Source organism: Ursus americanus, chromosome 5, assembly GCF_024610735.1.
Source record: "Ursus americanus isolate L20-20 chromosome 5, mUrsAme1.1.p, whole genome shotgun sequence".
NCBI classification, from domain to species: domain Eukaryota; kingdom Metazoa; phylum Chordata; class Mammalia; order Carnivora; family Ursidae; genus Ursus; species Ursus americanus.
In genome coordinates, this window is record NC_142131.1 from 24,339,240 (window position 1) to 24,461,135 (window position 121,896).

General features: G+C 39.5%; 1 protein-coding gene across 3 annotated transcripts; it reads left to right on the plus strand.

Annotated features, from left to right (window-relative positions):
• Positions 1-45,222: 45,222 nt before the first annotated feature.
• Positions 45,223-116,740, plus strand: HAPLN1 (hyaluronan and proteoglycan link protein 1). Of its 3 annotated transcripts, none has more exons than XM_045796327.2 (5): positions 45,223-45,495; positions 84,164-84,289; positions 104,299-104,667; positions 112,607-112,909; positions 114,912-116,740. In XM_045796327.2, the coding sequence occupies exons 2-5, from the start codon at positions 84,190-84,192 to the stop codon at positions 115,199-115,201; spliced, it is 1,062 nt and encodes a 353-aa protein (XP_045652283.1). In that variant the 5' UTR covers positions 45,223-45,495; positions 84,164-84,189; the 3' UTR covers positions 115,202-116,740. The 3 variants fall into 3 exon arrangements, with proteins under 3 accessions (XP_045652283.1, XP_045652281.1, XP_045652282.1); XM_045796325.2 differs by having other exon boundaries at positions 45,227-45,495; positions 104,296-104,667; XM_045796326.2 differs by lacking the exon at positions 45,223-45,495 and adding an exon at positions 83,149-83,556 and having other exon boundaries at positions 104,296-104,667.
• The last annotated feature ends 5,156 nt before the right edge of the window (positions 116,741-121,896 follow it).

A 121,896-nucleotide genomic window follows, 5' to 3' on the forward strand; every position in this document is an offset into this window, starting at 1 on the left:
CAAAGACTAGGAAGGACCAGAAAACATCATCAGAAACACCAACTCCACAGGTAACACAATGGTACTAAATTCATATTTTTCAATAATCACTCTGAATGTAAATGGACTAAATGCTCCAATCAAAAAACATAGGGTACCAGAATGGATTAAAAAAACAAGATCCATCTATATGCCGCCTACAAGAGACTCATTTTAGACCTGAAGACATCTGCAGATTGCAAGTGAGGGGATCGGGAAATATTTATCATGCAAATGGACATAAAAAGAAAGCCAGATTAGCCATACTTATATCAGACAAACTGGATTTTAAAACAAAGACTGTAACAAGAGATGAAGAAGGGCATTATAACATAATTAATGGGTCTATCCATCAAAAAGATCTAACAATTGTAAATATTTATGCCCCCAACTTGGGAGCACCCAAATACATAAATCAATAATAAACATCAAGAAACTCATTGATAGGGGCGCCTGGGTAGTGCAGTTGTTAAGCATCTGCCTTCGGCTCAGGGCATGATCCCGGCGTTCCGGGATCGAGTCCCACATCGGGCTCCTCCACTGGGAGCCTGCTTCTTCCTCTCCCACTCTCCTGCTGTGTTCCCTCTCTCACTGGCTATCTGTCTCATAAATATATTAAATCTTTAATAAAAAAAAAAAAGAAACTCATTGATAATACAATAGTAGTAGGGAACTTTAACACCCTGCTTACAGCAATGTACAGATCATCTAAGCAGAAAATCAACAAAGCAACAATTACTTTAAATGACACAATGGACCAGATGGACTTAACTGATATATTCAGGACATTTCATCCTAAAGCAGAATACACATTCTAAGTTCACATGGGACATTCTCCAGAATAGATCACATACTGGGTCACAAATCAGGCCCCAAGTACAAAAAGACACATCACACCATGCCTATTTTCAGACCACAAAACTATGAAAGAAGTCAACCACAAGAAAAAATTTGGAAGCACCTCAAATACATGGATGTTAAAGAATATCCTACTAAAGAACGAATGGGTTAACCAGGAAATTAAAGAAGATATTTAAAAACACCTGGACGCAAATGAAAATGAAAACACAACAGTCCAAAACCTTTGGGATGCAGCAAAGGCAGTCCTAAAAAGGAAGTATGTTGCAATACAAGCCTTCCTCAAGAAGCAAGAAAAGTCTCAAATACACACCTTAATCTTACACCTAAAGGAGCTAGAAAGGGAACAGCAAATAAAGCCTAAAGCCAGCAGGAAAAGAGAAATAATAAAGATTAAAGCAGAAATAAATGATTTAGAAAAAAACAAAAAACCAATAGAACAGATTAATGAAACTAAGAACTGGTTCTTTAAAAAATTAACAGAACTTATAAACTTTTAGCCAGACTTATCAAAAAGAAAAGAAAAAAGGACTCAAATAGATAAAATCATGAATGGAAGAGGAAAGGTCACAACCAACACTACAGATATACAACCAATTTTAAGAATTTTAAGAGAATACTATGAAAAATCATACGCCAACAAACTGGGCAATCTGGAAGAAATGGACAAATTCCTAGAAACTTACAATTTACCAAAACTGAAACAGAAGAAATGGAAAATATGAACAGACCCATAACCAGCAAAGAAATTGAATCTGTAATAAAAAAATCTACCAACAAACAGAAGTCCTGGGCCAGATGGCTTCCCAGGGAAACTCTACCAGACATTTAAAGAAGAGTTAATACCTATTCTCAAACTGCTTCAAAAAATAGAAATGGTGGGGCACCTGGGTGGCTCAGCCGTTAAGCATCTGCCTTCGGCTCAGGTCATGATCCCAGGGTCCTGGGATCAAGCCCCGCATCAGACTCCCTGCCTGGCAGGAAGCCTGCGTCTCCCTCTCCCACTCCCCTTGCTTGTGTTCCCTCTCTTGCGGTCTCTCTCTGTCAAATAAATAAATAAATAAATAAATAAATAAATAAATAAAAATAGAAATGGAAGGAAAATTTCCAAATTCATTCTAGGAAGCCAACATTACCTTGATTCCAGAAGCAGACAAAGACCCCATTAAAAAGGAGAATTACAGGTCAATATTCCTTATGAACATGGACATGAAAATTCTCAATAAAGTACCAGCAAATCAATTCAACAGTACATAAGGGGATTATTCACCATGAGCAAGTGGAATTTATTCCTGGGCTTCAGGGGTGATTCAATACTTACAAATCAGTGTGATATACCACATTAATAAAAGAAAGGATAAGAACCATATGATCCTGTCAATACATGAAGAAAAAGCATTTGACAGGTGCCTGGGTGGCTCAGTTGGTTGAGCGCCCAACTCTTGATCTCAGCTCAGGGCATAATCTCAGGGTCCTGAGATTGAGCCCTGCATCAGGCTTCATGCTAAGCATGGAGTCTGCCTGAGATTCTCTCCTTCTCCCTCTGTCCCTCCCTCCACCCACACACTCTCTTAATAAAATTTAAAAAGAAAGAAAGGCAAGAAAGAAAGAAAGAGAGAGAGAAGGAAAACCATTTGACAAAATACAGCACCCATTCTTGATAAAACCCTCAACTAAGTAGGGATAGAAGGAACATACCTCAATATCATTAAGACCATATATGAAAGACCAACAGCTAATATCATCCTCAATGGGGAAAAACAGTACTGGAAGTCTTAACCTCAGCAATCAGACAACAAAAAGAAATAAAAGCCATCCAAATAGGCAAGGAAGAAGTCACATTTTTACTATTTACAGATGACATGATACTCTATGTAGATAACCCTAGAGACTCCACCACAAAATTGCTAGAATACTCGAATTTAAGAAAGTCAAAGGATATAAAATCAACATACAGAAATCCGTTGCATTTCTATACATCCATAATGAAGTACAGAAAAGGAAGTCAAGGAATCAATCCCATTTGCAATTGCACCAAAACAATTAGGAATAAACCTAACTAAAGAGTTAAAAGATCTATACTCTGAAAACTATAGCACACTTATGAAAGAAATTGAAGAGGACACAAAGAAATGAAAAAGCATTCCATGCTCATGGATTGGAAGAACATTGTTAAAATGTCTATACTACCCAAAACAATCTACACATTTAATGCAATCCCTGTCAAAATACCACCAGCATTTTTCACAGAGCTAGAATAAACAATCCTAAAATCTGTAGAGGGAACCACAAAAGACCCTGAATAGTCAAAGCAGTCCTAAAAAAGAAAAACTGGAGGCATTGTGATTTTGGATTTCAAGCTACATTGCAAAGCTGTAGTCATCAAGACAGTATGGTACCAGCACAAAAACAGACACATAGATCACTGGAACAGAACAGAGAACCCAGAAATGGACCCAAACCTGTAGGTCAACCAATCTTCAACAAAGCAGGAAAGAATATCCAATAGAAAAAACACAGTCTCTTCAACAAATGGTGTTGGGAAAACTGGACAGCAACACGTAAAAGGATGAAACTGGACCACTTTTTTACACCATATACAAAAATAAATTCAAAAGGGATTAAAGACCTAAATGTTATTAGGGGTTAATGTAGAGCATGAAATCAGCCATAATACCTGGCTTGCTAAAATGTAACATGGAGGCCGCTGAGGGCAGGTTTTGGAGAAGGGTGTAGGCCTTGGAATGTCGAGGTCTGCGTGACTGTGACCGTTCTGCCATAGGAATGCGGGGGGGGGGGGCGCCTGGGTGGCACAGCGGTTAAGCGCCTGCCTTCGGCTCAGGGCGTGATCCTGGCGTTGTGGGATCGAGCCCCACATCAGGCTCCTCTGCTATGAGCCTGCTTCTTCCTCTCCCACTCCCCCTGCTTGTGTTCCCTCTCTCGCTGGCTGTCTCTAGCTCTGTCGAATAAATAAATAAAATCTTAAAAAAAAATTATTAAAAAAAAAAAAAGGAATGCCAGGGGGAGATGCCTTCACCAAAGCTTTCTTAGCCCGAACGCCACCCTGCAATCTAAGAGATGTATGCATCGTCCCTTAGGCTATGGTTAGCAGAACTCGTAGAACACACAGATTAGCATATCGAACGATTCCGTAAACAGATCCTCCTAATTCCAGTAAGACCCCTTGTCACACATCACGTGCTTGAGAAAGAATGATAAGAATTTGTGATTATCCTGAAGGACCAATAAAAGCGGAGGAAAGCAGGGCAAAGGGTCTTCCTCTCTGAGCGTTGACCCCCTTGTCTTCTTCTCTCCAAACAGCAAAGTTTGGAGTAATCTTTCATCCACCAGTACAGAGATTGCTGGCCATTCCCAGCAAAATGTGAGACAGGAAACCATCAAAATCCTAGAGCAGAACACAGGCAGAAACCTCTTTGACCTCAGGTAGCAACTTCTTTCTAGACAGGTCTCTGGAGGCGAGAGAAACAAGCAAAAATGAACTATTGGGATTTCATCAAGATAAAAATCTTCCACATAGAGAAGGAAACAACAAAACTCATAGGCAACTTATTGAACGGGAGAAGATATTTGCAAATGACATATCTCATAAATGGTGAGTATCCAAAATCTGTAAGTAAATTACTAAACTCACCCAAAAAATAAATAATCCAGTTAAGAAATAGGCAGAAGACATGAATAAACATTTCTCCCAAGAAGAGATCAGATGGATAAGAGAGACATGAAAAGATGTTCAACATCACTCATCATCAGGGAAATGCGAATCAAAGCCACGATGAGATACCACCTCACGCCTGTCAGAATGACTAAAATTAACAACACAGGAAACAGTAAGTGTTGGTGAGAACGTGGAGAAAGGGGAACCCTCTTGCATTGTTAGTAGGAGTGCAAACTGGAGCAGCCACTCTGGAAAATAGTATAGAGGTTCCTCAAAAAGTTAAAAATAGAGCTGCCCTATGATCCAGCAATTATACTACTGGGTATTTATGCAAAGGATATGAAAATACAGATTTGAAGGAGTACATGCACCCCAATGTTTATAGCAACATAATCAGCAATAGCCAGACTATGGAGAAAGCCCAAAAGTCTGTTGACCAATGAATGGATGAAGAAGAGGTTGCACATATAAAGAATAGAATATTACTCAGCCATCGAGAAGAATGAAATCATTTGCAACAACTTGAATGGAGCTAGAGTATATTATGCTGACATAAGTCAGTCAGAGAAAGACAAATACCATATGATGTCGCTCATACGTGGAATTTAAGAAAGCAAACAGATGACGATGTGGGAAGGGGAAAAGAGAAAAAGGAGAGAAGGGAACAAGCCGTAAGTGACTCTTAATGATAGAGAACAAACTGAGGGCTGCTGGAGAGAAGTGGGTGGGGGATGGGCTAAATGGGTGGTGGGTATTAAGAGAGCACTTGTTGTGATGAGCGCAGTGATGAATCACTGAATTCTCCCAAAACCAATACTGTACAATATGTTAACTAAAATTTAAATTTAAAAAAAAAATTGTATAGAGAAAGAAATTCTACCCTGTTACATTACCATCAAAATCCCAGATCACTGGGGCACCTGGGTTGCTCAGTCAGTTGAGGGGCTGCCTTCAGCTTGGGACATGACCCCGGAGTCTGGGGATCGAGCCCTACAGTCCTAGGATTGAGCCTGAGGTCAGGCTCCCTGCTCAGCAGGGAGTCTGCTTCTCCCTCTCTCCGTGCCCTCCCTTGCTCCTTCTCTTTCTCTCAAATAAATAAAATCTTTAAATAAAATCCCAGATCACTAAAAATTTTAGTAAAATGAGTTCATTTTAGGAGATGCAGAGTTGTAAATCATCTGAAGTCCGTCAACTTGTTTTGATTCCTTTTGTTAGTCTTGATACCATCATCATTGTTAAATTTGATGTGACAGTGACAGATGGGAATGTGTTAAAATCTGCCATAATGACTGGTTTTGTCCACTTTTTGAATTTTTAATATCTTTGGTTGTACATATTTCATATATTTCATTTAATGATTCAACATTCATGGTTATGGAATTTTCACAGTGGATATTTAATATTTTGTCAATATACAGAAAGACTTTCTTGCATATTAATGACTTTCGTATGGTGTTTTCTGATATTAATATTGACAACCCACTATCCTTCTCTTGGCATTTGCCTGGCATATCTTCCACTCTTTTCTTTGTTTGTTTAGCCTCTCAGTTTCCAAGGTACTAAATAGTTTTAATACTGCCCACACAGCCTCTGCAAACATTTGCAAATTCAAATGATGAACCAAAACAGGTCTCCCTTTTTGAGGATGAGCACACGGAGAAAAATACCTTTTTATTGGACTGGGAATCCAGTTGAACATAAGGGGCAAGATAGTTCTGGTTAGAAAGCAGGGTGCTCTCCACTTTGCTGAGGGCAGCTCTTGAAATTGTGAGCAGTCATTTAATAATTATGTGATCCGGGGTGGGTTCCTCAACCTGTCTCTGGGGTCTGCCTCCTCTGCGACATGAGGTAAGTGACCATATGTACTTTCTAGAATAGATGTAAGGGTTAAGTCAGTTAATGCATGAAAATACTTACGATAGCAGGCACATCGTAAGTATTCCAAAGATGCGAGGTAGTATCATGGTTCCTATTGTTACGCATGTCACAGCATTTGCTCCATGCAACTGTTTCCCACTTCTCTGTCAGCTCTGTAGCCTGCCACTGGACATTTAGGGGATCGTGAGGGGTTAGTGTTGCGGTGGCCAATAGGGATATGAGCCCATGAAACCGTGCTTGCCATTTTTTCTCGACTCAGCAGAAAATGTTGTATTTGACATGACAAATTTTTTTCACAATATCAAAAGATATGTGGATACAGACCACCCCAGTCCCCCTCGAGCCTCCTTTCCCAAGGCAAATTCTGTACTCAGTTTCTCAGGTTACCTTTCACAATTATTCTGTAAGTCTTTAAAAATAAGGGGGAAAAAAGCCAAGAAGAAAAAACACACAAATGGTACTGTTCTGCCTTTATACACTGCTCTGCACTTAATAATACCTCTTGCATATGGTACAGGCTTCTCCCTGGCATAAATTTACCATAATTTATTTAACCAGCGGCCTATTGATGGACATTTCAAGTATTCCCTGGCTTATTTTATTTGCAAAAATAAAAGTCACAATGAGTATCTTTGTACATATGGATACATTTTCTATATTTTCTAAAGGTAGGTTTTTAGAAGTAGAATTCTAGGTCAAGAGTATGAGCACTTTTAATTTTGGGAAATATTGCCAAATTGTCCTCCGTGGAGGTCGTACCAACCCCCATTCCCAATAGCATTGGAGAGCAGAAAGCTGTTTTCTCCGCACACTCTCCAAGTGTATTAGCAACCCTTTTTGTCTCTGCCAGTCTGGTGGCTTGAAGCAGTATTTCATTCGGTTGTGATTTGCTTGTGTTCCTTTCAGAATGAGATTGGGTGTGTCTGCGTTTGTCATGTCATCGCACAATTGCGGTGAGATGCTTTGTGACGCTGCGTCAGTCTCTGCTGAGCGGCTGACTCTGAAGGTCTACGGTGGTCAGACTGAACCTCCTTACAGAAATATTTTAAAAAGCAAAACTGCAGGTTTCTTAGCCTCATATTTTTGTTTCTTTTATTTCATACTTTTTTTTTTCTTTTTACCAATTCAGTAACATTTTTAAATTGCAGTGGCCGCCAAAGTTCTCAGGGAGTCTTTTACACTTCTATTAATTTTCTTTTCTGTGAAATTATACTAAGAAAATGCAAAGGAAATCCTTTTCTGCTTGCCTACAGCAATTTAAAGGCCAATGATGAATGGTTAGCTGGGAGAGCCAGGCTCCCAAGGCAAGGGAAATAGGATGGTTAGGTTTTGTATTCTAAATTAGGAATATGGACTCCGAATACATAAGCAATCAGATACTCGCTTGTACAAATGTAAGAATGAAGAACCCATTAATTACAAAAGAAGCATAAAAATGCAACTTTCCTCAAAGAATAAAAATTTCTTCAAAGAAGATTATGTTTTTTGGGCGCCTGGGTGGCTCAGTCGGTTAAGCGGCTGCCTTCAGCTCAGTCATGATCCTGGGGTCCTGGGATCGAATCCTGCATTGGGCTCCCTGCTCCTTGGGGAGCCTGCTTCTCCCTCTGCCTCTACCTCCCTCTCTCTTTCTGTCTCTCATGAATAAATAAAATCTTTTTTAAAAATTACGTTTGTTTTGTTTGGGGTTTTTTTTCCTGCTTAGTACTAAGTATAAATGAACTGACCTATGTTTAGACAAAGGACAACGTATTTTCAGTGTGAAACCTGAATCACGAAATGCCAACAAATCAGAATATGGTTATTCACACGGATTATTTCTCCATGAGGTCAGTACCCCTTCAATTTATGAGTCAATATTTCTGTTTATAATCTAAATATCACCTAGATTTTCTAAAATCTCTGTTGTCATACTTCATCGCTCGGGTACAGAATCTGCAATAATTCTTGAATCAATGGGTTGTGCTGGACAATTTTATTGCTACATTAAACTGGTAAACTGTACATTTGCCCAAATATTTTGTTTCCTACAATCATAACCCTTTCTCTATGGACCAGATTCTGGTTTATAATTTTTCCATGATCCAGCCTAACCTTTCACTGGAATTTCTACAGAAATTAAGAAGAATTAAATACTTGAGAACATGCGTCTGAAGACTGCAATGCTGGATAAATGTCATTAGTAAAGAAAATCAATAGTTTAGCAAGTTATTGCTTTGACTACCATAGTTACATCTGACAAAATAAAAACTGTTAAAAATGATGCTATACAAATTATTAAACCTAATAAGGGAACAAATTAATCAATGAATAGAAAGGCATTGGGCTGGTTGTAAGGCCAGTTTCTTTAACAAATGGCAAGGCACCTTTCCCTTCTTACTTTAACAGTTTTGATGCAACATGATTTTACCCATAATTACTCATCCTCTTTCCCAAAGCAGTAACAAAGTGGTATAAAAAGTACTTGAAGCAGCAGCGGTCCAGTACCTTCGTATGGACACAGCCTTTCTCCTTTATACACACGGATGAGAGCCACCTCATTCAACCAAACCCTCCCGAGGCCCGGCCCCAGAGAGGAGTACCGACTCAAGCTGGTTTGGGGCTTGGAACCGAAGAGATAATCAAGCAGTCTCGCCAAGAGTTTGAATTAGTGAGGTGTAAAACTAGGTGTCAAGAGCTATCAATGGCAACAGAAGATTAGACAAAAAAAACAATCGCTTGTGACAAATGTCAAAAGGTAAGAAAAAGGTAAAGGAACAGACAGTCCACTTTGCTTTCAGATGGGTGGGTCAGGAGTGGCATTTGAGCTGGGCCTTAACACCTGGGTAAAATAATTGCATATTTATGCTTTTTGTGTTTTAGTCGGAGCTCTAGTGCAATTTTGGAAGTTTCTCTGTTTTCCTTTCTGGAGACCCTCACGTCTAAACCACTGCAGAGTTATTTATATGTGTATATCCATATGTATAAAAATGTAATAAAGTTATATGATTAAGGAAGTTAACTGCAGCTTTAATCTCATTAGTAAAAAGAAATGTTAAAGTATTTGTGTGTAATATATGTTACATATATGCATAGACACAGAGAGTTAATAATGACTACGTATTAGGATATAGAATGATTAAGGGGTCTGTGAAAATCTTATTCCTGTATCTTTTGAAAATGTTCTCCCAGCATGTAACATTTTTTACCTTGATTTTTGTTTGTGTGAAAGTTCAACATGAGCACAGTTTAAATAGCTCTTGTTTTTAAAGAACAGCATGTCTCTGACCTCCCATATGCCACTACTTCCTGATTTCCAGAGGCTAACACTTTTGAATCCCTTTACAACTTTTTATTAATTTTTATTATTCCAAGTAATTTATTCAAATTGCTTCTTCTTGACCTTTGAGTTTTAGACACTATCGGCTTCCCACGGTGCAGATGTGGCTCCCACCCACGCATTCATACTTCTCATCTTCTATTCACTCAAGAGAACAAAACATCGTTTTATTAGATCAGTGTTCATTTTCAGCTGTGGTATACTAGGATTATTCTGCCTTTTCTATACAGCGGAAACTCTCTACTACAAATTACTCTGTTCCTTTATTTTGGTTTCTGCCTTTCACATGAGAGGCTTTCTCAAACACCTGGTGATCTTCAGCAACTGTTCAAAGTTATGACTGAGCTGGAAAACTGTTGACTAAAAGGTCTACCTTTTGGTGGAGACAGATGGGTGATGAATGTGGATTCTGTTTAGGGTTGTCTGTCTAAATTAATCCACTGGGGGTAGTGGGCATCTTCACTTAGGAGACCAGTCATTCCCCAGAGATAGTCTCTTCAATTCTTGCTTGAGGACATAATCCTCACAGGAAAGCTTGGAGAGTCAACATACATACATTTTCCCTTCATTCCCCTGCTCGCTATGGGTCATTCTGTAGTAAATGTGCTTTCGAATAGAAGCAGGACAGAGACCTTCTTTAAAGAATAAATCTGCCAGCGCTATTGGGGAGCAGGGACCAGCAGAGGAGAGGAGAGAACTGGGTGACTTACTTCGTTAAAAGATTTTCAACCAAAACTCTTGTTTTCAGCCCACTTTTGTCCCCACTTCCAGCGCTTTGCAGCATCAGCAATTCTGGAACCGCTGCAGGTCTCATGGTATAAGTCAGTTGGCTCCTTGGCTTTCTCCACTGTTAATTAGGACCGCTTTCTGGGATCTGCGAAGTCAGCTAGCTGTAACTCTTCCATCTGTTCTCCAGCTTCCAACATTTCATTATGGACATCTCCTCTTCTCTCATTGTCCTTATTTACCTATAACCTTAAAAATTACCTCTACTGACATTTTACTGCATTTTCAGGAGGGAGCAGAGGCTAATCCTTGTTCACCTCAGTGCATTTAAATTTCCAATTGGCATTTTATAGTATACTTCTATTTTTAAAAACTTTAAAAATTAGGGCTAAGCTAGCCATGTCTGTTTATTGTAATCCCCAAACACTAGATATTCTAGCAACAGAGTTGGAGTCTTTTTTTTTTTTTTGAACTAAAAATAAATGGGTACCAGGCAGTACAAATGCACTTTAAAGTAATTTTGAAGTACTTAATCCAGTCTTCATCCTGGAACTTGGGTAAACAGAGTTTAAAATTTGCACTCTGATGAATATTGAAGATTTGAATCCTAACTTTTGGAATCAGTGTACTGAAAGTTTTCTTTCTCCTTTGGAGTAAACCAAAGGGTCCAAAAATAAAACAAAAACTTGATTCTCTGTGAGACCTGAACATCTACCATTCCCAAGGTCTTATTGTATCCACTAGTTCTGAGACACTTAAATTATTGAATACCTGCAACCTTATCCCCATAAATTATTGTTAAGAGATTTAAATTTCAGGGAGAAATGCACTTCTCCCTACACCTAAGAACTGTGCCATCTATCTTAATACTGAAAATTCTTCCAATATGTTTATCGCTGGAAATTTTAGAACAAGTTTTGAAATCTTGGTTGATTGTTGAAATCTTCTTGAATTCTTTGTTTTTATCTCAACCAAAGGGATATACTTAGTGGTCCATGAATATTTACCAGATGGTAAGATTTCACTAAATGTCTCAGACACCAGAGAAGCAGCGTTCCCGCATCACAGTTATTGATGCCGTCCAAGCAGAGACCTCTTACTAACTAAGTCATCAAAACACGGGGCGGGGGGGCTAGAGAGGAGAACCAGCCCCTGCTCAGCCTATGGAAGTGCACATGAGGAAGCTCCATCTCAGGAGAGGATGGCGATCAAAATCCAGGGATTTTTACAGCAGCTCCCATCAGTAAGTATTAGATTATATTGACTATTTGCACTATTATATTGACTATAAACCAGAATTTATAACCGGTGCACGCCAACACTGATAGAGGTAAAAAAGCAATTTCCACAAAACGTTATCACTCGCCAAGGTTAAGATAAGCAAGCATTTTCAAAACTGTCTCCAGAAAAGCAGAGGATATGTGCAAGAATCTTCTGGGCTACATCCGTCCTTCAAAAACTATTCCCCTCATTGCAAGACACACAAAAACCTCTTGGGAAGAAAACGGTTAGCATAACTTGGAGTCAGAGACCATGGCCATCTTGACATCTTAAGTAACTGACTGGTCCCAAGATTCCCCAAGGTACTCTGTGTTGTTATAGGACTGTGGTTCTGGAGGCAGAGAGATTTGTATTCAAAACCCGGGTCTGCCACTGACCAGCTGCGTATTTTGGGTGAAGCCAGGTAACCTCTTCTGTACAAGATGGAAAAGGAATCTTAGAATTCTTTTGATTGTGAATGTCAGAAACCCTACTAAAGTTGGTTTAAGTAGAGAACGAAATGTACTGACTACCATAATTTATTGGCTCTGCTTTCTTTCGGTTGGCTTCATTTCCAGGACGATTCTCCCCACGAAGCAGCAAAGATGGGCCCTTACCATTTGAAGTATACATATCTGATACTAAAAAAACCCAGATAAAATGGCAAGGTGTCTCTCTCCTAAGACCCGCATGAATGGATTCAGGATGATTTTTTTTTTTTTTTTAAGTACTGTTCTTACCCTTGGGACAATAATTTAGTTACTGAGATTGATACAAACTGGCATATTTGATCTATGTTACATAGAAATGATAGCACAGTTACATCTGTACCATCAGAATTACCTGGAGAGGTAGTTCCAGAAAGAAAAAAACAAAAGCCATTTGAAAAATTGCAGAAGTCCACAACACAGCCTCCGCAAGCATTCCTACCTTACAGAATCGCCAGGACAAACACACGACGGGACTTGGGCAAAGCAACGGACACAATGACTCTCAGCAATTGTTTATTAAGAACCATACTCATACAGACAAGTCAGTTCTATCCAGGCATTTTACCCACTTACTTGAAAGTGAGGCTTTTGCCTTTTGTTCAGCGGTCTCTCGTAAGCATCTAATCAGATGCTGTTTCTTTAATTTCTAAGCATGCTAAAAATGATCAGTTAAAGCTAGAACCTTCAAAGAGATAATCCAAAATTCTTACTTCAAAAAAAAAAAAAAGTCTGAAAACCTTAGCAGTCAAAATATAGATTGCAAGCAATACTAAAAGTCACGCACCGCCAAAAAAAACAGAATATTGCCCCACTTCGGAATAGGGAACTCTGCTGAAGCAGTCAACTTTAACCTCCACTTGCACTGGCTGAGACAGAGGCCATAAACAGCCACAGAAATGACTGCGGATTTGGTGTGTTGTAAAAATGCTGAATGGAGTCCTGAAAATGAAATCTAGATGTTAAAAACGGGATGTTCTTGCTCTTTCAGCAAATATCTTAAATCCAAAAATTAGAGACAGTAATATTATTTCTAAGGTCACCATTACAACTGCAAGGACAGTTTGTACACCCACTACTTGAACCCTTTAGAGGTCCTCCCTTTTCGAGTTGTGAGATGATGTTTATCAGGGAGCCACACAACTGTGTGTGCTATAATTTAAGGGTGAACTTGGATCTGTATTTGTCTGCTACAAGAAGGGGGTGGTTAGTTCTATCATAATGAACTGAAGATTGGGTTGCTTATATCCCACAATCCTTCAGGATTTCTGATGGAAAGATAACGAGAACAGAGATCCAGAGGTGGGCAATTATACCAAGTAAACACTTAGTAGTTCAGTTTGCCTAGAAAAGAAAATGCAAAAAAGAGGCTATGGAAAATATTCATGACATGTTTGAACGAATACCTGATGGAAAGCAGTTTATACAAAATTGGATTCTAATATTTCTGCTTATAGATGAAACAATAAAAATGATTTTAAAGAGAGGATTCTATAGATCTTTACAACTCCGGGGTGGCTCTAACTCAATGCTGCTTTCAATATGTAAAAAGGTCAGAATTACTTCACATCTGAGAACAAAGGGCTCGCTCTTGTAGCCACCACATCATTTTCTGGTCAAGCTCTCCTACACTTTTCTGCAAAAAAGTACTGCCAATTATGTGAACTGCCTTTTAGAACATGAATTCCACGTATTTAATTTTTTTTTTATTTCGTGCTGAAATTTAAGCAATGTGGCTTTTTTTTTTTTATTAGACAGTTACTTTAATTGTACTGGTTTTCTTACTGCCAACTACCAACCTTCGCTTTCAGAGGCTGAAAAGGAGCATGCTGTTAGCTTAGCTGTCAACACACATCACGGAGCAGAAAGGGGAACATTTCCCTGGACAAAGAGGACCCCACTATCTTTCTGGAAAAGTCTTTTCGTTAGTTTTGTTGGCCCCCAACTAGATCATGTGTTACTTTTAGCCTTTGAAACATCTTCACTTGTATGGATTGTAACAGAAAAACCTTCTTAAGGGCCAGTCCTGAGTCCTCAGATAGTTTAAATCCAACACTTTGGCATGTGGTTATATGATGAAGAAATTTGTTCTGCTCATTTCCTGAGACTGACTGACTTGTGCACAATGATATTACTTACCAATGATAAATAGAGCCCTAGAGCTCTAAATACCCCCCAAATTCCTCAAGAGTGGAAGAAAATAATGATAGACCAAAACCCACATTGGCATTCAAGTGGGGAAAAAACTAAGTACATATATCATCAGGAAAAATTCAATCCCTATTTTGTAGGTAGCTATTTTGAATAATAACTTTCAGAATTACTCATCACTCACGGCAAGAAGGGAGTGAAAAGTTTTTATAATAGATGACATAATCTCCAGATAGCAATCAGTTAACTGATACGTTGTACCTTACTATTAACTGTGGAAAATAGAAATAAACTCCTTGCCCATACATAGTTTAAAACTAGAGATAGAACGTATTAAAAGATACAGCAACCAAGCAACATAAAACCGAGAAAGAACCAAAAACGTTATACAACATGATTGAGTTTAAAAGGCAACACATATCATTTCATGTTGAGAGAAGCTCACGAGAGGGGGTGAACTGTTTTTGGACCTTAAAGAAAGGTGAGATTTTGCTAGAGAAACGTGTCGAAGATCTCAGCATAGGGAGAACTGAGTGAGCCTAAAGACATGGAGGAAAAAAACCATGTTAAAGAAATTGGATTGGAATGGAAGGTTTGTGTGAGAAACGTAGATTAGCTCCAAAGGTATATAAAGGGTACGCTGTGCGAGCCCTCAGATGCAGTATAAAGGGATTTAGTCCCAAAGGCAAGAGAGATTAACCTTAAAGAAGATTGATATATGCAGCGAGAACTGGACCAGGGAAAGGCTAAAAACGCTGCGAGCATAAACTAATCTTTGTGTGGCCTTTCAAATTCGGTGCAACTGATCTCGAAGCGGATGGAGCCAGCGTGCTATCAGTGGGAATGGAAAGGAAAGGATGGATGCAGGAGATACAGCAAAGGAATGTCTGATTAGAGGAAAGGCTATCAGACTTTCTGCGTCTGGGTGACTAGAGAAGTGTGATACAGGAGCAAAAATGTGACATCAAAGGGATGGTTTGGATTGGGGGAAAGAGAATGAGTTTGGTTTAAAAAACAAGTTTCAGTATTGATGTCCAGTGAGGAGCCCAGAGCCAGGAGCTGGAGAAATACATTTGGTGTCTGCCTTCATAAATAAGGAAAGCCACAAGTCTAACAAGAGCCCCCGAAGGGAGTGGGCATAAGGAAGAAGACGGAGCCTCAGGAATAGCCAAGCTTTAGGCTCACAACGTAGAGGAAGACAACCCAGCAACGAAGAAAGAAACTAGATGGACAGAGATGGACAGAGGGAGTGAGGAACAGGAGGTGAGCAGCGACGGACAGAAATCAAGGGCAGGCAGGCATGGGCCCAGCTTCCAGGAGGGCAGAGCTCCCCTGGGGGCCACATGTCCTCGGGACACAGTAGCCTCTGCTCCCCACGGTGTACACCCGCAGGTGCAAACCACCCCGCAGGCTCATCTCTGCCAGCACCCAGGCGCGGTAATTCATTCGAGGAAGTATTCTAGGTCCCCGGATGCCCAAATAGTGGATGGGAATGGATGCCATTTCCCAATGTTGTTGCCCATAGTAGCATCAATATTTTAATCTCAATAAGCGAGAAGGAAAAGAGGAAAGAAAGAAGAAAGGCAGGGAGACAGGGAGAAAGGAAAAAGTGTCACATAAAGTAAAATGTTATAGAAAAGTTAAATAGGAGAGTTGTCACCTGCAAAAAATAAGAAATAAAGAACAAAGTCTTCCGAGAGGGCATCTGAGGAAGAGAAACACTGTATTCTTCAATGTGGTTTTAATAGTCAAGAAGTTTCTCATCTTCACTATAATTCAGAAAGAGAAGCAACTTGAAAATTTCCTATAGCCCAATATACTGATTTTAATTTTGCAGATTTCATTAACTGTTACGGCGCCTTTAAAATTTATGTCACAAGATATACATCCATAGCCAAAAATGTTACAGAGTTTTTATAGCATTGATTTTGTGTAAGTGAAAATTAAGGGAATAGTAATCAGTACTTTACAAAAAGTTCTCTCTTTACTAATTTGGAAGTGCTGCAATGACTTGAGTGGCCAAATTTTTGCCCAGTGAAAGCAAATAAACACCAACAGCTTCCTAATCGAATGGGCACACTGTTGTATTTTTAAATATTCACTGAAAAATTCTCAGGCTTGGAGTTGAGCTGCTCAGTGTCTCTTTCTTCCATATGTCCTGTAATAATTAAAACCTCAATTCCACTTTGAGGAACATTTAACACCATCGTTCTCGCTTTCTTCAAATAATAAATGTGGCGACTAAATCAACCATAGCCTCATAAAGCTAAAGAAAATCTCAGGATCATCAAGTCTTAGATCAGAATAAAGGGCATTACCTAAGCAGTTTAATCAGAGACATTTATTTCTATAGTTTTTAAAATAACTTTGGATTTTCAGTATCTGTAGGCTTTGCAGTGGTTAGCAAGTCAGTGAGTGCTGTATTCGTTCATTCCTGCTGTTGCCCTAATAACACAGTTTCTGCGCTTACGATAAAGAGATGGAGGTTTTCTAACACCTATTTTTAAATATTAAGTAAAGGCATTCATACATAACATAAGTCAGCAAGTATGGTTATTCCAAAATTAGGTTGGGTTCTAACCAAGCATTTTATTTTTCTATCTAAAACTCAAGGGATGGGCAGTACAGATTATTAGGCTGCTCTGCTCCCTTCCCCCAACTTTTGTTTCACTTTATAGGGTCTCCATTTGCAAGAGTTCCTCATGTGCCAAAATGACTGCCTCAAATTACATTTGCCCAAATAAATGGTTTCTCATATTCTGTATTAGAAATAACTCTGTAATGAATTCATTTAAACATAAACCTTTGTGTCTAGCTCCCATTTACCCTGAGTGAATTCTTAGTACCAAAGTAGCATTCAGAAAGGGTATAACAAATTCTAAGTTCACCAGCAGCCTATAACAACAGTATCCTTTTTGCCAACACATGCCCTTGACAAAATTAAGTATATCATTTCTCAATTATTTGACAGGTGAAAATGTTTCCTCGTAATTTTATTTTGTACTTCTTTGGTCATAAGTGACCTTGAACAACTTTTGTGAATACTGACTACACCCACTTATTCTCTTATAAATTGTCCTGATCCCATGATAATTTGTTTGAGGCTGGATTGAGAAAATTGTATGAAAACACTTTACATATTATAAGGTGCTCTAGAAATATGAGATGCTTTTAGAGTCTGATGAATAGTAAGAATGTCTTCCCTTTCTTCTTTTGGGATCATTGTTCATATCAAGTAAAATATACGTCACGACGCTTAAAATATTTTATACGTAGAATGTACTTGGACACACTCGAATTTCTTTAGTTTGTTGATGAATTGGCACAGATGGAAGATGCGGGAAAGGAATGTGTGCAGTTTTCCCACGGTCATCACTTTATTCATGACCTATCTGCACAGTGATATGGGTCCAGGAACATGGAAAAAATATGCTTTTCCAGTAAGTTCCTTCCAAAATCAGCATTAACAGGAGAGAAATCAGATTTGAGGGGCAAAAAAAAGAAACAGACTTGAAAAAGAAATGGGACTACTTTCCAGACTTCTAAGAAGGAATTACCATTATGGGTTTAGAACTGACCTCACCTTTCTTTTAAGAGCAAACAGAATGGGAATGATACAGGACTTAACTTAAAGTCCCTCCCCTCTGGTTAAGTTACCTAAATCTACACCCATCATTGTTTGCTTGCCTTAGGGTCAAAGATGTTCCTCTACACATTCTCCACGCAAGCTCGTTTATGGCCAAGGCTGCAAATAATCTGTACATTTTTGTCTCTCAAATACTTCCAGCTAATTCTCACCACAAGCCAGCTACCCCACGTTTACTTCAAACAAAAACTAAATTCATCAGTATATTTTTGCATTCAGTGTCCCTTAAGCAAACACATTGCTAACACTTTGCCAAATCCAAAATATCTTTTCTGTGTATGACAATAAACATTTCAAATGCATATAATTTATGTTAATAGTATATGCAGATTTGGGACAAAGAAAAGGAGTGATGGCAATATTATCTTCTACCTTACTTATAAATTTTTATATATTCTGATTATGCCACTTATTTCAAAGCAGTATATGATTTTATCAGAATTTAAATTCATCTATTCGACTTATGCTATTATTACTTTTATAGGTGTTTTATTTTTTTGTATCACTCGACTTGTCATGGTCACAAAATAACCAGCAACCATGGTAAGGTATTAATGCAAAAGAAATTAGAAGAAAAAAGACAGTTACCAAACAATCCCAATATTACATATACTTCACAGGAAATGAAATGAATAAGTGTTTCCAAAAAATGAATATTCTTAAATAAATCATCATTATTTTTCTAGAGAAGAGTCAAACATAACTAAGCCTTGGCTACTGAAAATTATATGTCCCTGTCAAGGAGCAATGAAATGTTTCCTGCTGGCAGAGCACAGTAACTGCGTGAAGGGTGGCTCTTTATGCAGTTGGGAAAAAGCAGCATAATGACCCAAGTGCCATCTACAGGAAATGCTAAAGTATGGTAAGAAAGCTTGCCAAGTCGATTGGTAAGTAGCCTCTAGATAATAAAGCTCTTATGCAAAATATGTTAAGCCTTTAGGCCTTAATTCTGAAATGATCAAAACTTTCTCATGCAAGGCAAACTCTGGACTTGAGTTTTGACCTCTCCTGCTATTATTAGAGTTGGCTTTGTCTTAGATGGTCTCCACTCGGTCCATCCCAGGGACTGAGTGCGGCTCAATGTCCGATGCATCAGGAGCAATCTTCTCGTGCTGAGGATGCGTTTTGCGCGCTGCCGCTAACAGCTGGGATTGTTGTTGGTAATTATCTCTATTTTCCTCGTAGGTGGCCTTTTGCTGTGACAGCTCCTGAGGAATCATCTGCAATGTTGGCTTCTCAAAGCTGTGATACTCAGGACAGATCTGCCTCCCACTTTATCTGTCCCCATTAGGAAAAAAACCCAAATGCTTAATGACTACAAATGTCAATGTGTATTGCCTGAAGCGGCTGCCATGGCGCTATGTGAAAGGGAGAATGTTGGTTATGACCTAGAAATTGAAATAAAATCAACGTTTGCTATTAAACCGAGGAAGACTCAGGCTAGGAGGACAAGTTCTATCTTGACTGAAACTTCTGATTGGTAGTGAAGGCCTCCGCGGCTGAAGATTCTGACTCTGTGTCTAACCAAAGCATTAGCCGTGTCTGCCCTCATTTGGGCGAAGGGATTCCAGACAAATCTGATTGTCATCAAGAGTCAGTTTATTATCTGTGTAGAAAATGGCTTCTACAATCCACCACTAAGTAGGTAGTGTATGCAGGTATAGGCCAGTTTTAATCCTCCAGGCAGGGGCATTTAGTTAGCATTTGAAATAGATTACAGAGGAATCCACACTCCGGAAGTACACTTAAGCACTTCAGATATTTTATCGAAATCTTTACAAGAAGCCTTGTTAATCACAGAGAAATCTTAGCAGTAAATTTTCATTGCTAAAATGAATGGTTACTGAAAGACACGTTGGCCGGAGAGTACAGGAGAATACAGGAAGATGGCATCAAAATTCAACAAACCCAGACTGGGAATCACTTGAGACCCAAAACTCCAAAGGCCTTGGCCCACTCCATCTCAGGGACAACTCTCATTTGACCCCAGCAAGTGCTGGCTGACACTGCCATCAACATATTCTTGCATTGGCCTCAGGTTAAACCTTTCATGTAAGCTACCCGTCAGAGGCGCTGAAGATAGAGAGATGAATGTTGGGAAATAAGAACAGATTCTATGACTGTTTGTTCCAGTTCACTAATAAATGTACATTAGACAGAAATGGGGTTTAGCTAAGACTTGCTTTCATCACCAAATATCACCTGGTAACAGGAAGGCAGCCTCCCGCACAGCTCTATTTATCTGACATGACATTGTTGACCAGCCGGATTGGCTCAGATTAGCTCACAAAAGTGGTTACTCTTTTGTTTGAGACCTTTATCCCAGCTCCCTACTTTTCTTTGTTCCTTTTTTTTTTCCCCTCAAATACATTTTATGTGTAATGTTTTGTTGCAAATTATCTTCTCTTCCACCATCCTTCTCTGTACTTATTCCTAGCTACTTTTTCTCCATAGCATTTAATGAGGCATTTTAGAAGTTTCAAACGGAATAACAAATTCTCTCACAAGTTTAAACTCTCAGAATTTACAGTTATCGAACTCCGCAGAAGTGTCTCCATGTGCTAAAGGCATAGCTATTCTTTTTCTGCAGGCTGAAAGACCAGTCCTCTTGTATTTGTTGGGTATCTAAGCCACTTAAGGAAGGATAAAACACAACATGGGTTCTAGAGCAAGGTTTTTCGAGACCAATTTTGCGCCACTGCCAATTCCAGGGCACCACTGGTCACACAATGAAACGGCAGCCTCCCTTCAGTTTTGCCAGCAAGTCAGTAGCTTTGCTGGCTACAAAATAAAATTTCAACCATTTTACTTTATCAGTATGATGCAAGATATGTTCGAGTTCTGCATTTAAATCTTCCACCTTTGCCTATGAAATAAGACCTTATTTGTTGTTGGGTAATTATCTGTGAGGTCTATTATTTGCACTCAGCGTTCTCCTTATGTTTATCAAGAGCTTCTGGTCCAAGAGGTCCAGTTCAGGTAATGACAAAGGAGTTGATATCAGACTAACCTTCTCACATAAAACAATTAAGACTTTGGACAAATTATTTCACAACTTTTTGAAAGCAACGGAGGGGACCAAAACCAGGCAGAAACTGAGGAAGGGAACCGCACTGAGGGATATCGATATTTACGTGGCTTTTCCTCTAAAGGATATTGTCAGCAGCGCACGACAGTCAGGTAGGACCCAAGCAGAAAGCTTGCAGGCTTTGAGGATGAGGTGACACAGGACAGCACTCAATTAAAGTTATACTATTTTGCGTAGTTATTAAGAAAATTGAAGATATTTATGTTTGTCATATTAATTGGAGATATTTACTATGCAGTAAGATAACTTTTTATTTTGGACAGGTCTTTCCTTTTGGAAAATTGAAATATTTAAGACTATTGAACATATAGTATTTAATCTATAAACACAGCTAGGTATATTTGAAGGTATTGATTAACTAAGTTTGAAATGGTGCCAAATAGTATTCCCAAAATATTTTAAAATGATGGTTACAAGTTGCTAGACTTAAGAATTCTAATAGTGAGATTTGTAAGCTAAAAATAAAAAAATGCACTTTTCAAGAAGTACTAAGTTTTTGAACTCATGACTTTAATAAATGGAATTCTAAAAATTGGAACCAAAAATTAACCTCTAGGTAATGATTCCATTAAAAAAAAAAAAAAAGAATCCTCAGAAATACTGAGGATCTTACAGGGTCAGAGACAGGAGCTTAACTACTGCGAAAAGGTGCCAAGGGAGGGTCAAAGTTCAAGCAAATGGGCACAACAGAGGATCTGAAGGAGCTGTGGAGCCTGAGGGAAGAATGCAGGAAGACACCAAATATAGCAAAAACAGGAAGGCTCTTGCTGACCACCGAGTCACCCTTTGTTTTAGTCAGGAAATGTGTGTGTGTATTAGATATAGATACTTAAAAAAAGAAAAAGAAAAGAGAACTTGGGGAGTAGCCAGCCCTTTCTTCCTTTTTATGAAGCCACAACATGTGGGAGACTGCAATCGCCCAGCTGTAGGGGAACATTTAGGGCCACAAGGAAAACCTGCCCCAGGGTAAATTCATGAACCCTACAGATCCATCATTATTCGTTCTTAGAAATCAACCGTTTCTGCGCTCCAGCAGAATGTTAACCAGAGTTCGGACAACAGAATGTATGGCACAGTGATAAAGTGAGTTACCCTGTCAAGGAGCCCTACGCAAGCCATCAGATTGTATTTTTCTTAAAATACTAAGACTCCCAGAGCCGATGCGACATGCCCTTGCACAGACCACCTTATCTCTGTGAGCACAGCAGCTCCTTCTCCTTTACCATGGGATTTCTGACTTCACTTTTTATCCTTAATGCTCCCACACGGAGGAATATACACAAGAACCTATCACACTTATGTACTGGCTTTAAAACCCACCTGAAGTTATTTTGGGGAGAGTAAGATTTCTTTGTAAAATCAAATACTACAACAGAGTCCTGCCTTGGACTATTTCCATCTCAACTTTGAAATATATTTCTTCACATTACCGTTTTTTTCTCCAAGGTATATTAGCCTTTTCTTGCTAGGTATGACGAAAACTCATTGATTTACTTTTTCTGATTTACTCACACCTGTACATACTGCTGGACATCCAGAAACGTTGTTGTTGAAGTAATTATGTTTGTGCGTATTCTCCTGCACGTGTCATCAAGTAAGCAGAACTTATGGGCTAGAGAGTTATTCAGGCCCATCACTATTATTAATGAAAAATTCAATATTAACCAGTGGTTCTCAGACATTTTCCTTCCAGCACTCCAGGGACACGTGACGCATCCCCATCAGCAGCAGGGGCTCACTGTGGCTACAAGGGTACGTGTCAAGAGGGATGAATTCTTAGAAAGCCTAGATGAATTTTTAATATTACCTCTCACCCCCCCATTCCCCTGGGAATAACTTGTACAAAGGGTAGCTTCGTGTTCAAAAAAAAAAAAAAAAGCTTCATGCATTTAGGAAAATTAAAGAAGTACAGAATGATCCTATTTCACAAATTATTCTTCTGGCATAATGAGTAACAGCTGGGACTCTTGAGCGGGAATGATGGGTCCAAAGACGCTACCACTTACTTGGTCTGTGGCATTGAGCAAATTCCTAAAACTCCTGTGCCTCCATTTCCTCCTTTTCTAACACAGGATAAACAATAATGTGAGTACCAGCTTAATAGCCCTGTGAGAATTAAATGGGTTGATACTAGCAGAGAAACTGAGGCTGTGCCTGACCAAAAAAGATGGAGAAGCAACAGGAGCAGAATTCAGTAAGTGTAACTGCTACTGTTTTGATAGGGGTTAAAAAAAATATTTGGCCCGTTTTTAAATATTTCATGTGCTTGAAAGTACTAAAATGCATCATTTTATAATATATATTAATCTGCTCAGGCTGTCCTAACAAAATACCTCAAATTGAGTGGCTTAAACAACGGAAATTTATTTTCTCACAGTTCTGGCATCACGAAGATCAAGGCATCACAGGCTGAGTTCCGGTGAGGACTCTCTTCTTGAGTCTTCTGTGCGCGCACACGGCGGGGGGGGCGGGGCGGAAGTGGGATAGTGGAGCTATCCTTCTCTTCTTATAAGGAGACCAGTCCCATCCAATTAGGGCCCCTCCTTATGACCTCATTTAACCTTAATTACCGCCTTAAAGGCCCTATTCTCAAATACAGTCACATATAGGGTTAAGGCTCCAAATTGCGAAGGGGGGGGGAATTCAGCCTTTAACAGCATATAATCCAGATATTTTGCATTTTTAACCAGTCTCACCACAATATTCTTCCCTACTAATTAGCCCACATTACTTTAGCTGAATTACTCAGAAGGAAAATTTAATGATGCTTTGAAAAATTAAATTCCTAGTTCTTAACTTCCTCCAAAAATACCATTTTCTGTAGAACTGAATTAATCATAACTCTAATCCAGTATTTACCTATGTCCTACCTACATACTTCATAAGGGAGGGTGGATTGGGCAGAGAGATGGGGAGCAGCCCATAGATGGTGTCATAATAAGTCAGAATTATCTTGAGGAACTTCCTCAAAATATACCTGTCTTTCTCACTAACCTCTCCAACTCTAAAAAATTTTGTGTGGCTATCTTTAGATGCTGTTCTAAGAACTCCCCAGCTTTCCCCCATGCCTTTCCTTTCTTCAGAAAATTATACAACAAATATTTCCCTGCCAGACCCATTGGCTGCCAGAGCACATCAGCCCCCACTTCTCAGTGAATATCAAGCACAGTTATTAGAGTTTTCTAGCAATTGAGCCAGATACCTCCTTATCCTCCAAGTCTATGAACCAAATTATTTTTCAAAAGAGAAATTTTAAAAACACTCAAATGATATCTGACATATTGATGCCACTTAGTTTTATGATTTTTTTTAAATACCTTTAACTTCATCTAGCAGTCATTGTTAGTTTTTCATCACTATTATAGGGCCTCTTTGTTCCTTTTCAAAAGCACATTGAAGATGTATAATTCTAGAAAAACAATTTAAATGAAAAGTGTACTGGCCATGTTACCCTATCAAAATCTTGTAATAATGCACAAAGAACAGCAAAAGGAGAAAAAATGCATGGGCATATGAATGTTGGCAGGGACATGGAGAAGAAACTATGTACTGTCCAATAGAATAAGTTACAAAGTTAACTTTGAAATTACAGATATATAGTAATTTACATGTAAAATCAGTGGAGCTGGCTGATATTGGTTCATAAGAACTGACTTATTAAAATTTTAAGAACTTTGCTAGCGGTTGTTAACTCATTGGTAGCTTGGAATTGATGAACGTGGAAGTATTTATACCACAAAAGTCAGCAAATGCTACAGATCAGGACTCTTTTTCCCCAAAAAGCCAGTGGTTCCACATTTCCCAGCATATGACCCTAATATTCAGTGCAATTTCTTTATGCACATTTATCACTTTAAACATAGGCAGGCTACTATGTAAGTACCAGATTTTTTCCCTTCTGTCTCCTCTATTCACTCTTGTTTTGAACTAGCTGCGCATCTCTGTAGTCTTCTCATAAAGAGATATCTGCGTACCACGGAATATCTGCACCTTGAAGTCTCCATCTGTGCCTTCTTCGTGAAAACAGATCCTAAATGTTCTCAGTACTGTATAGAGTACCCAATATTCTTTAAGTCAATGATTCTTAAGTGCTAATGGACCTGGGGATTACTCGGGGTCATTACAAGAACAGTCAGATTCTCCAGTTTCGCCCTCAGAGATACCAGTGCTGTAAAAGCAGGGTAGGACCTAGCAGGCAGACATTTACAGTACCCTGGGCGTGCAGATCACTGAGCTACAAGGGGTCCTCGGCCTGCACCTGTGAAGCCCTGCCTATAAGGTGGTGGGAGAGGGTCTGGAGGATTTTGGTCACCGTGCGAAAAATTACTTGAAACCGGCCTACTCTAAGGAGCAGTATTCGTTCAGTCTCTTTAGGTCATTCTTACATGTCAATAACCACCACTTCCAGGAGACCTGATCAAATTATCTCATCCTCCAATTTGTCCAGATAATTCTATCCCAGCCCATATCTTCTCTGAAACGTATATTTTACTTGCCAATTGATTGCTGCTGAACAGCTATGTCTGGGTTTCTTGGCTAAGGATCAGACTTTTGTGTCCAACTTTTAAGTAAAAAGAAAAAAAAAAAGACTGCTGGGTTGGGACTTCCCGAAGATCATACCACTTCTGTTCCAAGTCATGCTTCCCAGTTTGCAACCTTTTCCTTGGAGCTCCTTATAGACACCCAGTAAGAAATTTAAAGGCACAAACTCGGGACCCCAAGATCAAAATTCGCCCGCTCTACTGACTGAGCCAGCCAGGTGCCCCAAGGGCTTTTGAATACTCTTAAGGCTCCTCTTGTCTTCCTCAAGGAGTAGAACAGCGATTTAAACTACTATCAATCCTTTATTATCTATGGGGTTAATACTTGCCTAACAACTTCAAAGATAGTGACTGACCAAGCTTATCTCTTTACTGATTCCAGTTCTGATACTCCATTGCACACTGTTCATTACCAGTGCTAGAGACCTTCTTCTTAGAGACTTAGTTCTACTGAATGAAGGGTTCAGGTAAAACAAGTGGCTGTATGTACGGCCGCCATCTTAAGTCTTTCCAAAACGTTCTTTTCTAAGTGATTTCTAGCATATACACACATGGCAATACAGTTTTTCCAAATTTTAATCTCTGTTTTTCCCTATATACACACCTTCTCTGAACTTAGTGTTCTGAACTTTTCCAGTTGTTTCCCCCAGGGAGCTCTTCCCTCTCCCAAGGCTGCAGAGGGTCGGGCAGAGGAGAACCAGCCACTGCAGAAACAGAAACAAAGCCTGAGAACAGTGGAAGACAGAAAGATGTGGAGCTATGGCCCGGGAAGTTTCCCCCGCAGAGTCTCTAGAAGCAGCCCTACTGGAAGGAAGGCACACACCATGCAGAGAGGAGAAAGTGGGGAGACCACGAGTCCCTGGAAGCTGGCTTTTCTGGAAACTACATGTGCAGCTGTTGCCTTTTGAGAACCACTCCCTTAAGTGGTCAGCCAGTTGCCTAAGTTTCCTTCATTTGTATTGACTTCCATCTAGACCACAGATAGCCCGGAGCACATACCCACCCTCTCCATCCACTTCTCAATCTGCTAGCTTTTGGCCACCTACGGGCAGAAAGCTCAGGATAGTGAGAGGCTTCCAGAAGAGAGAGTAAGGGATATTAGATGCTTAGAGTACATGTGAGTTAGAGAGGATACGAAGAGAAGGCCTCCCCCTCTCATCAACAGTGCAAGGCTAAAAGCACAATAGCCTTGTATAAACGGCTTAATTTATATAAATAATTTATAAGTGACCAAATACAGAAAGGAACCATTTGCGATAGAGAGATTACAGAAGGGTGCCTCTTTTAGGCAGATGAATTACAAAACAGCCTACGAGAACAAGTCAGAACATCGCGGGCTGGGTTTCAGCACACAGCCTGCATACCCGCACTCTACACTCTGGCCACGGTGGGACTTGAAAAAACCAGGTTGAAATTGCTGCCTCGTCCCAGCTGCATGGACTGCCCTCTATGACTCACTTTTATCTTGAAAGATTGACGTCAAGCATTATTACACCTTACCAGACAGGGTCAATACTCTGTTCCCCAAAATATTCATAAAGCTTCTGCCTAAATACTAATTACTAATTTAAAAATTCTATTGAGATGACCTGTCTGTGGGTCTGTTTCTCTTTCTACACTATAAACTCATCAGAGACAGAAAGCGCACAACATTGATCTCGGGCCCTCCAGCACTCGCTACGCGGTAGGATCTTAATAAATGTTTATCTATCCCTTGCAAAGTCCTGGCGAACGTACAATAGCATTGGCTTCTCTGTTAAACACTCCTAAACAGAAGAGGAAAGCTAATGGTGCAGAGACCTTAGTAACATACAGACACTCCACTCCACTCGACGGAGTCAGTGAAGAGCTTTTTTTAATTAGGCAAGTATAAACGGTAGCATTTTGAATTATTAATGCACGCTGTCTCTCCTTTCACCTAAGCACATATTCAGGTAGATTCTTAAAAATAAACTCCTCTAACCTTAACCCGTTCTGTGAAGTCATGTGTTTCAGTATAATTTTTGGAAATATTATGAAAGCTCCTAACTAGCTAGAAGTGGTTTTAACGTCTATATTTGCATCGTACATGCAGAGCCTCTGACGATTTTTTTTTTATTAGGTACACAAAATGCCATCACGACTATGGGTAGGACTGTACTGCCATTACAGGAACAATAACGTGCGTATTAAATTTGTAGGTTTATAATGTATAATACAATAGTCAGGAAATGAAATTGGAAAAAGTCGATCTCATGTACTGTTCCAAAAAGGCAGGGGTTAGGAATTCCTAGTAATAGCCTACTTTGAAACCTCAGGATCCACTAGAGTCTAGAAAGCCAGGGATGTGTAGAACCCAGGACGGTTCTGACATTTTCATCGTGTTTTCAGTTTTGGTAAGCAGTCATTTAAGTCAAAAAGTCACAAAGCATCAAAGTGGAACAGTGGTGACAGTGGTTTCACAAACCTGCCTCAGCAATGAAATTAGTCAGATACCGTGCCGATTGATAGCGTATCTTTTTCAGATCTTATCAAAATGCGACTTTCGAAACCCCAGGGAAAAAAAGGCATTTACATTTTAATTTTATGGGTGGACTATGGTAGGTTTAGTATCCATTAATGGAAATTCCTGCATGCTTGGTCAACCTGATAGCCAATGATTACCCAGACTTAAATTTTTTAACTTCTGTTTTTTCTTCATCAAGTTAAGGAAGAATGAAAAAAAATTACATAAGCAACACTTTTTTAGGAGTAATCATCAGAATATCGCTTATATAAGAAAAATGGAAGCTATCCTACATGTCCTAGAATAGGACATAGGTTACATAAATTATGGTACAGGCTTGCAATGGAATGTATTATGCATCCCTAGAACAAATGCTACAAAATACATTCATTATCCTAAAAGGATATAGATATTTTGTTGTTCAGTTTGAAAGGCCAGTTTAAGAATGGGTATACTACAAACCTTGAAAATGTAAAAAGTAGTAATATAATATGCCTGACAAAAAGAGTAAGAAGTTGTTTGCTAAGAAGTGGCAAAATGTGGCCGCAATTGATTTCCTAATCGTTTACAGCAGGTTTTTAATTGATACTGTCTAAAGTTAACATTTTCTGAATGGTGTTGTTTAAAAGATAACTCACTTTTATTTTGGGAGCTGTGGGCAAAATTATGCCGGGACAAACTGCACAAAAACTCCTTTTATAAATGTCTCTCTGAAATATTGCCTATTGTTATACTTAAACCTTTTAAAATTGTATTTTCATCTGATGTTTTTAACATTGGACTGATATGCTAATACGCAGACCTTGCTTGCCAAAGCTTTGGTCATAATGCAATCAAACAGACCAAAAGATAAAGTAAATAAATTGATTGCAATCATGTGCAAATATAGACTGAGCTTCAAACTGGGCATGAGGGAGATTTAAAGGAAATGGTGGAATTTGAGGTCCTGAAAAAAATGTGTTGGATAAGAGCAGAGAGAGAGTTGAAGGTTGTTTAAGGGGTGGGGGCCCCAGAAACAGCTCTGCTAGCGGGGACCAAATGCTTCTACCTTTCACTCAAGTAAGTAATGTCTCGATTCATTGATTCTGCTCTGGTTTGGGAAGGAGGGGGAAAATCGTCAGCAGGGTACCAGTGAGAGGACAGAGGTAAAGGAGCAGCAAGTCCAGAAAATAAACATAAATAGTTGTAAAAATCTCCACGTCCTATGCAATCCAAGGACAATTGAATGAAACAGGTTGGCTGGAGTCAAAAATTAATGCCGGACAGAGTACAGAGGACTATAAGAGGAAAAGTGAATTGGAATAGAAATATCAAAGGCAATGAGAAAACAAGTACAAATAATTTTAACAAGTATGAATAATAACTTCTGGTTTTTAAGCTAGACTTTGGGAAGATTTTAGTGGTTCAAAGTGAACTAGAAGTACAAAAGAGGGAGAGGAGAAACCACCTCTCTTTTTTTTTTTTTTAAAGATTTTTTATTTATTCGACAGAGACAGAGACAGCCAGTGAGAGAGGGAACACAAGCAGGGGGAGTGGGAGAGGAAGAAGCAGGCTCAGAGCGGAGGAGCCTGACATGGGGCTCGATCCCAGAACACCGGGATCACACCCTAAGCCGAAGGCAGACGCTTAACCGCTGTGCCACCCAGGCGCCCCGAAACCACCTCTCTTAACAGCCTACTCCAGTTTAGGCCCAATGGTCAATAGCTTCTCTTTTAGCTATTGCTACAGCAACCCGATGAGGCTTATGTTACAGTTTTCACATTACAGATGAGGAATTAGGGCTCACTGATGTTAAGTAACATGCTTGTTCAAGGTTGGGAAGAAAGGAGGCTATTAAGGCACTGTTCAGGAGACAGGTTTCTGGAATAGTGGGATAACAATCTCCTCCATAAAAGTAACAGAAACACTGACAAAACCAACTTAATCAGAGCTCTAAAAATTAACTAATGCTTGCCAGAATCCAAGGGTGTTCATTCAAGAAAAACAGCTAAGTTTTGGTAAGGACAGTGAGCTTTGTGGCTAATTACCCCAAACATTTAAAGAAGAGTCAATACCTATTCTTCTCAAACTATTCTAAAAAATAGAAGAGGAATTCAATGAGGCCAGCATTACTCTGATACCAAAACCAGATAAAGACACCACTACAAAAGAGGATAGGCCAATATCCCTGAGGAACATGGGTGCAAAAATCGTCAATAAAATACTAGCAAACCAAATCTAACAGTACATTAAAAAATCATTCACCAAGATCAAGTGGAATTCATTTCTGCTTTTCAAGGGTGGTTCAATATTTGCAAATCAGCGTGCTACGCCACATTAATAAAAGAAAGGCTAAGAACCATACGATTCTCTCAATGCAGAAAGAGCATTGACAAAGTCCAACATCCATTCATGAAAAAAACCCTCAATAAAGTAGGTTTAGTTTACCTTTTTCTATTTTCTGCTTTCTCTTCATTAAAGGTGATAATGTCTTCTCCAGCGGCTATCAGGCAAAATCAAGAAAAAAGAAAAGAAAGTAAGAGATCAATTATTCCCATAATAAATATTCAGGGTCCTAAATCATTACGAAGTTGAGTCAATTTTGACTTGTTTTCTTAACCCAACTTTTTCTCCGCTGAAGAAATGAATGATGTACCCTTAGAGGAGAAGCCAAAGAATGAAACAGCCTTAGTGTAGATTCGGACTATTTATATTCAAATCGGAGCAAGCCTTCTCCCCGGCAATCCTCAAACAGGCTATTTACCCTTTGTAATAGATGATGGGGATTAACGAATTCACGTGTGGTGATGAGCACCAGGTGGTGTATGTGCTGATCGCTATATTGCACACCTGAAACTAATATTACACTCTGTTAACTAAATGGAATTTAAATACAAACTACCCAGCCAAAATGCAACAGCAGCAAGAGAAATCAAGGGTTTAATCCCATTTATACTTGTGCCCAAAACAGTAAGATACCTAGGGATAAACCTAACCAAAAAGGCAAAAAACCTGTATTCTGAAAACAATAAAACAGTGTTAAAAAACACTGAAGGTGACACAAAGAAATGGAAAAACATTCCATGCTCATTGATTGGAAGAACAAATATTTTTACAATGTCAATACTACCCAAAGCAATCTACATATTTAATGCAATCCCTATCAAGATACCAACAGCATTTTTCACAGAGTTAGAACAAACAATTCTAAAATGTGTATGGAACCACAAAAGACCCCGAATAGCCAGAGCAACCCTGAAAGAGACAAGCAAAGCTGGAGGCCTCTCGATTCCAGATTTCAAGTTATATTACAGAGTTGTAGTGATCAAGACAGTACGGTACCGGCACAAAAACAGACACAGAGGTCAACCGCGGATAGAAATGCAACAGATTTCTGGATGTTGATTTTATATCCTGCAACTTTACTGAATTCATGTATCAGTTCTACCAATTTTTTGGTGGAGTCTTTTGGGTTTTCGATATAGAGTATCATGTCATCTGCAAATCGTAAACTCAAAACAAGGAAGCCAGTAAATAGGAAAAATTCAGTTGAGTCTACTGGTGTAAGGAAAAACCCAGTCTTTCTGGTTTCTTTTTTCTCTCACACTATTAGCAGACTCACACAGAGCACTTCACTTTAGTCACCCAATGTGTGAAGGTTTTTCCCATACCACCAAATAGCACTCAATTTCAGTATGTATTGGGGGCAAGAAGTTCCCCCCACCAAGCAATGCTCAGGAGACCAACTGACTGTCCTACAATTCAACTCAATTCTGACATTTTCTACCGGGAGAGAGCATTAGTTCCCACAAGTTTAAGAGTTCAATAAAGACCCCCCCCCCTTAGCCCCCAACTTCAGATAACAGTCACAAGGGCAGGTTGGATACCTGTGCTCTAACCAACTGTCTATAAATGAGAGGTTCTCCCATCTCCCTCCTTGGGTTTGATTAATTTGCTAGAGCAGCTCACAGAACTCAGAAACATTTTACTTACCCAATCACCCACTTATTTTAAATTTTTTTAGCTTTTATTTAAATTCCAATTAACTTACAGTGCAATATTAGTTTCCAGTGCACAATATAGTGACTCAACACTTCTGTGCAACACCTAGTTCATGTCACAGCAAGTGCCCTCCTTAATCCCCATCACCCATTTCACCCATCCTCCCACCACCTCTCGTCTGGTAACCATCTGTTCTCTATAATTAAGAATCTGTTTCCGGGTTTGCCTCCCTCTCTCTTTTTTTTCCCCCTTTGATTACCTGTTTACTATAAAATTCAGAAACAGCCATATGACAGACATGTACAGAGCAAGGTATGAAGGAAGGGTATGGAGTTTCCATGCCCTCTTAGCGTGCACCACGCTCCTCAAGCCTTCACCTGTTCACCAACCTGAAAGCTCTCCAAACCCTCACCTTCTGGATTTTTATAACAGCTTCATTACATAGGCATGATTGACTGAATCATTGGCCATTGGCGATTGACTCAGCTTCCAGCCCTCCCCTTTCCCCAGGAAGTCTGGGGTGGGACTGAAAGTTCTAGCCCTCCAATCATGGTTGGTTCTGGCAACTAGCCCCACCCTTGGGGGGAGGGTCCAGAAGTCACCTCATTAACGTAAAAAAGATGTCTTTGTTGCTCTCATCGCTTAGGAAATTCCAAGGGTTTTAGGAGCTCTCTGCAAGCAACGGGGATGAAGATCAAATCTGTATTTCTTATTATAAATCACAGTATCACAGTTAGCCTTATGTAAAACAAGTGAAATCTATCCCACCCCCAGCCCCAACTCTCCTTTGTTTCCTGGCTTAGGTAAAGGGGCAGATGGTGATCCCCTAAGCCAGGGCATCTCTTCTGACAAGGTCTCATTGCTTTGATGGCCTTTGAGTTGCTAAGCAACTTATCTTTCTCACCCCCATGTCTGTCCCACCCATCACTGCTTGTCAAACTCTGGCCCTGTCATTCTACTCATTGCATAAGCCAAATACATGAATAATACATTGAATTTCCACATTCCAAGGTCCTTCCATACTTCGGGAATATTCTGGGGGGTTTTCCCTCATGTTTCACACAAATAATCTTGTACCCAATATTGTTTAAGCTTTTATCCATTTACACCTCTTAGAGGAATACCTTTTAAGCCTTCCCTGACACTTAATAGGTATTTTTACAAGTTTTTTTTTTCTCCTTCTCAAATCTTCAGGTGAAAAATCTCTGGGTATTCAACAAAATGATAGCACATATGATGTCATTTTGCTGATCAAAAGGTTACCTCTCCTAATTACAAGTCCTGCCCCATAAAGGAGGTAAGTCTGTCCTTCTGTTTTTACAACAAGCAGAATAATTAAGTTTAAAATGGGCCTCCTGGAGACACTTTAACAACAACAACAACACCCAACTCCGATGATGGGAATTCCAAATACTGTGGTAGCCAGGTGGGAGCTATTTTTGAACAGACAGGCCTCTCGCTGTCCCTCAAATTATGCCACTGGCATTGCCTCCCACTCTGTTTATAAGTGGGATCACCCCAGCTCAAACGAATTCAATACCATTTCTTATTAATAGATCTGGAAAAAAGATTTGTAATGAGGAACAAGTAAATTAGAGTAGGAAAACATTTTTCTCTCAACTGTCAATGTCATTCAAAGATTCCATTAAGGACTGTGGACATGAAATCTAATTTTAGTTATGGAGTTTCTGCTCTTTTTTATTTTTATTTTTTACTTCAAAAATAAACTTCATTTTTAAAGTATTTGTCAAATATTTGTCAATAACATACCACATGCTAGTCACCAAAGATTAAGTGGTGAACAAAATGGACTCAGTTGCTACCTAGGATAGCCTAAACTGAGGAAAACACATACCAAACAAGTCATAAAACTACGACGTAAAGGGGTTCAGGGAGCTAAAGAAGTATATGACAGGGAACCTGAAGCTATCATTCTGTGCGTGTGTGTGTGTGTGTGTTTTGGTTCCAAAATTTATTGGTATCCACTGCATCACAGTGTGTCCCACTCAACTGAAAATTTTCTAATCCACTATCTCTACAGATATTAATAAGCATAATAATTCTAGATCATGAAGCTATAATTCTTAAGAGGCAAAAATACAGATATCAGTTACTTCCAAATCTATTACAGTTTCCATAGTTTATCATTCCTCATGTGAAAAATACCATAAGAAAATAAATGAGAGCAGCAAAAGAGAACTTCATTAAGGTCCTTTTCAGATTCCCATTTTCTTAATTTCTTTTTTTCTTTAATTTTTTTTTTTAAGATTTTATTTATTTATTCAACAGAGATAGAGACAACCAGCGAGAGAGGGAACACAAGCAGGGGGAGTGGGAGAGGAAGAAGCAGGCTCACAACGGAGGAGCCCGATGTGGGGCTCGATTCCATAACGCTGAGATCACGCCCTGAGCCGAAGGCAGATGCTTAACCACTGCGCCACGCAGGCGCCCCCCCATTTTCTTAATTTCTAAACACGGTTAGAACGTGGTAGGTAGTAATCTTATATATTCTAACCATGACAACTTAATACAGTTTAAAGAATAATTTTATAGAGATTGAAATTCAAAGACGGCATATGCAGAAGTCTTCCAGTATTTTGACACATCAAGTGGGTGGTTTTCCCCAAAAACCGTTCCTCAAGTACAAATAAAAATAGAAGTGACTACAGTCCCTTTTACCAAAGTGCCTATAAACACTTAGAAAAATCACACAATGTCTCTGAAAAAAAAAACAACAGAAATTTATCTGGCAAGGCATTGGGGTTCTAAAATTACTGTCCTTTACAACTTTTCCAAGCACCAAATAGTCACAGATACAACCCTTTCCTTGATGGAACATGTGTTCTGTTGAATAGGAGAACACAGAAGATTCTATAGAGAATGATTAAAGCAATATATAAAGTAGAAGTCCCTCTAAGCATGTGGCCTGAAAACTATATGGAGGAATTGTAATGCTCACTTGTCTAATATATATATAATATATATTATATATATATGCCTTTTATTCTATGAATTATTAATATTTTCATTGCATGAATAATCCAAACAGCCTGAACAATTGCTGATGAATATTTTGACACAAGAACATAAGCTAGATGACTCAAAGCATAACAAACATATTACTGTTATTAAATTTTGTTGATTACTCAACTAACGTCATTGCCCAACCCATGGTTTGTGGTAAAATCTGCTTCCATTTCAGAATGAAAACAGCAAAAATCTTAACCAACATAGTCATTGATTCAAAACAACAAAGATGGATGGTATCAAATTACCCCCTTCCTAGAGGTCAAGTAAAGAAGGAAATAATAGCCATGGGTCTATTATTTTTCTTATTATTTGATAATACCAGCATACATAATATCAGAGAGATTACAGGCGTTAAATTTAAGTGTTTTATTATTTAAGAGTCATCTTTTTTCTCTAAACCCTAAGGAAAAAAAGATATCTTTTGACGGCCAGAACTTGGAAGAATCAGTGAGACAAAATATACTTCAAATTCAATTATTTTTAAAAATGGTGAAAGACTATGGACTCTGGGAAACAAACTGAGGGCTTCAGAGGGGAGGGGGAGGGGGAACTGGGATAGGACGGTGATGGGTAGTAAGGAGGGCACGTATTGCATGGTGCCCTGGGTGTTATACGCAAACAATGAATCATGGATCACTACATCAAAAACTAATGATGTACTGTATGGTGACTAACATAATATAATAAAAAATTATTTTAAAAAAATGGTAGAAAAATCATTTTCACAGTTAACTTTTAAAAGAGTAGTCACAAAATGACATACATATTTTACATTGAAATGAAAATAAGGCTATGAACCTTAATTTTACCTTCAATTATGTAGTTGATAAAAAAAATCCATGATTTCTAATAGCAAAATCATAAAACAGAAAATAATACCACCACAAATAAAGAGTCAAAGGTTAATTATTGAATTAATTATCAGGAGTAGTGAAGGACCCTTCATGACAGCCCACTAGGTAGAAAGAAACTTTACTCTTGTTAAAGGGCCAAGAATATACTGGTACTGCACTGATTTTACCTAAGAACTTCTATTTATCTTCTCCTATATAGAAGCCAGACAACAGTAGGAAATATTTTGAGATCAATAACATGTTTTTTAAGCTCCCAAATTTGTGTCTTATTATATTTTCTAAGTGGTTGCTTGGGCTATACGTTCTCATTCAGGGTGGGATCTCATAGAAGCTCGCTGCGGGCTTCTTCAGTGATCTAGGAACATCAAAAATGGGAAGTCGGTCAGTGACTGCCACGGGTTAGGTGGGAAGAGGGATGAGTAAGTGGACCATAGAGGATTTTTAGGGCACTGAAAATATTTTGAACGGGACTATCATAGTAGACACAAATCATTTACTTTTATCCAACCCCACAGAGTGTACACCACCGACACAGACCAAGGACTTTGGAGGATAAGGGTGGTCGGTGGAGTGGGTTCATCCTTCGTCATATACGAATCGCTCCAGTGCGGTGTTGATAAGGGGGGAGACTATGCATGTGTGTGGGAAAGGGGGATTTGGGGAATCCCTACACCTTCCCCTTAATTTTGGTGTGGACCTAAAACTGCTCTAAAAAAATTAAATATTTTTTTTAAATAGAGACTCAAGAAGGTAATGTACAGCTTCTTGTTTTTATTTCTTACAGATATTCCAGTTGAGGGTGATAGCTTCTGAACCCTCTGTACATTTTTCTAATAGTGATACTCAAATAATAAGTAATACTCAAACAGCTCAAGCCTGACAGTCACAAGAAAATCCACAAAGGGATCAAAGCATAATACAAAATGATCAAGTATGCTTTTTGGTCTATAAATATTTCTCAATTGTTTTGGGTTTAGATGCACAAAAAAAGAGCATAGTGACTGTCTATGAAATTGGAGTACGGAATTCCATTCAGCAGTGACCACTTAGTTTCAGTTTCATGCATGGTAATTTAGAAAATCAAAAAATATATTTGGAGTTGCCAGAATTGGATGAACAATTACACGCACTCAACTTTATCCAAAGATAGTTGCTACTTCCTCCAAACAACTTAATTAATTCAAAGAGTAAAGAATGCCACACTCAGGCCAAGTATAGTAAAGCAATGTAGATTGTAACATCTAGGTCACAAAACCAAACACGCATTTCAGGTTTTTAGAGCTTAGCTATCCAGCAAGCTTTGTCAAAAAGGTTTTGATGAAGGAAGTGCTATGTTCAGAGCTATGAAATAGGGAAATAGTATTCTGGACAGGTGGAAATGGACTTCTGAAGAGAGCTAAGAGTCAGGGAAGGCAACCAGGATGCTACTACAACAGGGGGGTTCAAATAAGAAAGGGATATTCAAAATGAAAAAGAGGTGGCAGGTGTGAGAAACACTTCAGACTTCCCGCTAGAGGCAACAGAATCCTGACATGGTGATTTCCAACTTCTAAGAACAATCAAACGTTTGTGTGGCAAGGCATTCAGATGCCAAAGGGAGAACCCAAGGGGGAAGAGGCCAAAAAATGAGTCAAGTTGAGTCCCAAATCAAATCCTATTGTTATTTTTTTTATATATAGAAAGTAAACCTGAAAGTTCAACCAGGAATCACTTCCCAATTTCTTCCTGCTAACATACTTCCTCTATGGTTTTGATGTGATTCAATTCAGCAAACTTTTCTTTATCCCTATGTGTACAAGGCACTGTGCTTGGGATGGGTAGCAGGCCACACTGGAAGGCTTAAAAATAAATTTGACATAAACAGTCAATGTGCTTATGGTAGAGAGACGTAGGTATGTACCTAACTAATGTGCTGACCTATGCAAAATTCCATAAGAGAGATTTGTGATAATAAACAGAGAGGAAGAAATAATTTCTAGCTATGTTCTAGAAGAAATACATTAATTACAACTGCATTCTAAATACTTTGATTTACAGAAATAGGTGGCTGGGAACATTCAAGAATACCAGGATGACTTTGGGACAATTCCTTAATTTCAGGAGACTCAGTTTACTTATCCAGAAAGTAAAGGATTGAGTTAAATCAATTTAGCTTACTTTTAATTATAAAACTTTCTACTTCTGGGGCGCCTAGGTGGCACAGCAGTTAAACATCTGCCTTCAGCTCAGGGCGTGATCCCAGCGTTATGGGATCGAGCCCCACATCAGGCTCCTCCAATATGAGCCTGCTTCTTCCTCTCCCACTCCCCCTGCTTGTGCTCCCTCTCTCGCTGGCTGTCTCTATCTCTGTCAAATAAATAAATAAAATCTTTAAAAAAAAAAACTTTCTACTTCTATTTAAGTGTTACTGGATGGGGGGAAGGAGGGCTTAGAGTAGAGGACATTTACAGGGAAAAACTTTCTAGAGATCACCAGTTTCTAAAGTTACTGATAAGTATTTCCATGTACAAGCTGAGAGATAGTCAACTCAACTTTGCCGATGTTGAAGTTTTCATGTTTTCAATTACCTGCCTTTAAGCTCAAAAGAGATCCGACCCTGGGTATTTGCACCAAAGAGATCTGACCCTGGGTATTTGCACCAAAGAGATCCGACCCTGGGTATTTGCACCAGCAACCATTTTCTAGTTGACATTTAGGGCAGGATTGCTGAAGAATTACGGTGTGTTGAGCAATAAGGCTAGTAGCAATTAGACACAAAATGGAGAAATACTTCCTCTTTTTCTTTTCTTCATTCACTCATAGGGTCTTTCTTCCAGTTTAACCTTTTCTGCCTTAATTGAGCCATATGTTGGAACAGCTAGATTACGGTAAGGAAGAAGTACAGATTTCCTATTTACAGTAGAATGAATTGGCTGAGCTAGTCTGTGAAAGGAGGTATTGAAGATAAATGTGTGTAAAGCTATTTCTACATGCACTGTTCAAAGGCTCCTTCTAAAATCCTTTTACTTCCTCAGTGCTTAAAATAAACCACAAGTGAGCTTTCTAATGACCTTAATGCAAAAAGTATACATATGTATATGTGTGTGTATATATATATATATTAAATCTTAGCTATTCTTTTACTGCCTAGTGCCTGCCTAAAACTTGGTTGTAGGAGAGAATCAATTCTGTATTTCTGGTGATATTAGGAAAAAAGAAGATTTTATCTATCATGTTTAGCATAGACTTGTATATAAAATTTCAAAACATCTTGATGTTTATTCCAAACCAAGCTAAACTCAAAATTTACCAAGAGGCATGTTGTTCTAAGTACTTATGTTAATATTCTCTTCTAGCCTTCTGGTAAAAATGTCCCTAAGCTTGGCACTTGACTAACCTCTCCTTTTTGAAACTCATCGGCTTTTGATACGATATAATCCTTTCTCTCCATCTTTCTGACAATTCTAGACCATTTCCTTCACTTTCAAATAATCAAAGCCCTTCACTTCAGTCTCTCCTGAGCAGTCTTCACTATGCTAACCTTGGTGTATTAGCGAATTCACCCATTTTACCCTAAGCATCAGCCCAATTAGATTTGACATCCTTTTATTTGAAGGTTATAAGAAAATACAATAATGACTACATTTACTGATAATTACAATTGGTTTAAATTTAAAATAACTATATAAGTGCAAGTGAAAAAAATCAATATTCAAGGGGCTGATATTGTAACTCTAGGACAATAATCTTATTTGTCACTAACTTCAACCTAGTTCCTTAAAAGAGCAAAATCTTTTACCTTTGTTTATTATCATTTATATAATCATTCATCAGCCAAACATGGAAGAAAAATATGTGTTATGTTTCTTTGAATTTTATGAGATCAACAAAAATGATACAAATTATTCTTTAAAGATTATTTATTTATTTGAAAAAGACAGAGATAGGCAGAGAGAGCACAAGAGGGGAGGAGAGGGAGAAGCAAGCTCCCTGCTGAGCCAGGAGCCCCATGCTGGACTCGATCCCAGGACCCTGGGATCATGACCTGAGCCGAAGGCAGACGCTTAACTGGCTGAGCCACCCAGGCACCCCTCAAATTATTAATCAACCTTTGATGATTTATTATTATTTATTATTATATTTATTTATTTATTATGCCATACCGTGAACTAGCTTGTTCAATAACTAGCTCTCCTCATTTGTTCTTACTTTCTCTCCTGAATATAGAGAATCTCCTTGTTATCTTCAATAATAACAATAAGCATTTTTTGATCAGCATCTAATAGCAAAGCTGTGTGCTAGAAACCGAACATGCAAAGATATACTATTGTCTCTCAGGAAGTTTACGATACAGTTGATTAAAAAAACTGTATGAAAATACAAATAAAAGGCCAGGCAGCATACAAGTGGCAAGAGGGTGATCTTAATAGTAATAAGGGATTGTGAAGGAGGAAGAAGTTTCCTGATGTTAGGACAATCCAAGACAACATGACAAAGGTCCTGGGATTAAATCGGGGCCTCACTGCAAAATGACTAGAATCTGGTCAACAATGAAACAGACAGCAATTTACTGAAAAAAATGAAGAAAAGTTTTGGGCGTTCTGGATAAAAGAAACACACTGAGAGAGTAATAGGCTACAAGAAAGGTGCTATGAGACCAAAAGCAGTCCAACAGGCAAGCAGGGGAACAGGTAGGCGCTTACTTCTCAAGATATTTATCACTTGATATGATATTCATATGGCCTCACTAGCTTCTGGAACAGCTCCGCTCTTAACATTTGAACAATTTATTGCCTAATTATTCCATTTGCCCTTTTGAAGAGTCTCTCTGCAGGACACTTTCTGAGAGTGAGAGCACAAAAAGCGGGCCCTTGGAAAGTTATCCTTCCCCCATTGCATTAAAAGCAAAATAACCTTTCATCAAATGCTTTGTGACCATTTCGAATATTGAATTTGTATTTTAATTATGGAGTTCAACAGGAATATAGCCAGTGGGAAGGACTTAATTACAAATGATGTCTTTCGCATGGTTATGCCCGCAATCCCACGGGATGCTTTAATGAAGTTCTGAGCCCTCAGACAGGAAAGGTCAAATGGCTTTCCTCCCTCCCCCCCCACCTCAAAGTGCACATAGCTGCACCTTTATCCTCACAGATGTTCAACCAGGTATAATATTAGCCTGAGGCGAAAATTCCAGGAAACATGAACTCACAGGGTAGGAGATCTTTGGAATTCAGTGGAGAATAGAGCAGACTCTTTCAGAGTTTGAGGAGCAGATGAATTTAGATATCACCATTTGAATACAAATCTATATTTCATTAGAGGTATAATATGCCAGGAGGAATACCATTCTGCTTTCAAATTTAACACATATTAAAGATTCATGCTATTTTAGATTGATATTTTTTAAATGTTGAAAATGTTTCTGCTGTGTTTATACTATGCACTTATTTAAATTTGTATTAGTTTAAGCCAGATGAAATTGCCTTTTTGACAGGTCAAAAACGGTTGAATATTCCATTTTACCTGGTTCAACCTGAGCACTCAAGTTTTCTTACAATTAGCAAGAGAATGGAAAGTCACATTTTATAATACCATCCTGACCTAATTTTCATTCTTAAAAAATATTTTTGCATTATGCTAAATGTGCTGATATATAGATATATAGATACCCATTAGCTCTAAATTTGTGTTCATTTTCCTTGCACTGGACTTGATCTTCAACTTTGATTTTTAGGTTTTGCGTCTCTAGCACTAGTGAGGAAGCTTAAGGTAGAACCTTAAGTTACATTTCAAGCACATAAGTCATTTTAAAAATTAATATTGAAGAAAATACTTGGTTTTTCTTTAAACTTAAAAAAGCTGGCTAACCCTGCCTTCCCAAAACTAAACTAAAAATACCTCATATGCCATGAAAGACATGAGTGTCCACATGGATTACTAATATTAATAATTAGAGGGAATCTTCATATACAGAATACAGATATTTGGGTCTCCTCATTTTTTTTTTTACAACTTACACCTTCGTAAAATATTTGGTCATGAAATACATTTGTATTTATTTAGTTACTTGATTTGATTCTTTAACCAAAGCTTATTAATATGCATATTATTATAATAATGGTATAATTATAATGCATAATTATAACAACCGGTCACAGTAATGTCTATCTCTATAAACCATTATTTAGGTGAGCATTAGTTAATTCAAACATAAAAAATTTTAAGACTCTTAAAGCTGATTCCACTGTAAACTTTAAATAATTACTAAAACATGAAACTAAAAATGAGGGGCACCTGGGTGGCTCAGTCAGTTAAGCGTCTGCATTTGGCTCAGGCGATGATCTCAAGGTCCTGGAATCGACTCCCACGTCGGGCTCCTTGATCAGTGGGGAGCCTGCTTCTCCATCTGCCTGCTGCTCCCCATGCTTGTGTCCACTCTCTCTCTGACAAATAAATAAATAAAATCTTAAAAAAAAAAAAACTAAAAATGAATGGAAATATGAATCAAGTCAATTAAATTGTCTGAATAACACTTAAAACACACACTATTGGTAGGTTAAATACTTGTGATTAAAAATACTAGAGATCATTTAACAAAATAAGACTGATGAATCACAGACTTGTACCCCTGAAACAAATAATACATTATATGTTAATTAAAACAACAACAACAACAAAAAGACTTGTAACGAGGTACCTGGGAAAGGGAGCTAGGAAATAGGAGTAGGAAAGGACTGACAAGATAATTCTTGTCTGGAACATCAGTCGTAAGCAGCTGTCATTGTTTCTGAAAGCTTATCTCAATTGGTGGGGTTATACCTGAAATTGAAACAAACAAAAATTCTAGAGTATTTCACTGTGGTCCCACTGAATTAGGAAACAGATGTCTTGTGTGGCTAACAATTTCTGAAGAGAATGCAGTACATTCTTCCAATGCTCGGCTGGAATAAATGTATGGGTCAGACCACGAAATAAAGGGAACAAGTGCCAGCCATGGGCCAGCTGGTCTGATGTGCTCCCCAGGCAACGCCCAGAAATTAGGTTTTTAATAAAAGTTGAAAGAACAAGATTTGTGTTTAACCTATCTTTATATGATTTCATAGCCATATACCACCAGCCTCTCCATCTTTATGAAGCCGTGATATAAAAATTGTAAGATATTTGTTTTTAACTCTAATTCCTTTATGGTCCTCAAAATACGAATCATCCTGAACATTTACAAGAAATATCATAAACACTCTCCTCATAGTTGAAAAGCAGAGATGTATCTTATTTTTATTGGCAGTTCATGAGGGGGCCTACAGTATAACAGCTGTCTCAGTAGCCATTAAATTAACGACAGAACATTGCAAAACTTTTAGCGCCTTGTTTTCTGTGGGGGAGAAATAGAAAAAATGACTGAAGAGGCATCTTGCCCAGGTTTGGGAATGACTGTACAGGAAAGGTGTTGAATTGACTGTTGGAGGGTTCATTCTCAATTCTTTCCGTTTGAATATGACTGTCTTCATTCAGTGAGGGTTTGCGGGTGTTGGATTTTGTTTTCCTAACAAAATCTTTCCAAGAGGCACGTGTGGATTTACCACACACCGGCATGGAGGACGACGAGTCTGGGGGCGAGAACCAGTGAAATACGTCCAGGAAAAGCGGGGAAGATTTTTTTAAATGTATTTTAAGATCTCTTTCCCGCCTCTCGCCAAAGGGGAAGCCACGACCGGGGTTGAGGCTTAGGCTTTATCTCTAAGACAATAGCGCCTCTCGCCGCCTCGGGCACAGCTCCGATCTCGCGCCCCGTCCGGCCCGCGCCCCTGTCCTTACCTGCCCCCCTGCCCAGCCAGCTCATATGCCCCACGAGTCTCCTGCCCCACGGACGTGTCCGCCTCACTGGTTCCCGCGTCTCGCCCGCGCCTCTGTCCCACGGACGCCCCTACTCCTACTAGCCCCGGCCGCACCAGTCCCTCTGCTCATCAGTCCTCCGGCCCGCCAGACCCTCTGCCCCCCCGGGTCCCCCCTGCCCCTGCAGCGCCCCCGCGAAGCTGAGGCGGTGGTCGTGAGGAGCCCGCAGTCCTGCCTGCGCGCCCCCGCCTGCGCACCCCCACCCCGGCCCTCGGGCGGGAACAGGCGCTGCCGCGAGCCACTGGACGTCTCCCAACGCCCCGCGCGCGAGGTGCCCGGCTCCCCCGGCTCTCGGGCAAGCCAGCCCGCGTCTCGCCTCCTCCTTGGCTCGGGGCCCCTCGGCTTGTTTGCTTGTCCTCATCCCCGGGCCAGCCCCGCTCCCTCCCGGCTGCTTCAACAGCCGTTTGCTTCCTGCGGTGTGTTTCTTTTTTTCCCCTCCTAGGCTCCATCAAAGGTGGCTCTGTTATTGAAATATGAAGCCATTTCCTCTCCAAAACCCTTGGTTACTCAAGGCGGGAATCAATGGACCTATATACTCTCCCAGGAGTTATAAATAAACGTCTATTTGTTCAGGAGGCGTTTTCCCGCGTGTCCCAGCATCTTTCCCAGTGGTTATTTTAGGGTGTCTGTGTGTCTGCGTGTCTGTGTGTCTATGTGTGTGTGCACCCGCGCGCGCGCCCCGTGCCCATCTGGTTCTAATCCTGGGTATGGATCCATAAGCCAACCCCACCCATCTCGTCTGCCCCTCGCATTCCTCACTCTATAAATAAATCCAGGTTCTTTGAGCTCTGTCATCCAGGGATACAATAGCAGTTGTTTGCTAACGGAGATTCAAACCCAATATCGATATTGAGTTCAGTAAACAAGAAAATACACTTCTTGCAATTTGGGTGGAAAGGCATCTCCAGTTTAGGAAACCTCGTCTGCTGTTGTCATAATTGCCTCTCTACCTAGTCACCCTGGATCTACTGGGAAAAGGGAGACGGAAAAGCTAGGACATCTTCTACCTTTAGATTTTCCTTTTAACAGAGGCTAAAAAGCAAAGCGAAAAAGTACTGTCCTGGCGTTTCTGCCTCACACCGCTGCGCCCTAGATGATTCTCCCGACCCCTTGCCCCAGCCTCTCTGGGGTAAGGGTGCAGGAGGTGTGGCGTGGGTGGGGGCTTGTGGCTGTAGCTGCTGCTTTCCCTGAACCCCTGAGCAGGATACTCCGGGATCTGAGCAGAGTGGAAAGTCATCTAAGAAGCTGCTGTTTCACAAGATCTGGGCACAGAGCTGCCCCTCCCTTCCTCCCTGAAGTTTGCATGAAGTGCACGTTAGGCTGTAATTAGGGGATCTGGGAGGAGAACTTTCCTGGTGACGCTTTGCTTTTCTTCTGCTCTTGGTGAGAAAGTGCCTCCTTCTTCCCAGGACCAGGACCTCTGCCATCCAGCGCCACAAAGAGACATTCTGCGCGCACACACACACACACACACACACACACACACACACACAAACACACACACACACACACTTGCCCAGAGACAAACTTAAGGTGAGGAGAAAGAGCGCTAGCTTCACTTGATCTCCAGGCTCCAACCTCAGCAGGACTTGAGAGCATCTGAACTTCTGGATTTCAGGACAAGGTAAAAACTTCCATAAATTTTTCACTCTTCCTCTCAAACCTTGGTGCCTTGAAGATTTCAGAGAGCATACATATTATGATGTATATATACATTAAAACAAATTTTCTTCTTTTCTTTTGAGTTTAACATGACATTCAACTTTTTTAAAAAAGAGCCATATTGTCAGATAAAATACTGAATTGCAATAAAAAAGGTCAGTCTAGGTTGGGGTAAGGATTAACTCTAGTATCCTGGCTTTTGCTCCTGCTACTAAATCTGGTTAGGCGCATGGTTTCCAAGTGGTGGCTTTTCCATCTGGGTTTCAACAAGCATTTTTATGGCACCTGAGATGAAAAAAAGAATAGTATAGGTTGAAGGATATGCTGAAGAATGGGGATGTCCATTCCAGATTTAAGAGTTTTGTTTTAGGGAGTATATAGGTTTGGGTGGAAAAGAAAGTGACTGTAATCATAGGTAATACCTGTTAGATTGATAATCTTTGAGATGTTACCAATTTTGGTCCCCGCTGTTCCAGTTAATTGTGAAATTAAGATCAGAGAGTTATGACGCATTTCATACATTGAATGATGTTGATAATTAATTTTAAGGTACTAAAAATATTTTAAAGGCAGAGTTGTTAAGATTATTATTAAAAGTTACTTAAAGGATTTACGTGTTGAGACTGTTCACCACTCTAAGCAAATCTGAACACTTTGGGGCTTAAATGAAGTTTTCTTCCACTGAATTTGACTGTTGTGTTCAAAATGAGATGGTTTATTATTTTGAAAATATGTTATTTTATTTTCATCTATCACTGGAAAAACACACTGAGTGGCCAGTACATGTGGGGATTTTTAGGGTGGAAAGTGTTCCTGTACATGTTCCAATGTGATGTCATAAAATCAAACATACTGGCTGGCATCTTGGAAGCTAACGGTTCTTAAGAAATAAAGCCCGTGAATTAATTTGTAAGTGAAATGTAATATTTATCCATTACAAATGTAGTTTCTGGTAATCATTCTATTTGATTATTTCAGGGTACTAAATTGCAGTAATTTTATACACACTTCCGTGACTTCAGTATTTCAATGGAATCATAAAATGGGAACATTGTTCTATCAAAAATGTATTAGAGTAGTTCTCTCTGGATAACTTTTAGTGTGATAATCCTCATATCAGTGCTTAACTTCAGTTCCATTTATTTCTACTAATAAAGAAGTTTTCAATTCCATTCAGTAAACTAGAATGTACGCCAGAGGTCTGTTGAGCATTTACTAGTCTTTAATCATTTGGGGGCTCTCTGTTCTCAATAATTCAATTGTTTAAGCTGAGAGAATGTTTTACATTTTTGGTAACCTCTTCACAAAATTGGAACAACTTTTAAAATGGGAAAACTAGATAAGTAGAAGTAATTCTTCTTAAACTTCATTAAATGAGAAAGAAACCAACAACCTCAAATGGTGGCTGGTCCCCAGGGAGAATGTACCCAGAGGCCGGTGTTCCAGAAGTGTCCTGGGGGTCTGAGCTTTCCATGAGAAACAAAACAGAGAAGACCATCGTGTTCTTATAAAGTGAGCCATTGATTTATTGTCAGGGGGCCCTGTCTCTCGGAGGAATGACTGACGCTGTAATTTAGAAGTACTGAAGAGACTCACAGAGAAGAATCAGTTCATGATGTCCCTGGTGGTTTCACTTCCTCTTCCTTTGGGAGCAAGTAACACATCCAGGATGAATGCGTTTGGCAGAATATGCAGAAAGATACCTTAGGAGTAGATGGTTTACCAAAGTCCTGCCTTTTAACACCTTGGTCGCTGAATACTGGTAGTTTCTGAAGAGTTGAAAAAATCTTTAAATCTTAAGGTAGAACTGTTTCTGGAAAAATGAACGCGAATCCTTTTTCAGGAAATAACTCCCTTTTCCAGAAAACACTAGTGCTGGTTTTCTTTTCATTTCCTTTTGCTTGTTCCCCATGCATGTTTTATTTTCCAGATTACCTTTTTAAGATAATGGTCTTCCACCAATTAAAATGCCAACAAACGCAAAGCAAATTTGGAAATAACTTTTACATCAGAGTCTTCTGTTACCTCTAGTTAATTTTCCAACATTCTGGATTCATTAGTAACCATGGTACTTGGTCTGTGTTATTTAAATGTACTTAGTCTGTTATTTAAAGGTGACAAAATATTGTTGGAGGAAAATGGGGAGGGATGAAACCTGAAAATACTTAGGATTTTAATCAATAGTGTTTAAGGAGAATTAGAGGAAACAGCTGGTTAAACAAATATTAGGTGTAGAGTGGACGTGATGGCATAAATTAATAATGCAGCTCTTTATTTCCACCATGAAAGGTAGGCTCTGTGATGGTTCAGTGTGTTAAGTACGGTCCCTGTGTGCCACCTAGTGGTTGAGTCGAAGAAGGCTTTCTCACCAGCCTCCTTCTCTCCAAAAACTTCAGAGACTTCTGTCTGTTGACATTCAACACTAACTGCATGCCAGACGTTGGGGTAGGTGCTCACAGTAGAAAATACAGCAAGTGACTTTTATATAATTTAAAAATCAAGGCACCACTTAACTGTTGATTAAATTCCCGGTGGCTGCATTTAAAATCAGTTTACTCTTTCCTGGGTAATTTACCGTCAACTTTCTGCCTCCATGAGGATATAGTTTAATAACTGTGACTCACTTCTAATAGAGAATGTGTTTTTTTTACAGAGATGTCATGACCTAGTTCAAGAAAGGATGGGGAGACTTTGAATCTTGAATCTCTGTTTCTTATATGGAAATATGTTTCTGTAAAGTTCAGTGTTGCTGAGTTAAATGGGTAAATAATTACTAGCTTAAAAGGCTAGCACACAGATACTAGCACGTATTACATCCTCTCTAGATATTTTTTCCATTAAATGTAAAAGGATAGTAGTAAAATTGTTTGGGGGTACTAAAGGTATTGGCGTCAAACACTAATAATTAGGATGGAGAACAACTTCTTCAATACCTGTGGTTCATATGCAGCTTTGAAGCAGGAACACTGCTTTCATTGAATTGACATGATAGAAACAAAATCCTAGAAAAGAACTATTAGAAGGAAAAGGACTGTTTGAAAGAAGCATCAGGATATCATAGATTAATCCATCAGAATATTGCACTGAGAATTTTGAAAAACTTTTCTCCAGGAGGTATGTGAATTGTTATTCCAAGTGGCTTTTTGCAAGATCTATGACTTAATGGCAGCAGTGTCAAGTGCATCAGCATTAATCAAGACAAATTCTGAAATTCACATTGGAAGGTAAAATGCCTCGGTAAGAAAAAAAAATGATTAATGGGTTACTCACTGAGTGAGCTCTAGGGGTGTCATCCACAAATTGAGTTAGGCCTGCTGGTGTGGAATGGAAGCGTCCTGGTTAGGGGACTTTGGTTTTCTGTATAGCAGTGAGACCTACATGGGAAAAGAAGGAGAGCCTCTCATTAAGTGCTTTTTCATTAATGCCACAAAATTATAGCCTGAGTTGATCAGAGGTGGTGGCTGGAAGCACTATCAATCATGTAAAAGAAAGCATATTATCTTAATTCTTATTTCCAATAAGTTGTTATGCACAAGAAACAAACCATTCCGTTGACAATTTCATTTGACCATCCTCGTGATTTAGAATGAATCCCATACTTGTACTTCAAGGACGTAGAAGTCAGAACTTCAGACATGGGTTGGAAATGTGTCATTCATGGTTTCAGATGGCTTACTGATACTAGTCAAGAACAACTTTATGAGAGAGAACCTGCCACGCTCTCCGAAATGGGCTGCTGCTACTGGGTTCTCGGTGATATCATATAGAGTAGGTCCACCTGATGGCTTCTCCCAGCGATGGGGACCCGCGGGGGGCTGCTGGTAGTGAAGAGTTCTTGGCCACATTCAGATCCAGCCAGGATTTGTTTCAAGTAGCAAATGGTGCTGGACTATTTTGAGCTTCTATTCATTGTTTTATAGTTTAACAGGGGGTGAGAGAGTGACGCCGAGATTGGGGGGCAGCGGCGGGGGGGGGGGGGGCGGGGGGGATTGCTAGAAGGCCAGGAGGCTATTTGCAAAACAAGGCAAAACAAAAACAAACTGGCAAAATGAAAGTCACAGAACACTGACTACATACAGTTCTGGGATTGGTTCTCAGACTTGGAAGGGCAACAGAAATTTCCCCTCTTGTCCAACCTATCTTAACCCAGAGAGAACACAAATCACTTGATTTGTCACTAAATTCCAATTACGATACTCCAGTTATTGTATTTATTGTATTAAATTGTATTTATTGTATTAAATAAAATCCAATTAAGTTAAATAACAAATTATTTTTATGGTAAATCTGGATTTTCCTAAACTTATCCTAAAGTTTCGTGGATAATATCTTGGATCAGTCTCCACCTATACTGTGTGAATTTTTCTCATTCTGACTCTCTTATCATCTTATCAAATGATCATCTCATTTGATCATTCATGCACTCATTTCTTCATTCAACAAACATTTATTAAATATTTGCTATTTGCCAGGCGCTGTGCTAGTGCTATGTGCTGGGACCCTCGCTTTATACCATGAAAATTCATTCTAAAAAATTCAGAACATCAAAATTGACTGATAATGAATCTAAAACGCTGCAGGGTCCTGAGGTACACGGAACAGCAGAGGTAACAGAAACAAGCAGAAAGTTCTAGCCTCACAGTTTTTGTATTAAGAGAATTTTGAGCATGCATCTTTAAAATCATCTTCCTTGTTTGCTATCTAGCGGAGTGGATAAGAACTTCGGTTTCTGGTTGTGTGGCCACAGATGGGCCTGGGGGGGGGGAAGTCCCGACCCTGCAGACCTCCAGGAGGGCAAGGCTTCCAATAATCTGTCTGCTTGGATGGACAGGACAAGCAAAAATTCATTTGCACACATTGCGGTCTGCCAGTTGGCACCTACAATCCGGACTGAACACAGACTGATTTCGCGCTGACCGTTTGCACCAGGCCCCACGCTAGGTGCTGCAGAGTGGGTGGCGCAAGGAGCTCGCAAGCTAGCCGGTAAGACAGATGGACGCACGTCGGGAAGCTCTAGTAAAATTTGCCACGTAGGTGAAGTTAGGCTTCCTAGTCTCCCGAGTCTCTTTTCTTGGCCTGTCTCCAAACGTTCCACCCCGCCTCTCTCATAAAGTGAGACTCCTGCTTTCTCCCCCCACCCCGGAGGAGCTGATACTTCTCTGGTTTATTGATTTCTTGACTGATTACACTTCAGTGTGAATGAGCTTCACTCATGCATTTACATTTCAAGCCTTTTATGTCTCCAAAGTAAATGTTTTGTTTTCTGTGAAAAGAATTTCAAACATTCGGGGGCCTTCCTATCCTTACACCAAAGGGTGTAATTAAGCCGATTTAGTCCTCCATGGTCTTCAATCTCTCCGTTACCCCATTCCATATGTGAGGCTAGAGGACTCCCTCAAGGCCCATTTCTAGAGATGTGAAGGATCTTGGGTCCTGTTAATGATTGACTCCTTTCGTGGAACCTGATCAACCTGTCCTTTCACCCTCTCCCCAGAGCTGTGCTGGGACCAAGTTTCCCCTCCCCCACCTGGAGGGGCCTCCAAAGCCCATCCCTTTGAACACTTCTGCTTACTTCGCCAAAACCTGCTCTCAAGTCCTCTCGGCCCTTCATCGCCGTGTTTGGGTTGCCGCCCCTGAACAGGGAGAGCACCTAGACCGTCTTACGCTCTACCTCTTGAGGCTTCGGGCCACCCTAAATGTCCAGGTCCAGGTTGCCCTAGGGAGCAACAGGAATCCACATATTTGGCCCAAGGACTCCTCTAAGTGAAGGGGCTGAGGGAAGAAGATGAAATATGCATAGGGTAAGTGTAGGAACTAGCCACCATGTTGAAAATATGGGTCAAAGTCAATATATTTTAAAATATGTACTTTGCTACAGTTGGTGACAGAAAAATTTAGACATTGGTGTCGAGTATAGATTCTGGAAAACTACGGGGGAAAACAATGAAGATTTGCTTTGCCTTTACATAAGGAACGCTAATCAGAGTCATTCGTGTAAATTCCTTCCCATTTTATGTTTAATTTACATAGAACATAATGAGAACCATATTTTATTAGTTGTTCTCATTGATTATGTTCCTTTGATTATGCCACCATAGTTTGGTACTCCTGGAAGATACTGAAGATGTGCTCACCACTTTTTAAATTGCCAGGACTGATAACCCAGATTTAGAGATTTCCTTCCCTTCTTCCCTGAGGCCTAGAGGACAAGGATCTTTGGTCTACATTATTCCCCTAGCTGGGAGATCTAGAAGCCAGAAATTCAGTAGGGGGCTTACCAATGCTTACTCCTGTTATCAGGGCCCAGTACAGGGCAGAACACGGGGCTTTTAGGGTCTCCTGGCCTTTTAATCCAAGTGCCTATATTCCAGATGTCCGAACACTTCCCAAACTCAGGCTATTCCCTGACTCAGCGTCTGTTTCCTTTTTAGTCTTCTGAGCTGTCAGTGTTGTTAAATGCATAAAATCTTCCCAGGTTGAAATAATAATTGGTATACAATGAATAATGTAAATAGAATTAATCAATAATTTCAATAAATCTCTAAATTTAAGGAAAGCAAGACTAGAGGCTGGAAATGAGTTGAGAGAGGCCCTGAAACCGTGTAGGCATGTTCTAATAAGGATGCGTGTATTGGATGGAAGAGAGAAGTCAAGGATAGTGTGATTGTTTCAGGGGCAGATGATAACATAAAGATGTGACAGACTAAGATTAAGAATGAAGGAAGAATAAAAATTTCTGGGAGAATATGGCGAATCTAATTTAGGAAGAACCCACGTGAGTTGAATGTATATATCTTCAGCACAGGGAAGAAGTTGTGGCTGAAAATAGAGATTTGGAAGTCTTCAGTATTAAAATGGGAGTTGAAAATCACATGGAAGAGGGAAGGAGATCACCCAGGAAAGAACAAAGGGGAAAACAGCTGACCATGAACTGAAACCCAGGGAAAAAAACTATTAAAATTGGGTTTTCCATTGTTTGCGCGTTATCTTTACTTGTATTTTATCCACTATAAATGTCCACTGAGTTGGATAACATCAGTGTGTTATTAATCTTTATATCTCAGAGTCTTAGTAAGTCCCCTGCATATAGAAGGTGCCAGACATGTTTGTTGAATTAAATGAAATGGCATTTCCGAGCCTTGATACTCTAATGACAGATTTTCATAATGATAACTCTGAACCTGGGTAAGACCCCAAAATGTCTGAATTGTATTTATTCAATTTTGTCCAACACTGAGCTAGCTTTAAATATATGTTGTTGCATTTTGTTGTTTAAAAATCAGTAATCAATGTGTGGTGTAGATGGTAATTCACCGGACGACTTGATTAACCTTAGCCCATGTTGTTTAGCTTAGCATACAAATGAGTTCGCCGCAGAATGCAGCCTAGTTCAGGTCCATTTATAATTCTTTTCCTAGTTCCTTGATCTTGAAGACCTCTAAACCTTAGAGCAGATTTGGAGCCCAGAATCCTGGATTTCTCTGGTTTTCCTAGCAACTTGCTCCCCCCCCCCCCCCAGTACTTCTCCTTCCCTCTGCCCTCCATACTACAGCTGCCATATAACATCCAAAGGATAATTGAATAATGTTAAGTATAAGTATGTCTCAAATATTTCATGGTACATACTTATGCTAATGAGATTATGTGTTGTTCATCTGAAGTCCACAGTTAGCTGGGTGTCCTGTTTTTTTTTTTTTAATGGCTAAATTAGATAACCCTACCCTACACTTAAGTTACTGTTACTAGAATATGGCAAACAAGAATTTCAACATCAGACTTCTGAACACTCTCCTTCTGAAAGTCAATAAATGAAGTCACTGAATCTCTCTTCACTAGTTAAATGTATTAAAAAGATAATCCAAATAAAATTAACTACGATATACCAATCAATGCAAATGTATCAAACATTTCTAATGATGGTGTTTTATATGTATAGCCTGTACGCTAATGGCTACATTAAGAATGCCGTAGATGTGTATTAGTGATCATGTGTTTTAGTCTATCTAAAATGTTTTCAAATAATGTACGTTAAAAAATTAAACTTTTTAATTTTCACTTTTTCAAGTTGGCAATAATAATAAAACAAGCAATTGTTTTTAAATGAAAAAAGTCTCCATTCATACATACATGTACAATGGGTATAAACTCCCAAATACTCTAACTGCAGAAATAGCTGAAAGGGATCTTTTCCCTTGTTAATTACGTCAGACTGTAGTTGTGCTGCCACCTTGTGGTGTGTTGAGGTATGATTCAACTTCACCAGGTCATTAACATACTTTCCCATTAACATTCGGTGAATGTTAAAATTATTCCTCAGGTGATTAATATTTTTCATTTTACCAAAGAATGCCATACATGTTATCGTTAGAAAGGGCTCTCAAGTATTTAATGCACGTATTTTCTAGAAGTTTAATGTATCATCTGCAAATTAGTAAATGATTCTTAAGATAATAAATTATGTCATTTAGTACTGTTTTATGTTTTATGACTGAATTTCAGTTGTATCTGCATGTATGTTAAGTTCACTTGACCTTTCAACCTGAATTTCCCATAAACTACTTGAACTTAACATGTCCAAAATTGAACTCATTATATTCCATATACCAAGCCTGGTCCATGCCATCTCTACATAGGTACCAAGGCCATATAATTTATTAGCTAAACCAAAACACTTTAAAAATGAAATGGGGTGCCTTACTAATTATTCCAGCAAAGTGGTTGTCTTATATGTAAGTTAAAAATCATCATAGTCTCAGTCACCCAAACTAGAATACTTGGATTTATGGACTACTGGTTTATCAAAATGACCTGGAACCTCCATCCAGACTTCCTCTCTTCCTTCTACCTGTTTGCTCCTTTTTTTTTTTTTCCCACCTTCTTCTCCGCTGTCCATCAGCTTGCCAACATTCTCACTGTCTTTGTCCTGTTGTCCTCAGAGTAACCCACCAGCCCCAAATCCTTTTTCAGGAAAATCTAACTGCCCCACTTCTTCCATACTTGCTCTAAATTGCTGGAACTGCTAGGAAAAACTCAGAGCACCCCGCAAATGGAGCCGCTGTATAGCTATTGTATCTGACTTCTATTGTAACTGGATTTCTACTGCTGTGTGGCAGCTCTACCATGTTTCTTACAAGTTTTGTTTCTTGAACCCCCTATAGCAGATGTTCAAGCCTCCCTAATTCATGCTGAAAACAGAAGCCACTCCTAGAAAGAATTCTGTCACTGTCCTACCTCCTACCACCAAAACTAGTCCTTGACCACCAGCACCCCCATATATTCTTTTTTCCCTTCTATTAGGAGAAAAAGGTGTCCTTTATCTTGAAGAGTCTACGGCTGACATTGTCCCCTGAGCTCTAGATGCCATGTCCCCCAGTCTTCTCAGAGATAGTCCCTATTAATTAAGCTTTTTCTCTCTTGTATCTTCAACCTCTCCCACTCTGGTTATTTCTTCTTAATGGCATTTAATCATGGTCATATCTTCTTGTCTTAAAAATATATAATTCTCCCTAATGTCACATACATTCTATCTACCAATCTTCCTCATTCCCATCAGAGCCAAACTTCATTAATTATCCATGCTCACTCTCTACCTCTTTGCACCATCCACTCCTCAACTCACAGCAATGTGCTTTCTCCCTCAACTACTCCAATGGAACGCTCCTCATTGGGGTCACCGATGATTTGTCTTCAATACGTTTTCTTTCTCCTAAATCAGAACTGCTCCCAGTTTTAACTAGTGTAGTAAATGACACCATTTCCTCTCCACTCTATTTCCAAAACCAGAAAGGCAGCAGTCACCCTGTTGATCGTACCCCATAAACATCTCTTCAATATATACATCCTTTTCTATCTTCAGTAGCACAAACCTTACCCTCTGTGACCATCCTCTCTTGCCCAAGTTCCTGCAAACCTTGCCATTTGTTTTCTGCATCTCCCATCTTCGTGCTTTCTAATGCATTTCCCCCACACTGAAGGTAATGTTTCTCAAGTGTAAATGTGAAAATGATCCCCTACTTAAGCCCTTCAATACCTATCTATTGCTATGAAAATTAAGTTCAAATTATTTAACATCATTTGCAAAGTTCTCAGGGACCAGCTCCAGCTTACCTTTCCAGTTTCACCTCCCCTTATCTAAAATTACCCACCATACCAGCTGACAGGACCAAAAAGACCAAACAAACAGACAAAAAAATCAAGATAGTAAAACAGAAAATAGAAACAGATCAATAGAAGATCTGAATATCAAAGTTACCAGATACAGATTTTATGTGAGTAGTATGTTTAAGAAGTTAGTCTCTAAGAGAATCTTACCAAAGAATTGGAAACTACAAAAAAAGGATTTAAATGGAAATTCTAAAACTGAGAAAGTGTAATAACTAAAATTAAGAGCTCAACACATGAATTTATAAAAAGTTGAGACACAATGAAGAGATAATTAGGAAAATAGGTCTGAAAAACAACAACAACAACAAAAAGCAGAGTGAAACCTAAGAGAAAAAGGGAGGAAGTTACTGGGGTTTGGGGTGCACGGGGAGAGAGGAGTAAAAGATCGATGGGATATAGACATTGCCATCTCAGAAGGATAAATAGCAAATGGGGCAGAAATAATTTTTTAGAAATAATAGCTAGTAAGTGTCCATGTCACAGATTCAAGCTCTACAAAGAAGCCACAACAGGATAAATACCAAAATAAAAATAAAACACCTACACCCGGGCACGGCACAGAAAAACTGCAGACAAAACCAGACACACTATCGATAGCTTCCAGAAACAGAAGACTTGAGGTAGCTGAACAGGTAGCAAAATCAGCCAGTTGGAACTTTTGCTTTTCTTCCACGTAAGAAAATGCCCCAAGTCAGCAGCTGGGCTTGACTGTATTCTGGGTAGCTCTTACCTGCTTGGCCCACTTTCTCTGAGAAGGCAGAGTCTTCAAGCCCTCGTTCCCTGAAGGAGCTGGACTGGACTGATCCATTTGCAGTTCACGCTCAGTTCCTGCCATCCGTTTTCAGATGTTGGACGCTCCTACTGCTGTCCAGGAAAAATTCTGGACAACAGTTTGGGAGGGCCATAGCCATCCATATCACTGTCTCATGTTATCTATGTATATATTTTGATTATCTGGGATACCCCATTGTTGAGGAAGTGGAAAGTCCAGACACCAGTTACCCAGAAAAAATTCTAAAGAGAATAACTGAAGCATGGAGTAAACAGAAACGGCCACATGCATCTGACAGTCACTTTAACTAAAGCACGGACCCAGCGGATCTTGCGGGCAAACTCAAACTCAGTATATGACTTAAAACATTTTTTTTTCTTTGTGAGGGAAGAAGCTTCCTGACTTTGTAACTTTATCACTATCCAATGTTACTTTAAAGTACAAAGAGGAAATCAATGTAATGATTGCAAAGTTTATGATTTACATAGGATATTTTTACAATGCTCTAACTATCTGTTTAAGGCACCAAAAGTGGCAGCTAAGGTAAATGCAAATCCATCACAAAGATGATGATAATTCTAGTCTCCAGATTATCTATCCCCTCTTTCCAAACATCCACGCAGTTCTACTCTAATTCTTCGCACATTCGCTTCTCTCAGGAGGAATCCCCTACACTGGATCCCTCCCGCCTGAACTATCCCCCCTGCCAGCATCGTGAATCGAAAACACTTCCTCCAGGCAACCGCACATTGTCCTGCTCCCTGAAACAAGTCACTTTTTTCTCAGTTCCCTCTTAATATTTTATTTGCGCCACCATTTTCTCTACTTAGCACACTTTTCTATGTATTCATGCTGTAATTAGTTGTTGACGTGTCTTTCCCTAATTCAAATCCTCCTTGTGAGTAGATCGCTTTATCCACCTGGTGTCCTTAAGAATTTTGACCTCAAGAGTTAGATTGAATCAGAGTTCAAAGGACCCAACCTGCGCCAGCGTCCCGCCCACTGCAGGAATCCCTCGTGTGATAGGATTTGCTGATCTGCTTCAACACCTGCAGTGGCAGAAAGCGCTAGGTCTTTCACAGGGCGACTCGTTTCACTTTTAGAGGACTTACGGAAAAGTTCTTCCTGACACTGTGCAAAATGGACTTCCTGAACTCTCATCTGCTCTAGTTTTGTCCTGTGAAGCTACCTTGCAGACGTGTGCTATCTTCCTGGTTCATGTGTAGGCAATTGACTTCTAAACGCAAAACAGTATGTTTTGTCCTATAAAAGTTCGTTCTTTGGGGCACATCATTCTAAACTCTGCAGGTCATTCTATTTCTTCCAGCTTCCAAGTCACATTGCAATTACTCTTAGTATTAGCCTTACAGCCCATGTACATTCAGGCTTTGAATTTTGAAAGTCTGTGACTAAAAGGAAAAACCCAACCTATATTAACATGCCTTGAAAGCAAAGCTCCTGATTGATAGTGCTCACAGAATTATAGAAATGAAAAAGATAATGTCCTTGTCACTGGAAAGGTCTCCTTTTATTAAACAAATAGCTGGTGCACCAGAGAAATGGAAAATAAATGTCAGTGCAGAGTTGAAAACCTTTATTTTCAAAATAGAAGGCATTGATCTTCTGCACTCCTTTATTTTGATTTTATCTTATTACATATTGTTACTAGTTCAAATTAATCTTCAGATAGCAGAATGTTCAGAAGAGCAGTGCATCCTCATTTAAATATCTGCATCCATGAAATGTTAGGTCATATCAAAAATTGACACGTAGCTTGGTCTAATAGTTACCATGAGTGGTAGTGCATTAATTCCCCAAAGGTAAACTGAAATAGTTCAAAGAGTTTGAGATCTAAACATTAAAGGGAAATACCTATTTACTGTAATTGGTAAAAAGCAAAATCTGATCTTAATTTGCATTACAAACATTCTGTGAAAAAAATGCACTGTCTCCCCTCATCCCTCTTTGCCTACACCAGTGTGAAAATATCCATGCTAAGGTAAGAAGTAAACAATCTATGACTCCTAGGTAACAATTATTCTGTGGCTTTTCTCTAGGCCAGTAACTGCCACCTCCAACAGATAGGAGGAGAGAAGGTCATTCAAGGATGAGAACTCAGCAGTACCTAGAATGCCAGCCAGGGTTCCCACTTTTTAAAAATCCTGGTTTTTATGCAGCATAGTAGTAGATCAGTGTAGATTGATTGATTGATTGATTGATTTCAGAGAGAGAGAGAGAAAGAGGAAGGCAGAGGGAGAGGGAGAAAGAGAATCTTAAGCAGGCTCCCCCTGCCCCCCGCCCCCAGTGCAGAGCCCTACACAGGGCTTGATCTCCAGACCTTGAGATCATGACCTCAGCCAAAATCAAGAGTCCGATGCTAAGCAAATGAGCCACGCAGGCACCCCAATAAGTGGAGTTTTAAATACAGCATGCATTGTAACCTACCAACAGAAGGAATTCCAGTGTTCTGCTCCTAACGTTCGAGTAGAAGCATAGTTTGAATTATGCTTCTGTTATCATCAACATTTTAATTGGCTGTTGATTAAGCCTATTACACTAAACTATGGAACAGGATTGATTTACTATGAAATAGATCAGGAATCAGTTCTTTCTTTGTTTATACATTTCATTTATGTATCAGAATGTTCTCATGAATTGCAAATCCAAGTTTTTGGTGCATGGGTGAACACTACAGGAAATTCAAGTTTGAATGGGCTATGTAAAAACATTTCCCTTCCTCTTTGCCCTGATATGCAATTGAAAATTATTTAAGCAAACACAGAATGTCTTACAGTGTATTGACTGCCTGTGAAGTTGAGATTTTGATATAACTGCGTTCGTGCTCTGTGTAATGCTTACAACCCTTTGATTAAGGAAGACTGTTCTGAAGCAGAGCAACTTTCTACACAGCCCACGGCATTTCTCTTGAAGTAAAACAAAGGCATCCTGGACCTTGATAATTTACAATTTGAACTGTAGATTCGCTCCTTGAGGACAACCAGAGGAGGGTCATTCAGCACGAGCAGGCTCTATGTAAGTTACCCTAACAATACTAATCATCGTGTAAAGTCACCTAAAATATCTTGGACACACTTGATTAAAAAAAATATAATAATAATGATCTCCTTCAAGATTCTCTGCCCTTGACAGATTACTAACTGGTTAAATGGCAAACTGAACAGGGAAGGGAGATGAAAACAAACTATCGTTATTTATAAGGCCAGATCTTTACGTTTGGCTGCTGTAAAGCCTTTGCTTGTTGACTGAAATACAAAGTGTAACAGGGATTGGAAGCTTATTTGAAGGGGCAGTATGGAAGGACATGAAGGACAGAAGGAATAAATTCTACCAAAAAACCCCCCAAAACCAAAAACCAACCAAACAAAAAAATTCCTTCAGTAGTTTATTGATGGTAAGTTACATCACACTGAATATTTTACATTTGTTTGGTTACTTCATGGTTTTTTCCACACAGCCCATAAGATTTCTCTTCCAAGCAAAACAATGGCATCCTGGGCCTTACTAATTTACAACTTGAGCTGTATATTTGAAAACCTCTACTCTATTTTATATATTCTGACAAATTTACATTTTACTGACTTAGCATTCTATTTTTAAATCATTTATTGATAATTTACACACAACAGTGAATTTTATTTTTCTTATCCAACATATTACATGGGAATTAATTTATTTAGCGTGTTTTTAAAAATCGAAATAGCATATTCTGTACTAAAATACAATATTTTCACTTAATCAGAAGATTCTGATCCTTAAATAAAATTGAACATCATAGTTTAGAAAAGTTATGCTGATGAAGCTCCAATTTAAGCAATTTCAGTTATTTTGGAACTTGTCCTATAGATTCAGGTAGACCTGCATTTAAATTCCAACTCAGATTTTACTATGTACTAGCTGCTGCGTGCCTTGTGCAAATTATTCAAGCCTTGAGTTTTGTTGTCCATTTTAAAATAGAATGATTGATATTATTTGCCTCATAGTGTTTGTAGTTCTGAGAATCTACCAAGAAAATACATGCAAAGTACCATATAAAATAATAAAAAGTTGATAGCTATTTGTATTATTTTCATGAACTACTACTGGGGGACACATAAGTGAATATTTGGCCAATAGTAGCAGAACAAATCATTGAGGAAAATACTAATATATTTAGTTAACATAAACGTTTATAATTCTATTCATAAAAAACACTACAAATCAAAATGAAGGGAAAATCTTTCAATATGCATTGAAGACAAAAGGAGCAGTACCTTAATATGCAAAAAGTTTTTAAAAATCAATAGCATAGTCTCAACAAGACTGTCAAAACAATTCAATAGAGAAAGTGTACTCTTTTCTACAAATGATGCTGAGACAACTAAATAGCCACATACAGAAGAATTAAGTTGGACCTCTACTTCATACCATACACAAAATTAATTCAATATAGATCAAACACCTAAGTGTAAGAGCTAAAACTATAAAATTCTTAGAAGAAAACAGAGGAATGGATATTCATGACCTTGGATTAGGCAATAGTTTCTGAGATAGAACAGGAAAAGTACAAGCAAGATAGATAGATATTATTGTAAATAATGTCATAATACATAGTGGTACATATATTATTTTAAATTAGTATTTTTGTTTTCTTTGGGTAAACACCCACTAGTGGAAATACTGGATCATATGGTGGTTTTGTTTTTATTTTTTAAAGGAGTCTCCATACTGTTTTCCGCAGTGGATGTACCAATTTACATTACCACCAACAATGCACAAGCGTTCCCTTTTCTCTACATTCTCACAAAAACTTATTTCCGGTCTTTTTGATACTAGCCATTCTGACTGGTATGAGGTAGTATCTCATTGTGGTTTTGGTTTGCATTTTTCTGATGATTAGTGATGTTGAGCGTCTGTATGTCTTCTTTGGAAAAATGTCTATTCAGATCATCTGCCCATTTTTAATCAGATCATTTGGGGGTTTTGGTGTCATGTTGTATAAGTTCTTCATCTATTTTGGGTATTAACCCCTTATCAGATATATCCTTTGCAAATATCTCTGCCCATTCAGTGGGTTACCTTTTCATTTTGTTGATTCTTTCTTTTGCTGTGAAAAAGCTTTTAATTTTGATGTAGTCCCAAGAATTTGTTTTTGCTATTGTTTCCCTTCACTGAGGAGATATATCCATAAATATGTTGCTAAGGGCAATGTCCAAGAGATTACTGCCCATACTTTCTTTGAGGAATTTTATGTTTTCAGGTCTGACATTTAGGTCATCAATTAATTTTGAATGAATTCATTCATATTTTATAAGGAATGATCCAGTTTCCTTCTTTCTCTTTTCTTCTTTTCTTCCTTTCTTCCTTCCTTCCCTTTCTTTTCTTCCTTCCTTCCTCCCTTCCTTTCCTTCCTTCCTACTTTCCTTCTTTCCTTTCCTTCTTTGCTTCCTTCTCATGTAGCTGTCCAGTTTTCCCAATACCTTTTATTGAAAAGACTGTCTTTTCTCCATCATATATTCTTGCCTCATTTGTTGTAGTTAATTAACCATATAACTTTGGGTTTATTTCTGGATTCTCTATCCTGTTCCATTGATCTATGTATCTATCTCTCCTTTTGCTATTGATTTCTAACCTATTTCTACTATGGTCAGAGAGCATATTTTGCATGAGTTGGATCCTTCTATATTTACTGAAAATTATTTTACGGCCTAAAATGTAATACCTTGTAGAATCCTGGTACATGCCTGATATACACTTGAAAGGAATGTATAGTCTGCTGTTATTGAAAGAATGTTGTATACTATCAATGAGATCAGGTTGATTTATAGTGTCCAAGTCTTCTACGCGTTTACTGATTTTTCTGACTATTTATTCTATATATTATTGATAAAGAGATATTCTAATCTCTCCTTACAATTGCATCAGGTTAAAATCTTCATGTATTTTGAAACTCCGTTATTAGGGGCATACAATTTTAAGACTGTAATGTCTTACTGATGATTTTATCACTTTATCATTATGAAATTGTTCTCTTTTCCTTGCTGGTATTTTTTGTTCTGAAATCTACTTTGTTTGATTTAAATATAGTCACCCCAGCTTCCTTTTTATTAGCATTAGCATGTTATATACTTTTGCATCCTCTTATTTTTAATATTTTTTTGTCTTTTTCATTTAAAGTGAATATCTTTTAGGAAATACACAGTTAAATCTTTCTTTTAAATTCAATCGACAATCTCTGCCTTTTAATAGTTTTTCTTGGATCATTTACATTTAACATAAATATTGATATGGTTGGTTCTAAATCTATCTGCTTGCCAATTTTTCTATTTACCTCTTCTATTTTTCATTCCCTCCCCTCTCTTTATTTTTTTAATTATTTTTTTGGATTAACTTTAGCATTAAAAAAATTTTCAGTGTGCCTGGCTGACATAGTTGTTAGAGCACATGACTCAATCTAGGGGTTGGAGTTTGAGCCCCACTTTGGGTGTAGAGATTACTTAAATTCTTTCTTTGAACCACTCTCCTCTCCTTCCCACCCCTCCTTTCCCATTTCCTCCCCTTTTCTTACCACTCCTCTTCTCCTCTCTCTTCTCTCCTCTCCATTATTCTGCCCTGTGATCTCTGGCTTCCTTGGATTTCCAGAACTTTGGGTTCCATCCCCTCAACTCAAGCTTCCCAATGGCATTGGTGTAGATTCCATCATCCTGTACTGAAACATAGAAAATTTCTTTAGGCCATAACCTGAGACAATCACACAGCTCACCTCAGTATTTTGAGTGCTGTGTTTTTTTCTATATTTTGTCCATTTTCCTTTTAGTTACTTTGGACAAGAGGGTAAATCCTGCCCCTCTTACTCCATCTTGATCAGAAGCAGAAGTTCTATATTAGTTTTATTTTCATATCTTTGCTCCTCTTGATTTTTGAAGTTTTTCTAAAATAATACACACATACATAGAAACTTGTAAGAATAAAAATATGTGACTTAGTTTAATAAAGGAGACAGGATAGTATTAAAGGATTTATTTGGTAATTAATCATATTAACATGCTTGAATATATAACAAGTAATTATATTGTTTTCAACTTTTTTACCAACATCCAAATTATATCAGATAGCTTTTCCCTGAGAGGAGAAAATCAAAGGCAAACAAATATCATAATTTAAGAAAGAAAAATGGCGGAAAAATCTTTAAAAAAAGACATGTGGCTCTTTAGATATATAAAATTCATATTAAAAAACCCTAAAATGCTACAATGGTGCTTAAGAAAATAACATTAACTTGGCTCTAAATATAAATTACCCAACATTTTTCTTATTCTAGGTTCCAATGTGTTCCTTCAATATTTTCCCATAAAACCTTTTAGTCCCTATTTACAGATGTTTCTCTCATGACCAAACAGCTAATGAGAATTCCATGGCCTCAATACTCTACTCTGAATACCATCTTGCACTTTCCCCAAACTCAGATTCCTCACACTACTAAAAACCTGTTTCTACATCTGCAACTTTGGCTTTTATGATCTCCTTGGGTGGCTCGTTTATTCCTGGCATTTCTAAACCTCAAATTATGAAACAATTTCTCTGAAAAAAGTATCAGAGATTCTTAACTACGGGTGCTCTGGGTTTTTAAAGGAAAAAAGGAAAGACTAAGGTATTTTCAAAATGATTGTCCTTTGCATTATATCTAAATAGATATGACCGAGGACTAGTGCCAGGAATGTGTCCCATGCAATCATTCCTCTTAAGTAAGCTGAAGATTGCTTCCTCAATTAGTTCAAACTGGGTGGTCTTTTAAAAAAGATACCTCTTTGAAGAAACTAGTGAACTAATAATACTGTAAATATAAAATAGTATTCGTTCTTTAGTTTTGAAGCAAAGAAAGAATGAATTGCAATTTAGTGTTTTTTGTTTATTAATATAGAATTTCCTATCTCTAACTTTTAAGAGGGAAAAATTCTACATAAATTCAATGGAACAAAAAATATTTTTTTAATGATGTGTATATATTTGGGCTTAGAATTAGCCAAGTTTAATTAATTGTGTGTGTGTGTGTGTGTGTAAACCACTTGTGACAATTCAAGAGATCTTTGTCTTTTTAACTGAGAGAAAGCAGACTCTCAATCTTACACTAGTATACTTTTAAAATCCATGCATTTCAAACTTGGTCCATTCTGACCATACATAAAATACCTTTGCAAATATTTCCCTTCACAAACCTTCTACAACTTTCCTTCGTATTCAGATTTTGCGTCAAGCCATTTTTCTCCAACCAACCAGTCTCATTTAGGACAGAATTACTTTCTTTTACTTTTGACAAAAACATATTCCCATTCATTAGATCTTTCTTACACATACAGACTTGCTTTCCTTATTTCCATCAGTCTTAATTACATTTAGAAGAATTTTGCACTTAGAAACCTTAGTCTCCAGTGAAAATAAGTAGTACCCAATTGTGAACTGTTAAACCAGAAAGCTTTAGACAACAAATTTATGAATCAGTTAAGCACAAAGCATGTTTACCAACAGACCCAAATATCCTTAGTTTCTTTGCAATAGGAAGTCAAAAGCACAAACCCCTATCCACTAATCAATGCTTTAGCACTTTATCCTATTTGGAAAAGACCTAGATGTCCAATGAATTTAATCCCATTTATCACCCAAGCAAACTTTAAAGTTTCAGGTTACAAAAGACTGAAAGCTATCTTAACAGTTATCCATGAAAACTTTGAGACAGACAAGATTAACCATCATTTTAAGTCATCTTTTTACTAGCAAATTGCAGCAGAGATTACACAAGTTTATTTGGCTTTCAACAAATCTAGATAGAATAAAAGTTTGATATTTAATGCTGGTAACTCCAAAGACATGTCTATTTTATTTAAACCAACAAATTTAACTTCGTTTAAATACTGAATTATGTTCCACCTGTGGCCACTTAAAAGTCAATCATTTTGGGGGTGCCTGGGTGGCTCAGCCAGTTAAGCGTCTGCCTTCAGCCCAGGTCATGATCCCGGGGTCCTGGGATGGAGCCCCACATCGAGCCCCACATCCGGCTCCCGGCTCAGCAGGGAGTCTGCTTCTTCTTCTGCCTCTGCCCCTCCCCCAGCTCATGCTCTCTCTCACTTGCTTTCTCTCAAATAAATAAATAAAATCTTAAAAAAAAAAAAAAGTCAATCAGTATGTTCTCCATTTCCAACTTTTACATGGGGCACCAGTGGGGACATCAGCCATGGGCAGCGTATGCAGGCTGCATGGCGCCCAGGGTGGTGCCAAACAGGAGGAGGAGCAGAGGGAGGCAGAAGAGGCTGCCAGAAGGCAGAGAAAGAGGGTTCCTGGTTCTAAACCTTGTTAGCTCAGACAGATGAACAGACACCATGATTTTTTTCTGGAGACGAGGAACTTTCTAAAAACAAAGGGAGTGTCGTCAGCTGCTTGGGAATATTCCTTAAAGTCCCAGTCCTGAGGTAGACTAACCACAGTTGGCTCCAATTATAACCATTAACCCGGGAAATGAGGGAGAAGCCCCCACATCTGTTCGGAACAAGAACAGTGAGAGAGTCAGCATCTCCTTCATTACAGATGGCCTGTGTTTTCTCCAGCCTGGGTTCTATCAGGAGGAGGCCTGTTTAGATAATTATCATCCAGTGTGTCAGGAGGGAGTTTACTAGTCTGGTTATTGACCAAACATATTCTTCCCTCTTTCCTGCAGAGGAGATTTAACTGATAGATACTACTGAGGCCATACAGTGTAAGGAGATAAGTCCTTTCCTAAATTTTGCAGTTCAAATTGTTTCCCTTGGATTAAAAGGCATCCCAAGGGAGAGTCCTTGGGGGCTAAAGAAGCCTATTGAAGCCAAAATCCTAGAAAAGTAGAGAAAGTCCATTACCAAAAATCCCCCACCCCCAACTCCAGGGTGGCATCCCATGCAGGATATGCCAGAGATTCCAAGTGTCAAAAGCGATTGGAGGCATTCCTTTAACAAAAATGGCTATTGATCACCATCTTGCCTTACCACGAAGGCATTCCTGCAGTAAAAGGCCCCTCGAAAGGATGCTAGCGTGCCCCCACTTCTCCACTGCATCCTAAGCTAAAGATGGGTGCCTAGGAAATACCACACCATGCCATTCATTGCCCTGAAGGCTGTGTTATTGCCCTCCCATGAAGGCCGTGCCTTATTTTACCTTGCCTTGCAGAACCTGCCATTTTTAACCCATGGAAAACACTAGAAAAGCTTTACAAGGGGAAATTACCCAATTTTATAGCTTAAGTAGTTGGTAGAGGACATTGATGAAAGACAGTAAAGATAGAAATCCACTATGATCTAAGAGATATTCCAACACATGTAGTCTTTACAGCTATCTCCTCTCGGAAATGTCCCTGGTTGGGTTTTAATTCAATTGGGTACTGGATTTGGACGGCTCTGAGCAGAGAGCCAGCGGTCAGAAACAGCTAGACCAGGTATGTGAAGGGGATCACATTAGACCAATGAGGAGGAAAACTCACATGGGAGTCTTATGATTGGCAGCTGTCCTGGTGACTTAGGCAGCTTTCCTGTGCTCAAGACAGGCAACTTTGTATGACAGGAAAAAAAAAAAAAAAAGAGGGCATCAAGTTTTAGGGTCTTATTACCATCCCTGCCATGGTACTAACTTCCAGCCAAAAGGCAGGCTTTCTCCCATAGAGTAGCCACAGGCTAGAGGATTGTAGCCTGAGCAACTGACATGAAAGTATTCCAATAAGACCTTACTCCTTGAAAAGCCCCTGAAATGAGAGTAAAGGAAGAGAAGAGAAGGTACTCACCAAGTTTGCACCAAGGTTCATAGTCTGGAGGAGAAGACCCTGTGTCTCCCTTTGTGGTTGCCAATGTAGGAAAGATGTTGGGGTTCAGAGCCCATGGCCAAGAAGGAATTCTTGAGATGTCTTTGGTGCAAAAGGTGGTTTTATTAAAGCACGGGGACAGGACCCATGGGCAGAAAGAGCTCCACTGGAGTCATGAGGAGTGGCCAATGATATACTTTCAAGTTGGGAGGGGATTAGGGATAGAGTAAATTGCCAAGGAATTTTGGAAGCAAGGTCTTCAGGACCTTGAGGGGGCTAGCTATTGTTAGTAAAAGGTCATTTATTACTGCCTAATAAAACCTTATTCATGAAACCCTTCAGGTGCTTATCGGTCAGCCATATGCTTGGGGGATGGTTGCCAACATATACCTTGGGGGGTAGAGATACAGGAAGTTTCCAAAGGAATTTTTATATGTTAAAGTAGACTTACTGGGGGTCAGGCTAAGGTTGCTTTTTGCCATTAGCAAAGTATTAGGGGCTTTTTCCCTTAGCAAAGTCTCCTAGAGGAATGTCACACTGCCTCTTTCAAGGACGTGTCAGTGGGTTGTAGGTAGTAAGGAAATTTAATTTTTCTTTGGCCTTTGTTTCCCACATTACCTGGTTTACTTATTTTTGTATGTAAATAGATGCCTCCACACATACTGGGTTCTATATGAAAGTCAACGTATGATAAATCGAAATATCTAAGGATATCCAGTAAACAAAGAACTCCCTCCGTTTCTGAGAAAATTGTCCATTACTAGGTCTTAGTCTGCATATTTGATTCCAATCTCAAGACTGAATTCAGCCCTCTGTGTTCTGCAGATATTACTCACCCTCAACCCCTGCCAGTTACAGTTGGCCTGAGGCAAAATGCTGAAGCAGTTGAAGTTGTTTTCTGTCAGCCTTCCATTCTTCCAAAGATTCCTTTCTCCTTTTTACACTTCTTGGCTGGTCAGTGAAAAACAATTGTATTTCAGTTGCAAGGCCATTTATTGCCCAGAAAGATAACCATTTAGGCAGCTATCCCCTCCAGAGAAACATCAATCAGGCTGACATTATTAGTAATCTTCACTCCTCAAATACCCATAACTGTGGTTTTCATTATTACTCTGGCTGTGTCTACCTAAGAGTTGGACGGTGAAAACAGTCACCATTTAAGCTCAGAATGTTCAGTTTGGGCCTTGGCTAAATGCAGTGCCTCCCAACCATCCCCACCACCCACCCCAAACAGGAAGGATGGTCAAATTAATTTTGTCATGAGAAAAGAAAATCTTTCACAAACAGGGGCCTAATAGTTGGGATGATTGACTAATGGACTGAGCAAATCCAAATAAAGTGGACATGTACCCACTGCAGACTTTACGAGTCCTCCAGGCAAGCTCATTCTAAATGGCATTTTTGGCTGTACTAATGCAATGTCTGTACTAAGAATTGTACAGAAGCCCGAATAAGTTTCCCGTGGTGCTGCTAAGCTTTATCAGCTATTGGCCAAATGGGCATTGGCTGGAAACGAATATTGCCACGGCCTTCAGCTTAGTTTTCTTGGTTTACGGCTATATTACTGGAATTATTAGTAACTGTTTCTCACTGTTTATAAGCAGAAAGTGATAGAAGTTTTCTGCCTCTGTCTACCATTGCCCTGAATGCATCATTTTCCAATGTTATCGTCTCCCCAGTCTATATTAATGCCTCCAATTTAAATAAGCTTTCCTCAAATACCCATTATCCCAAGTTTAAAAAAAAAAAAAAAAGACTGAAAGCTGCTGCATTTGGCAAATACTATCCCAGGAAATTATCCACAATCGGGGGTGCCCACAAAAGAGGTCAACAACCATTTGCTTTTCATGTGCATTTAATTATTGGAGAGAATTTGATTTGCCAATTACGGTAGTATTTTGAAGCGACTTCATTTTACAATTGAGAATGGAGGCTTCCTAAAGTGGGGATTATGCCAGTGATTTCGTGCCAGAGCCGTGGCAGATACTGAAAAGTTTGACTTGTGAAGAGAACCAAATAAAGAATGGCAGGAACTACTCTGCTCCATGGAAATAAATGTAGCCTGTGCCTCAGAACAGGCAGCCACGGTGGATGTGTGACTCGGTGGTCACTCGGCTGACTTCTTGAGCGAAATATTTCTCCCATTGCCTAAAATGTTCACTTCGGAAGATAACAATCAAAGGCATTATTAGAGAAGCAAGAGACCAACAGAAGACTAAAGATGAAATGCTGGATTCAAGGGCAGAGGGGGTCAAAAGACCTATCACTTGGGTCAGGACAGCAGGTCTGAAGAGAGAGCCTGGAAGCGTAGATCCGTGAGTAGCTAAAATGTCCCAGACATCAGGATGTTCTAAAGAAAGAAAGAAGACAGAATGGAAACAAAGGAAGGAATGGAGGGATATGAGAGCAAATTTTTTATCATCCCACTTGGCCTATTTTGTGATTTAGAAATTCTTGTCTCTCCAGTATTTGTACCTTGATGAAAACCAAGGGGGTCAAACCAGGCTTTTGATGTGTCAGTTGAAGAGCAGTAAGTGGAAATGTTCCTATAAATGCATTTCCATAATTTAGATATTGGAACACCAAAGAACACAATCAAAAAGTTAATCAATTCTGATATTTTCTTTTTTTCCCATTATCCAGATTAAAGAATAGGCCGTTCTAAAACATTAAAATTGACATCAGAGAAGTTGCCGAATAGTATGAGGGCACTCTTCCAGCCTGCGCGCTGGAGGTTTGAGGACGGATAGACACCCCAGGCAAGGTGGTTGCATTCTAGTGGGGGAAGATGAGTATCTAATGACATTAGTATAACACCAAATGCAATCCAGTGGGATTTCAAGAGGTCATTCCTGGTTTGGATTCCATAATGGTGAGAGATATTTGGAGACAGGGATTGTGTTTTACATACTTGCCTCCGAAATACTGTGGAATAAATGCCTTGAATATGATGCCAGTAAGTGGGTATTTATTCTGTCTATGCAGATGACTAAACCGAAATATATGCTTTTGCTGAATGGGTTATTTTGCAAAGACCTGCCTAAACTATCACCAAAAATGCAAATTGTGGTCAAGGTTCCTTAACTGAGGGCCATGCTGTTCCTCTCGCTGGGAGAAACAGCGGGCGGCTCCTCAGGCCTTTCACTACATACTGAGAGAATATTTGCCAATTCTACAGTTTTTAAAAATTGATTTTCACTTGACAAGATCATTGAGGTTAATGATTCAATGAGATCATTGTCTTTTCCTCTTTTCCTGTCTTTTTTAAAAATTCTTTTTAATAACCAGTTGCCCTTTCTATACCAGTTATGTTGAGGCCTTTCATTATTTTTAAGTATATCTGCTCTTTTGTATATATTTTAGAATACTTTTCACCTTAACTACCTTAACTTACAAACAGTCAACTTAACCTATTAACTTTATTTCCCCCAATGGCATTTTTACAGAATGAAATTCTTCCCTTGAAATTCAGGAATGAAAAAAAACAACACACCCTTCCAGATGTAGAGAAAATAAGCCTTATTCTTCTTTGAACTTCCTCAAATTTAAATGGCTTTCTTTTGTTTGGTGTCACTCTGCACCCCACCTGCTTTACTCACTTCTCTCACCCTTTGGCCCTGGCGCTGTGGATTCAAAGGCTTTCCTAAGTTCACTTGCTGAGTCTCTAAAATGGCCAGGGTGGGTGGGGGATGGGGCACGTGTCTGTGTTGGCATCGGATTTGCTCTATCCCATTTTCAGTCAGCATGAACAGTTGAAGAGGTGCCATGGTTGCCTCAGAATTCATTGCTAGAAATTTCCACCTGAAGTCCAACGATATTGAGCCTTTTCGTTTCATTGCTGCTCTTACCAACTCAGGTAAAAATTCAAGTCTGGGGATTTCACTATCTTTGCCTCTCCTACAAGCCAAGGGAGGTTTCTAGAAGCTGTGTAGGAAGAGATCCAAAGAGATCTAGATCCAAGAGATCTAGAAGCTGTGTAGGAAAATCCAAAACCACAAGCCAAGTTCAGAAAGCCTCACTGAGGTGATTATATTAGACAGACTTGTCTTGTTCCCTCTTCTACCTTTTCACCTCAAGTAGCAGCTGCGTCTTGGTTTGGCCTGTTGTGCCTTTTCAAGACAGAGGTCAGATAATCATGCAAGGAGTGGATCAAAGGGCACGATCCTTAGGTAAATTTTAAATTAGCAGGTAGGAGGGAATGAGATAGATAATTTGATCTCAGGTCTTGTTCTTGCCTCCCCCCATCCGCCCCGCCATTTGACGACATTTTACATCCCTAATTTTTGTTTGACGCTGCCGTCGGTGGCAGCACAACTCCAGACCATCTCCAGAGCACCAGGTGAAGGAATAAAATGGTAAATACTGATGAAGTATCAGCCCACTCACACTAAGGCTGCAGTGGCTTCTGCTATGCTTCTTTCCCATCAGCGTGAGAATTCTCTCTCAATAAGATGGGCTGGGCATTGGCTATGGAGGTAGACGAGGTGGACAGTTGGCGCGAGAGCTGCTGTAAATGCCTTCATTACCTTTCTGCTTTACGTTCTCCCACAATGGACTTGTGTGTGGACAAACTTGCGGGAAGGTACAGGCAGATGTGTGCCCTTGGCCAAAAGTGGTATTTTTATGTTAGAGGAGATACGCTTTTCAGATGGGCAGCAAACGTGCAACATTTGCCCATGGCAGGCTGAGGTTGGGTGGGCTGGAAGGGCTCATAGCAGTTTAGTTACCTCTGGCTCGCTCTTGTGCTTAGAACCGCAGAGATGCCAATACCCTTTATTCCTTCATTGTACACTCACTGAAAACTCACTAGGTGCTAGGAGTATCTTTATAAAATAATACAAACTCATAAAATATGGTTTCTTGTCCTCAGTCGGGTCTAAACTTTTGTAACATTAGCATGGAATCACTTTTAAGGGCTTCACTAATCATTTGAAAATTATATGATTTCCTTCATTGGTGTGAAATGTGATGATTTGTTCAAGAAGTTGTGTGCGTATGCGTGTGGTGTGTCTAACATCTAGAGGGCTACAACCCAGGGTTGTGCAGGCGGTGCACCATACAACACCGGGGGTTGCCGTGCATTCTGCAGTGCACGGTGCAAAACCAATGCCCCTGAGCTCCCAGTGGGTCCCAGAGAATATTGTGGTACGTAGTTTCTACCCTTTCAGAGCTTGTATTGCAGTGGTTATGCACCCGTGCAAGCGGTTGGATTCTGCTCTTGAACCCTATACAACGTTCCTAGAACTACTTTCAACAGTCAACAGTCTTATGATAGAGCCCGATATGGAAATGTACTAAATTTGGGGGGTGCTCTGTGATTACGCTCATGCTGAACTTACAGCAATATCTATGTTAACCTCGCATTCCTGAAGAGTAAGTGAAAATCCAAAACCACAAGTTATCCTGAGATACTTAAAAATGTTTACATTTTCCTTTTGTAAAACACTGGCACTCTTCCTTACTAAATAGAGTGTACGTGACACGATTAAGACAATCCTTCTTTGTCACGGGTTCTAACAGTTATATTTTTAGGATATTATTTCGAGCTATGTAAAGATAAGGCAAACAATTTGTGGTAGCGGTGAAGCTTTGTTTAGGTTACCTGCTAGCGTCAGGAAGAATGCATATAAGGGTGACAGGCGAGGCCCTCTTGCCCCTGCCCTGGCTGCCTGTCCAACCTGGCTCCGGCTTCTCCCCGTCACCATTCCGAGTCTCCTACTCTGGGGTCCCACGGAGCTGTGTGCCGCCACCCAGCAGCCCGAGGCCTCCCCCGCTCATTTCCTGGCACATACTCTTCCATAGACGGCGAGATCTGTTGCCCTCTTCTCCATTTCCTTGTCTTGCACATCCAGCTGAGCCATCATCTCCTTCGTAAAACCATTCCTGTGCCCTCCCAGGCTGGGTTAGGTGCCTGCTGAGGCTGCGGGTTGCACAACCTCGGAGGGTACCGTTTCCCTTGCATAGTGGGGAGCCCCTCGTCTTTCCCCAGTAGTAACCTGCGTGTGCCTCCATGCACTTAGCATTCTGCTCTGTTCTAGTCCTTCGCAGCACCCTGAAGGGGGGCTGCTTTGGGATCTGAAGCCTTATTCCCACTTGCAAAAGTGGTGCTCAGTGGGTAATTACTTGAATTGTGGCTAAATACGACCCAGGACATAACTCAGGGACCCTGAAGCTATATAAGGCTGGGTTTTCCCGGAATCGGCTCAGATTGTTCACTTAGCCTATCTGGTGGATTTTTCTTTTTTCTGATTTCTGTCCTTCACGTCACTTCTCCCATTTCCGGGGACTGTTGCTGCGGGCAGCCTTTTTCAGGTGTCCATTAGCACAAAGGAGCACTGCTCCTTCTCCTCTTCCCAGCTGCTGTGTTTTTCTTCTCCCTTCTCCCCCCTCCCCCTGCCCCTCTCCTTCCTCTTCTTCTGTCTCTCACCCTTCTCCCCAAGTCCCCATTCCCCTCTTGCTCCTCCTCCTCTTTGTTCTCTTGTTCCTTTCTCTTCTCAGTGCTTCTCAGCAGTAGGGGCTTTTGCCCTTTAAACAGTTGCTTACAAAAGCACGCATGCTTTTTTAGAAGCCAATCTCTGAATCAGCCATTGACATTTTATTTCCCATGACATTCGTATCTGTAGTGGTTCTCTCAGTATTTGCTCCATAGTTTGCACTACAAATTATTTTCAGGTGTGCAGTTATTACCAACGTGTGAATGAAATGGCTGAGAGCTCTGTGTGTGCGGGGGTGCGTATGTGCTGGTTTTGGGTGGCAGTTTCTTTTTTGGAGAGTCGTGCAATGCTACCATTTCTCTTGCTTTCTAGGTCCTATACTCTCAGGATTATATTTCATCACCTGGGTATAACGACATCTGCCGACCTGCTAAAGTTCACAAGGTGAAAGAGAATATTCAAAAGTCATTACTACCGAAATAACCCCCAACTGTCCTTTGCTCAGCAGTGATGAGAATTTGGGTCTTTTATGTTCACGGAATGACCGTTGTTTTCTACGAAAATTATGCAAGAGCAAAAAGGTAGCTTTTATGGTTGCTCCTTTCCTCTGAACTTTGACAGAACCCAACCAGGAACAATGGTACCACTACGCTGCTCTCTCGCTAGCGTGGACTTGAGACTCTCCTTGAAAATTTACAAAGCCACGGTCAACCTTTGAAATGGAAAAGACCTTGGCAGACTTAGTGTTGGTAACTCTAGTGGTGGGAATTTGGAGCCTGATTGAAAGGAAGGGGTCCGTGGGAAGGGTGGGGGTGGTGATTTTATGGTATTCGAGGATTGAAAAACCTTTGAGATTTACGTGCACATACTTTCCCTACTTCTTGTGAGAAGACTGCCCATATTTTTACGTTTTGTACTCGTAGATGGTTATTTGGTTCTGAATCAAAGACAAGCCTAATATTTTTATATATCTCAAAAGTATTAAATGACATTGTTATTTATAAAAGAAAGTTACAAATTATGTAGCTATCTTTGGATCTAGAGTAGTCAGTTCTAAGTGACAGAGTAAAACAGTACTTCAGTGCCTATAAAGAAGGTTGGTTAAATGGTATTAGTTGTTTTCAGAATGAACAAATGCCTCAGCTAAAGAAGATGTAAATGAGGATTAATTAGTTTCAAAAGCTTATAAAACACTTTCAAACATCACTATAACTTAAAAACCTACCAAGGTGAATTCTTGGGCTGTATCTCACTTCATAAAACCAATTTGGAAACTTAATTTAATGAGCTTAGCCGTTGATATTTGCCAAGTTCATTGGAGAGTATTGTATTCTCCCCCTTTGTGCTGTGTAGACACAGCCTTTTGGACTGGAACAGGCTTTGTTACTCACAAGCCAATGAACTGAATTCTGATGAGGATCATGCTTTGACGTAGGTTGTGAACCAATAGTAAACTTGCTTCAGGATCTTGGAAGAGACCTTAAAAGTGGCAGCCAAAAGAGGTGGAGACTGCACCAAGCCCAGAGGAGACAGAAGTTTCTGCTGCTAAGGAACATTAATGGATTTTCTTGTTTTTATCATGACTTAGTACAACCAGATACCTCAGTAAATCTCGATCATAAAACTCTTCCTTGTATTTCGTTAAAAAATCAGAACCGACATATATTTAAAATCTTTCTACACCTTCTCAGAGTCTGATCACCGTATAAAATATATGTGAGTTGCCTGATTCTTACTGTCTGTCAACTAGTTTAGAATTACATGGGGGGTCCAGTGGTGCGTTTCGAGCTGGGTTTTGTGTTATGTAGAAAGCTTGTTCCTGCCGCATCTGCGATACCACAAAGCTGTCTTGTAGATGATTTTCAAGTGTGTTTTTAGATCCAGGGTTAATATAACATTTACCTGAGAGCTGTTGGAATTTTGAACATTTTAAGAAATGCTAAAATTGTGAATGAAATGGAGCCTTAAAATATTGTTTTGCTAGCTCAATTAGAAATACTTTCAAAAACAGTTTAATTAAAAGTGATGTTATGATCAGTTTTCTACTCATATAAACCCTACTTCTAAATATTTTATTTAAAAACTTTTGTTTCAAATTACAAGGTCTGTAGAGGTTTCCGTTCGTTCAGTCGAAGGCATGTGAGCTCGAGTCTAAACTTGTTTCTATTTTAAGAGCACTCCTCTCGTCAATTTTATTCATATTTGCACATTAAAAAATAAAGAAGAGAGTTATTTTCCATGGTTTTAAAATGATGTCAATAAGTAATAAAAACCAACATGGAAGTTGTTTTATTTTCTGTAGTCTGTTTTTGGATTTGTTATTTGTAAGGGAAACAATGAGTTAACAATCTAAGTTCTTAATATTCTTCCATATATAGAGTCATTCTTTTATAATGTTTCAGAAAAACCTGTTTACTATACATTTTTGGTGAAAGGCGGCCTTTCAATCTCTTTTAAATGCCTGTGCTTAAGTTCTATTTGAATTGCAATTCACTAGGGAATATATCTACCCTTGCAGAGTTCTTAATTTAGTGCCAAATTCCTTGTGCAGTGCTCAGAAATCATTTATTATCGCTGATAATGACAATAAGTCATTTGATTTTATACACTAAGAAAAAATATTTTGAAGTTTAATTTTATGTTACTCACTATAATGCTTTGTTGTTGACACTACTGAGATTTTTGATTACGGGATCAAAGAATAAATTATAAAATAAGGTCTTTCTTACACAAGTATGCCTGGCAAGAATAGTCTTTAGAATACGCTTATTCACTTTTTAGAGAAAAGTTGTTGGTTTTTTTTTCCAGAATGACGCTAACATACTTATATGCTTCATTGTTAGTTTTGGGGCAAATTAGGCCAGAAATGAAGGAATCATTTTAGTCAAAATGATTTCTACCATGTGGACTTATTAGTCCCATAATCCGGTCACTATTATAATGCCAACACGCTGTGTCGGCATTGAGCATATTGAAATATAAAGAAACTCTGACATAGACTGAGAAGTGGCAGCAATGTTCATTTCTATTCTGACAGATCTAATTTTCCATGATGTGCTTTGATTTTTTACCATTTCCTTTATGTGTAATGATAGAAAATGAATATTTTCTTCTGTATTCCATGAAGGATGCACTTGTACGGGCATAGCAATATAATAGTCATATCGATTATAGTCTAATTTTTAATGTTCTATGGTAAAATTATGGCTTTCAGGGCAGCAAATGTAGGATACATTCTCCAAAGATAAATAGCAGGGAAGAGGTTGATTTTCTTTTAATATTACTGTCACCATCAAAATGCATATATTGTTACTACATTAACCATGTATTTATTGACTTCCTCTACTGACAACATCCGGTTAAGAAACAAACTATTAATTATTGATGACATGTTCCCGCCCAACCCTGAAAACTCAGAAATCTCATGTAACTGAAAAGCTTTTGAGTAGGTGGTGAGAAGCCCTGCAGATAGTACCTAGACGGAGCTGACAGAAATAGGCCGAAACTACTGGAGTGATTTCTACTACACTCGAGAACTTTGAAACCATAAGTCTTCTTGTCCACTTTTTGTACCAGTTTTTTTCTCCAACATATTATGAATTATCCACTAGAGTTAGAATTCGCATATTGGAATATATTGAGAGCAAGTGTGTGACATCCTGTGAGCGACCAGAGAGGAGAGTCTTACTGACTGCCCATGTAAATGCACAGCGAAACAGACATTTTTAAGTACGTAACGTCAGAACGAGTCGGTGTGTCTGCGTACACCTGCCAACCCCCCCGGCATGATGTGGCTACACGTGAAAGTCACAAGAACACACAAAGGACAAGAAAGTCCTCTTTTACTAGAGTTACAACTTATATTCTTTCCCTCCTGTCATATGAGTGAATTTTGACAACTACCTGTCCAGTGGTATTATCCCGTTTTAAGAGATTCCTGGCTGAAGAGGACACACCACAAAATTGGAGAGGCCTAGTTTACTCTGCTTACTGTTCTCATAGTAGAAAAATGAGTCAAATAAGATATAAAATAAGTATATAATACTCTCTTTACTATACCCGGAAATGCTTCTCTAGGCTCAGTGTGAGCTGAGATAGAGAACACAATTCCAAGTAAAGGTATTGCATGCAAATAAATTTTGAATGAAATGTTCGCGACTTTTAAGCATCACTCTAAGGTTAGGGTTTTACATAGTTTACAACCCAGAAGTGTTGGAATCCTGCTGTATGTCCTTCATTCATTTACTCATCCAGCAACGCCAATCTGCTACTTGAAAACAAGAAAAGTCCCTACACTGGTTAATATGTATGTGCACTGCTTCCCCCGCACACCCTAGGTATTCAACAAAAGCTTGCAGAATTGAGCACTATATTGGACACCAAATACAAGTTGTACTTCTACTCATGTATGCCTTTTTTCAATTTGTTTTGGAAAACCTATAAACAAAACCACTGCAGAATCCTTTCACAAAACTGGTTTGGGGGCAGTCTAACTCTTATCTCAAGAATTATTTAAAGCAGGTTCAGATGGTTTAATGAACAAATGCACTTAGATAAATGAAGGGATGCTGTGTTTGTCCCTAACTCCATCAGTATTCTCTGAGAGAGAGAGAGAGAGCGAGCAAAGAATAACCAGCCAAAAGCAGTAAGCAAATTGAATTGCTATTTCAACAAGCATTATTGATATTATCCCTTTAAAATCCATGAATTTATTTGCTGAGGAGGACAGTCCTAAAATGCAATATGAGTAGAATAGAGGGCCTGAACTCTCCAGTAACAAAAAATTACGCAATAACAATAGCAACTAATGAGCCAATGTGTATAAGACATTGACATTGTCATTGACTATTCCAATTGGTGGCAAAAACACATGACCCAAAAGCAGCCAAATGACTTCTGTCAGGATCACATAACTAGGAAATAGCAGAGCCAGGACTGAAACGAAATTCTCCCTTTCCTCCTTTACACTTACACCTGTCTCCCCATCTGCCTAGGAGAGCTCCAAGTTCCATGCTACTGGTTTTCCATCTAGTTAGAAGTAGTTCTCCTGTTCACTCTGTGCCCTGGTTTGGATGATAAATCATATGATTGTGTCAGATATCAAATAATGTGACAAATATTATAAAACATAGGAAGAGGAGAACAGTGGAGAGAAAAATGGAGAGGTTGGGTGAGATTCATACGCAATGAATGGAGAAATAGGAGAGAAGAAAAACAAGAAAAGATAAAACGATGGAAAATTTAGAGGGAAAATGGAAGTAAAGTAGGTGATTTCAAAATACAGAGGAAGAGAAGAAAAAGAAATAACTCATAAATTTTAAGATGCAGACTATTCTGGGAATCATGAGGATCCTAGACAGCAAAAGACTGACCACGACCAGGGGAGAAAGGGTCCGTGGCCGGCCATCTAATTCAGGCATCATAAATGCTCTTTCGCTTCTTTGGTAGCTGGTGCTTCTGTAGAACAATGCAAGGTGACAGGGGAAAATGCTATGTTCACTTGACGTTTATACAGACTCACTCTCTGAAGGGAGTTGTATCATTGAACAAAGATTTTTTTTTTTAATTATGGCTTCTCCCTCGAGTGTTGGGTATATTCCAAGCAGTTCTGCGTTGCACCATTGTGTGTGAGAAATCCTGGGCTTAGGTAAAGATCCACTTGTCCCTCCTCACTGAACAATTCAAATGCACCGTCTGAATTCTTTAGCTATCATTTGGGTCAGAGGTCTGACTTCCGTACTGCGCGGACCCGGGGGGTCGAAGCAGAGAACAAAGCCAATGGACAACAGCAGAGCACCTGAGGACCCAGCATCAGGTTGCCGCTTTTTTAAAAAATCGCTAAACATGAAAAAGAATATACAGTTTGAGAAGCCTGCAATTTTTAATTCCATGAGATAAAGGCCGTTCTAACAGCAAACATGTAAAAAAAAAAAAAAAGTTACTTCACAAAAACCCCAAAATTTTTAAATGAATTAATGTAATCTAATGAAGAAGTGCTCTTTAGCAGTCCCTTCTCTTTCCTTTTTTTTCTTTTGTATTTTTGTTTTCATTTCATTGCACCACTGACCAATTTTTAAGAAACACTGATCACGAACCCTCTTCTGCTTATAACTAGATCGACCTAAATGATCCCAAGGAGGAAAAGATTCAGTCTATTTCAAAGTAATTCTGTTAAATGAGATTCTTATTCAATCTTCAGCAAACTTTGCATTGATTCTTATAGTTTTTAAACCAAATTTCAAGTGCTAAATTGAAACCTGGTGCATGTCATGATGTCCTCAGTGGAGGAAAAAAGTAACTGTCACCATCCTCCCTATGATAATAGAGGTAACTCTTGAAACAGTGTTAAACTCTCCTCAGTCTTGGCTGCTTTAATCCTATGGCGGTTTCTCCCGGGTCCAGTTTTCCATTCATTCTTCCTCTTGGCACAAGGAGGTCCTGGGTCCTGGGCACACAGTGAGCAAAGCACTGAGACGTTGAACTCAAACATGTCTGTGCAAACAGGGCTGTGATAAGTGCCTCTCCTATAACCCGTGAGAGAGGGATGAGGGACAGCATTCCGAATTGCGTGAACTTGAAGAGATCTGAGAGAACCAGCGAGGACAGCCGAAGGCATTCCTCAGGGCACACAGGACACCATGAACGGTGCTGGAGAGTGCCAGCTGTGGGGTCAGACTGCCCAGATCCCCAGGACCTTGCTTTACATGCCTGGGACTCCACCACACTGACTCTATTTCTGAAATTAAAAGTGTGTATACTAATACACTTCTTTGGGGCTCCTGGGTGGCTCAGTCGGTTGGGCATCTGCCTTTGGCTCGGGTCATGATCCCGGGGTCCTGGGATGGGTACATTGGGTTGTTTTGAGAAATAGTAGTTAAACAGGTGAAGCTCCCAGGGCAGTGCCTCGCACGTAGCAGTTGTTCAAGAAACACGTGGCATAGCGCTCAGGGCACAGAAAACAGCGTGCGTGCCTTCCGCTTGGCTTATTTCCCCGCTACCGAATATGGCAATTTTATTATTATTTTTTAAATTGAAGTACAGTTGACATGCATCGTTCCATTAGTTTCAGGTGTACAACACTGTGATTTGACAAGTCTGTACGTTACCTTGTGCTCACAGGTGTAGCTACCATCCTAACACTAATTTTAACACAATAGGCGTTTAAGGACTAGCAGTTGGCCACTTCGGTATTAGACTGTTTGTATTAGTACGTCTTTATTTCTATCAAACTATTAGACTTTTATGTTGGCCATAGTATCTTGCTTCTGAATAGTGGTTTAATTATCACCAAAGCAGAACTGTAATATTACAGTCCCATCCTAGGTCCGTGACCGAGAACACAGACATTTCCATGTGAACTCTGGAAACTGACCGTGGCCTCAGGCAGCAAGGCCTGCGAGGCTGAAGAAAGACCATCGATGTGTGAGCTGCAGTTGAACTGAGCGGTAGCTCAAGGCTGGTAATAACTGGTTGTATAAGAGTCCCCCAACTTTCCCGAATTTTTACTCGTATCCAAAACTAAAAATTGCTTTCCTAACGTAGCTGGATACCCAGAGAAAACAAAACGCAAACCAACAGGATTCAATTCATTCACTCGCATGACCACCCGCTAGGCCTGAGGCCTCCTTCACTGAGGACCAGCATGCAGACTGGGCCCCCCCTTGTCCTCAGGACCCCCATCTGGTGTGCAATACCTCCTGTTGTATTGCTGTTTGCTGAAGAGTGTGTCCCCAGTGCTCATTTTTCTAGTTTCATCTCTTTCAGTAAGACAGATGCTATGCGGCCAAGGTAGCCAAGATAGCTCCCACTCTCTCCACCAGCAGTGCCCGATGCCCGGGTGCTCGGACGCGCTCCCTGACGTGGCCTCTAGTCTAACCCGAATCACTGAAGATGTGCAATAAGCTTTTCAATTGAAGATGAGGATGATGTGTGTGTGTGTGTACTCACGAGAGCCACCAAAGCAGTGTTCATGGTCCCCGACGGTACTATAAGTGAGTAGAAATGAGGCAGGGCACAGCATGTTAAAGAAAGTGCCATGTGATTTCTCCCATGTAGGTCTTGGGGCAAAAAGCGTATATTCACATATACCACAAGTTAAGGTTTTAAGATCATAGCAGGTTCAAGTTAAAGAGCCTGAATAAACAAGGCTATTAAACAAAGAACACGTTAAAAATGTTGGTCTCACGGTCTCAAGGATTGCATGAGCCACTGTAGGCACTATGCTGAGGCTAAGCACTTGGCAAATAGACTTTCAATGAAAAGGAATTGCTGTTGGAATTATTATTTATCCCCCGTGCCCACCTGGGGCATTTGCAATTAAAAACTGAGTCCTTGGACAGTTAATATGCTAATTCAATGAGATGAACCCTTGGTGATAGAACTTTTAATACCATGGTATGGAATTAAAGGAGACATATAAATTTGTGTGTAACGTATTTTAAGTGAAAGTGAATAAAAATCAGGACTGTAGGGGTAGGATGTGCAAGTCTAAAAGTGGGCACATGTGCGTGTGTATAAATTATGATGTAAATGACCACACGAATGGGAAAATTAATATAGCAAATTCTCCGCCTCTGTTCCTCTGATCCCTCCCTTAGAATTTCTCCTTTCTTTAACTGCTGAAATCGTACGCTTTCCTCACACTCTTTTCCACATTTCCTTCTTCTTTGATTCCTGTGGCAAGCAGAGAGCCCCCAACACCTCTTGTGCCGGTTTGCCCATTGTTTTATGTTTGTGCATGTAATTGCCCCAACTACATCCCAAATTCCAAAAGATCACCTTTATTATGTTAATTCACCCAAAATGCAATTCTGGGCTGAAAACTGGTAATATCTGTCAGTGATATTTCTATGGACAAATGTCCGTAGGTTCAAAAAAATCACCATTTCCCGCAAGCCCTCAGAGGAACAAGCAAGTGAACTTGAGAAAATAAGATTAGCAACTCGGGTAGAATTTTGAAGGTGACACTCTCAGTTTTTTGGAAAAGTAAGTTTTGTAATTTGCCCGTCCACCATCTTCTCTCTGTGACATAAGGAAGAGAAAGAAAAGGAGTAAAGCTAACATGAATGACTGAAGCCAGAGGCATCCCAGCAATGCCGAGTTTTAGAGGGGAGAATGCAGGGAGGTGGCTCTGTCCCAGGAGAGACAGGGGATGCCCGTGACTTATGTTATCATCAGGCTCTGGAGTTGAGGCTGGCCTGCAAGGACCTCCAGGAACAGACTCAGAGCTCTTTAATAAGTATTCCAGGGAGTCAGGCTTTCCTGGAAAAAACAAATTAGTGTGAGAAGCCAGTACTGTGCAATTTCAGTTTTAAAAATAGCCAAGTGTTGTTAAGGCCACTGTGTGCATGAGAGAAAAAGAAAGCCCTTGTTAATATTTGCCTCAGCTTTCACATGCAAACAGAGGAGCGACCCTGAAATTCTTGCCTGGCAAATACTGCCAAAGTCATAAGGTTCGTATCACTCGGAGTCACTTTTTAGTCCTTCAGATGACAAAGTTTGGGGGGACCGTGTCCCCTTTTCTCAAATTGGTCTTGCAATGAAGGACAGCCAAGCCACGGCTCTGCCCCTTTCACTTGCACCAGAGCCGCGCGTTGCCGTCCGGTTCGGCTGCTCGTCCGCCTGATTGCCCCGGGAGGCTGGCGGGGACGCGCCCGCAGCCGAGCCTCTGCTCGCTGCAGAGACCCTACCTGGCGCTGCAAGTTGGTGCGTCAGCATTTGAGGTAGAAATGAATGAAAAATCAATCACGATGACTGCAGTGGTAGCATGCACAACTCTAACCTAGTTTGTCCCTCATTTTCAACTCTTCACCGTCGACCCAAGCAATGTTTAAGATGGTAAGTGAATCTGTAATAAATGTGTTGCTTTTGCTCAACCAGGGATTTTTTTTTTGGCGGGGGGGGGGGGGTCCTTCTTTTTTATTCAGAACAAGCAAATCTAACCTGCTTAAGCAGCCACATGTGAAATGAATGATGATGTCAACTTTCAAGCAAATATTCTTCGTTTGCCCTGGTTTAGGATTCAGTTCCTAATTAGACCGGGGGATACTCCTATCCGTATATATCAAACCGTTGTCTTGTTAAGTAAAACTTCAAATTCAGAGATTTAAATATTCTTTAAAGTCTTTTTATATCATTGCCATACCTTTTTGTAACCAACTGTAACTCTTTGTATCAAAACAATACTGATTTAAATGTCTAGATTTACAATGCTGCAAAGATAGAGTTAAACACTGTTCGGACTCTGGCTACAGAAGGCTAACTGGAATTGTTCAAAGCTGCCGTCCTCAGCTCCCAAAGACAGCTACAGCAACTTTCTGAACAGATTGGGTTAAATATTTTTACAGACCCATTCTATGATGATAAGGCGGTAAGAAGTAGTGCAGTGCAACCCTCCAAAGGCTTCCAAATCTCACAAGCCTCTTTGTATGTGCTGCTCTCACAGTGAAGAAGATTCCTTGGGTTATAAAGATGAAGAGTCTACTTCTTCTGGTGCTGATTTCCATCTGCTGGGCCGATCATCAGCCAGACAACTACACTCTAGATCACGACAGAGTTATTCACATCCAAGGTAGGAAAACGCAGCTTCTCTTCTGAAAGTCAAATTGATTTCAAGTTACTTGGAGTTGGGATGCTTGGTTGGTGTTTCTGAATTTTAGTTCTGCTGCATTGACTTTTTCTTTTCCTGTCTGTTCATTGGTGAGCATGCTCTCTGGCTTTTGACTGCGACTGCATTACAAGTAGGGTTAAGAACTGAGGACGATTCAAGTGGAATGGCTTGAGAATGTCCAGCTGCAGGGGTTGATGCCATTGTCCAAGGCTTTTTAGTACAGTCGCTATCTTCTAAGCAGGATGCAGGGCATAAAGTTTGCTTAAATGGAAGCGAGGGGGGGGAGACAGAAGAAGTACAACTTAGGATGTAAGGTCATTCCGTGAGAGTCATCGTAAGGAAAACAATGAGAAAATGCCAGTCAGACAAGCGAAGGTTCAGGAGAGAGTAACTCACCTTAGGACCATCTCCCCTGGTAAAGCTTTAGTTTCCCATCGAGCAACGTATTGCTCCTGCATCTTTCTTCCCAGCTCAGCTGAATCCTAAGCCTGAGAGCTGGAGCAAGATTCGAGGCTGCAGTACAACGCAGCTGTTTCCTCAGTCCCAGCCTCAGATGAGGGACATCCTGCACTAAGAAAGCTGAGAGACTTATGCAATAAGAAAAAGAGAGTTTTAAAGGAGCTGTAGCGTCTCTCTTTGCCCTTGGATGCTGAATAATTAAAATAAGAATTATAGACCTTCACAGCTTAAACATATGATGATATTAATTTTAGATGAACTCAGCTTGGGGACAAGAGGCATTATACGTCTGCCAAGAGACATAAAACATTAAATTACATCTTCAAGGTCAAAAGCGTAGTCTCAGGAAACTGCCATCCACTGTTGGAAAGTATGGTTTGTGAAGGTCAAATGATAGTGTACGTCTTGCTAGAAGTATTTTCCTGCATATATTCCGACGACACAAATAGAATTCTGAATTTGACAATGTCTAGCTATTTTAGACATCTCTCTTTCAGTTCTCTTTGCTTCCCCCAGCTTTATGTTTCCCCATGTTGGACTGTGAAAAGGAATTATATAATCATAAATTGTACTATGCAAGCTGCTGACTCAGCTATTTCTTTTCATGCATATAGTAGAATCAAAGCTGTTTCCCGAAGGCTGAATGGTATTTACACACAGAGATTTCTTGGGGAAGGGTAACATCCTTTAACATCTAATCATGGAATTCAATTCAGCCAAAACAGTAATAGCTAGGCATTAACAATAGCAGTTTTAAATCCTATGTAAAATAAATTTTGGCTGTGGTTTCAAGTAATTATTAAATTTCTTTTACGTTATTAACCATGTACAAAACATTTAGTCTAAATTGCACCCAGAGTATGAAAATATCATTTTTAAAATACTGCTGGGGAGTCTGTAAGTCAGACTCAAGTTTTCTCAGTGAGGAAAACTTCTGTTTCTCCAGCCTTTCCAATCCCATATACCCTGCTGAAATTTAGTGCAAAGGCAGTTTTGACACAAGCGGTCAGAATCATCCAGAACATTTGCATACACTACCCAATTTTTTTTAAGTGACTTGATAGTCCACTTCATTTTAATTGTAAATTCATATTCTTAGAAAGTTACTCACAGCTTTCAAGTAATAAAACTACAAGGCCTATACTTTGCTTGTGGAAGTTGACACTGAAATGTGATTTAGGACAAGATTATGATGCTATGTCCGTAGGTTGGCATTTATTTTAAAATTGCTCTAAATACCCATCATCGTTATTTTTCTTCAATAAAAAGTTTTCTTTTTCCTTTATGACTGCATTCAGACTGAACTTCCACATTCTTCAGTCCTTCAGAGAAACACCTCCAAGTGTCTGCCATAATTTCAGTTGTCTTTTACGACACAAACGTGACTCACAGAGCACAGCAGATAATCACTGAAGCAGATGACCTGTACTACTTCCTGAAACACTGTAGTATTTTCTCACATTTAAAACTGTTATTTATCAAACTTGGCCCAGAAGGAATTTAAGGGAGCTGAAATCCTCCTACAATTTTATATGAATTTTAGAGTCAGAAGATTAAATGGGTAATCTAAATCTCAAATTCCTGAACTGGACTGATAAGCAGTATGAGCTGCTCTCAGTGATAGAAAATTGGTCAAAATTCATGTTATTACAAAAACACCTTTTCTAGCTCCCATTTTTCATTAATTCTATTCCTGTACTCCAAGTTCTCCAGGCCTAAATGATACTAGAGGAACAATGCCCATCATCCTCGATTTCTCCTCGGCTGCCATGATGGCGTTTAACACTTTAGCACATTCCTGAGTCTCATGCGTAAGAGTCACCTAATTATTTTTCTGAAGGCTTCCTCCCAATTTTGTCATGGAAGCTTCCACAGAGATATAGGCACAAAAAACTTCATCTGGGTTTAAAAAAAAAGAAAAAAGAAAGGGGCGCCTGGGTGGCACAGCGGTTAAGCGTCTGCCTTCGGCTCAGGGCGTGATCCCGGCGTTATGGGATCGAGCCCCACATCAGGCTCCTCCACTATGAGCCTGCTTCTTCCTCTCCCACTCCCCCTGCTTGTGTTCCCTCTCTCGCTGGCTGTCTCTATCTCTGTCGAATAAATAAATAAAATCTTTAAAAAAAAAAAAGAAAGAAAGAAAGTCAGGTTACCAGGGGAGAAAAAAACAGCAAGTGTAGGCCCCTGTGAAAAGCATTGCTAGTGAAAAGCATTTTCTCATGATGAAAACTCTCCCAACTTCCCATGGGGAAAAACACAGCTTTAAATAAAATTGCACGAGTACCAATCCATTCCCTTTATTTGTTGTTGTTGTTGTTGTTGTTCAATCAATTTGGTTACATGAGAAAGCAAATTCCACTTATCCATGAAGTCTGCTGAAAATGCGTAGTCAAGATTTTCACTTGTGAGTCATTCACTGCCCTCAATGTAGGGAAGGGTGATTTCCTCAATTACTTCCATAGGAAGAGATAGCTTCCGTTAATGTCTTCTGGTAACACTCTGAACTAATGGATTATACTCCTTATTTCATAAGGTGCCTCGTCAAACAACTTCTAAATCCTTTGAAGCTTGAGATCATTAGGAAGAATCTTGTATGGAATACCAAATCACACAGAAGCACAATTTTTAAAATATTTGGATTGGGTCCAAAAACACTTTGTGTAGGCTTTCAATTACCAGTAGAAGTTCAGAGATGATGAATATACTTTTTAAAATACAAGTCTTAAGAGAGAAGAGAAATGTTGTGACCACTTGACCATTAACCAATGTGAAAAGCAAAGTAGTTACAGGTGCGCTGAATATTTAAGTGCTTGACCTTACCCAGGTCGGAGAGCCAGCACTTCCTGCCTCTGGCGTTCAAGAAAAGGTCTTCTGATGACAAGTTCAAGAGCGTTAGCCTTACTGCCACTTACTGGCTTTAGATCTTGGACAACTTATTTATCTCTTCAAGTCTCAGTTACCACATCTAGAAAACAGGGCATGATCACAGATTCCATAGAGCTTTGTGGGAATTCAATCAGGTAACACATGGAGAAGCACCTAGTACTGAGCCGGGCACACAATGAGCTCCCAATAGATAATAGCTGTGACGGTCATGGTAATCACTTCCTAGCCATCAAGGAAAACTGACCTTGATGGGCTTGGGTTGGGGGGATGGTTAAATGGGTGATGGGGATGAAGGAGGGCACTTGTGATGAGCACCAGGGGGTGTTGTGTGGAAGTGTTGAAGCACTAAATTCTACACCTGAAACTAATGTTGCACTGTATGTTAACTAACTGGAATTTACATAAAAACTTAGGAAAAAATATTAATGAAAATAATAACAGCAACAAAAAATGACTTTTAAATATAAAAGGGAGCACAAATCCTGCTGGAAAAAGGTCATCTTTTCAAATCCATTTGTTAACCACATCATTCCTAGTTCTAAGGAAGTAAATATTTTATAAGTCACCTTCTTTGTCCTCTTTAATTTCACAATTTAAGATTTCCCCAATAGTATTAAACATCATCTGACCATTTTTACTTTCCTTGTGGAAACTGAAGCTTTCTAAACTTAAGTAATATTTAAGGTGAACACGTATAAGCTAATTTAAATGTTTTGAAAGTCTAATAAGAGGAAAAACTAATGTATATCTGGAACCCTCACTGGAAGTGAACACTCCCACTCAGTGTGGTTGGTCCGTCCCTCCCATATGTGTCCCAAACAACTCCTCTGTTCCACTGTAATGTGTATTCCTTCGTGTTAACGTGCCTCCCTTGCCTCATCACATCGTGACCTTTGGAATACCCCAACTGTATAGCAGTGCCTGGCACACAGTAGGTGCTTAACATGTCTGTCGAAAAATGAATGAATGTAATGAGATACTTCCAAATGACTACTGTCATAATGAGAATTTCTGAAATCCTGTGCCATTCACAGCATTTAGTGACGCATGACACATGGTGTAGGCTAGATGAACATTATACAACTGCTTCCGTTCTGTGATGTTGGTGTAAGTTAAATCATCATTTATGGGATTGAAGAACTTGAACTAGTATAGGTCATCTAGATCAATCTCCCTTTATACCAATGAGGAAATCAAGACCCACAGCTTTTATGTTGCTTGTCCCACGTGGCCTGGCTGATGAGGGGAAGCTTCTGTCTGCTAATCTCCTCCCCTTCTTTAAATCTGGGGTCATTTCCCACTTTCTCCCAATGAATTCTCCCTGCTGACTGCATCCCATATCAACTCCTCTGGTGCCCCGATCTCTCTCATACCTTCCTTTCCTTTTCTCTACAGCACTGGTTATCTATTCTACTTATTTTTACGTAATTGTATCCATCTCTGCAACATGTGTTCCTCAGCTCCACAAGGGTAGGTAGGGATCCTGCCTGATGTATTCCAGTCACCTAAACCATGACCTGGCACGTAGTAGGTAGTCGACAGATGTTTGTTGAATAAATCCAGGACCAAACATCAGGTACTTTTCCTAACCAAGTCCTAGTCAGTCTTTCCAAAGCTCAAAGATGTCTTTCTAGTTCATGGAATGAGAGGTGGCAGATGAGGAAGAGGATTATGAGTCTGGCAACAAATTCGGTTGTATGCATGGCTCCCACACTGCCACAGCATCTTACACTCCATGAGAGCCCACCAGGGCGGGAGGCAGCAATCGTCCTGATATGGGCATGGAGCTTTGAAGAGTATTTGATTTACGAATGGCCACTGCAAGGCTATCCTGTTCCTTATGTAATATCTGCAGAGTCGGGATCTGGTGGTGCAGAGTGGATCAAAGAGGGTGGAGTGAATTTAATAATGTATGACCACAAACCATCCACAGAGCTAAAATTTCATGTGAGAACTAGATAAGTGTTACTCCAGCTTAATTTTCTCTCTTCCACTTAAAACTCATTTGGACTCTGAGTCTGTTTTGAAAAGTTAAATTAATTCATTTTTGTATTTTTGAGGCAGGGTAATGGTATTTGTCACAAATGCAGAATCTGCAAAGATCATGTATATTTTCCAAATTGCATTTAGATACACATATACATTATTAATAATATTAATAATTCTATCTAGAAATTACTAGCTATAAAATATCAGCTAATTTAATCATGATATTATAAAAATTAGCAACATCATGAGTATTAGATGACCTTTCTAAAATCTACTAGTTTATGACAGGACATAAAGCCAAATACGATGATAAGAACCAATTACATTAAACACAGGATTATCATTTGATCAAACTAAGAATATCACCATATGAATGTAATAGATGAATCCCCCCGTGAAGGAAATGTATATATAGGCATACACGTATGTATGGAAGAATACCCATGTACTGCACACATCCATATACACACCTATTTGGGCTGCTGTAAGACAATACCATAGACTGGGGAGGGGGCTTATAAACAAAAGAAATTAATTTCTCACAGTTCTGGAGGCTGAGAAGTCCAAAATCATAGCAGTGACAGATTGGTGTCTGAGGAGAGCTAAAGCTTCCTGGTTCATAGATGCCTGCCTTTTCTCTGTGAACTCACATGATGGAAAAGAACAAGGGACCCCTCCTGGGTCTCTTTTATAAGGGCACTAATCCCATTCATGAGGGCTCCACCCTCATGACCTAATCACACATCAAAGCCTCTACCTCTAAAGACCGTTACATGGGGATCACTATTCAACATAGGAATTCTGAAGGGATACGAACATTCAGGCTACAGCAAGCTCCGACTCCAGTAGACACTAGGGACAGACTGATGAACAAAACACATGGTCTTTGCCTTCAGGCAGCTTTTAATCTCGGGAGAGACAGACATTACTAGGAATATGGGACCACTGACTATGATAACTGATGGAAAATTACGGAATGCTACAGAGAGAAGATAGCATTATCTGTTATTTTATTTAAATGGGGGCATACGAAAAATCAGTTTCTTTAAACTATAGCTAGAAGTCAAACACGGCAATACCTTTCTTCAGCTACATAGTGACTACAGTAGACGCACGCCCACGCACAAAGATACATATATGATACACAATGGTTATAAACAGAAAAGCAAGGAATGAAATGATTATAGATTAATATACAATTTCTATACATTCCTTCATCTGGATTCAGAGATATGTATATTTTCCTATCAACTTTGCATGTGCTAGCGCTGCCCTAATCTTCTCTGCATTCGTGTGTCCTTTTGAGAAAACCTCCAGTCATTTAATAAACATTGGCCTCTTTCATGCAAAGCATTGGGGTATTCTCTGAGGTAGGACAGACCATCTCCTCGGTGAGCTTGCTGACAAGAGTATCAGGGCAAGAAAAAGGTGACAAAAAGGAACAAAAGGAGTATTAAACAGAGGGGGAAATATGGAGAAAAGAGTAATTAGCTACTAAACAAAAAACTCTTCCTACTTAGAACTTCGTATCTACACTCACTGAATTTGTTATCACGTAGTAGATTTAAATCCATAAAATACATCTTAAGAATATTACTAAACTTGTTATTGAGTAACCTAGAATGCTGATTCTATGTTATTTTATAAAGCATATTAAAGCAATACATTTTAGACTATTTCCAGGTATAAAAACCTCCATTTAATAATCTCTTCAGGTAACAACAAAGTCACACTACCAGCTTTCTCTGTTCCATTCTGGGTGCTGAAATGGGCAAACCATGTGGGAAGCCAATAATTATTTGGAAACATTCCCAAGTACCTAGAAAATCCATTAAATAGAGAAGCCTTTCCCTTTGGTTGCAACTTTGCAGGAACCAATGTTGACTCAGCTAAAGCCCTGACTTATAGCTTAATGGCTTAACGTTAAAGTGATTTTAACATGCTGTTTCTCTGACTTTACTAGATATCAAGAAAAAAATATATTTAGATTTCTTTATTGCTTTGGCTCTTTATTTTAAACATAAAGTGGAAAACTGCTGTTTCAGGAAAGTCTTCTGGCATAGAAAAATCTACCAAAATGCTAAGAAGTTAATATATTCAATTAAGAGGTTATCCAAGTGGTAATATCCAAGGGGGATAAATCTTTGTTATGGAAATATTTTTATTTCAAGACGAAGACATTGTGAAAGCATAGGATATCTAAAAGTTCTATAAAATTCCTTCAAAAATATTTTGTGTGTGTTGTAGTAGCAATAAACATGTGTGGCCCCCAAAATGATTATCAAGGAGTCAATACAGATAGTAGCCATCTTAATCTTGTTTTAATTACACATGTTGGTGACTTCACTTCAGTGCTTACTCAGTGACTCATTGCTACGTATATAAGTTCTGAGCAGTAGGTTTTCACACACTTATGGATTATTCTGTGAAGTATATTGAACAACTTAAGTTAAAGAAGAATTCTCCCTACCTTTTCCAAACACTGTCCACTCAAACGAGACAGGGACATTACAGGTAAAAACACAGTAAGTCCATGGTCCATCACATATGAAATTAACAAGGCGTGTTAGAACAGGGAGTGTTCACTACAGTCAACTGTGTCAAGTGGGTGAAGAAGGTGGAAAGAAAGGAGTGTCTTACCTTGTTTTTGAAAGAGATTATAAATTTAAAATAAGAACACCATTGGAAACACATTCTTGAAGTGAGGAGATTCTCACTTCTAGATGATTCTATTTGTAATGGTGCTTGCTTTGCCTCCTTGCTTTGCCTTGTTCCTAGAAACCACTGGGAATGATATTTGTGTATTTGGCTCAGAGTCACTGAATGGTAGGGAAGGCACAGGTGAACGAGAGACGTGGCAGTTGAAGATAGGTGGGTTTTCTCCTAAGTCTCAACAGGCATTCTGGAAATTTCGTATATTCCTAGTTATCTGACTGTATTTTTTCACTATGGATTTATGATTACCTGTGGCTAATAATGTTGCTAGGAAAAAAACATTTTCACACAAGGGTCTCTTTTTTCTGGTTTTTTTGCTTCTTTTTTTAAGAGGGGTACATTTTAAAATTTTCTTCCCTAGTGTAATGTGGGTTATACTTCTTACTTTCGCTTGAAAAGTGTCATAAATTATGCTGACAAGTTTTAAATCTCCAAAATCTGCATAGGATTATTTTCAATTCTCACTTTGCTTTGCCTTTTATGGCACAATCATTAACAAAGAGTCTTATAGCTTAAAGTACTGAGAAGCTGATTCGATAGATGGTTAGTACTGTACTTCACTGAGATTGTTTTCATGTAAAGAGAATACTTATTCTAAAAGATGAATAAAGTAACAGGCTTTTATAGACTGCCCACAACATATTAAGATCAACATTGTTTCAAGACTAAGCTTCTTGAACTTTAGCCCCTTTTCTAGTATCTATTTAATATTGGCCTGCATATGTCATTAAACAAGGGAAACAAATGAACTCATAAACAATAAATATAAAAGTGTTTTAAGGGAAAAAATGTTATGAGGGGGCCCCCACAGGGTCATGGGATGAATCGCTTTAGAGGGGAGGCAGGAGGGGTTCTGTGAGCTGAGATCTGAATAGTAAGCAGGAACCAGTCACATCAAAAGCCAGGGACAAAGCTCTCCAGGTAGTGAGTGAGAAATGAAAATTCTCCGAGATGGGAGTAAACCTGGTGTTTTCACGCTGGAAAGAAGCTGGAGGGATGGCAGCCTCACCGTGAAGAGAGTATGGTTTAAGATGAGGTTGAAAGTGTAGTCAGGAGTGAGACAATAGTACTTTATATTTGGTCTAGAGTACAGAGGTCAGGTTTTATTCTAAAAGCATTGAAAAATGGTTAAGGTTTTGAGCAAGAGAGTGATATAATATGATTTATGAATACAAAAGAGCATGTGAGTAGTGGATTATGGCGTGCCAAGAGTAAAGGTGAGATCTTTAGGAGTGTCTTGAGGTAGTTTAGGTGAGAAATCATAGTGGTGTGGACCAGGGTGCTAGCCGGGGAGATGGGTGGTAGAGATAGACGGAGATCAACCAATGAGGGGGAAACAATGGAGGTAGAGATGTGATAGACTGGACATAGAGATTGAAGGAAAGGGACAAATCAAACACACATTCTAGATTTTGCCTTGATTGAGGAAGATTGGGAGAAGGACAGGCTTGGGCAGGGGAAGAGGGACTCAAGTTGTCTCTTCGGCATCCAATGTATGCCCAGCAGGTACTTGGATTTACTCATTTGGTGCTCAGGGAAAAGTGCTGCTAGAATCATCAGCACATAATGCTATTTTTAGCCATGGACCAGTTGAGAACACCTGGAGGAGGAGGACATTAGGTAGAGATAAGGAACTAGTTTGGTCTGAGCTTTGGAGACCCTCAGCACCAACAGGTAAGGCGAAAAGAGGATGCAGAGGTCACATACTTATTTTTTCTCATGTAATTTTTTTGAAAAAAATCTAAATTAATTGCAAGCATTTAAAAATAGGAGACATTTGCATGAACATATGCATTTCTGGCATCTGTTAAAAAGTCCAAAGACCTGCTGTTTTTCAACCGGTATTCGCACAGGACAACAGCAGTGGGCACCAGTACCCTGCTGCCCTTCCGAATGGAGCGTGTGTGCACAGCACTGGCATGCAGGCCCACTCCCTGGTGTTCTCAGAGCCGGGGTGCTCCCGTCACTTCCCTCAGCCCTGCCCACCTGGGTATCTGTGTTCAGCTTAGCTTTCGTTTGTTTCAGCACTCAATACTTGACACATTATAGGTTATCAATCCGATTGTTTATGAAGAAGCAAAAGATCCCTTTTGCCTCCAGGACTGACTCTGTGACAACATCATCTTGATGCCTTGCATACTGAGTAAAGACGTTAACCTTCCCAATGTATAAAACCAACAATGTCTTTTCTGCAAATTATGGATAACTGGACCTTACATCTCACCACAAAGTGGATGTGGTCTGAGCAGAGTCAAGCTGATTTGAGCTCTAGCCCTTTACCACATAAAGACACATTTCCAATAATTAAAGAGTGTGTGGTTAATTACAGCCAAATGAAGAAGAATGACTCATGCTAAAGTTTTGGTTTCCCCATACCCTTTGAAAGAAACCTGTATTACAATTAAAAATCTTGGAAAGTGTGTTTATATTAAGAATGTCATTGACCATATTTAATGAAACATTCTAATTTTATTTTGGATTTTTTTCCCGTAATGTATTCCTTAATCTATCACTGTGATAACCCAGTTTGGTATTTTAGTCTAAAATTATAGGAATTAAATACTGTTTTTTATGCATAAGTCTTTGATAACATAGATAAATTTAAATTCTGAAAATTATTAAGCAGAGCAGATAACCCCGAGTTGACAACAATATTAAGATTGTCTCTAGTTCTGGGGCAAGTTATATTGGACTTAGCAATGGCAATAATATTAATTAGTGAATATTAACATTTAAAACCACTATGTGTAATACACAAGAGAAAATGCGCTACCTAGGTCATCTCATTCAGTCCCCACACAGCACTGTATGAAGGTGGTTATCCCGACGGAAGTTGAGAGAGGTTCAAAGCTTTCCCTAGTCATATGGTTATTAAGTGGAAAGCTGAGATTCAAACTCAGGCAGGCTGATTCTCATGCTCCTAAATAGCTTCTGTCTAAGCCTTTTCTTAGAGAATGTTGAGTCAATCAGTGGTTAAAAATGGCTCTCATTTTATCGCATTCAATTGATATAACTATGTCTCAGAAGGAATCAAATCACTATGAAAAGAAGTTTGGTCTTGGACCTTGGAGAAACTATTCTTATGAGAGGTATTCCTATTTCTCTCCTTTTTTAAGGATTTTATTTATTTATTTGAGAGAGAGAGAGGGAGAGAGAGCAAGAGTGAGTGTGCAAGCAGTGGGGAGGGGCAGAGGGAGAAGCAAGCTCCCCGCTGAGCAAGAAGCCCGACACGGGGCTCGATCCCAGGACCCCGGGATCATGACCTGAGTCAAAGGCAGAAGCTTAACCGACTGAGCCACCCGGTGCCCTACATTCAGTTGTCTTTAAGTGCTCCATACAGCTCCTTTCTTCTACTACTTTGTGAGTGGTTTGTCTTACAATTCAAGCGAGGCAGTTTGCCTAGATTCTGTGCTCTGTGTGAAGATACACGGCCGAAGGCAGACCCTTCACTGACCGAGCCAGCCAGGCGCCCCAGAACTATTCCTATTTCTTGGAGAAACCTGGCCACTGTGGTGATTCTTAGGAGTTAGAGGAGCAAGGTGGGGCGGCAGCTGCAAATGAATACATGCCATCCTTATCCCCAAAAGAAGACTGTCTGGAACCCCCAGGAAATGGAGGAGAGAGGAAGAAGCTAGATCATATAGATACAGATTTGGGATTTTTGGAAAGCCTTCAAGGTGGTGCTCCGGAATGCGCTCCTGTGCTGTTAAGCACTGTTAGGTTAGAAGAATCATCGAAAGTTGATGAGATGTGAATTTCTCAAGAAGCGATGCCTTCTAGGAACTGTCTCCTGAAAAGCACAGGAAAGAAGTCAATGGCAAAGATAGAAGCCGGTTCACATACCAGCCCCACTCTGGACCTCAGTAAATGTTGAGCAGTAAGAGGCACCGGGCACTCACGGTGTGCCAGGCACGGGGCTAAGTTCTCAATGAATTGCTTCATTTCACTCTCAAAAGAAACCTGGGAAGAAGGTGGCTGAACTCCATTTTACTCGCGAGGAGGCTGAGTCACAGACAGGTTCACTAACACAGTGGGAGAGTCCAAAGTTTAGCTGGTAAATTACAACTGCCAGAAAAGAAGATGAAAGAATCATGAATATGGAAAAACAAAACCCACAAAGAACTTCGTCAGCAGACAGAGTTAAACAGGCTCACCACACTTCTTCCTGCTAGAAAACAGATAAAGAAGAGACATAACATTTTTCAGGATACTCACACAGCTTCGGGTTTACCTCTGAGAACATAGATTTTTTAAACAGTGTTCAGTGGATCCCCTAGAGCTGCTTGGAGGCTCTTGATGCCTCTTTCCAGCAAGGAAGCTCACCTTTTATCAGATATGTGGCAAATTTTTGTCTAAGACATCCTGTGGGGAAAAAAGTTCCACTGTCCCAGAAAAAAATTTTTTTTCTCAAACAGTGCCATATAGCCGCCTCTGGGCTCTCAAACCAGAACATTTATCCTTATTTTTTACTATGCAACTTGGACAAGACAATAACATGGTACACATTCATGACAAACATCACCCAAAACAACACTATATTGTGGTGTTGGGCGGTTTCCCATTACAGAGTCAATTCAGCTCTAAGGCAAGGAAGGCAGGTGGATACGGTCAACACCCAAGAGCGTGGCCCGTAGCACATCCCAGCAGATCATGGAGGTCTTGACAGAAAGGACACGTGCCATTGAAGGACATAGTGAAACCCCAATTCTAGGCAATTCGGTTCAGCTGCAGATTGATAGGAGCTAGCAGGGCACAGATTACACAATAGTTAGAGAGAAGGTGAGCCCTGGCCGGGGCTCCAAAAGGCAGGGTCCCCAAAAGACAGGGTCACAGGGGGTGAGAAACAGCAGCAGTGACTTTAGAGCCAAGAGCAGTCTTCACTTACCATATTTTTAGCACTGGACTTCTCCTTTATAGCCAAGGCTAGACAACAATCAGTCCCTTGGTTTCTTAAAAGAATAGGGAAAATGAAGTAAAATTCGCATACTTTGAAGGCACGTTTAAAGCTAACATGATTATGAACAGAGCCATAGACCTGCAAAATCTAATCCTGCAATCACGGCAATATATTGCGGTCGTGGCTACCAGCTTCTAGTGTCTCTCTCCAGAGATATTTTTGGCAAAGCTTTGTGTTTACTCATTCGTCAATTAAATTCCCTCAACTATTTTATTTAGTGTGAGCATAGGTGATGGTTTTGCACAGTTCATTTTTTTTTAAATATGTAAGGATACACAATGAAAATCTCTCCAGATTCCTCTGCCAGAGATCCACCTCCCCTTCCCACAGGTAACGAAGTTGTGAGTTTCTTGCGTTTCTTGGAAATCCTTTCTCATATAGTTTAAGCAAATGTAACTATTTCTTTTGAATTTATACAAACGGCATGCAGCACACACACCCTTATGCGTCTTCAGGTCAGACTTTAAACTTGATGAGAGCGAAGGTGGACTGCAGACAAATCCAAGATGGTCTCAAACCCAAATCAACGGGTCTTGACAGAAAGGACACGTGGGGACCAGGCCAGAGGACAGAGGGCAAGAATGGATCCTCACTAGAGCTAAGCCTCTGCCCTCTTCAGGTCAGCTCTTCCTGAGGTGCTGAGTCCCAGAGGAGAGGCTCAGCGCCCTTGGCGCTCAGGAACAGCTGGCAAAGAAAGTGAAGCTCTGTCTCTGACAGCCCAAGAGCAAGCAGCCCGCGGGAAGGACACTGGAGGCTGGGGGGGCGGGGGGGGGGGCAGCCAGGACAGCGGAAAGGGCCTTCGTAAAAATTTCTGTTGCATCTCTGACCAGACCCAACAGAGTCACGGCCAACCAATGGGGCCCTTGGACTCCTGATGAGCAACTTCAAGAAAAAACTAGATTCGTTCCAGTCTCAAGGACACGAAATCGTGATTCAGAGTTAAAGGTTAACGAATAAGACACTCCTTATTTTTTTTCCTTAATTATGTATTCTACTCAAGTGAAAGGTGTAAGGTACAGTTAGAAATAAACGTCTAACCTATGTGTTCTGCTTATTGGGTGTCTCATCTGTATAACTGTTTCTATAAAATGTTTTCATCTTCGAGCTACGTTATGACGTAAAGCAAATGCAGCCACACCCACGTCTACTGCCGTAGGTAGCCCGGGCTCCAGGCAGCACTAGCCCACGACAGTCACAGACCCCTGTCGCAAGCCAGGCACTGCCCCGCAGCCGGAGGAACGGTGTTAACAAGGCATGGCCCAGAGACACACAGGGATCATTTTCAGAAGATGAGGGTAAGCAAAGCCATGAGGATGTAAACCCATCTTGGTTGCTTATCCTCCAGCAGGTTTAGCTCATATCTGGTATTTTTGCCATGAGTGTCTTCACCACAAGCATTTTTGCTGCATTTTCAGGGTGGGATTAGCGGTAAGGCAATTGTGCCGTTAAAGATAAAATTACAAAAAATTTTTTAAAAGGGACATTCATGGGGCACCTGGGTGGCTCAGTCGGTTAAGCGTCTACCTTCAGCTCGGGTCATGATACCGGGGTCCTAGCACGGAAGCCGTGCATTGGACTCCTTGCTCAGCGGGGAGCCTGCTTCTTCCTCTACCCCCACTTGTGCACATTCTCTCTCCCCCTCTGTCAAACAAATAAAATATTTTTTTTAAAAAGGGACATTCATTTAAAAGGATATGATGAAACATGAAATATGAATAACAAAATTAAAAAGATTTTATTATGAAATACAAAATATTTGAATACATTTAAAATGTGTGTCGAGTCTTGGCAAATCTGAGAAAGAACTGATTTTATTTTGTGGATTACACCTAAGCACTTGTCTTCAAAGTCTTTCATTCATTGCATTATGCCTTTTTGTGTATGTGGGTTTGATTGATGGATTGACTGATTGATTGATTTTGCCCCTGGTTCATTTCCTTGTTTAGCATCTCACTTTTTTCCTCTTAGATAAAATTTCTTCCTTCATTAAGAGACTTACCGGTTTCCAAATACTAGGATGCATATTTGTAACTGAGCTTTTTTTTTTTTAAAGACTTATTTATTTTTTATAAATAGAGAGTACATGAGCAAACTCCCTGCTAAACAGGGAGCCCCACAAGGGGCTCGATCCCAGGACCCTGAGCCAAAATCAAGAGTCAGCTGCTTAACCAACAGAGCCACCCAGGCGCCCCTGTAACTGAGCTTTGTGATGCATTGTAAAAGTCTGCTACATTGTTGCTTTTTCTTGGCATGTTGTCACCTGTCCCTTGATAGACATTCCAAAGTTCTATGGGAAATGGATTCAAACTCTGTGTTGCTGTACAAAGGCTAAGATTTACATGATATAAAATAGGAATGAAACCAAACTGTCCACCAATTGACGAAACGAACAAACCCTCAAACTAAATGGGCAACCAGTTGTTTTGTGTGTTTCATCTTATCTTTTATGGCAAAATTGCCTTATGGCCAATTATTTATGCAGCTAAAGATTTGCAGCAAAAATGCCTGACGGCAAGCAAGCCTCCGGTGCAACTCCCTAGCACCAGTCTGTCTACGCGCAGGAAACCAACACCTTCCACAGTGTGAGTCTTACGCATCCAAACCCGCCAAGTGACAACAAATACCGCAAAAATAAGGAACCATTTTTAAACCTTGTGCAGTTTTCTCAAATGACTCATCATGGAGCTGACAATTGAGACTGCCTACCAGTTTGGAATGTCAGGAAGGAATTAGCTTTTTCTTCAGCATGGTGAAAAAAATTTGGTAGTTGCACAACACTGTGAAAGTAATTAATACCACTGAATTCTACACTTAAAAATGACTAAAATGGCAAATTCTATGTTATGCACATTTTATCACAATAAAAAGAATTCAAATGATGTTGGTAGAGTTTTTTTCCTTGGGAGGGGAGTATTTTTAATGTCCTCGTTTAGCCATCTTAAATATATTGCCCACTTTTGTTTCGTTTTGTGTTTTACATTTTATTGGTTTAGAAAATTCAAAAGTCTTGACCCTACTTCATCTATACCCCAATGAGAAAGCCACCAACACCAAGACTGGTTATTTTGCACAATCCACAATTCACTGTAAAAAGACAAACTTTGATCCATAACACCTTCTCTTTTTTTCTGTCACACGTATTTCTTTGGCAATGAATAAAAAAAATGACTGTACTTTTAAAAGAACTAAGAACAACAGGTACTAGTCCAACACCATATTCCTAAATGGTTTTTCTGCAACTAATTGCTTGTGTCCTATTGTTTAGAAGAGTTCATCTAAACGACACAGCAGTACAAAGATGAGTTGTTTGGTTATGCTGTTGCTTTCTTAATTTGGTGAAATTGAATGATGTCCTCTGGATTTCACAGCAGAATTTGTAAAATAATAATGAGGCCCTGCTGTTTCCCCTGAAGACAACTGTGGTCTTTGAAGGGCATCAAATCTTTCAAGTCACTGTCACTGACCCTAATAGAAATATGAAATTTCTGTGACTTACTTACAAATTAAACTTTTTAAAAATCCGGCCCTTCCAAAATGAGCATATGGATGCTGCCTAGTTTTATTAATTCTTTCATATTTTTTTTATTAAAAAAAAACCGGAAAACAAGCAATGCTCATTCTGATGATGGAGGTTTATTTTTAGCTTTTGCATTTTATTTGCTTTGCAACTGCCTATTGATCAAACAGGTTGATTTAAACATTAATTTCAAACTGCTTAGGTTCTTGCCTCCAACGACGAGATTCGAGACTTACTCTAGGCAAGCCGGGTGCAAAGTTGGTCATCGGCACTCATGCTCGATTCCCTCTTCTGCTCTTTGTCCCTGCCCTCTCCCCTCTCCAGCTGATGTGTTTCCTCGCTCACCCCCGTCATGACTACCTGCCGCGATGAGCCTGACAAAACTCTAAAAGTCCATGTATTCATGAGGCAGACCTGTCAGTGAAACACCCAGAGTTCCTGACTCACTGGCCAGTGCTCCTTCCCACCTCTTTTCTGTTCTGCAACAGGCTACTCTCGCCAAAATGCTCAGTGCTGTATAATCTGCAGTGTCGATCTTCTAAAAATAAGCAAACTAACAAAAAACATGGTTCTCAACGCTGTGCCGGTGGTGTAGATTAATGAACATGGATGGCCCTCAGTCACCGATGTGCTACACGTTACACAGTGCTCTTAGGCTTTCAGCCACGGACTTCTGCCATCGATGACCTCCACACCGCAGGCTCCCCCTCCAAAAATAAGAATGGTAGAATTTTATACATTCCGGCAGGACTGTTAGGAAATTAATTTGTGGGAAATCAGTGGATTTTTGGTATCTGCTCTCTTCTCAATATTATGCAAGTCACCATCTACTCACCATGTTGGATTATAAGCAAATAGTACCTAAAAAAATCAGAAGCCTATCCTTCTAAAATACTACAAGATGATGTACTGTTAACCACAGAAAAAAATTAGAAGTCTCAGTCCCTTGTACAAGAGTTCTGATCTTTGCTTTAACTCTTTAATTTACGAAACACTCAGACCTTGTATTCATTTTGGAACATGCTATGATTATGTGAAACCACAGAATAATTTCTACGTCTCCTTTAGAACCCAGGTGGCATTTTACGTATTTTCACCCCACATGGTTCAAAGCTTTGTAAGTAAATGGAAGGTTAATGTATGCCAAAATTATGCTCAGTATCAGGCAGTATCGTATTTGAGAAAAACTGGAAGATGTGTGCCGCAGCAACAGTTAGCAGTGAGCGCACTCTTACTTTTGATCGGACACGAGTCTAAGAGCGCTACGTATCTATTGGGTCAGCTACATATGATAGATGTTGCTACCCCGGACGCACATATAAAGGAATTAGAGCTTAGAGAACTTCGAGAACTTGCTCAAGGCTACAGAGCTAGTAAATTGAGGAGGCGAGCTTATAATAAGGCATCCCATTGCAACCCTTGTTCCTATTATAATACCCCTCACCCCTGTGGATTTGGACAGTAGTTTTGACTTTAAAGATCTTGCAGGAATCATGGAACTGCAACCTCCTGTAGCTCTGTGTCAGGTCTCAGCTCAAGCTGCAGCCGGAGAAACCCAGCTCCCAAGTGACCTTCCAGGTACCTGGTAGGACACGTTCCCTACAACCTTCAGGCATTGCTGAGCGGTTGACAGCACTTTCCTCCTCCCGGAGAGAGGACACGTGGATGTAGTTATTAGGGAAATCGGAGGGGGAAGATCACAGGTAGGGTCGAGTTGGAGAGATTTACCTTTCATCCCTTACGATTCTATGATCCTAAATAAAAAGATAAAGAATAAAATCTAAAGGAAATGCTTAATGAGCTGGATTTATGATTCATTTTAATTAAGCCATTATCCTCTTATTTTATGATCTATTCCAAGACGGGGCATTAATGGCTTTGTTAAACTTTCCAGTTTCTGAAGATTGGGGCTGACTTGTAAATGAAATATGGCCATTTAAAAATACTCATTCTGATAGCTCTATGTTAAAAATATAACCACTGTGTCTGTTTTTGGACACTTTTTATTTTAGAATCTGAATCCTGTGTACGCCATTAAATAAGTAAGTTATGGGATTTGTCTGGAGGTGAGTGGGTCTTCTTCCTGACCTGTGTATCCTAAAGGAGTCGCGGCCAAGATGTACTCAGTACCCACCTGCCTCGGGCAGGAAGGGCTGCAGAGCTGCACGAAAGGCAGTTTCGGCAAGCTTCGAAGGCTGTGTGCAGATGAGAAGGTGTGTCTGGGCCCAGGAGTTTTTAAATTGCTTTCTCATTTTCAAATCTTGCACGTCCTCAAGAGACCTTGTCAAGGTCAAAAGCACTGTAAGCTAACTGGGGGAAACCCCAGAGAAAACCAAGATGTGAAAAGCACAGCTGGCTCCCTGGAGAACGGCAGCCCCGCTGACTTGGCAGGCTTGGACTATTACGGTGCTCTCGGGAAGGCTATCTCCTTGGAGGAGGGTAGAGGGAAACCAAAGGGCAAGGAAAAGAAAGGTGGGAGCGAGAAGATATACCATAAAACAAGATGTGGCAGAAAGCCAAGACAAGGGGTAGAAGGAGATTTAAGGGAACAAAGAAACAAATAATTATTTGGTTAATCAGGAAATAAATATAACTTTGGATATACTTTCAGCAATTAAGTTTTGAAGAATATACTTCAAAACCTGGAGTTGTGTGTGTGTGTGTGTGTGTGTGTGTGTGTGTGTGCGCGCGCGCGTTTTAAGCATTGGCTAAAAATAACTTTTCTGATGTCTAGTCTTTGTGTGAAAATAAAATGCATACATACTGCTTGAAATGCTCCAGAATGGCATCTCACAAGTGTATATTTGAATAGAAACCACAAATGTGAGAATAGTCTAAGTCCTTTGGCCAGAATAATATAATGAAAATTGATCATTTTGCTTTATAATTTTGCTGTAATTAAAAGAGATGTATGGTATTAGATAGCGCAGGTGGGAAGATAAATTTGCCTACCTTGAAATTTTTTGGTTTGTATTGATGAAATTCAGCATAAAACTTTGTCGCTTCGCTTGGTCTTGTTTCTGCATTTTTGATATGTAAGGGTAGGAAAAAATAGAATTTGTTATTAAATTATCAAACTTCGATGACTGTGGAGTTTTATGTTCAGAAATTTTCAATTATTGTAATTAACATCCTTCTCTTTTTCAGTGGTTTAAAAGACATGACTACCTTGTAGGTGCCGTCCAGGTATGAAAGGTACCTTTCTATGTGGCTCAAAAAATATTACTCTTCAAGAATGCAGAGAAGCTTATCACGCAATCCTACTGTTTGTCAGATACCCTGTATGGGTAGCATATTTCATGTTTTTTTTTTTTTTAAAAAAGGCTAAAAGTGTATTAATGGTTCTTCTTCTTCTTCTTTTTCTTCTTCTTTTTCTTCTTCTTTTTCTTCTTCTTTTTCTTCTTCTTCTTCTTCTTCTTCTTCTTCTTCTTCTTTTTTTAATTATAGCAGAAAATGGCCCCCGTCTACTCGTGGAAGCAGAACAAGCCAGGGTGGTCTCATATAGAGGTGGCAATGTGACACTGCCATGTAAATTTTATCGAGATCCTACAGCATTTGGCTCAGGAACCCACAAGATCCGAATTAAGTGGACCAAGCTAACTTCAGATTACCTCAAGGAAGTGGACGTTTTTGTTTCCATGGGATATCACAGGAAAGCCTACGGAGACTACCAGGGTAGAGTGTTTCTGAAGGGAGGCAGTGATAATGATGCTTCTCTGGTGATCGCGGACCTCACCCTGGATGATTATGGGAAATACAAGTGTGAGGTGATTGAAGGATTGGAAGACGATACTGCTATAGTAACATTAGATTTACAAGGTAGGTATCTCTAAATCATTTTCAACTTGGCAATGATAATTAATCATTTTTCATGATGAGTAATGTCTAGTGGTTACCATAGTAATAATGTGAGAAATCAAATGTCCATGCATAGCAAGTTTCTTTTCTTTCGTATTTTGCAGTCTGTCGGTGAGTCCAGCTTTCATAGTTGAAATGTACACACAATGGTTACACACAAAATGGAAGCTATTTGCAAGTAGGAGAAACGTGCAGTGGAATTGAATTAATAATATTTGAAAACTGCCTTATGCTATTCAAAATTTAAATCTTATGACACGGTTATTGAGAAATTCAGATTGGATGCATTTTTATTATGCTTCTAAAATTATCTCAGTTTCAAAATAATGGCAACTTTTGTGAAGGACATCTGCTAACTAAAATACATGTAATTATATTCTATAAAATAACTGTGAAATCTTAACAAAAAAGTGCCCTCCAGGTTTATTTAAATAAGTAAGTAGAGAAGTAAACTTTTTTTAATGGTCCAGAGTCTTTTAGACACCAATACCAAACAATATAGGCATTCTAGGGGAATTTTTTTTCTGGAATATGTAATCTACTCAGTAAGTTCAAAAATCAAAATATAGAGAATGCCCATACATCAATAAAAAAGTGTCCCCGCTGCCAAAGGCCACCCTCTGTATGCCCCACCAGTAGGGAAACTCTTCTCTGTTTCTCATGCATCTCGAAACATCTTATATTTATGAATTTCAGTGTTTCTTTACACTGAAGGATGAATTTTTGGCTGCATTGCTAGACTATTTTCCTTCCTTATGCACATAAACTATAGGTGTGTGTTTGCTAGAAGCTCCTTTCATATCCTAGGACAGATTTTTGCCCTTGGAAAAGAATCCGTTTTGTCCACTAGCATATCACTGAAGAGTTGACCTTCTGAAGCCCACAGAATCCCATCACACGTATGGAGATTTATCAGCTGTACGTATCTAATAAATTGCATGATGTCATAAAGTACATTTTTATGACCTTCTCTTGTTTATCCTTTTTTCTGTTGTCTCTCTTAGTTCCTTGCTCCTGATTACATATCACCTTGTACTTTGTTTTTATTGAGTCACATAAATATCTATAATCATTGGCATTATTTGAGATGAAGGAAGTGACTGGCTTAGAGTAAACAGTTAATCATCAAATATTAATGACAGCTGATTTTCTTTATCGAAGGGGCAGCAGGCAGTGGACAGACCCTCAAGCTAGTAGTACCAACCAAGACTTTTAGGTTAGTCCCAACTCTACCAGTATGAGTTTTGTCACTGGGGCAAGTTATTTAATCCTTGTACCTGGCTTCCTCATCTGTGAATAACAGGTTGAACTATAATACCTGTTCAGTTTCTTTTTCTTCTAAATTTCTGTTGATTTACCATGTATTTCCTAAACCTAACTAATTGACCTGCTAAATTTATTGTCTCCCTACATATATTTTAAAATGAAATTTTAAGTGAATAGAAAGCTGTAGAACTTGCCAGAAATAGAAGGAAACCATAAAAATAAATACAATGAATATAAGATTCTTCCATATTCCACCTGGATACCCGCTTGCGAATAGCTTTGAGCACTCAGCCTGCGATACCTTTGTTTAAAAAGGAGATTGACCATGTGTAAGAGGATGATGGGCTCCAAGGTCAAACTGAGACTATACAAGACATATTAGAGGTGTTGAAGAGGAACTGTAAAAAGAGTAATTTTTCCTGCCTAGGCCCTTCACCATCCCAGTTCACCACGTTTTCCATGCTATTGGAACACTTCCCTACCATATAACCCATTAGCATATGAGCCGAGTAAGTGTGTCCAAGAAACCAATTTAACTGATAAATATTTTTATAAGTGCTGTTTCAGTGCCAGGAGATGTGAAGATTTCCAGATCTTGGTTCTTTTCATTCAATAGCCTGACAGGCTATTAAAGATTCTAATATACTTTCAAAAGTAAGTATTTTGAAAGAAGACAGAAATTATTACATTGTAGGTCAGCTACACTTCAAATACAATAAATCAATAGCGGAAATAAGGCAGAATTTGGTTATAACGTAAGTGGGTACAGAGAGGTTGCTGTAATCACGTGCGCCGTGTTTCGCTCACTTTCGGTGAGCCCCCCTGACAGACGAGACTTAGGGAGAACTCCTTCTTTAAGGGTATGAGGCCAGTAGTAAGAGCTGCAACTGGAATTTGCCACCAAGAACATTGGAAGAAGCCTATGCTTTTATCCACTGTGATCCGGGGGTTCCCAGGAAGGAGAACCTCCCCGCTGGAGAGAAGCCAGAGACCTCACAGGGGCAGCGGTCTTTGGCAGCTTTCGGCTGCGGAGGATTCTTTAAGGCCCCAAGTGGGCGATAAGCTACAGACCGTCTTTTGGCCACACTGCATTAATGGGTGTACGCATGGTAGCTGTTCAGTCCCCCTCCTGCAGGTGGTAGTTCTCCGTCTTTCTGGTGTGCTGCGGAAAGGGTAGACGCAGTCATGAACCAGAGCACCTGCCTTGAGACAGCGAACACTTCAACATGTAGCGTTACACACACGAATCCATTTCTGAACCACCGAAGAAAATACACATCTTCAAAGAGGAAGATCTGAGTTCCACCCTGTGCTTTCCTCTCCGCTCCGCGGCTGTGATGCCCTCACGGCACCTTACGGAGATTTCCGTGAGAGCTGTCCTCACACTTGTTCTGTAAGTGTTTGCCAACTTGCCTTCTGCACCCCTTAACTACATACTACTGGAGGGCAGTCAGGCACCCAGAACCAAGCCAGTGTTCAGTAAGTAGTGTAAAGCGATTAAATGTGAATACAATGGGTTTAAACTTCCAAACACACAGCAAAATGTGCTGTCGCAGAGCGGCCGCGGAAAGTACTGCCAGGGAAGGACACTTGATCTGGGCCACAGAAGGTGAGCTGGTCCTTCCGGAGGTAGAGAGTGTGAAATGGCAAGGGAGAGGACATCACGCCTATGAGTATGAGAGAGAAACTCCTCAAAGGGAAAAACGTGAGCCACAGACGCCACTGACAGTTCGCATCCGCGTGGACTGGTGTAAGGCTCTCAGCTTGGCAATAGGAGAAGATAAAAAATTTTAATCATAGCCAATTTCAAACATCTGGAAAAATAGAAAGACTGCTATACTGAATCCCTGTACACCATGGCCTAGCTTCAAAACTTACCATGATAAAGACACCTCATTTTATCTTGCTTTATATAATCCCACTTGCACTGAATAATTTTCAAGAAAAACTCAGATAGCATATTATTTTATCTACATATGCTGCAATAAGAGACAAGGACTCATATTTTAAAACGAAAGTACAAAAAATATTTAAGATCGTTACTGTAGAATAAAATTTAAAGAAGCTTGGTTGCTAACCTGAGGATAGCCATTGAAAGTGACTTGATAATTTCCACATGGTCTGGGACAGATAAGCAAGGGGCAGTGATTACACACCTAAGAGTTTAAGGGCTATGTGGCAAAAGAGACTTTGTGGTTATCCCTTATTAGCTCCAACCCAGTTTTTGACTTTTTTTCATTATCAGTTACATTCTTACATGTAACCATCAGGCAAATTTCCTCAAGCTCCCTGTCAATCTTCTAGTGTGCAGAAACAAGGCCAGGGAAGCATATCATTTTAAATGTCGTGATGATGCTTTTTCAACTGTACTTGTACAATGTTTTAAATTATATTGGTCCTTTAATACATACTGAATGCTATGTTCTCCAAAGAATTTTTCCAATTAGAAAAAAATCATTCTTCTTTAAGATATCCAAATTATATGGTTTGTATTTATAGTACCAGATTTAATGCTGCCTTGGATTCAAATATATATATATATATATATATTTTCTGCATATCAAATTATGGGCCCTTTGAAGGAACAGGCCACAACCCGAACCAATATTCTAGAGCACCCAGCACACTGCTTTGCTCTTTTTTTTTTTTTTTAAAGATTTTATTTATTTATTCGACAGAGATAGAGACAGCCAGCGAGAAAGGGAACACAAGCAGGGGGAGTGGGAGAGGAAGAAGCAGGCTCATAGCAGAAGAGCCTGATGTGGGGCTCGATCCCATAACGCCGGGATCACGCCCTGAGCTGAAGGCAGACGCTTAACCGCTGTGCCACCCAGGCGCCCCCACACTGCTTTGCTCTTAGCTGTGACTTAAGAACTGTTTTTTTGAATCATACTGAAAAAAAAAAAAAGTAAGCTTTTTTGAAAGACTGAACTCCATGTGAGTTGGAGTTAGCTGTGGCAACAATTTTTTTCATACAGAATCTTAGATAGGTAATGCCCTCTGATTACTACCAATTACCCACACTAGAAATAGCACCCAACTAGAAATAGCACCCAACAAAACTAGCCTTATGAGACTATAACGAAGAGATTCAGGTCACTGGAAATTAATGAGTAGCTTGGTCTACGGAATTCATCTCAACAATGAACAAATAAAGATAGGAAAAACGTGATACTCCTTCTTCCAATCTCCCAGTGTACTGGTTTTCTATTGGTGAAAATGGGGCCAGATACACAAAAATATAGTCTGAGAACTCATAAAAACAGAAAAATAATTTCAGATGTGTATAGCACTGATAGGCACTAGAAGGGGCACTGAGGAAGGTAAAGTTATACTCCATGGTTTCTGTCTTTCTATGACTAAAGTTACTGAAATTTACGTTAGCTTTCATATGGGCAATGGTATGATGTTCATACATCTTTTAGATGTCTAACAAATAGATAATTGCCAACAACTAGGATGAATTGGACTGTGCAATTAACTATTAAAAAAATGTGTTTTTGAAACATATTTCTACTGACTAACCTACTCACACTCTTTTCCATGCAATAGATCATCCTTATTAATTTCCTCTGTTGTGATGCATACCAGCCCTTCATGGGAAAAGAAACAACTTTTGATTACATTTTGACATATGAGTATAAAATAATCATACTTGGAAAACAATCACACGCCCTTCGTTTTCACCGATGGAAGTTTAACTTGTATTTTTGTAATGCTGGATGAAAGCAATAACCATTCGTTCCATAATTCAGCTGCAGGAAGTGCACATTTTCCCACAGAGACAGGTTTCTGCAATTATAGTCTTAGATGTTGAAATCTTAACTCGCTGGAAGTAAAATAAGTAAATAAATAAAATACTAACAAACATGCAGTTCCAGAAATGCCCCTGCTTGTAAGAACATCTGATTATTGAAACGTGTGCACCAAATGTGCACAGTGCAGTGAAACTTTTACAACACTGGCTGGGACACAGAAATTGACCTTGATTTACTTGGAATGTATTCTTTCCATAATCATCAAGCATTCATTAAAATTCAAGTAAATGTTTTGAATTAACATAATGATAAGTGGACCAATTATTCCTACAACTGAAAAATAATGAAGTTTCAATATTGGGTTTCACTATGACTTTAAGCAATGTTTGCACGAAGTTATGTTAAATTTGAGAGGAACTTAAATAAAAATACATTACACTGAATTTGGAACTGAACCAGTCATGGTTCAGTAACATTCGATGGTTAATCAAGAACTACTCAAGAACATTTTTTCCTAATGCCCATGAGAGTCTACCAAATACCGCCACGGTGAATTTAAACCAGAAAGCTTGCCTAGGTCTTGAAAATCATTGTAATTAAAATATCCTCCATTATCCACTGTTCCCTTCTTGAGACATTTGGGAAACGGAATCCAACCCAAATGGTTTCTCTCTCCCGACTGAAACGCTTTGAGATTTTTCTCTCACTTGGGGTCTAGCTGTCAAGGAAATCTCACTTGGATAAATTAAACAATTTTCTTTTCATTGGCATTGCTGGCGTTCTGTGGAAAGAGGATGAAAGGCATGAGGGGACAGGGAGAGCTACAGCAGTTCCTTCCCAGCGCTAACTGGGTTCTTAGCTGGATGCCTGGAAATAGCTCTTCTTAGATAGAACCATCTCAGGCTCCCCTCCACCCCCATCACTGCAGGGGGCAGTGGCAACTGAGAGAGGCTTTTCCTCCTTCCTTTTGGCTCTGATTCAGCTCACAGATCCCTCAGCCAAGAACCTGAGAAGGCAGGATGAGATCGGGAAACCTTCCTGGATCTCTGCCTCTAGGGAACAGTGCCAGCTGGACCGCCCTAGAGGGACAAACGTGTCCTGCAGAGGCCTTGGGTAGACACGACTTGATTTAGGCTATTGAAATTGCTTCTTGTAGAGTCTTCCAGGACAATTTATAAAAGAAAACACTTCCTGTGTCCTGGTTACACGATTAGTGAATTGTACATTCATCTTGAATAGGGTCTGCGGTCTCATAAAACAGCACTTGTGATATAACCCACCAAATTACTGTGTCAGTGGGACAATTTTTTATATTCCACAAGCTAAAGTATTAATTATTTCTAATTATAATTAAAAAATCCAAGGCAAAACCTTGAATAACCACTCTGAACTGATTGTCTTTTATGGGGAGACATGTTGATGGAGTGGTCCTCTGAAAGTCCAGCAAATGATACAACTTTGTTTTCTGATGCTGTAATTCTTATCGTTTAAAGAAAATGCACAGGAAGTCGGGAGATGGCTCGATCACCTCCAGTGACTATTTGACCAAAAAGAACACTTTGGGGAAGCCGTTACATCTTCCCAAGCAAAGTCAAGTGCCAAGTCACACTGTTCACATTTGTTAAGGGTTTTTGCCCACTCAAATATTTAACTTAATGCCTTGGCATTAACTCGACCAATGTTTATTCTGTATCCACTTTGTATAGGACAAGTTTTGGGAAGCTTTTTTTTCCCCTTCTATTTGTAATAAAAATGTTTTTAAAAGCTCATTTCAATTTGCAACACATGACTGTGGAAGCTGAAGAATTATTTTTAAGTGAAAGCTCTCATTTTAGTTGTGCTGTTCAAGGACAGAAAAAAATAAGATCAAGGGCTACACTTAAAAGTTGAAATAGGTAACAGAACCAGGGTACCCTTAATGGAGTATGGAGTGAGGGTTGCCCCACTGTAAAGAACTGGCTTATTAATATGAACGAAGGCTGCTTAATTAGGTTTTTGTTAGATAAATAAACTCACTTGAGAGTTTCTGCAAGTAAGAAACTTCCTACGTGAAAATTACTTAGATAAGTAAGTTTTTAGGAGCGTATGTAAAAGAAAGTATGTATCTACATTTGAATCATTTGTTACCGTGTTTGTTTATACATTTAAAAGTCTATACTAAGTGGGGTATGTAGGTGGCTTAGTTGGCTAACCGTCCAACTCTTGATTTCAGCTCAGGTCATGATCTCAAGAGTCCTGAGTCTGCTCTGTGCATGAAGTCCACTTGAGATTCTCTCTCTCCCTCTCCTTTTGCCCCCCTCCCCCCGTGGGTGCTCTCTCTCTAAATAAATAAATAAAACCTTTTAAAAAAATAAATAAAAAATAAAAGGCTATCCTAAGCTAATTACTAATTATCTAAGAAGAACTACTAAGAAAAAACATGGAGAATTTTCATAAATTCCTTCTCTCTAAGCATTATTTCTATATCCTCCACCACTATTAGTATTCAATATTGACTTTTCCCTCGCTGAAAAGGACTGAGTAATAATCCATTTTAAGATTATTAACAGAAGTAGCAGAGGTAAATTCTCGAGGAGGCTATTTGAAAAATATAGCCTGTGGATGAATCATTCCAGTAAAGGAGAATTTTAAGGCTTGAATTGAACTTTTAGCGAAAGGGTAAATCACGGAAGTTATCAAACCACAGAGCTCACTGTGAGATGCTTAGAGCCGAGAGGCTATTTGTAGGGGAAAGGGGCCACGAGAAACCATTGCGAGTCGACCAAAAACTGCAACTTCATCTGATGGAGATTCTAATGCGTTTTCACCAGTCAAGTGAATTTGCTCAGAGCTGTTACTTTCTGTACCACTAATCCCTTGGTCTCTCCTTTGGGCAGGTGTGGTATTCCCTTACTTTCCAAGACTCGGGCGCTACAATCTCAATTTCCACGAGGCACAGCAGGCTTGTCTGGACCAGGATGCTGTGATTGCCTCCTTCGACCAGCTGTACGATGCCTGGCGGAGCGGGCTGGACTGGTGCAATGCCGGCTGGCTCAATGACGGGTCTGTGCAGTATCCCATCACAAAGCCCAGAGAGCCTTGCGGAGGCCAGAACACGGTGCCCGGTGTCAGGAACTACGGGTTTTGGGATAAAGAAAAAAGCAGATATGATGTTTTCTGTTTTACATCTAACTTCAATGGTAAGCTATTAACTGTACTGCCTTCTTTCCTGTCCTGGGGACCAATACATACTATAACCCCACACTCCATTTTTAACCTTACCTACTTAAAAAAGAAAGGAACGTGGCTTTGATGTACTGGCCTTAGTTGGAAAAGATGCAAAGTTCTTTAACGTCATAATTTTTTAAAATATCTATGTGAGCAAAAATGCGTATTTCCACTATTCCTAGGTCTTATTGCATTCGATTGTAGTTATAAAATAGTTTAAATTGAGATAGCCTGTGGGGTCTGTTTGTCACTGTGGGGTGCTGCTGCCACTGTGTGTGATGGAGATGCGTGCCCTGGGACAGAGAGCTCTTCATGGAAGTGAGAGTAGCCTCCCTGTCACGCTGTCCTTCTCCGAATCACAAAGTCAATTATGTTCATAGTTGATCAGCAAAACTCACAATGAAGAGAGCTGAGTAAAGAGAACTTTGCAAATAAATAAATAAGTAGCAATAACACCGAAGATGAAAGCAGAAGAAGAGAGATCCAGGTTGCCTCGGTGTTGTTGACTTATCTGTTGCCTTCAGTGTAGCTCCCAACCCTGTCTTGCCTCATCCAGAACCAGCTACGCAATTTGTGGGGCCCAGTGAAGAATGAAAATGTGGGTTCCTTGTTCAAAAATTACAAATTTTACGATGGTGACAGCAATACATTCAACAAACGTGGGGCCCTGTGTAATTGCACAGGTCACACGCCTGGCCCCATCGTTTTATATTTTAGTTCCCTGGTGACATGCTTTGGGAAAAGTAGCAAGGGATCAGGGATGAACCATCTTTCTGTAAAGGGCCAGATGATAAATGCTTTTGGCTTTGTGGGCCATGTGGTCTCTGTTGCAACTACTCGATGTAGCTTTGTACGTTAAATGTCAAACAGCCGCAGACAGTATTAAATGGATGGCTATGGCCGTGTTTTAACAAAACTTCCGGTGACCCCTGCGCTGTAGTTTGCGGACCTCTGGTATGGATGATAGAGCCAACCTTCTAACTCATGTTCCAGTGGCCTCTACCTTTCCTCCAGATCACGTTGTCTTAGTCTTGCCAGAAAGAATTGGCAAGCATTAATTTGTACTTAGTAATCTCTATATAGTGGAGGGCAAGGAGACATCCCATTACAATGTGTACTCAGGTAAGAGTCTGATTGTATTCCACCTGAGACTCAAAGTCAGGGAAAAGAAATCTTTGGTTAGCACTTCAGCCAGTTAATGTCATTCTTTAAACATTGTATGCATACTTAATATACATTGGAGGTATTTCAGTAATTAACTTTATTCAAGGAGTGGTTAAGACTAATTCGCTTTTTCTTGTGCAATCAAGAAATGGTTAGGTGTCAGGGCTCCCACTGAATAAATAAATTCATCCTCTTTGCTAGTAACTGAACAGACTGGGTTCACATTCTGAGTCCGCATTATTTAAGGCAAGTGACTTCCTGTATTTTTTGCATTTTCATACTGTAGTCTTTGAATCAGAATAATGGCTTATTGATACCTGTAATGAAAAGGACTTGAGGGCTTTTGATTTTTTTTAAATGGACTTTTATGTCAGGAATTTTTTTGATCTTTTCACATTCAAATTTTGCCTCTCCAGAAACTTGTGCTAGGGTTGAGTCTTGCTACAGCTAGAATTTAAATAGCTCTTGCTTTTAACATGGACTTCTGTCCTCCCTGGTGCTACAGAAGGGCCCTTTTAGTCACTAATTAGCCAACAGAAACCGCATCTGTCATTTCCCTTCTCAGTTTCAAAGCTATAAAAGGGCACGTCTGAACACATATTAAGGGGCAAGGAAAAAACTAATTTAGCGGAGAATGACCGGGGTGGGGGGGGGGGCGCTACGTTTCACCGACAACCCTGTGTTCCCAAACCTTCACAGACATTGCGCTATCTCCCCCTTCGCTGAGAAACCCTTCCGTTTGGGCTCCCACCCTCTCGGGCGGCTGGGCTGCAGACGGGGCGCCTTGACTCTCTCTCCTTCTCCCCGCAGGCCGGTTTTACTACCTGATTCACCCCACCAAGCTGACCTACGACGAAGCGGTGCAGGCTTGTCTCAATGATGGTGCTCAGATCGCGAAAGTGGGCCAGATATTCGCCGCCTGGAAACTTCTGGGATACGACCGCTGCGATGCGGGCTGGCTGGCCGATGGCAGCGTCCGCTACCCCATCTCCAGGCCGAGAAGGCGCTGCAGTCCTACCGAGGCTGCCGTGCGCTTCGCGGGCTTCCCAGACAAAAAGCATAAGCTGTATGGTGTCTACTGCTTCAGAGCATACAACTGAGCGTGCCCCTAGAGCACACCAGTTTTAAAGTCATTAAGAACACGTGAAAGGTTGTTGTTGTTGTTTGTTTTGTTTTTTTCAATATGAACTCATGCAAGTTACCAAAACTGTGATAACCCTTTTTTACTTACTGGAAAGAGTCATTTTCATAAAGGCCAATTCATTCATTTGTTTTTGTAAAGCTATCATTCAATATATATTATAAATTAATATAATTTTAAAGGAAGCGCTAGGTAAGGAGGCTGTAGAGCCGACCGGTTAGGCTACATCATGGCAGTGAAGTATCCGTTCACGCCCGCGGCAGACAGAGCTTGAGGATGGCTGGGATCAACTGTAGGAAAGGACAGCTACTCAGAGCAGCTTCCACAAGCACAAATTTTACACATTTGTACCATTTTGAAATGCACTACGATATGCAAATTAGAGCAACAGATTGGACATACAGGCTTCTTCGCATAAACTGAGATTCCGAGAGGTGGCACAAAACTCAGTTTCACAAGGGAACCATCTACACTTTTCTAAAAGATATTATTTCAAGTCTCCGATAAACACAATGTGTTAGTCTTTAAAATCCTGCCTTTTTGACCAAAAAAAAAAAAAAAAAAATTCGTATGGACTCCAATGCCTAGTAAAAGCACAGTTGAAACTCCTTAATAACCCCATTTCTATGAAGTATGAAACATAAATAAGCAGATAATATTTAACCAATCAGAGACTCCTACCTTCTTTTCATTGAAATGACACACGCCTGAGAAGAATCGCTCCATGTGTGAGCAGCTTTACTGAGTGCTATTTAAATTCTAAGGGCGGTCTGCTAAGCAGCATCAGCACCTACTCAGGGCAGTTCTAGAGATAAACTGCTGGACAGAAAAACTGTAAAATTTAGCAGCTTGATTTTATGTTAGCCTATGAAATATATTGTCCTATAAAAATAACTTTAAACTATTTAATATTTCCTTCTTATTTACCTTACATGAAAACAATTTAAATCACAAAAGGAATGAATACCTGTACACTTGCCTAACCAACAAATACAGACCCAACTTTCAAAATTCCCATTATTTGTCTTTGTATATATCCTAGAAAGCCCAACTGGTGCCTGTGTGGGGGGAAACTAGTGAACAAAGGCGTTCCTGACCTTCCTCCATATAGAAAACGTGGTCAATGATGTCACTTTCCTTGCTGGTCATCATTAGGCTGAAATGAAACGCAGAAGCTCCCATCAGAGAGTTGACACTAAAATCTTCGGGGCTTTAAAATGAGAGGGTAAGACCAGCTTCAGAAAAACAACTTTGGACATTAGCAGCTCCAATATTAAATAAAGCTCTGTTTTCCTATATTTTTATGACTGTTGAGATCCCGCAGGGACCAATATTTGTATTCAAATTACATTTCATGGTTTCCCATTGTTTCACAATGAGTTCTAATAAATGGGATTTAGTATAACAATCCAAGTATGACATAGCTGGTATGCTTTCATGAATGTTTTTATGTAGATTTTCCTCCCATGAACATGAGTAAATAAATCTGTTTCCTGAATTGATTGTGGTTGCATTGAAAGCTCTGTAATAATTCTAATAAATTACTCTATAGAGAGTTACATGTGTGGAAGGTATAGAACAATTGGAAGTCCACGAAACCATAATTATATCCATACATTATCTAGAGAAAATACTGTAAATAAAAGATCATTTCTTTTATCGAAGCATTTCTGGGAAATTTCAGATGCTTTAATATTAAAAGAGGACAATGTATGCATGTACATTTTTACATTAGGTTGGATATGCAAATTGTACAAAAATATAAATCCAAAGAGATGGTAAAGGTTACCTCAAACACTGCTGATACACTAGAACTGAAACTTCTAAATTAAAAATACCTGAATGGTCTAGGATAAGAGAAATACATTTTTTAAAGAGGGGACTATTTCCAAAATAGCAACTTTAACACCTCAAACATGGGGGTTAGCATATTGGAGGGAGCCCATTCCTGAATGATTATAACCCACATTACAAGAATTTTATCGGAAATGCAAGTGGAAACACATTTCTATTGAAGCAGACATGTAATTTTCAGTTATTGCTGCAGAACTCTACCTTTATAATATTAAGCATAGTAGCGTTTCTTAACTTTTGAATACTTACTAGTATTGGAATTGGTGCTGTTCAAAATCTCTGGAGTGACTGTTACCTAATTAAAATCTATACTGATTGCACACCATTTTTCCATGCTTATGTAAAAAAAAATCTTAACAGAATGAATACTGCTGGGCAGAATTTTTATCTCCTGACTTGCCCCAAAGGATCAGAATCCCCTTATCCCTGTGGACTCCTACCTGAGTAAGGGTTTTTTAATGTTCTTATTTTACAGTTTTTCCATCAATGTCTATTTTCCTACTTCATTCCCCAAGATATCTGACTGAGGATTCCTAAAAAAAAAAAAAAAAATCTATCCTAACACATACAATTCCTAAAAGAAAGTCAGTGCAGCACTGGCGAATTCAGACTTTATTCCTCAGACTTGGGTTCCAAGAGTATCAGAGATGAGGTGGGAGTCTGGGTTAGGAAATCTTGTTTTGACATTTTGTCCATAATTAACAACTGTGGCCCATGTAAGGAACCCCAAAGCTGACCTGCAAATTTCACTGAGACACCAACATTTGAGAACACCAACAAAAAGAAATGATTCACATGGAAAGAAGGACTAGGAATGAAAGTGAATCATATTAACACTGGAAACCATCTTTAAATGACTGCTGCCATATTTTATCACGGTAATTTTTAGTCAAATATGGTATTTGTAAATTTAAACCTTCTGTCATAGAAAGGGGGCCGGTACCTGTTTAAGCTTTATTTTATGCAATAATATAGTCGCTTATTATTTTGGCAGTTAGAAGTAGACTCAAAGGAGATTCCAATTTGGTTGCTGGCAGCCATACTGGGTTTCTTGATTTCAGCGCTCCAAAGAATACAGTGGTCCCATGGAGTAGCTGACCACCAAGGAGGGGAGGAGTAAAAGAATTACCTATCCGTTTTCAACAGGGAATGCATCAAGAGCGATCAATGGATAACTGACGGAGTTTTGTTGAGAAGTGAACTCTATCGTAGCTCGCTACTGCCAGATCAGCAATGATGTACAACAAAAGAAATGAAATTCAAAAGTCATTAAACCGCCTGATTAAAAGAAAAACCAGTATTTAAAGGCATTTAATACCTACTGAGCACAAATCTGAGAAGAACCAATCTGTATTGCCAAAAAAAAAAAAAGTGTTTTCATTTTCTGTAAGATACAATGAACTGCTAAACAAACATTAAAAGTCAATTTTGTGTTACCACAGTATCTTTTGATTCGTCTGAGTTGTAGAATCTTAGCTATTAATCTTTGGTCAATCTCTATAAATACATTATTTCAAGAAAAGATATTTAACCCATCCTTGTTTTGATACATTTCAGTTTAAATTGTAAACAACATAACAAAATTTCCATTTCCTATTACTTTTGTAAAGTTAAGGGGGAGAAAAGTACGTATCTATGGTAATTGCTGTTATCAGTAATAGTATATCCCAAAATCTTTTTCCCCCTTTTTACAGGATTCAAATCTTCATTTATTTTGCTCACCAGGTTAGCAATTCCAGAAATCTGTGGTGTTGTTAATTAAAGTAATAGGCTTAACATGCTGTATGACTTCAGTCATTAGCACTGAATTAAAAGAAAGATCCTTATTTTCATAGTGAAGTCCTCATACCCCAATAACAAGGAATATACCTTCCCTGAATTTTCAACATGGAGAATACTTTCTGGAGATTGCTGGCATATAGAAATTGCTTCTTGGGTACAAGAGTCTATAGCTGGTACAGTGACTTGAATGCAAAAACACCCAAAACAGTTTGAGTCATTGACATTCAAACAGAAAAGTACACTTTAAAATTTTTCCTGTACTTATATGCAATACAACGAACAACTTTGGAGAAGAAAGTACAAGACTAAATATGAAAGTAAATAATCATTAAGTGCTTAAGTTCTAACACAGATGAAAGATATCATTTTCCACTTTGCCAGCAAATTTCACGTATGACTGTTGCCCAAATACTAAGCCCGCTGGGTACCAGTATCAAAGAGTCATATGGAATTTCAAAGTGCTTAAATAAAAAGTTAAAACTGTTCACATGTGATGCTTTTAGTTCCCCACCAAGCGATAACACCTAATACTGAGACTATTCTTGGGTAGAGTGGACTCTGTCCAGGATGGCCAGATATGCAAGGAGGCTAAAAACAGTGCAGGATTATGGGGTAGTAGGAGGGAGATAACTGTGCCCTAAGAAGACACTGATACAGAAGTGTAAGGAAAGGATCTTTCCTTTTGTGTCTCGATTTCTTGGGCTCTCTAGTTAGAATTACTGAGAGGCCCCGCTTAAGACGGCTCTATAGTCCTTATTTCTCTGTCGATGATATATTTAGGAAATGGTCAGCAGGCTACACACCCCAATCGTAGGAAGGAAATTCACTACACATATATTTTTTTTTTCACTAAGAAGCAAACAAAGCTTATTTATTTTCTCTATATTTCTTTCCAGCCAATAAAGTTTGTCACCTCCATAGCCACTCATCATCTGAAACAACTTGGGTCAGCCCAGAGGGTGATTCCATGTCTTTCTTGAAATCAACCAATTTTCCTTCTCAACATATCTCTGTCCACTGGGGCTGTTCAACATCACGGGCTTCAGCTGTTGAAAGACGGCTCTTTATTTAGTTGGTGTCTGACTACAGGCTGAGGTCAGTTTATTTCGGGGAATCCTCCCCTGGTGGAGAGAAAGCTCGGATTCCCCGTTACCTACCAAAGAAAAACTATTGGCTTTAACAACAAATACAAGATTCTTGGATGGCAAAAGAATTCTAAGAGTATTTTAGTCCCATCTTTTTCTTCCTAAGGAAGGGGCCCAATCATCAGCTCTTCATCCTGCTTAAAATATCTGGGTTTTAAAAATTTGTTTATTTTAAAATGTTTCTCCTTTTGATTTGGATCAATGAAAATTCTGCCTGCCAAAACTCATATATATGTAGAGAGCAGAAAAAGATAAAAAGCGACTGAGTTTGAGGTTTTAGAGTCTTTGAAAGGCTCTTCTTTGAAGATGCTGAGAATCTTGCATGTGAATCTAAAATGGAGCTTGCAGAACCACTCATTTATTATTCTGATAAATAAACATATTCGCGTGTAATGATTGCTGTGAGCCCAGAGAAAAGATAAATAAAATCCTTTGCGGTTCTTCCTGTGTTTGAGTTCTGCCAAACTGACTATCCTTACTCCATGGGAAGACACTTAATCCTGTGATGAGAGCCAAATTTCAGATGGCTAAGAAGCAAATTCTGTTGTTCTGATAGAAATAATGTTTTTAAGGGCGCCTGAGTGGCTCAGCCAGTTAAGTGTCTGCCTTTGGCTCAGGTCATGATCCTGGGGTCCTGGGATCCAATCCCCCATCAGGCTCTGCATTCAGTGGGGAGTCTGCTTGTCCCTCTGCTTCTCCCCCCGCTTGTGCTCTCTTTCTCTCAAATAATAAAATCTATAAAAAAATAAAAGACATTTAAAAAAATTGTTTTTAAAAACCAACCTTTAAGTTCAATATACATGAAAATTTAGTAATCTGTTAAAGCCGTTGTATTCAGCATATTGCAATCACCTGGGGAACTTCAGAAAAATACTGAGATCTGCAGCTTTCCCTAGCAGATCATGGTGAAGGGTGCAATATGGACTTTGGAAATTTTTAAAACCACCCTCCCAAACCCAGCCAATTCTAATATGCAGCCAGGGTTGAGGACCACCTGCTTTTTTTCTTCTATCTTTGTTAAAGATTTATTACTTTATTTATTTAAGAGAGAGAGAGAGAGAGAAAGCAGGGGGAGGAGCAACGGGAGGGGGAGAGAGAGTCCCAAGCAGACCCCACACTGAGCATGGAGCCAGACGTTGGCTCAATCCCACAACCTGAGCTGAAACCAAGAGGTGGATGCCCAACCGACTGGGCCACCAGGTGCCCCTGAGAACCACCAGCCTAAACAAACTTAAGATGAAAAACCAAAGCCATTCAATTGATATAAGATTCAATTGATATTTATAGCTCACAACTAAAAATGATTCTAAACCAGTAAAATTTGTTTGAATTTATTGAACTTAGAATATTCTTCAAATATGAATGTTTAATTCATTAGACTTCCTTTTCCTTCTAGTGAAGGACTTCCTGGACTTCCTTTTCCATCATGTCAGCAAATGTGTATCTAATAAGCTATTTTTCTGCCTGCCTGACCTATTATTGTTACTCCTTCTATAAAAACTACTTGAAGCCATTATATGTTATCCTGAAACCAAACTCTATCCTATCTAAAGTACTGATATTCAAGGACTATAAAATAACTGTGGAGAACATTTTGGGGACAAGAAACTCCATGCTGAAGCCAATGGCTTCTGAGATTCCAGTTCTATCTCAGAAAAAAAGACCTATGTCCACCATGAACTTTACAAACACGGACACTCAGACAAAGAAAGAAAGAAAGAAAGAAAGAAAGAAAGAAAGAAAGAAAGAAAGAAAGAAAGAAAGCCAACACAATGCCAGTGAGAGAGAAAAGAGGTTGGGGGTACAGGGATGGAAGGGACACAAAGATTAAGAGAGAAAAAAGAAATCAAGGAGAGAAGAGAAAGAAATCTAC

Excerpts from the sequence above, each read along its gene's own strand:
- HAPLN1 (XM_045796325.2), top strand. The coding sequence starts at position 84,190 with ATGAAGAGTCTACTTCTTCTGGTGCTGATTTCCATCTGCTGGGCCGAT. Across the intron at positions 104,668-112,606 it reads AGTAACATTAGATTTACAAG|GTGTGGTATTCCCTTACTTT; the intron begins GTAGGTATCTCT and ends TCCTTTGGGCAG. Across the intron at positions 112,910-114,911 it reads TTTTACATCTAACTTCAATG|GCCGGTTTTACTACCTGATT; the intron begins GTAAGCTATTAA and ends TTCTCCCCGCAG.